At 42.4% G+C, this 144,179-nt stretch overlaps 1 protein-coding gene across 9 annotated transcripts; it reads right to left on the minus strand.

Moving 5' to 3' along the window:
• Positions 1-874: 874 nt before the first annotated feature.
• Positions 875-80,541, minus strand: TMEM106C (transmembrane protein 106C). 9 transcript variants are annotated; one of them, XM_089691372.1, is made up of 10 exons: positions 38,539-38,666; positions 27,409-27,511; positions 25,470-25,559; positions 22,378-22,589; positions 19,894-19,957; positions 16,323-16,482; positions 14,759-14,899; positions 13,696-13,745; positions 7,472-7,525; positions 875-3,332 (listed from the first exon to the last, which is right to left on the minus strand). In XM_089691372.1, the coding sequence occupies exons 4-10, from the start codon at positions 22,571-22,573 to the stop codon at positions 3,218-3,220; spliced, it is 780 nt and encodes a 259-aa protein (XP_089547498.1). In that variant the 5' UTR covers positions 22,574-22,589; positions 25,470-25,559; positions 27,409-27,511; positions 38,539-38,666; the 3' UTR covers positions 875-3,217. The 9 variants fall into 9 exon arrangements, with proteins under 9 accessions (XP_089547498.1, XP_089547500.1, XP_089547497.1 ...); XM_089691374.1 differs by having other exon boundaries at positions 25,470-25,582; XM_089691371.1 differs by having other exon boundaries at positions 38,535-38,666.
• Positions 80,542-144,179: the final 63,638 nt, after the last annotated feature.

Consider the following 144,179-nt stretch of genomic DNA (forward strand, 5'->3'; position numbering starts at 1 on the left):
GTTTATTTAAATTGTGTTGCACTACAGAATATATTTTGTTTTTTATGCATGTTTTGGAGCCATGACTGAGTGAAGACATATTTGGAGGGAACAAACACGGATTTAATGCAACATGAAGGATTTATTCCAACAAAATGCATTTGACCTATTATAATATGTAGGTCGAACCTTAAGGTGAGCAGGGAGTGTGTCTTTAGACAAGCACATTTTTGGAAAGTGATCGACAGTACATCCATTAGGACATTTTTTTAACTCAGGATTTGGACTATTTTTTCACAGTTGATTTATTGTGCTTTGATGTTTATTGTATATATGAGCTTTATTTATGTATTTTGATGAGGAGTTAGCGCACTACATTTAATTTTTGTAAAACAGTGTACAGGGCATTGTGGTGCCCAGTGCATTAGTGTACTGGGGTGTCCAGTGTGTTACATTGTACAGTGCACATGTCCCATAGGAAACCATGTTAAATGGACTGTACTGCTAACTGCAAAATGCAGCAGAAAACATGGAGATGTGAACATGTCCCATAGCAAATCATGTTAAATGGACTGTATTGCGCTTCTGCAAAATGCGGCAGAAAACGCTTACGTGTGAACTTGGGGTAAATGGAACGCACTTCACCCAAACATACACTTAAAGGGGAAGATTTACTAAAATGGGTGCACTCAGAATCTGGTGCATCTGGTACATGGTAGTCAATCTGTTTCTAATTTCAGCTTGTTCATTTAAGCTTTGGCAATGCAATCTGGAAGCTGATTGGTTTCTATGCAGAGCTGCATAACCCCAAAGCTCTTGGGAATTGTGTTTAAAATTTGGTCCCAAATACTTTCAAACTCAGCGGAACCAAACATTCCAGAAAAGACACAACCACTGAACATAAAAGCCTTTATTTTGTAAGAGAAAAAACAATGTAAAAAGGGAATACAATCAGAAAACATCTTTTCACTGTTCTGTCTATGTTGAAAGATTTAGTGGAACTATGGATCACCACACTTCACTCATTTATTAAAAGGAAACCTGTCATAAGAAAAACAAATAAATAAAATGTAACTGCAAATCTCTTTGGAGAATGGTAGGTGGCCTGGCTGTATGCTTATCCAATGACTTACAATATATATTTTTTTTGACCCAGAACTATACAAATCAAGAGTTCTGACTTCAAAAATCCCCACAGTGTGAAAGTAGCCTTAAAGTTAGAAGCGTTTTTTCATTAAAAAAAGCACCTGAAAAGCTAAAGGAAAATGCTTCCTTATGTATGTGAATGTATATCTATGTATGTTTTCACACTCAGGTGTTGCGCTTGCGGTGTGGCGTAAAAAACTCCTGCTTGCAGCATCTTTGAGGCATGTTTGGGGAGTTTAAAAAACGCCCCAGAAACACCTCTTCCCATTGAAATCAATGGAAAACGCCTCTAGGAAGCATTTTTGGAGATGTTTCTAAGTCACGTCCTTTAAAAACGCTCAGAAAGCGCAGTAAAAAAGCCTGTGCATTTTTGCTGTTTTTGCAGCAGATCAGTGTGAAAGTAGCCTTAGACTTCACACAATATGATTGCTCCTGGTTGGTGGCTCACATAATACTATAACCAGAGGATAAGTATGGCAACCAACTAGTATTTCAGTAAGGGATCAACAATGACAGCCTATATATTTCATGAGAAGTTTCTTTGAAGTCACATCTCAGACAGAAATACCAACCACGCATTAAAAGGCATACAAGGTGCCAAGGCAACCTGCACAGCCCTTTTATTTACATATAACTGCAGTGCAGCCAGCAACGTCACTGCTCATAATCACTGTGTGTTTTTGGCAGTTGGGCAGTCTTAGAACACTAATTGCAGAGTCATGTGAATGTGCAGGCTAGGTATTCTCTGTGGGCTCCTTTCTATCTTTCAGACAGAGAGGGCACGGGTAAAGGTCAGAATCAAATAAATAAGTGTGGGTAACCTTCACTACAAATGAATGTGAGCAGCTTGCAGTTTCAGGTTGCACTGGATTTTGTAAAATGCAGATTAGGTCACAAAAGGAATATATGGTTTGCTATAGCTTACCCCTTCTGAAAAAGCTAGTTGCCTGGCTGTCTCTGGCTTTAAACACTGAATTGGTGACCCAAAACAAGCAAACAGCTGGTGAAGTAAGAACTCTGTATTTGCGTGAAAGCATTTACAAAAGGAGTGAGGACAGCAATGGTTCTCATGACAGGTTTAAGCCTGCAATATTACTCCCTGCACAGCATTACCAGTTCACATTTCTACTGGTTGCTGAAAACCAAAAGCGTGTTTATAAGTTTATTGCAATATTTGAGTTTGGACACACATAAACCTTCATTGACATAATAGTATTTGCAATTAAGCACAGAAAGTACTCAGGGATTTTTATGTAAACTAGAGATGTATGTCAGGCTATAGATGAAATTTTCTCTAAAGCTTTTTAAGTGAACTTAGACATCTAACTGTGATTAGCAACAACCTGTTTTTTGTATTTGCTCCAGTTTTTATAAATAGGTCTTGCATGTTCTGTACTTGCAAAATGTTTCTGGATGTAATAAACTGCAAACCCCACTATTCTTTTTGCAGAAAAAAAAACACCATGTGAATTAAGCCTCGGAAAACCCAAGGCAGTCTCAAATAACCATGAACTGTGATAGATTAGGGCAGAAGAAATTCCGTGAAAAGTCTTGGAATATCAGTGAGCCCAAAAGTAGATTTTTAATGCACATATCCATAATAAATAGAGCAGCTAGTTGGAGAATCTTACACTATTCCTTCAATTCCTGGTACAAATCTACAATAGAAGTTAAAAATCTCTTTAACTATAAGTTAGTTATGTACACAAGTAATCCCCCTGTTAACAGGGAGGGTGAGCTGAGTTTTAAACTAGTGTTTATATTTTGATTTAACTTACAATTCAAAAGAAATTAAAAAAAAAAAAGGATGCACACCTAAAAAAAAAAAAATGCTTCAACTAAACATAAATGCCATTTTGTGCTTTCCTGCATAAAAGTATTACCAACATTCTTCTATAACTAATTACCAAGTTACTGAGTGGTTAAGCACAAGCTGTACAATTAGAAGAAACCGTCCGTGCACACTACAGTACTTTTTATGTAAACATGCACTCCGGGCCTCCACAGTGGTAGAAGGTTAATGCAGTCTGCAGGGAAATTACAATGCCAGGCAAGGGATGTGGATGATGTCAACACATTTTCTCATTAAAGTTTATAATGCATGGTGGTCAACTAATAAAGTTGAGTTTGCTCCACAGTCAATATACTGGTATGTCTCCAAAGAACTCTGAGAAGTGTGTCCAACGTAGGAAAATTTCACCGATGTTCTAGAAGAGAAAATGGAATGCGTTATTTTCCAAGTCACAAACCTTAAAATAAAGCATGCATGCAAGATTACCCAGTCTTATTAGCACCACAATAATATCCAGATTTTTAAATTGCTTTACCACTGCTGGGAATATCTGAGATTTTTAGTGAGATTTTCTTGCATTTTTCTTAATCTGAACTCTTGACTTGTGGGGAAAACAGTGTCCTGCTTTTTATAGGCAGTACATTTAGATAAAGCCAGTATTTACCTATCCCCAGTTGTAAATAACCATCTGATAATACGGATATATGGGGCACTGATAGCAAATGCAACATATTAATGTAATAGTTTCTAAGAGGAAAGTGATCAAAAAGGTTACAACTGCTCGTGGTGGCACTAAACTCAAAATGTGAAGTTTTTTTTTTTTTAATAGGGAAATCTAAAATGTTAAATTGTACCAAATTAGCACCCTGAAAAATCCAACTTTTGTCTTGTATTTCTCCTGAAAAAGAGCACAACACATCCTGGTATGTGAGTGCGCATAACCACTCATGTGCCTACAGCTCCATAGCTATATATCTGCAGTGAGATCATCTAAGGCACTATTGCCTCTGAATGCTAATCTCAGGAGATTTGTAGTGAGATTTAGTGATGTCACTACTGTGCTGATCACTATTCTGCCTTATGGAGGCTCTGACTTTAGGATGCAAAGTCTTGCCTCTACCAAGATGGCCCCTTCAATTAACCACTTGCCAACCGCGCAATAGCCGAATGACAGTTCTTGGAGAGCGCCATATGACGTCCTCCCAGAATGCGGCCTCCTGCTCGCCCCCGGCGATCTTCTGCAGACACAGCTGATCATGTGATATGGTAAAAGGCCAATCACAGCGGCCTTTTACCACGTGATCGATCAGCTGTTACCAATGACACAGCAGATCACCGGTATATGTGGTTGCCTGTTATCGGCTGCACTTTCCTCAGGCAGTGACAGTGTGAGGAAAGTACTGCTGATAACCGGCAATGTCAGAGGGCGGATCAGCACTGATGATCGGTGTCCTGATAATCAGTGCCCAGCAGTGCCACCCACCAGTGCCGCTTACAAGTGCACATCAGTGCCACCCACCAGTGCTGCCCAGCAGTGCCACCCATCAGCGCCAACTATACATGTTGCCTTATCAGTGCAGCCTGTCAATGATGCCTATCAGTGCTGCCTCATCAACGCACATCAATGGAGAAAAATGACCTGTTTGCAAAATGTTGCAAAAACAGAGACAAAAGAAAAACTTTTTTTATTTCAAATTTTTTGGTTTTTTTTTTGTTTATAACACAAAAAATAAAAACACCCAGTGGCGATTAAATACCACCAAAAGAAAGCTCTATATGCGTAAAAAAAAAAAAAAAAAGAATTTCATATGGGTACAATGTTGCATGACCGCTCAATTGTCATTCAATGTGTAACAGCGCTGAAAGCTGAACATTGGCCTTGGCACAAAAGGAGGTATAAGTGCCCAGTAGGCAAATGGTTAAAAGGAGAAGTTTACCTTTTGTAACTTGTTACACGCATATTCAGGGTGTAACATGCAACAATTGCACCGGCCCCCACACAATCCCCCAGCAGGTGAAATTCTTTACAGGCTACAAAAAAATTAAATGCACATTTTTTTTTACCTGCAAAAAGATGTGAATTGTTTTTTTAAGTGAACTTATTCTTTAAAGTAAAACTATAGGCAAAACGTTTTTCTTTTGATAGAGTAAGGGAGAGTTATGACCTTTGCAAGGTTTATTTTTACCATCTTTGTCTCAGTGGTTCATTTCCCTTTTACTGCCTGTCCCATAGCCACATGAGGAAGTGAGAGGAAAACCCTGCAAAATTAAGGGAATCTCTTGGGGACTCCCACGTCACCAGAACTAGTATCCCCATTAGAAGATTTCCCCTTTATTACTTTTCCACGGACAACATAAAATTTTAGATTTTCTTTAACTTTCAATGATAATGGTAAAGACAAAGAGAGGGTGAATCTCTCTAACGGGGACACAGACAGCAATAAAAGCTGACGTGTTCTAATCCCTCTCCACTCTGTCCAAAACTAAACAAAAAAAAAAAAAAATTAGCATTTAGTGATACTTTAACCACTTCAAATTGACACTTTTCCCCCTTCCTGCCCAGGCCAATTTTCAGCGCTATCACACTTTGAATGACAATTGCACAGTCATGCAACACTGTACCCATATGAATGTTTTAGCATTTTTTTGAGACAGATAAAACTTTATTTTGGTGGTATTGATTCACCACTGGGATTTTTTTTTTTGCTATATAAATGAAAAACTCCAAACATTTTGAAAAAAAAAAAAAAAAAAAAAAAAAAAAAAAGTGTTTTTCTCATAAAGCTATGCAAATAAATAAATAATCTTTCTTCCTAAATCTTGGCCAAAATGTATTCATCTTTTTAGTAATGAAAAAAAAAATAACCCAAATTAGTTTATAACCAAAAATTATAATTTTTCAAAAATTTGACAATTTTTTGATATCTTTTTTTTTTTTTACATACTGTCACCCTAGCAGTACAGTGTCACCATAGTGACACGGTACTACTTGTGGGGGGTAATTAAGATTTTTCTTTTTACATGGATTGCTTTTACACCCATAAAGGCTGTAAAAGCAATAATTTCTCCTTCTCTCCGACTGCATTCTTGCAGCCATTGAGAAATACTGTGTGAGCTGTGATTGGTCACAGCTTGTCACATGGTACAAGACTGTTGTAAATAGCCTTGTACCATGTGACCTCTGATCATTTACAAGTAGTAAACAGAGGATGTCAGGAAGTGACATCTTGCTTACTACTATTCATGTGATCACTGATTGGCCAATCACACAGAGGTCCCATACAGCGATCGGTGTTCCGTTTTGTCCGTAGGACACAGTGGGCACCGGATCGCTGTGCCGCGCGCTCCCCGGGAGTGCGCACAGGCAGGGAGGACATTTCTAAACAGCCACCCGACCCTGCAATGCTCCCGTCTGGCCGTTTATATACATGGGCTGGACGGGAAGTGGTTAAGAGGCAGAGAAGAATAAGGCACAGAAAGTCAGTAAAGGGGCAAAATCAGCTGCAGGGGAGCACAGGCAAAACTGGTAACTAGTACTGCCTTATCTTTTCAGCTTGCGATTCCTCTTTAAACACACACCTTGAAATGTGGCTAGTTTATGGTGTTCATAACCAATGCTATTACCTGTATAGCTATGTGGATCAAGTTCAACACTTTCACTATTTAACTGTACAGTAAAAGCACAAACTTCATTATAAGCTATGGAAATAATTGTCCATCATCAGTTGGCACCTCTGAAAACATGGACATACAAGGAGTATTATCAGTGGAGATACAGTTCTCCTCATTTCTGTAGGTCAACAGGAGTTATGTGCAAAAATAGAAGACTGTGAGAAGAAAACAGGAAGCTGCTGCAGGAAGTAGGAAAAAGACGGAAGTTGAAAATAGCGACTGTTCTCTTTCATGTATGTACTAATTGTCAGCTGCCAAGCTACAAACATCTTCAGATATAAACAGGCGTCTCTGTACAAGCATCTGTAGCAAGTATGAATAAAAGTCATCACAGGCCCAAGATCATTGTGCTTGAGAGTTTTTAAAGGCTTATGGTTACACTGCACGATCTTGAACAAATGTTCCCTACACAACAAAAACATATTTTAATGCACCTGCGTTCTCAGGAATTTAAAAGAAAAACACTTGCTTCTTAAAATATTCCCCATGTGCACTTCTAATCCTGGAACTGGATACAATGCTCAAATAATGCAGCATACAATGCATTCACTTTGTTGCAAATTGGGCATTTTTGTTTCTCATGTATTCTAAGCTTGAATCACACACGGGAAATCTCATTGGTGTAAATAGACCTGTATATTTCATTTCACTAATGTCCAAATAAACAATTTCCTAGCGTGTGTGTGGTAGATAACAAGAGACGGTTCCCAAACTAATGTATTTTTAATCTAGTTTTGCATTTTTAACAGAATATTTTGACTGCATAAGTGAAACATTTCTAGAATCTTCAATTTCATAAATCTGCTTTATTTCACAGAAATTTTAATGTGTCTTGTTAATTATCCTTGATTTATAAAAAAAATAGATAAAAGCAGTACATACCGCACAAAAACAACAATGTTGTGCACTTTCACTGTAGATAATGTGCAGAAGTTGCTGGTGGGAAAAAGAAAAAAATAATTTATAAAAAAAACAAAACAAAACAAAAAAAAAAAACAGTCACAGATTGTTTTTGCTCAAATTTTAGACTTTGTTGCACAGGAAAAAAAAAAGTTTAAAATGTGTTAATATGCAGGAAATTATGGAACTAGCAAAAGTCAATGGCTGAATTTAGTATAATTCATTAAAGATACTTTTCTGTATACTGCAATTCTATAATAATTTATAATATATGATGATAATTTATATAGCACAAATTCTGCATGTTGTTTACAGAACACAAAGACACGACCCTAACTTCCAGTCCTAGAGGAGCTTAAAGGATAAGTTCACCTTTTGGACAAAAATAATAAATGCACATTTTTTGCAGGTAAAAAAAAAAAAAAAAATGTGCATTATTATTCTTGTCCAAAATGAGCCTGTAAAGTATTGCACTAGTGATCAGTAGATCGTTGATGCCATGCAGGTCTCCTGCAGACCTGTTAGAATATCTACAAGCCGTACGGGATGTATGATCAAGCAGATATTGACAGGAAGCTTGAATGAATTTGTGTGGGCGGGCACTGCTGTGGCTATGGGAACATGTTACATACAAACGGGTGGAACATGTAACATGTTCCAAAAGTGAACTTATCGTTTAAAATCTAATGTTCCTATCACAGTCATACAGCAAAAACATATTTAGGGAGATTTTGCTGATACCCTGTTTTTGCAAGAGGAAGCCCAGGCAAACAAAGGGACAATGCACAAACTCCATGCAGGTAGTATAACAGTCAGGCATCAAAACCCAAGATTTTTATGGTAGGTGTGTTAACTGTTAAAGCAAAATTAAAGTCAACAAAGTAAAAACTGCAAGCTGGCAGGGTCTTTATTGCAGAAGACATGTAAGAAGATATGTCTCTCTTGCAGGAAAACAAACTTACCTGCCTGTTCGCAATCTTCTTTAGATTATACACGGAGCTGTACATGCGCAGCTCAGAATATAGTCTCAGGACACTTCATCATCAGAATAAATTAACTCCCATGTGCATGCAGGTGTTACGTCTTTCTCCTCCTAGCCAATCAAGACAGCAAAGTGACCCGACACCCTGAAGAAGCAGGAAGATGTGGGCACTGGCTAGGGACTTTGCAGACATCACATTGCTAAAGCAGAGATACGTATTTGTAGAGTTTAGTTCTGATTTAAAGTGGACTGGAGCTCAAAAAGTGAGTATTTACTATGATGTTAAAGGTAACATTTAGAAATGTTAGGTTTTGTGAACAGAGTGTCCACCAAAAGCGGTTACATCAAGGACCAATGTAGTAGACCATGCATGAATATTTTGCAAATCTGTATTTATTAATTACCCTTTTTAGGGGGACAGACAACGTTGTCTGGGGTGAGGTGATGGATATTGGTGGTTAATTGTTTCTTGATTGGAATTTTTATGAACATATATTCAATACAGCAATTAATAAATACAGCTTTGCAAAATATTCATGCATGGTCTACCACATTGGTCCTTGATGTAACCGCTTTTTGGTGGACACCCTGTTCATGAAACCTTTCTTTTTTGATAGTTGTGTTTGGTTACTGGACCACACATATATATAGTGAGCGAATACCTAGAATACCTATAGCCTCATTTTTTATTAATCCTAACCCTGAAAAATCTACCTTTGTTTGAATTCTTCCTGAAAAACAGCAGTGTACTATATTGTTCGTTTGTGACTACAGTTTCATAGCTATCAATTTGCAGTGTGAATGGAAGATACTGTTACCTCTGACTGCTAGTCTAGAGATCGGGAACTGAGATTTGGTGATTTGACTATTGTGCTGCTCACCGTTCTCCTTGCTGGAGGTGAGTTCATGAAAGAGCAAATCCCTGTCTCTCCCAAGATTGTAGCCTTCACACAGAGACAGTGCAGACCAAGGTACAGCTATTCAGTAATGGGGAAAAAGATGTGCTGCAGGAGACTACAGGCACTACTGGTGACTAGTCCTTCTCCCTCTGCCTGACTTTTTTTGGGCACAGCTTCTAAAGTTCAGAAATAGTTTACTTAGCGTTCTGCTAGCCAGCTTTTTGTACAGTACAGAAGTTATCAGGATTCATAAATGTTCCCCACAGCATTTATCATAATATTTCTTGCTGCACACAATTAACAAATAAGAACATGGATATCAAACTCATGCTGATTATCGACGGAAAATAAACAATAGGAGACAGTTTTAAATAACGTCATATCTAATGCATTAAAGGAGCAAAAATACATAAAAACTGCCACAGACGTCACCAAGAGATTGACCAAGTGCCCCTATCTGAGACAGGAGATTTAAAATGAAGACATACCGTATATACTCGAGTATAAGCCGACCCGAATATAAGCCGAGGTACCTAATTTTACCACAAAAAACTGGGAAAAACTATTGACTCGAGTATAAGCCGAGGGTGAGAACACCAGTGGGAAGAATCGCGCCTCATCATTGGTGTCAGTGGGAGGAATAGTGCCCAATCATTGGTGTCAGTGGGAGGAATAGTGCCCCATCATTGGTGTCAGTGGGAGGAATAGTGCCCCATCATTGGTGTCAGTGGGAGGAATAGTGCCCCATCATTGGTATCAGTGGGAGGAATAGTGCCCCATCATTGGTATCAGTGGGAGGAATAGTGCCCCATCATTGGTATCAGTGGGAGGAATAGTGCCCCATCATTGGTGTCAGTGGGAGGAATAGTGCCCCATCATTGGTGTCAGTGGGAGGAATAGCGCCCCATCATTGGTATCAGTGGCAGGAATAGTGCCCCATCATTAGTATCAGTGGCAGGAATAGTGCCCCATCATTAGTATCAGTGGGGGGAATAGCACCCCATTATTGGTGTCAGTGGAATAGTGCCCCATCTTTGGTGTCAGTGGGAGGAATAGTGTCCCATCATTGGTGTCAGTGGGAGGAATAGTGTCCCAACATTGGTGTCAGTGGGAGGAATAGTATCCCATCATTGGTGTCAGTGGGGGGGGGGGGTGGAGGAATAGTGCCCCATCGTTGGTGTCAGTGGGGGGGAGGAAAAGTGCCCCATCGTAGGTGTCAGTGGGGGGGAGGAATAGTATCCCATGATTGGTGTCAGTGGGGGGTGGAATAGTGCTCCATGATTGGTGTCAGTGGGGGGTGGAATAGTGCCCCATCATTGGTGTCAGTGGGGGGGGGGGGGGGGGAATAGTGCCCAATCGTTGGTGTCAGTGGGGGGGGAGGAAAAGTGCCTCATCGTTGGTGTCAGTGGGAGGAATAATGCCCCATCATTGGTATCAGTGGGAGGAATAGCGCCCCATCATTGGTATCAGTGGGAGGAATAGTGCCCCATCATTGGTGTCAGTGGGAGGAATAGCGCCCCATCATTGGTATCAGTGGGAGGAATAGTGCCCCATCATTGGTGTCAGTGGGAGGAATAGCGCCCCATCATTGGTATCAGTGGCAGGAATAGTGCCCCATCATTAGTATCAGTGGCAGGAATAGTGCCCCATCATTAGTATCAGTGGGGGGAATAGCACCCCATTATTGGTGTCAGTGGAATAGTGCCCCATCTTTGGTGTCAGTGGGAGGAATAGTGTCCCATCATTGGTGTCAGTGGGAGGAATAGTGTCTCAACATTGGTGTCAGTGGGAGGAATAGTATCCCATCATTGGTGTCAGTGGGGGGGTGGAGGAATAGTGCCCCATCGTTGATGTCAGTGGGGGGGGAGGAAAAGTGCCCCATCGTTGGTGTCAGTGGGGGGGAGGAATAGTATCCCATCGTTGGTGTCAGTGGGGGGGAGGAATAGTATCCCATGATTGGTGTCAGTGGGGGGTGGAATAGTGCTCCATGATTGGTGTCAGTGGGGGGTGGAATAGTGCCCCATCATTGGTGTCAGTGGGGGGGGAGGAAAAGTGCCCCATCGTTGGTGTCAGTGGGAAAAATAATGCCCCATCATTGGTATCAGTGACACCAATGATGGGGCACTATTCCTCCCACTGACACTTGCTGACCCCTGTTCCAGTATGGTGCTGCTGCAGCCAGCATATGTGGTTGCAGCAGCACCTAAGCACGGCACACTTACCTGCATCTCCTTCACTCGACTTTCGCGGGGCTGCTCAGCTCCGCCTCCTCGCCGGTGATTGGCCGCCTGTGTGCCTTTCCTGAGCTACAGTTCTGGCGGCCAATCACCGGTGAGAAGGCGGAGCCGAGCAGCCGCGCGAACATCCAGTGGACGAACCGAATGAAGGAGCAGCCGCGCTTCCTGGACCGGATTGTCGTGGGACCGGAGCCAGGTAAGAGACAGCAGCCCCCTGCCCACCCCTGTACTTAGTGTCCCTTCTGTTGGAAGGGGGGGGGGGGGGAGCCATCTGCAGACGTTGACTCGAGTATAAACCAAGGGGGCCGTTTTTCAGCACAAAAAATGTGCTGAAAAACTCGGCTTATACTCGAGTATATACGGTAATTATCCAGCAATTCCTCTAAACTTCAACCTAGAACAGACAGAACAAGAACATCAAAAGCTCCTAATCTGCATTTTTGATGTATGTCAGGGCTAACAGTTAAACTTGTAGTAAAGTCACTTTTTTCACTTGTATCTATAGGTAAGCCTATAATAAGGCTTACCTGTAGGTACTGTAAATATCTCCTTTTTGGAGATATTTATTTGTAAAGGCGCACAGGCGCATGCACTTTGAAGGTACGGCATACCTGTGCAGTTCCTTCAAAGACTGTGTGTCATAAAAATTGACTCGCAGGAGTGATGTCATCGTGGCTTGGCCATTCAAGCCACTGGAGCCCACGACCTGGAAGGAGGACAGGGTGAAGATGGAAGCCCTGTCAGCGGTGAAAGCTCGCTGCTGGAGGGTTTCGTTTTAAGGCAAGTTCCACATTGTGTGCTAGTAAGTGATGTATACTAGCAGACTACGCCATTGTCTTGCAGAGTTTTTTTCTTTTTAAAAGGTCATGGTTTACTACTGCTTTAAAGTCAGAGAATCAGCATGACAGCTAGGGAAGTAGTACTTTAAAAAGAGAAGGCAACATCACTACATGTTTGGCAGGTGATTTTGGGAAAATACTTCTAGGTAACTAGACAACTTCCAACAGGAATTTATTTCCAAATATGTATCTGCTTTGGGATCCACAAAGGGAGAGAGAGACGACATTTTACCTTATCTGGAATATGACATTCAGTTTTGGGCTTCAGTTCACAGAAAAGTATATTGGGAAACTGGAGAAAGTACAGAGAAAGGCAACCAAACTGAGGCATGGAGGAGCTCAGCTATGAGGAAATATTAGAGGAACTGAATTTATTCTCTCTGCAGAAGAGGAGATTAAGGGGGGATATGATCAACACTTATAAATACATCAGTGGTTCATATAGTGAACTTGGTGTAGAGTTATTCATCCTGAGGTCATCACAGAGGACAAGGGGGCACTCTTTACGTCTGGAGGAAAAGAGATTTAATCTCCAAACAAGGAAAGGCTTCTTCACAGTAAGAGCTGTGAAAATGTGGAATAGACTCCCTCAAGGGCTGGTTCTGCCCAGCTCAGTAGATTATTTTAACAGCGGTCTGGATTCCTCTAGATACACACAATATAACTGGATACTGATAATTAAAAGGTAAAGTTGATCCAGGGAATATCTGATTGCTTCTTGGGGAATCAAGAAGGGATTTTATCCTCCGCTTGAGCAAACTGGATATCTTTTCTTTCCTCTGGATCAGCTGTGGGTATAGGACAGTGTATCTGGAAGGTAGGTGTGTGTAGGGGGGGGTGTATGTGTGTGTGTAGGGGGGGGGGGTGTATGTGTGTGTGTTTTCTTGGTGGAGCTGGATGGACTTTTTTTCAATCAGATTATCTATGTAATATTAACTATGTAACTATTTATGCTCATCTTCATTTCTCATTGAGAACAAGCTGGATCAAGCAGATGAAGATAACTGCACAGTTTTGGCATAGCAGATAACAGAGTGTGCTGTATATATAAAAATAAAGCAAATCTTTTAGTACATGAACACAATCTATTTGTCTTCATCTGCTGCTAATTTTGATGTACAAAGAACACTGTGTTTTTCATTCAGACAAATAAGAGTGAGCCATCAACCCTATCTACAACAGTTCTCTCTTAGCAAAGGGGGTGGATAATATAAAAATTTGGTATGAAGTCTAATATATATATACTTACTATAAATATGAAAGGATTCCACCCAACTCAAGTTTCACTGTGAAATTTACCTGAGGGATACAAAATATCATTCATTTAATTGCTTCTAAATACTGCATTTTCTTTGCATAATTACTTGCAATCCAGAATTAAATAGATCAGAGAAGTCACTGGAGGAAAGAAATATTGCACTCTTTTCGCAGTGACTTGGAAATAGTGGATAGTATTTGTAAAACCAAAACATGCCACTACAACGTAGCACTATGTCAAACAGAAATAATTCTCAGTATAGAATGTGTGATCTGCAAGTATTCACCAAAGAATGGTCAGATGCACAAATCACTTTTGTCTTTTGGACCAATCCTTTAATTAGGAGTGTTCTGCTGCATGACCATTCATGTTTTGAAATTAAAGAAATGAGGACGCTGAAGATAGTTCCTGAAACTGATAAACTTAGGGCATACAATAGCAGTTTGACAAGGGTTCCTAAAAAAGCCAATTTCTTTATAATTTTTTACAATTGTAATTTGTGACTATGTGGAGATGCCACATAACAATATCCAATTTGTCCACCTTAGGATGCTGTCATCTAATTTTTATAGATCCTTTTACAATGATCCATTCTTTTAGGGCACACTCACATGAGTGATTAGCACAAACTGCAAATTCTGGTGGCAAGAATCTGCCAATTCTTGCAACTGGAACAAGTGAATGCAAAGAGCTGCAGCTGCTCAGCCCATACAAAGCAACGACAGGCTGACAGTGGCTGCAACTATCCATAACTGTGCCTGGCTTTTCGTAAAGCCAGCAATTACCTGCGGTTAGGGACGCATGATCACGACAGGACAGACTCTGTCCTAACTGCAGGTGACTGCATGCCATGTCAACAGCTTTTTGCTTTGTATGAGCGGAGAAGCCACAGCCCTTTGCACGCACCTGTCAGTCCAGTTGCAGGAGTATGAAGATTCTAGTCACTGGAATTCAGCGAGTGCTTATTGCCCATGTGCAAGCACACAAACTATACACAGAGATAGAACTGCAAGGCAAATGTAATAAAACTAATCAAATACAATCAGGTAATTACCAATTTCTCGCTGAGTGGCTGAATGACAGACACATTGGTCTGCTGTTGAGTTCCAATGACTGTGTTCATATACTGTACTTGGCTAATCAAGCTATCCACAGAGACTGCATAAAAGTTGGAATTGGTGAATCTTAATGTGCTCTGTAATACATAAAACTATCTATTAATAAAAGAAAACCACTGCAGAGTTGTTCACATAAAAAGCTTATTATAAGATCGACATTTAATATTAGCACTGTATATTTATTTTATTTATTACAGGTACTTATATAGCGCTGTCAATTTACGCAGCGCTTTACATATTTATTGTACATTCACATCAGTTCCTAACCCTCAAGGGGTGTACAATCTAAGGTCCCTAACTCACATTCATACACATACTAAGGCCAATTTAGATAGGAGCCAACTCACCTACCAGCATGTCTTTGGAGTGTGGGAGGAAACCGGATTACCCGGAGGAAACCCACGCAGACACAGGAAGAACATGCAAACTCCAGGCAGGTGGTGCCGTGGTTGGGATTCGAACCAACGACCCTAGTACTGCGAGGCAGAAGTGCTAACCATTTAGCCACTGTGCTGCCCTGTATTAAGGCCTCTTGCAAACTGCAGCTTGAAAAAGTTCAGTACTGCATTTCTTTTTTACTGCTTTAAAATGCAGCCCATTGTTTAAAAAGTACCTGTACAAACAGGCACATAAACAAGCGCTGTGTATGAAGTAAAAAAAAAAGAAAAATATGCGTACCAGTAATTCGTGTCAATACGCGCATATGATCATAAATATTAATGAAGTTTGCATAGGAATGTATTGTTTGTGTGAATATGCACAAATACGCGCAAAACAAATGTCTGATATTACATCAACAAATACTGATGCTCAAACATCAGTACCGTGTGAAAGAGGCATAACAGTATGTTTATGTGAAGTATGCAAAAACAAAAACAACCACACAAAAAACAAATATGCTAGTGTCTTTTAGACATCTGCCCATTTTCTAACAGTGTGGTAAGTCCCACTATATTAGATTTGACCCAAAAGACAAGACAATATAGTGCATGTGCTGCCTACCAGTTCCTTCCTTCCATCTGCCTCGCTGTGAGAGGTTTTCCAACATCCTAGAATTCTGTTGGAAGCCCTAAATGCTCCCAATAGGTGCTTATTCGGAAGGTCAAACAAAAGGTTTCTACCCACCTTTATAATAAAATGTGTATCTGCTGTAAAGCTGAAACTTTTTTTGGACTGGATAGAGTGCGGAATTGTTAAAACCACTGACTTTTTTTTGTTTGTGTCTATAGGGTAGAATTCATTTCCCAGAAGTGAGAAGAGATCGCTCCAAAGTGAGGGAAAACTTCCTCTTAGACAGTTGTCACCAGTAACAGTGCCCTTGGTCATAGATTTGCTCCGGTGGATTCCCCATCGTGTTCTGTCCACTAGGACAAATAGAACAGAAAGTCTTCCTAGGAAGAACACTAGAGGACCCTTTCACATTCATTGCAAATAAAAGTAATTAGGCAGCATGCAGGGAAAAGGCTATTAGGATTAAATAAAAAAAAAAAGGGTAATTACCGTCATAGCAAGGTTGACAATGGCATTTTCCTTATCGAACCACACTCGTACCATTCGAATGCCGCCATCCTCCGCCACCAAAGTACGCGGAAAAAGAAAGAACATCACCAGACCACATATGAAGAGGCACATTAGTACCGACAGCACAACATACAGTTTTCTGTGGAGAAAGCATATATAAAAACACACATTAAGCTGTTGATGCACGATTTTACATATTATAATTGCATCCAAGCTGCACTGCGCTGCATTACTTTAACTGACAATTGCACGGTCATGCAACTCTGCACGCAAATAAAAGTCATGTCCTTTTTTTCCCCCTACAAATAGAGCTTTCTTTTGGTAGTATTTGATCACCTCGCCTCTGCGTTTATTTTTTGCGCTATTAAAAAAAAAAAACTGACAATTTTGAGATATAAACACTATTTTTAACTTTTTATTTTCCAATAGTTTTTATTTAGATTTTTCAAGTTGTAAACAGTGCAAAAGACAAATGTTATCACATTGGTTGAATAGCACAGAAGATCACCTGGGTTAACAAACTGCAAACAAACCTTAGAAAACTAAAGAATCTGTGCAAAAACAACTGGGTAATTCAAACAGAAAATTCCCAGTCCACTAGGTATAGGAGAGTCAGTGGTTGTAGCCTCAAGAATCACACAGAACGAGTATCGTGTATCAAGAAAAACATTACAGATGTTGTAGAGTGAGTAAAGAGCAGGTTCAACTGGCCCCAAAAAACGGGGAAATAAAAAAGGGGACAGTAAAAAGTAAGAAAAGGAAGTAAATAGGAATGAGGAAAGGAGATGGTCAAGTCGGGAAAAATCAAGGCACGGAAACGTATTGAATCTGTGGGTCCCATGTCCTATCAAATTTATCAGTATTGTTGTGTAGAACACAGGTGATATTTTTGACTTTTTGCTATTAAACATATCCAGTAAAAAAAATGTAAAAAACAAAGGCCAAAATGTATTCTGCTACATGTCTTTGCTAAAAAAAAAAAAAAAAAAAAAATCCCAATACATGTAAATTAATTAGTTTACGTGAAAGTTATAGTGTCTACAAATGGCGGTATATATACTGGAATTTTTATTTTTTTAATACTAGTAATGGCGGCGATCAGCGACTTATAGTGGGACAGCAGCAGGCACTCTGGGGGGAACTGTCACTTGCATCTCCAGTAACACCAATACAGTGATCAGTGCTAATAAAAAGCACTGACACTGTACTAATGACACTGGGCAGGAAGGGGATAACATCTGGCGCGATCAATGGGTTAACTCTGTGCTGTGTGTGTGCACTTTACACTGCAAGCACACTGCTTTGCATGGCTCTGCTATGCAGTGTGCAGGAGCTGACAGGGGAGGGATCTGTATTGTTTACATACAGGTCTCTCCCCCAATCGTGATACACGGTGATCGCCCTGTGCCAGCGGGGAATCACCAGCTGGGACCCGGTGATTGACAGCCAAGGCCGTCAATGGTGGCGCAGGTAGGGCGCGCGCCCCCTACCCGGAAATGCAAAATTGCATATATACACATGTGATTTTGCACACCCCTGCCGCCCTGTAGCAGTATTTCTGCTATAGAGCGGTGGGAAAATGGTTAAACAAAAATAAAATCCCCCGCAAAATATACTGCAAATGGTATATATATCTATTTATGCTTGTGAACAATCAACATAGTCTGATTTCTGTTTACCTCTTGACTGTTACTAAAAGATAGAGATAATCACATGACCTATGACAGCTAGCCTGCTATCAAGCATAGGATTGTTTTTAAGGCATAGAGCAAATTACTGTATGTAACCTTTGGCAGCCAGTATTCATGTTTCACTGACCTGAACACAGTAAAATTCAAACCACTGTTACTTTGAACAGCAATTTTTAAATGATAGTTAATGCCTGCCATACTGTATAGGCAGATTGCAGGTAGTCATTACATGCCATAAAGTCATAAATACCAGCACACAAAATAAGGTTAAGCAATAAAAATCTAGCCCTAAACATATCTGGCATAGAACGGATATTAGTTCCATGTCAGTGTGTAATGGTTAGGATTGGGGGGGGGAATCTCATTGGTGACATGGATACTGCGCAGAAGGCAGTGTGTAATGCAGTGAAAACCCGGCTTGTAACATGGATGCTGGGCAGTAGAGAAGTGAATGGAGCCCCTTGTTATATCAGCAGGATCTCTGTCATAGCTTCTACAATACAAGTGAGTGTAGTAGATGTTGTACCTGATCCCAGAAGTGCTGCGGAAGAGTGACAGTCAGGTTTGGCAGAAGATTCTATACCTTACAGCTTTGGAAATAATGTCCAAGGTCTCTGCTTTGACTAACCAGTCTGACTATTTCGTCTACACTGTGGAACCAAGTATAGATTACCAGGGTTCCTTAACCACTTCCTTAACGCACTATAGCTGAATGATGGCTACAGCGCGATCATCTAGTTCTGGGAGGGCATCATATGACGTCCTCCCAGAATGTGCCCCCTGTGTGCCCCCAATGGCACGCACCCAGTGCGGTCTATGATCGCTGTTTCCTTTGGACACAGCTAATCACATGACATGGTAAAAGGCCAATCGTAGCGTCTTTTGCCACGTGATCAGCTGTGTCCAATCACAGCTGACCACCATGTAAATACACTTCCCAGTTATCGGCAGTACTTTCCTCATGCTGTCACAGTGTGAGGAAAGTATTGCCGATAACCGACAACTATCAAAGGAGACATCTGCACTGATTATCAGTGCAGTCCCAAAAGCGCCAACCAGTGCTGCCAATCTGTGCCCTTCAGTGCCCATGAGTGCCACCTATCAGCGCATCATCAGTTCCTCCTCATCAATACCCACCAGTGCAGCCTCATCAACGCAGTGAAGGAAAAAACATTACCTGTTTGCAAAATTTTTATTTTTTTAATTTTTCGTTCATTTTTTCCTTTATAGTGCAAAAAATAAAAACTAATGGTGATTAAATACCACCAAAAGAAAGCTCTATTTGTGTGAAAAAAAAATGATAAAAAGTTCATATGGGTACAATGATGCATGACTGCGTAATTGTCAACGTGTGACAGTGCTGAAAGCTGAAGATTGGCCTGGGCAGGAAGGGGGTAAAAGTGCCCGGTAGACAAGTGGTTAATATGGAAACAACATTGTCTGCCAGTAAAATACATTTTAAGGATAATTACACCAATGGCCTCAGCAGATTCTATCAGATATCTACTGTGAACCTCTGTTGATATAAACTATGGTATGGGGCAAGTTCAGTGTCTGCTAGACAGGGCAATTTAGTACTGCTACCACCCCATGGTTAGAGGAACAATGAAGATATTTTCCAAAGTGGCCAATGATTTTATTTGGAAAACTAGAACTGGATTAAAATATAAGTCTCCTGTAATACTGCCATGAATGTACAGAAGTAGAAAGAGAATAGCAGGAATCTAATAAGCTATCACATTTAGGTATGACATTGTAAGATTTGATTAGGCTTTTCTAAGTAATTTCAGTGATTTTTTTTTCTATTTAGGACATTCTTCAATTCTGTTTTAAACTTTCCATAGCAAGAGCACACTTACGTTCTTTGGGGCTGCAGTCTCTGGTCACTGTATGGTATTAATGCAACCAACTCGTTTACTTGCTCTGTAGCAAAGCAAATACACACAATACATTTTATACATTATCATTATACAGGATTTTTATAGTACTGTCATTTGTGCAGTGCTTTACAAAATGAAGGCAGAAAGTACAGTTACAATACAATTCAATACAACAGAAATTAGACGGCCTTGCTCATGGCAACAAATAATGCATTTTCATTGAGGCTCCTTGTAACTAGGTGTTCTTGATCTCCTGCTACAGTAATCACTGACTTAGTAAGTAGGGGTTGCTAGAAATAATATTTAATTCATTTCAGCCAAAAAGAAAGTGCTTGATAACTTTCGCTTAGCAAATCTTAGCATTATAAAAGGCTTACATTTTAAAACAGAATAACAGTTTAACGTGGAACTTAACTACGTCTGAGCACCACAAACCAAAAACACTAATTCATTTTTAATCCTGAAGGAATAAATCATCCATTCAGGTCTTCCATGTTTAACTTTCTTGGGAAATCATTTTGCAGAACACTCCCCTAGCTTTTCTAGCCACAGCCATCTTGGGTAAGGGGAGATTATTCATGTAGCATTTGCTTCCTGGAATCCATCTGTCCTTAGCTCAGACATGTCAGCAGGGAAGTGTGCTTAGGTGAGAAAGCCCCTTCTGACGAAAGAAATGCTTATGATGACTCCTTATGACATCATTTTGGCCAAGGCATGAAACCAGGAAGCAACTGAAGTAAACAAGTAAATATAATATACCTTCCTATCTATTTATAATGCTAAAAAATAGTTAATGTTGATTGAGAGTGTTTAATTCTGCTTTAAGTACACTCAAACCCATTACTAAAAATCTCATACGTTTTAACATGTCTTTGTAATTTTAAGGCTGCATTCACACTTGTACGACTCCACACCCAACTCCACACCCAAACGACTTTGGAGTGCAACTTTGCATGGGTGCAACTTGGATACAACTTTGGCTTTTATTAATGATAATAAACAACTGTTGCATGTATAAAATTCAGGTGCAACTGTCATACGACTTTTGAGGGTTTACACTGCAGTCTATGGCACTCAAGTTGCATGAATGTCGTACCAAAGTAGTGTGTGCACTACTTGGAAATCACTGCAGTGAAGTGAAGCTCTGAAGTCATACATATTTGAACGGTTGTCATTGAAAAACATGGGGTACGATTTATCATGCAACTTTAGTGTCCAAAGTCGCATGACAAGTTGCACAAGTGTGAATGGAGCCTTAAGGTTGTTGCAATTTTTCAACTTTATTTTAAGAATCCTTTTGTGATCCTTCCAAGAAGGTTCTTATTCAGCTATTTCTTGTTATGAGGTGACAACTGTGTAGTCCTGCATTGTTCCTCAACACCCATCACCCCTGTAAGAGTGCAACTGTGCCAACATACATTGCACTGCCATTGTTTATGTTGCAACTAGTAGGAAGCCAGTCCAAAGCAATGATGTGCAGCCGACTCTGGGGTTTCTGCCTGTATACGGGAAATGGCTAAAATGGTGGATGTAAACCAGCAGCACTGAGATACAAACAAAAGTGAAAACAGCCTTTTAGCCCTGGTTGACCAGTGCGGCTTTGAAGTTGCGCTACTTCAAAGACAACTATTCAGTGCGATTTCATTGCAACTTGCTGACACTGTGTAAATTCATTTAACAGATGTCAATGCAAGTCACAACAATGTCACACAGAAATAGTCTGAGTCGCACAGATTTTAATGGTTCCATTGCGGCAAAAGGGGCATGACTTGTCATGCGACTTTGAACTGTCAAGCTGCATGACAAGTCACACTGGTGCGAACCAGAGCTTATGGAGAAAAACACAGCAAATGTTTAGAAGTATGATGATTAAAGAGTTCCAGAATGGCATACTTGTTTACTTTACACTAAAGAGACATTGTCACCTTGCCTATTCAGGATAAAGCTGCCCGATACTCACTTGTGCACCAAACCCCTGCCACTGATTCCTCTGTAGCAAATGGCACAAAATACCCTACATGTCTTGTTGTAGGTAAGCATGGCACCTCCTCTCATGAAGCAGTGCTTAAGCTGTGAGCGTGTTTAAACCTTTTGATTGCCATGACATGTAGAATAACTCCTCAAGAGTTAAATTTTCATACATTTTAGAGCAAAAATCCTGCTTAAGAGAAATTACCGAAAGATGCCTACTATTACTGTTGTTCGCCAGAAAATGCCCTTCTTGTTGTCTGTTTGAAACTAGTCTGAATTTGTTATTAAGGGCCTGATTTCCTTGACTTCAGGCTAAGCCAACTAGTAATTCCCAGTCCAGTTAAAGTATCCTTACTGGACACTGGAGAGGGAACAGGTAATTGGAGGAGCCTATTCCTTACGAAAGTACATGGTTCATTTATCCATGTTTTCCTATTACAGGACCCTTGAAGGTAAACCTAGGCTGAAAGCAGGAAATGCAAACAGCTTCACCTGTTGGAATGCATCCAGTTCCCTGGCAGGAAGGGCAGGTAATGCTGTCCCGACCAGTAAATTCTACATAAGGAAATTGTGCAATATCTTCCTCTCGGTCTCTTTCATCCAACAAATCATCCTCTTCCACATTTGTGTTGCTAGCCTGCTTCGAGGTTGTCACACGACTGGTATAGGCAGATACTATGGACCCCATTGTCTTTGTTCAGCATCTGTTTTGAAAAGAAATATACATGGAATTAAAATTTTAAGGATTGGCATAGGTGGCTCAAAAATGTAAACACTGTTTCGAAACCTACTAAATGGCATTATAGTGTTCTAGGAAAATAGGATTTTATTACTCACTATGAAATCCTTTTCTGTCCATTAAGAGATATAGGAATTTCTGACCCTTCAGGTTATTCTGTCACCAATAGGAGGACTGAACATTGGCAAACAAAAAAAACTGTAGGCCAGGCCAGGATAACTCCTACTAGCAGAATGCCTCAGTTTTGTAGCAGAGCAGTATCAAGAGCATGGCTATAAACACTGAGTACCACCCTTCATTGGACTCTAAAATTAATTTACAGTGAGCTTAAAATTCCTGCGTATTTTCTTTTTGTCCATTAAAAAAGGGACACAGGAAATCTTTCAAATTTAGAATGTCCAAAAGAAGTCAAACTGAGGGGTGGGCAACACAGCAAACAAATGCTAGCAGGTACAGGAAAACAACAGAGAATTGGGGACTGCCTACAGCTCAACAAGCCACCGGAGGGACCTTACATTTGAAGCTGTGACCAAAGACCATATGGCAGCCTTGCAAATCTGAGAAACAGTAGCCTGATGCTGTATAGTCCAAATAGCACTCATAAGCTTGGAAGATGATCCATTTGTGCCACTAGGAAATGGTGGAATGAGAAACCGGTTACAGGGTCTGTCTGGAATTACAAAAAGATCAGTCTTCCTGAAAGAAGTAGTGGCTGAGAGATAAGATTCACAGCCAAAATCACAACCAGATAATGCAGTGAAATTTCCTTTCTAGATCTAGACAAAAGGGATGGATAGACAATGTCTTGGTTGATGTGAAACTAATTTAAATAAGAAGTATGGGCTTATGAAAAAAAATAAACCTACATACTCACCTCCATAATGCAGCATCGCCTAGCAGCATGTCTGGCATCTGCTTCCGTTAGAGGATCCCCATTCCTAACAAACCTGTCCAGTTTGTTGTTGAACCATAAAGTCAGGAGGTAAACATCCAATGTCCCCTACATGTGGCAGAGGTCTTGGAGCACTGCAATCAACCAAACAGCAGCCCCTTAAAGCTCCTGCACTGGCTCCAACATGCTTCTCATGTTCCTATTCTTATTTTCCATGACTGTAATAAACAAGACAGACAAGGTTGAAACATGAAGTTATAGCGAAACTTCTGATTCCTTCCTGATGATCAATGTATGCCATGTCACTGTGCAACTGAATCTGGATCATATGAATAACCAACAGGATGGTCCAGCACTGCAGACACAGCCAAACTGCTCAAAGCTTCAGCTTGTTGATCAAGAAATAAGACTCCTCTGACAACCAAGTCTCCTGTACCGACACAGTGCCCAGGGCTCTACTCCAGCCCAATAGGCTGGCATCCTTCATGAGTCACCAAAACAGGGGACACTCTAGTCTTTGGTGCCAAACTACTCAGTCTGTCCGAGGAATGGACTGAATCTTCCCACAAAGGCAAAATATTATGTTGCAAGGGTTTGAAGAGCTTTGGGCTATATAGTCTTACATGACTGTTAAAAAAAAAAAAGAAAACTCAACTGAAAGAATAAAAGAACTGACCATAACTGCCTATGCTAGGATGACACTGATGACTAAACTGACTCTAGAAGCAAAGGGCTGCAGACACTGGCTAAATCAATGGGCACACTGTAATCAACAATGGAGCTACGACTAGTATAGTGTAAGCTAGGAGTACTGGCTACAGTGGGGCTGTTCCTTGCCAGGACTCCCACTCCCTCATCTAGAATCAGACATTTGCCAAAGGCTCAGGGTATACAGGCAAAAGCACTCAAGAAAACCAAACAGCTTGTAGCAGATAAGAATCAGGTCGTCAGTGGGGACCAACATGGACAGACCTAATATTGGCGTGCACATGACTCTTTGCAAACAAGAGTAGCAGCAGGGAAATGCATTCTTGATGCTATAGGATGGAAACGAGAGCACAGAGATTGTGTGCTCAACACTACACTCAGTTGATGTCAGTAACCTGTCCCACAATGGTGGAAACATTGAATTTTACACCAATGCAAATGACTTGTCTTCCAGATGTCTGCTTGCCTGGCCTACATACAGAGCAAGTCTTCAGAAACAGAAAAGGTGCTGAGGCAAAGCCAATGGCTTCAGAGCTGGAAAGTGCTCTATGGTTATCTTTTTACAGATCAGAATCTGGCAAAGGCCTTAAGCGAAACCCAGAGTCCAAAGGTCAATTTATGGCTATACCTGCAACCTCCAGGCCAGCAGGGTGCAGACGCAATATCCCAGACTGAGGACAGCCCTGCTGGATAGCTGCAATCAAAAAAGACCAGCTCCAGCTGTGATGTAGGGAGGAGTGTTAATTGAGGAAAAAAAATTCCAAAGAATAAATGGTGTTAGAAAAATAGGTTTGAATGAAAAATTATCCTTGGCTGGCCTAGTTTTTTTTTTGTTTTTCTGTGTCCAATACTCCTTATGTGGCAGTATAAACCCCCCCCCCCAAAAAAAAATATATATATATTTTCTGTGTCCCTAAATGGAGAAAAAAAAATACACAATATAAATGGCAATCTATAGTTCTGCTGCACTGCAAAAGGTAGTTTGCTCTTCTCATTAATGAACCTGGAAAGGCAAAAACTATTTTGACAGGTGTTATATACTATAATTTAAAAGTACATGCCCCAAAAAGATACACATGCAGTGAATGTATGGTGAATGCCACTCCCTTGCTTTATAAATATACACAATATACTAATACTGCAGTTGAGTGGGAACCTGACAATACTGGTATCAGACTAATACAACACTTATGGGCATGCCTGTTTGGTGTATAGAGGTTTAATAAGATGTACAGTATGTTTTACCTGTGATACTACATCAGAACAAAGGAACTGCAGTTTTCATGTCGGAATGAGTTGGTCCATAAGGAAGCATTTCGTGAGCTTCACTGCATACTTGCACAGTAGACATAAATGAGCTGATTTAATAAATAAGTTGAAAGTCTTCACACAAAAAAATTGTACAGATATTCAATGCAATCATCCAGTCACATGAAAAGCATGTATACATAGTTGGGTATTCAAATAGAACAGGAATTTACATTCACATAATCGGATAACTGAAGTGAATATTTACACAATCTGGGGGATTCAAAGCCCTAGAGACAATTTTCTGGTGGTATGGCCTTTAAAAATGGCCTATGCCAGATTCAAAAATCCCTGCTGCCTGTTTCAGTAGCTTTTCCAGCACGTGCCACAGATTCAGGTAGTTCTTAGTGCTGCAGCAAATTCAAAAAGAATTACCTCTACTTAGATTAGGAAACTGTATGTGATTAAGATCATCTCTAACTTAGCATATAGAGAGAGTTGTGTGCCTGTCTCTGTACACTGTTGTGCTGCCGAACACTGCTTTACCTACTACCCTCTCCTAGCAACCAGTGAATTGGACAGTGGGAGAAGCTTGATGGGGAAACTGAGACATTAGTTACCTATTAGATCTCTTTCTATAGCCAATAGCAGACTGTTTATTATTATTATACAGAGTTTATATAGCGCCAACAGTTTGCTCAGCGCTTTACAAAATGAAGGTAGACATTACAGTTACAATACAATTTGGTACAAGAGGAAACAGAGGGCCATGCTTGTTAAGAGATTATTGGCTGCGGATCTGCCACTGCCAAATGTCAATCACAAGTGGAGTGAGCCTGAGGAACTAGTGCCTGTGAATCCCCAACAGGCTCTACACCCCCAGCTTTAAAACTCCCCTGTTGCTGCACTGTTTGTGTGACAGCTGCAGCAGGGGAGAGCTCAGCTGCACTGAGAAAAAGAGTGTATGAATTTGTCACCCACACTGACATTTGCCACGCGGAAGCACTTCAGAATGAGTGTTCTTCCTTTAATGGAACGATTCTCAACCAATTTAGTAAACCAGCCTCATAGTATCTGTAGTATATAAAGGAAATTGTTGCATATAAGGGACCGAAGTACATAAACTCAACAAACTGGTTATCTATATTTAGTTATCTTTAGATTGCAGCACTCCTCCCTCTTAGTCTTTGCAGTTTCAGAGAACTACCTACATAAGTAAATGGTAACATATTTACCAACCACCTACACTACATCACTGCTTTATTTACACTGGATATCACTACAACATCTGTACAAGGAACATGAACATAAACGTATGCTCCTTCTACCACCTCCATCATTAGAATTGACGCATCATTACTTTTCCCTCTGAGACAGTCTGCATTCAATAAATGTTGTGCCTTCTTAAAAGCCATCAAAGCCAGTATTACTAGATAGACTGTTCTGCTGGTTAAATACCCATGCACCCTATAATCCTAACCATAGGTATCTAATAGCAGACACAGCAAAGTCTACCACAAGGGCAAAATAATATTCCCCAAGCTTAAGTTCACAGTAGTGCTGTTACACAATCACGCATCCTGCAGTGAGTTTTGGCATGTTTTTCACGTGTCCTCATGCTTCAGGTGTTTTTAATTTGGTCAATGACTAGAAATATCTGATGTGACATTATGGTTTCTAGGAGGAAAATACTACAAATAAAAACAAATGTACTGTATGAGTATTTTTCATTTGCTTCCATTGAAGTCTATGGGACTCAAAATGCTCTGAGTAGCATCAAAAGAAGCACATGCACCTTTTCAAACATCTCACTGCACCAAGTTGCACTGATGTGAATAGGAACCATAGAGAATAATTGGATTTCCATTGTTATGCATTGCAGCACAATGACAGACACGTGACAAATCACAATAGTGTGAATGGGGCTAAAGAATACCTGTACTCAATATGAAGGAGGCACTGATGATCTCTTATTGAAAATGCTAGTTTCTGGCCGTCACGATGATCCAAAAGCTTCATTACCTTCTAAGTCCAATAACCTGGAAGTATGCAGATCAAAAGAGTTCTGACTTTACTAAATGCATGCATGTTTAAGGTCAAAGACCCAGAAAGCACTGACGTTAGAAATGGTAGCTTCCATATTTCTCTCAGTAAATGTTTCCCACCACCTGCCTAAAGTTTGAGAAACTCTGCTTCGCTGGATATTATCATTTTGTTGCATTACCTACTGTGCTCAAAATACTGTCTTATTTTACAACTGAATTCAGAATGTCAGCCAGAAATAAGATAAAAATGAACACATTGTAAGAAAAACAAAAAAAAACAAACCTGCACTACTTTTATTCTGCCACTAGTTGTCCTTAGTCTCATGGCCAACATCATTCAACACCCTTTCTCCAAGTCCAGGCCTCCCTAGCGGCCACTTCAGACTGCTCAAATTGTATGAGGAATGAGCGCAGTTTGAACAGCCTGGAGTGGCTGCTAAGCGGTAATGTCTGACCTGTCCTGCAAATGGCAGGATAGAGGGAGATCACAGAGTCAGCGTTTTTGTGGAGGGACGCTCACCAGCTCCACATGCAATAGGCAGATGTGCACCATTTAAAGAGGAGGCAAGCTGGTATGTACTATTCAGACCATATGGAATATACATAGGAGATTTTGGGAAAATCTTGCTGAAGGTGAACATACACTTAAAGTGGAAGCCCAGGCTCTAATGGCTGTGCGCATTAGGCACATGAAAGCTGTAGGCGACATCCATCTTGTTCAGGTCTCAGCCATTTTTGTAATGAGAACAGGCATAGCCAGTGATCTCTCCACAACCTTTCCTCCTGAAATTCATAGCCTTAACTTTTAACACACTTCAAAACAGCCTGTTATCTCAACGTAGGGACAGCAGACACCAGCACACAGGCCTTGGTCAGAGCAAACAGCTAATTGAGTTCTGGCAGGATGTCTGTTAGTTTCTACTGACCATAGAAAAACTCTACAGATTAACACTGCCCTCTGACCAATCGTAAAACTATGACAAAACCCTTCAGTTCTGCCACACGTGGTTTGTACCCAGAAAGCAGTCAGGCGTGGTGCAATCTCTCTGAGGCTTCTGCCCAATTCACAACCTAACAAAATCCACACACAATTCATAAAATTCAACAGGACCAAGGCACATTAATATTAAGCATATATTTGAATGAGGAATATCATACCGAACAAATCAAGGTCATACATGAGTTAGCACATACAAAAGGAGAGATAGCAATCTCCTACTTCCAGGGTGACAGGCCCATCCAAAATACTCTGCGTTTGATATCCCTGGACATGAAATATAATGCTGAACAATAATCTACCAGTTTCCAGAATGCAAACTGTACATCGTGGAAGATAATATTATTATACAGGATTTATATAGCGCCAACAGTTTGCTCAGCGCTTTCCAATATAGCGGGAGACAATACAGCAACAATACAAAAGGGATAGGACCTCACGCACCCTATAATCCTAACCATAGGCAGCTAATATCAAAAGGTCCTGACATTCCCTTTTTCTGTGGTGTCAAAGGGGTGTTGACAGAGACCATATGACCATATACAAATGTGGTCAAACATGGTGACCTCCCAGCCACCACCCCTTAAAACCAGATGATTGGTCATATGGTCTCTGTCAACACCCTTTGATACCACAGAAAAAGGGAATGTCAGGACCTTTTGATAACTCTCATTTTAACATCAACCAAGGAACACCTAACCAAACTTGAAAGAGCCACTGTACTGCTTGTGCTTGATCAATTGGACTCTTGCAAAACCAAGGGATTTGCAAGTATTCTTAATTTTCAACTACTTTTTATTTCTCTGTTACTGTATTGTCTCTTCGTTCCCTTGTAACACCCTTGTTTATGAAAATATTCTATATGCACCATTTTTGACCTTTTTCATATAAAACCATATTTGGAAAATTGTTGAAATAGTCTCTAAAGCTTTTAATGCAAACTACAGAATGCCTGTCTCTTGAAGAGTGCTACTGTATATGATAAATCTCCGAACATACCTATCTGCGGTGACAGTGCGTGTTGCAGACCTTTATTTTAAACTCATAGTTGTTACTGCCAAGATTGTGCGTTTCCGCCTTCTCTGTAAAAGGCGGTGGTGGCATTTAAAGTGTTACTAAACCCACAACAGTAAAATCAGTCTGTATATGCAGTAAAGCATGCTTGTTATACTCCCTATGGAACCTAAGGGGTAAATACTCTGCATTGCGTAAAAAGGCTTTTTGATCCTTTCTTCTCTGCCCCTCCTCTTGTTCAAATGTCCACTTCTTATCTCCTGTCAGACTGAACCCGTAGCCACATGCTCAGTTTAGTGTGTATTGCTAGAGAGGTTTTTTTTTTCTTGGGAAAGTGCGTGTGATCAGCACAGTCCAAACAGAGGTCAGGGGTTTTGCAACCTCCTAGAGGAGAAAGAAAACTCCTCCTACAAGCTTAATCCAGTCCTGAATACAAATGCATGCCACACTTTTCAGATATTTGTAAAACATTTTGAAAACCATTTATCACTTTCCTTCTACTTCACAATTTTGTACCACTTTGTGTTGGTCTATCACCTAAAATCCCAATAAAATAAATTTACGTTTTTGGTTGTAACATGACAAAATGTGGAAAATGTCAAGGGGTATGAATACTTTTTAAGGCACTGTATTTAGTGCTGTCAATTTATGCAGCGCTTTACACATATATATTGTACATTGACACCAGTCCCTTCCCTCAAGGAGCTTACAATCTAAGGTCCCTAATTCACATTTATATATGCTAGGGCCAACTCAGACAGGAACCAATTAACCTACCAACGTGTCTTTGGAGTGTTGGAGTAAACCGGAGTACCTGGAGAAAACCCACGCAGGCAAACAGAGAACATGCAAACTCCAGACAGGTAGTGCTGTGGCTGGGATTCAAACCGGCGACTCTAGTACTGCCAAGCAGAAGCACTAACTACTTAGCCACTGTGCTGCTAATGTATTGAAAAACAGGCACAAGCTTACTGGGATTAATGTGACTTATTGCCTTTGTGTTTTAATGCTTCACATTCTTTAGAGGGGTCTTTGTAAATATAATGCAGGTTAGTAAAAGACAAAAAAAACCCTTAAAGTGCATCTATGGTCAAATGTAAAATCATATATTCATTTGAATTGCAATTATTTCTAGCCTAACTCCTATTAACCGTTACCGGGGGCTGTGGAAGCAATCGGCCGGCAGCGCAGCTATCCAATTGCTTTCACCAGACAGGCAGGAGTCTGCCTGCCAGTTTTAGATACAATCTCGGTGGCTGCAGCCACTGGATTGTGTGTAAAACGCCCCGCTATCAGGTCCGTACAACGTACAGACCTGGCAGCGAAAGGGTTAATCTGAACATCATTGTGAAGATCCCAACACATTTATTTCAGTAAATTCTGTGATGTGTTCACTATGTCCTGTGAGTAGGCACTGCTGTGTCACACATTTCACAGAGCCTGTCTTCTGAACTACAAAGGTGCTAAGAGGAGGAGTTTCAGGAGGGGAGTCAGTACAGGAATCACTACTTGCAGGCAAGGTATCATGGGATATGTAGTCCTTAGAAATAGAAAGAAAACAGCAGAAGAGAAGCTGCAAATCATGCAGGGAAGCCTGGAAGTTGTGGAAAGAGATGACTAGCAGACAGGCAGCACTCACAACATGAAAGGAGATTTCTCAAGTAAGCTTCCATTGGATTGTCAAAAATAACTATTGTTTGTATCAGTATTACAATCCTGCTGTAATAAAATGCATTCTGTGACCATTATTTTCTCTTGTTAATCCAGGAATAACACATATCTTGTCCCTGGGTGGTTATGTCACTCCTCCACTGTTTCTATGGGGGGGAGCCATGGTTGTCACCCTAGACTGCGCACCTGATATAGACTGCAAATATGTCTATCTCTTAATCTCCATTACATGGGGGGCAGTGAGATTGGTAGTTTACAGAAGATAGCTATAAGGGAAGATATTCCTTGGTGCAGCTCACAGGAAGCGACAAGGACACTGCATTTGTGGCAAGATCAATTGGTATTTTCTGTATTTCCTGAAAATGTTCTTAGCGTTAAAACAAAAGAACACTAATGTAGCCCCCACATATAAGGACTGAAAGCTGCAATATATTGTTTAGTGATCCTTTAAAGTAGAATTCCAGGCAAATCCTAACTAGTCCTAACAATGCTCCTTCCCCTCTCCTAACACCTATACTAACCTGTGTAAGATAAAGCTTTATATTTCCCTATTTTCAGGTCGCTCCAGTTACATGATCCGGCTCCTGTGTCAGCCAACGGCAGAGGATAGGAGGGAGCACTGACAATGGATGGGTCTTGGAAACCGAGGGGTGGCATCAATGCTCCCAGGCATTACCAACTATTGCTGGTGCTCTCTCCTCTCCAGTATACACATCATTCTTATACAGCAGTGGACTCCAAATTACGGCCCTGGGGCAGGATGCAGCCCTTTGCTTGGCTTTATCTGGCCTTTGAAGCACTACTCCTGCCACTGACACCAACAGTGGGGCACTATTCCTGCCACTGACACCAACGGTGGGGCACTTTTCCTGCCACTGACACCAACGGTGGGGCACTATTCCTGCCACTGACACCATTATTTCTCCCCCCTGATACCAAAGATCGGGCATTGCTTACTCCCCCCCCCCCCCCCGCAGTCCAAAGAACACTAAACTAGCCCTTTCTTTAGAAAGATTGGAGACCCCTGTTATACAGGTTAGAAAGCATAGGTATTAGGAGGGGAAGGCAACATTTTTTTAGCTTATAGTTAAATTTTGCTGGATTTCTCCTTTAAGATTCAAAAATGAAACAAGCTGATTGGTTGCCATGCAAAGATGCTCCAGTTTTAGTAAATTCTGCCCACTGCAGTTTTATTTCAACCAGCAAAACATTTTCATTCTTAACCCCTTGGCGCCAGCGGCTCCCGGCCCTTTAAGGGTTTCAGAAGCCGGGAGGCGGGGCAAGGGTTTAGGGTCATGTGACCGCCATGACACGCCGGTCACACGATCGGGAAAGGTCCCGATCGCAAGAGGAGATTGGGATCTTCCTGTGAGTACCAGACATGTGTGCTGGGAGCGCGCACTCTCAGCACATATATTTTTTTTAATAGAACACAAATGTGTGGCCGCTCAGCGTCTAGGCCTAGACGCCGGGAGGCTGCAAATTTGCGTTCGGCCGGCGCCAAGAAGTTAAAGCTGAACTCCAACCCTCAGTCTTGTGCAGCTATGCAAGGCTCAAACTGCTTACTCTGGTTTCACTGCACACTGTGAGTGCATTATAAGCTGCAGCAAGACCTGCCTTATTTCCTGCCGGAGGATGTCCAGCATCATTTAGCTCTTTCCATTGCAGCCTTACTATCCCTGGCTCACCTCTTTCATTTTTTGGATTACATTTCTTTCAGTGATGGGGACTCATGATCACATATGGGCATGCATATATTTGCATATAATTACAGTTTGTCTCGAAATTCCAACTCCTCCAGAGTAACATTCACCCATCAAGGCATTTTCAAATTTGCACAACTCCTCCCAAGAGGGCTCTTGAGAGAAGTACTGAGGCAGAGTACTGTGGTGTTTACAAGAACTTAAAGCTGGCCATAGAGGAGTCAAAAATTAATGAAAATTCTTGTTGGTTGCCAAATCGTTCATTTTCCCCAATATTAGTGTGCTAGCTGTGCCGTGCGATCTTCGTGCTGCAATCGAAATTGCCTAATCCAACATGCTGGATTTCTTTTAGAAGATAAAAACAAATGACACAACTGTATAAGCTATTTTTATTTTTCAGTCAACAGGTTCAGTTTTGATCTCATCTATGGCCGACTTAAGTACAGTAAGTAACCCTGCTGGCCCCTCTCTCATGAGAGATCTGCCTGAGTTGTATAAGGATGCACAGAAACCCAGAGATGTTATCAAGTATGTAAAGAAAATGTCAAGTTTAATTCATAAATATAATTAACTTGTTAATGAGAGGGTGAGGCAGGAGCCATGGAAGGCAAAATATGCTGAAAAAACTTCAGCGGTAACTGAAATGCGATAAGAAAAAGCCTGGCTAATCCACATGCAGTCAACAAATGAGACACACAATGTTACACAACGAAACCATTAATCCTTTGTCAGCAAATGAGAAGCAAAAAGAATTTGCACCGCAGCTGATTTTAGCTACTGTACTTCTCAAACACAACAAATGTGTATGTAACAAGGAGAAATCTGCCAACAAGGAATGCAATTTAAATAGTTTCTTAAAGTGAACCTTTAATCAGAGAATTAAGTCCTGCTAGATCTCTTCAGGATGGCCGCTATTGCAGGTATGGCTATGTAAAACATTCAAAATAAGCACCCATAACAGACTGTTTCATCCTGCTCTGCACATGCTCAGTTGCTATTTTTTGCACTGTGCCAAAATCAGAGCTGCCAGAGGCAGCTCTGCTATCAACCTAAAGATTTACTACTGCTATGTTATGGATAACATTTTGCTTTAACAGTTTTTTCTAATATTTAAAATAAAGTATTGCTGAGGACAGAGAAGTATGTGTTTGGTTTTATAATGTTAAGTACATGTAATGTATAATGTTTATTTAGTAAGTATTTTAATTTTGTTTATTATCCCGAGTACAAAAAAAAAAAGAAGTGTCATTTCATCTAGGCAAATTTAAAATAGTGCATATTAACAGGTTAGGTTTACCATTTCTAGCAAGTGGATGGCAGTCTAGGAAATTCCCCATGCTTTATTATTGTTCAGCAATCAGATTCTATTATTTAACCGCTAGCTTACAGGGCACTTATACCCCCTTCCTGTGCAGGCCAATTTCCAGCTTTCAGCGCTGTCGCACTTTGAATGAAAATTGCACAGTCATGGAACACTGTACCCATATGAAATTTTTATCATTTTTTTGTGACAGATAGAGCTTTATTTTGGTGGTATTTATTCACCTCTGGGTTTTTTTTTTTTAAACAAACCAAAAAACACAGAAAATTTTGAAAAAAAAACAAAACTTTTTTTTCTTAGTTTTTGTTATAAAATTGTGTAAATAAGTGATTTTTCTCCTTCACTGATATGCGCTAATGAGGCTGCAGTGATGGGCACTGATAGCTGGCACTGAGGAGGAGGCACTGGTAGATGGCACTGATGGGCATTGACAGGCATCACTGATGGGCACTGAAAGGTAGCACTGATACATGGCACTGACAGGCGGCACTGATAGGTGCCACTGAAAGGCAGCTCAGATGGGCACTGATATGTGGCATTGATATGAGGCACTGATGAGCACTGACAGGTGGCACTGCTGGGGCTACACTGATCATCAGGGCGGAAAGCAGATTACCAGCTCTCCTCTCGAGCTGTCAGCGTGACAACTCGAGAGGAGAGAAATGCCGATAACCAGCATTTCCCTGTTTACATGTAATCAGCTGTGAATGGACACAGCTGATCAAATGACTGAGCCGACATCTTCGGCTCTTTCCGTGATCCGCTGTGTCCGAGGGACACAACACACCAGCTATCGCCGCGCTGTGCGCTCCCTCAGCCGTGCATGCACGGTGAGAATGGGAGGACGTCATATGATGTCCTCGCAGAACGAGAGAACCACCTTGCGTCCGTCATATTACTAAAGGCAGACGGGAGGTGGTTAAAGAAGGAAGGGCTAAACAAAAAACCTACTATAACCACTTGACCCCCTTCCCAGGGCATTTTTTGCTATTAAGCACTGTGCTACTTTAACTGGTAATTCATTGATCATGCAACATTGTACCCAAATTATTTTTTTCAGAATAGAGCTTTCTTTTGGTAGTATTTAATCACCACTGGGTTTTTTAACATATAAACGATAAAATACTGGAAATTATAAAACACAAAAAAACTATATTTTCTACTTTTTTAACTTTCTGTTATAAAACATATCCAATAAAATAACATTTCTTCATAAATTTAGGCCAAAATGTATTCTGCTACATGTCGTAGGTAAAAAAAAAAAAAAAAAAATCCCAATAGGTGTATATTAATACTATACTGGTGATCAGCAATTTATAGTGGAACTGTGATAGCGTGGCAAGTTAGCTGGGAGGTACACTGACAATAGTGACACTAATAGAGTGATCAGATATAATACTGTACTAACACTGGCTAGGAATGGTTTAAAGTGTTACTAAACCCAGGACTCTGGATTCACTATATCACGTCTCCCTCAGTACACAGAACATAGAAGTGCAATTATTTTAGTAAATATAAACTGCTAAACACATTTTCTCTTCAGCATTTTGAGCAGTCTTGTGACTTCAGCAGAGCACTGGTTAAAGCTTGAAGGAGGAGTTTTTCTTTCTGCTCTAGGAGGATGCAAAACCCCTGACCCTCTGTCTGGACAGTGTTGATCACATGCACTCTCCCAAAGAAAAGAAAAAAAACATCTCTAGCAATACATACTAAACTGAGCATGAGCACGTGGCCATGGGCTCACTCTGTCTTATCAGGCGAACATTTGAACAAGAGGAGGGGCAGAGAACACAGGATTTTCTTTTTCCTGCTTTGCAGAGCCCTGTGTTGTTATATATATATATATATATATATATATATACATATACATACACACACACACACACACATAGGACTCTGCTGTGATTGGAAACAGCTGATCAGCAGGTCTCAGCCATAAATCACTGGCTGGGACCTGCTGACAAAATCCCGCTGTATCTAACCACAGCGCAGGTCAGCAGCGGGTGCACTCCCAGACCCGGAGGCTGCCTTGCATTTATTTACGTTGCTGAGCCTGCAGCTGCTGCCATGTGACAGTAAATCTACTGGGACAGGGCGACAAGCGGTTAAAATACCACCTCTCCCTCACCCAAATTACATTTTAGCATAAATAACAAGGTAAATACCTTTTTTAAAATGTTTCTATGTGGTCATGGAACCACAAAGCTCTGACCCCTTAGTGTGAAAGGGTGGATGCAGCTGCTAGAATGGAACGCTCCACAGAAAGTTGATAAGTAAAGTTGATTTTAATGTGTATGATGACCAAAAGGCTGATAACACGAGTGATTCTGCTGCTACAGACACATCGCCAACAGCAGGATCGCTAAAAAGGCAGCCTGTGTGTCCCTATGGAAATGCTCCCTCTGTAGCCACACACAAGATGGCGCTGGTCCGCTACCGAATCTTGAACGCCATCGATAGGGGCATCTTCTTGCTGTGTGTGGCTACAGACGGAGCAAATTTATAGGGACAAACAGGCAGCCTCTTAGGCTAGGTTCACACATCTGATTCCTGCATGTAGGCAGCCTATTTATTTCAATGGGGTGCCTTACATGCAAAACCGCAAGGTCCCTGACCCTTTTTTCAAATCATGCCTCATGCGTGAGTGAATGCGCTATTTTGAAAACGCACTGCAACCAGATGGCATGGTACTTCTGTGCCATGTGATTCAATGCCGGCAAACGTACTGCGTTTGCAAACTGCGTTTGGGGTGTTGCTAGCATTGCACTGACACCTACTACAGGGCAAAAGTGGAGTCTGTTTTGAACGCGGTGCAGGAAACACAGAGTGTACATTTTCCACACTGCGTTCTGGTGTAAACTGGCCCTTAGGCCCAATTCAGTTATCTCATTGTGGGAATGAGCGTTTCCGCTTGTGGTTTTAAAAGCACAATTTACACACGTTTCCACGTCTCATGCATTGGACAACTCATTCATTTCAATGGGCTGCCCTATGTGAATTTGTTGCACAAAAGAAGCTCCTGCTCCTTTTTGAACAAGCTTAGTGTGATTGAAAATTTACAACCCCCAAATATTATATATATAGTTATTAGCAGAGGCCCTAGAGAATAAAATGGTTTATGTCACACGGTATTTGCGCAGTGGTTTTCATGAATTTTATTGCACATAAACACTATATAATACCTAATTTTTGTTAGAATATAAAAGATGGTGTTACACCGAGTAAATAGATACCCAACATGCCACACTTTAAAATTGTGTATGCCTGTGGAGCAGTGCCAAACTACAGTACCTAAAAATCTCCATAGAGGAAGCTTTAAAAGCCTTTACAGGTCACCAATTCAGAGTTACACAAGGAGGTCTGGAGCTAAATGTATTCTTCTCACTCTGACGTTTTCGAGGATACCTCACAAGTGTGGTGCGATCACCCTTTACATATGCATGCAGGACTTACATTTACGCATGGGGGAAGGAGGCACTTTAAAAAAAAAAAAAATTTTCACAGAATTTATTTGAAACTTTTATTTTTACACTATTACTTTATTTTTTGGGGGGCAATGACAGGTCCTCTTTATGAACCACAAATCTCTCCTTTGGCCTCCAATGAAGATTAGACACAGATCGGTCTGACCTGCTGCTTTCCTGGCCACTAATGGCCATGTAAACAAAGAGTTGAAAGTGGAAGAAACAAAAATGCTTCTGGGGCAGGAAGGAACCACTTCAATTGTGGGGGGAGGGGGGCGCGTTCTCTGCAGAAGTGATCGAGTGGCTATTTAGCCACTCCAATCACTTCTGCTGAAAAGGGAATCACCGGCTGCAAACTTTGATACTGAATGATGCATGTGCAGGCATCATCCCAGTATGATCACTTGAACCCGAGCACGTCATGATGTCCTACGGGTGGGAAGAGGCTAAACATGCGTTTTGCACCGCGTTTTGTGGGGCCAATAACAATGGCACCTGAACGCACGATTCTGAACCGACTAAAATGCCTTGTCGGCGTGTCCACTAAATAGTGCGTTTTGCCTGCAGGTGGAGGAACACGTGCACTTCTGACCCACTCAAATGTTAAACCAGGCTTAGCCATCCTGACGCTGGCGACTTTATTGACTTGTCTGTGATTGGATCATTAGTAGCAGTCACCCGTCCAATCTCAGCCTAAGCAGGAACGTTCTCCAAAAAAGGCCTGTCCCTTCCAGTCAGAAGAGTTGTAGAGATGGCTGGGCATGGTGTGTGGTCAGTATGACTCCCAGAGGACACAACGATCGTAAACCGTGATGAGGCAGGCAGCCCTCACGGTGACATCACTCACCTACCGGTCAGGGTTGGCGGGGCCGGGTCTCCCGCTCACTGTTGATATCGAAGACGGAAGACGCGTAAACTGACAATAGAAAACACAAACACACAACCAGCCAGACTCCACCCCCCGGCTCTCTGCGTACCTCGTGAGCGGAAGCGGAAGCGCCGTGTTTGTTTACTTACGTGTGATTGGTGTATGGTGCCTGGTGGAAAGAGAAGAGCCTTCGCCATGGAGTTCCTGTGTTATCAATTGTTCGCACATCCCCTAGCATGGCTCTTGGACTTTTGTTTACAGCGGAGACGGATCCTTGTGTTATGTATATGACGTCCCTTCCCGGGGAGCCTGAGCTAGTGCTGTGTTAGTTAATCTACGAATGTCATGGGATGGGGCTGGCAGTTTAATTAACCACTTGCCTTCCGGAGGCTTTACCCCCCCCCCCCTTCTGACCAGACCATTTAATATATATAATTGACAATTGTGCTGTCATGCACACTGTACATAAATTAAATTTATGTCCTCCCCCCATAAACAGAGCTTTCTTTCGGTGGTATTTGATCTGTGCAGTTTTAATTTATTGCGCTACAAACAAAAAAATGACCGACAAGTTTGAAAAAAAAAATATTTTTGACTTTACTAGAAAACATGTCAAGTAATAAAAATGTAAAAAATCAAATTACTTCATAAATTTAGGCCAAAATGTATTCTGGTATGTTTTTGATAAAAAAAAAAAAAAATCCCAATACATGTAATTTAATTGGTTTATGTGAAAGTTATAGCATCTACAAATGGCGGTATGCATACTGGAATTTTTTTTTTTTTACTAGTATATTAGTAGTGGCGGGACTTATAGCGGGACTGCGGTGGGCATTCTGACACTGGGTGGGAACTAACTGCCACTGACATCCCCAGTGACACTAATACAGTGATTAGTGCTATAAAAAGCACAGACACTGTACTAATGACACTGGGCAGGAAGGGGTTAACATCTGAGGCGATCAAGGGGTTAACAGTGTGCTGTGTTTTACTAGGGAGGCATGCTCTGCAGAGAGATACAAAACAGCATGTCCATGCTGGCAGGAGAGACCTGTGTTGTTTACACACAGGTCTCTCCCATCAGCTTTACTGACAATCGCTGTGTGCCAACTAGGAATCATCAGCCGGGACCCCATGATTGACATCCCTAGCTGCCAATAGCGGTGTGGGTAGGGCAGCACGGTCGCCCCCTACCTGGAGATGCAAATCACGTATATATACACGTGATTTTGCACAGCCCTGCCACCCTGTAGCAGTACTTCTAATTTTTGTGTTCTGTGAGTTCAGTAATTTTTTTGTTCTGTGAGTTTTAGATGAACTCTTTACATTCTGCTACAGCTGTACATTCTCCTAGCAAACCTCTGCATAAAAACAGGGATTTTTGGTTCATATGTATTGCAAGGTTCATACTGCCTAGCTGTGCCAAAGTGATCCGTCTCTAGTAGGGGTGAGCTGAGGCATGTCCAGACTTGAGTCCAAACTCTCCTGAGCTATCCAACTGGGAAGCTGTGACAGCTGACAGCCAATCATAGGTGGAGGAGGCATTCTCTGCTCTGCCGCTGCACATATGCAAGGGGCGGGGAAAGCATCTGCCGTCAATGATTGGCTGTCAGCTTCCCAGTTGGATAGCTCAGGTGGGCCTGGACTCGTGACCAAAAGCGTCTGAGCTTGTCACTGCTCTTTAGTCATACTCCATTGTATTCTGTGCAATAAGCACACTTTAGTGGACATGTAGTGCCAGTATGGGGCAGATAAACAGCTGGAGGAAAGCTACAGACTCAGGTTTGATCACCTACCTACTGTACAACATGCAATATAAATTGAAAAGACAATATATCTGTACACCCCCCCCAAATTATGGAAACACCAGGTAAAAGAACACAATTGTTACCTGTAGTGCCTATGAAATGTGTTGGCCTTGGACCCTTTGTTTCTTGGGTAATTTTTACAATAAAGCATTGTCGTCCAAATGCCAGGGGCATGAGAAGTGATGATGTCATTTCTTTAGCCAAAGGAACAGAGTCACAAGCTATTCTGCTGAGAGCATGATAAAAACTTGTTTATGGAATGAACCGTGTTTATAATGTAGTAATCTCACATTAGGAGATAAAAACCTGTTTAAGGACATCTAAGTTAGAAATCCTTAAGTCTGGGGGAGATGAAAAGAGGTTTTGGGGTAGATAAGAAGTAAACGTGTGACTTTTCAGTTAACAAATATGGTGGTTGAACATGACTGTTATCCTCACGGAACCCTTCTGCTAGCTCCTCCTGTGGTGGGTGTGGCACCGCCCACTATTGGACCGCTTCCAGAAAAAGGGTTTATAAGGCGGAGGTCCAGGCGAGACCAGTAGAAGCTCCCTTAGTGGCCAGAGGACGCTCTGACGCTAGGATTTTTACCAAAGCTATATGGGCTTATCGACTGGTCACGCCTATGGCTTCTCCGTGACCCCCTGGGCAGTTTGGTTCAAATGGTATTTGTTCCTGCCAGCTTCCACATAGTTTCGGTAATGTATTCTATGCTGTAAAGCAGTCAAATGATGTGTCTATTTCATGCTGTAATGCTCACATTATTATTTGTGTGTGTTATGCAGATTGTAATGACTAAAAGATATATCCTCCTGTGTGTCGTGTGATAATAAAAGTGGAGGTTCCAACAGTGCATGATTATTGCAGTTGGATACTGTTATTTCTTGGAGTGCCAGGTGAATGCTATGATGTGCCAGGGCAGGTATTCATTTGGTAGATTGTCTTTCACAATACATAGAACATGTAATGGTTTAAATGCTGACTAAAAGTACCTGCACGACTGCATGTTGATTGTGTGCGTGTATATGACTTATTTTTAGTAATTGCACCCATCACTATTACATTACCTAATATGGTGTTGGACTGCCAGTGGCATCCAAGACAGCCTGAATTCTCCTTGCAATTGACAAATCAAAGTCTTGGATGATGGATAATGGAATCTGATATGACTCTTCATGCTAAAATCGTTCCAGTGGTCATAGGGATGCCAGAGGCAGAAAACAAGCCCAAACCTTGTTCTCCAAAATTGACCATAGTGGCACTATGATATTGAGGTCCAACGACTACGGCACCCAAGGAAGGTGCAAGGCTTCGTCTGCATGCTTGTCAGACCACAATTTGACAACACAAGCTGTGGAAATCAGAGCATTATCATCTTGGTAAATGGCGCCGTCTTCGGGAAACAGTGTCTGCACCATGAGGTGCACATGGTTGGCCAATATTTGTACATAGTCGCTGGCAGAGACTCTACCTTTCAAGGTGGTGATGGGGTCTGCAGAATACCAAGATACGGCTGCCCAAATTATTGTGCTGCCACCACATTTTAAGGTTTGCACAAGACAGTCCTGGTTGTAAGTTTGGGATGGTGTTTGCCACACATAAACACGTCTGGTGGTTGGCAATAGGGTGAAGCTCGATTTATTGGACCATATTTCAGTCTTCCATTGTTTGAAAGTCCACGATTATTGGGAGTTACATCCCTCTCTCCTCTTCTGAGCATTAATATCAGTTACTAGTGGTTTGGCATTTGCAGCTTGCCTGTGAAAGTTTTGCAGTTACCTCTGTACAGTTTTTGTGGACACGGGCTTTGGAAGACTAAGATTGGGCTCTGCAGTCACGTTTGCAGTAGTTGTTTTCTTATTTTGGGTCACAATCCTGTGCAATGTCCTTTGTCTCTTTTGGTCAGGTGACCATGTCAACCACGCTTTTGCTTATCAGGCGACGGTTTCCCGGAAACTGTATATGCCGTCATAACCTTCGATACTGTACCTTGCGACACTACAAATAAATTGACAACTTCAGTCACAGAGGCACCAGCTAAGCGGGCACCAACAATTTGCCCTCTTTGAAGCTCAGTAAGATCTGACATTATTTATTTAATACAGGTACTTGTATAACGCCATCAATTTACACAGTGCCTTACATATACATCTATATATATTTTGTACATTCACATCAGTCCCTAACCCTCAAGGGGTGTACAATCTAAGGTACCTAACTCACATTCATACATACACATACTAGAGCCAATTTAGACAGGAACCAATTAACCTACCAGTATGTCTTTGGAATGTGGGAGGAAACTGGAGTACCCAGAAGAAACCCGCACAGGGAGAACATGCAACTCCAGGCAGGTGGCGCTGTGGTTGGGATTAAAACCAACGACCCTAGTACTGCATACTGTGTAAATTTGCTGTCCCCTCAAAATAACTCACCACACAGCCATTAATGTCTAAACCGCTGGCAACAAAAGTGAGTACACCCCTAAGTGAAAATGTCCAAATTGGGATTAAAGTGTCAATATTTTGTGTGGCCACCATTATTTTCCAGCAGTTCCTTAACCCTCTTGGGCATGGAGTTCACCAGAGCTTCACAGGTTGCTACTGGAGTCCTCTTCCACTCCTCCATGATGACATCATGGAGCTGGTGGATGTTAGAGACCTTGCGCTCCTCTACCTTCCGTTTGAGGATGCCCCACAGATGCTCAATAGGGTTTAGGTCTGGAGACATGCTTGGCCAGTCCATCACCTTTACCCTCAGCTTCTTTAGCAAGGCAGTGGTCATCTTGAAGGTTTGTTTGGGGTCGTAATCATGTTGGAATACTGTCCTGCAGCCCAGTCTACGAAGGGAGGGGATCATGCTCTGCTTCAGTATGTCACAATACATGTTAGCATTCATGGTTCTCTCAATGAACTGTAGCTCCCCGGGGCCGGCAGCACTCATGCAGCCCCAGACCATGACACTTCCACCACCATGCTTGACTGTAGGCAAGACACATTTGTCTTTGTACTCACCTGGTTTCCGCCACACACACTTGACACCATTTTAACCAAATATGTTTTTTTATCTTGGTCTCATCAGACCACAGGACATGGTTCCAGCAATCTATGTCCTTAGTGTGCTTGTCTACAGCAAACTGCAGGCTTTTTTGTGCATCCTCTTTAGAAGATGCTTCCTTCTGGGACGACAGCCATGCAGACCAATTTGATGCAGTGTGTGGCTTATGGTCTGAGCACTGACACGTTGACCCCCACCTCTTCAACCTCTGCAGCAATGCTTGCAGCACTCATATGTCTATTTCCCAAAGACAATCTGGATATGACGCTGAGCACGTGCACTCAACTTCTTTGGTCGACCATGGCGAGGCCTGTTCTGAGTGGAACCTGCCCTGTTAAACCGCTGTATGGTCTTGGCCACCGTGCTGCAGCTCAGTTTCAGGGTCTTGGCAATCTTCTTAGAGCCTAGGCCATCTTTATGTCGAGCAACAATTCTTTTTTTTAGATCCTCAGAGTTCTTTGCCATGAGGTGCCATGTTGAACTTCCAGTGACCAGTATGAGAGTGTGAGAGCGATAACAGCAAATTTAACACACTTGCTCCCCATTCACACCTGAGACCTTGTAACACTAATGAGTCACATGACACCAGGGAGGGAAAATGGCTAACTGGGCCCAATTTGGACATTTTCACTTAGTGTTGTACTCACTTTTGTTGCCAGCCGTTTAGACATTAATGACTGTGTGTTGAGTTATTTTGAGGGGACAGCAAATGTACACAGTTATACAAGCTGTACACTCACTAATTTACATTGTAGCAAAGTGTCATTTCTTTAGTGTTGTCACATGAAAAGATATAAAATATTTACAAAAATGTGAGGGGTGTACTCACTTCTGTGAGATACTGTATATATATTGTGACAGTATGAACGGCAAAGTGATGGATGGAGGATATGTGTCACCTCGCATGAGGTCATACGGTGAGGGGTAAGGTGGAGTCCACTCCGGGTTTTCGGGGCCACAATGGCAGAGGTGGTTCCGGACCAGAGTTTGGGCTCCACTGATGACCACCAACAGGTGGTATAAATAAGACAGGGCTGGAGCAAGGAGTCGCTCGTGGCCTGGGACTCAGCTATTCTGAGAGAGCTGTGTGTACTATACCTACAAGGAAAGGTTTGCTTTTGTTTTGGTGACAGGGAGAAGCCCTTCACCTCTGAGAGAGGAAACGTCTTCTGTTTAGTTAGTGGCTGGATGGCAAGGGTTTATTTTGATGTTTTGTTTATTTTTGATATTTTTTGCAAACCTTTTAAATAAAACTGACAACCAGTCAGATTTTGACGAAAAAAAATTCAAAAATAAACAAAACATCAAAATAAACCCTTGCCATCCAGGCACTAACTAAACAGAAGACATTTCCTCTCTCAGAGGTGAAGGGCTTCTCCCTGTCACCAAAACAAAACAAAAGCAAACCTTTCCTTGTAGGGATAGTACACACAGCTCTCTCAGAATAGCTCTCTGAGTCCCAGGCCACGAGCGACTCCTTGCTCCAGCCCTGTCTTATTTATACCACCTGTTGGTGGTCATCAGTGGAGCCCAAACTCTGGTCCGGAACCACCTCTGCCATTGTGGCCCCGAAAACCCGGAGTGGACTCCACCTTACACCTCACCGTATAACTTCATGCGAGGTGACACATATCGTCCATCCATCACTTTGCCGTTCATACTGTCACAATATATACACACACACGGCATGTCTCGCGTTGAAAATGGAAGTGATGTAACATTCTCTTGCTTCCGCTGTGTGATGAAACACCTAGCTAACAGGTGGGAAGCCTCACTTTAGTCATTCACCGCATGCTCTGCTGCTAATATGGAGTCATGTGGGCAGCACAGTGGCTAAATGGTTAGCACGTCCTCCTGGCAGTACTAGGGTCGTTGGTTTTAATCCCAACCACGGTAATGCCCATGGGTTCCAGACTTCAGGCAGTCATTGCCAGTAAAGGATTAAAAATGAATATTTTATTTATGATTATATTCAATTTCTCAATTACTCTTGGTCCTTTGAAAAAGGGGGTTGGCTACTCTTAAGAGCTGTAATTCCTAAACCCTTCCTCCAACCCTCAAATTAAACCTGAGAGTGTGCACTTTCAGCCCATATCCATTATATAACTATAGCTTGAATATGTCTTGGTAAATACGTGTATAAAACTAAAATTGTGCCTGTGTCCAAATATATATGGACCTAACAGTATATATATATATATATATATATATATATATATGAACTGGGAATAGGTAGCAGGGGTACAAAAGCTCCCAAGGGTGAGTCCACTTTTAGGTACAGGAACTAGTCTGTTGAGGTAGTGACAATAAGTGCAGTGTTTATTGGTGCTATTTACAGGTGCTGTACAGTGTTTCATGAAATAAACAAGGCAAAAACAACAAAACAAAATCCTAGCCGTGTTCTGGCACTCACTACGGAAACACAAATTCTGACTAACAGGCTAAAGTGTGGTCCTAACTCTTATATTTGAGAGATTATTGGGACAGCACAGTGAATAAGGGGTTAGCACTTCTGCCTGGCAGCACTGGGGTTGCCGCTTTGAATCCCAAGCCCTGAACTGCCAACCCAGAGTTTGCATGTTCTCCCTGTGCCTGTGTGGATTTCCTCCAGGTTCTCCGGTTTCCTCCCAAGCTCCAAAGACATGCTGGTGGGTTAATTGGCTCCTTTCTAAGTTGGCACTAGTAAGTGTATGTATGAATGTCATCTTAGAATGTAAGTTTAGTAACCTTAGACTGTAAGCTCCAAGAGGGTTAGGGAATGATGTGAATGTACAATATATATGTAAAAGCTGCGTAAATTGTCGGCGCTATATAAGTACCTGTAATAAATAAATAATGTTAGATATGTCACCTGGCTGTACCAGCCAGGAAATGGTGTATCTGAAACCAGAAGTGACAAAAGTATCATCTCTTTCAGCCTCTTTGTTTACAGGTGAGATTGATGCATTTATATGCCTTGGTCTCTCACCACTCTCCATCCTGAAGCCAGTGGTTATGGTCCTGGTAAGAGCTGGGAACCTGCCAGCAAAATCTGGCTGAGCAGGGAGCAGGAGCTAGGCGGAGGCTGTTTAGCAGTTGTTAGTAACTTGGCAGAGGCCAGCTGAGTTGTGGACCAGATCTTTGTAGATACTGTTGTGCAGCAGGCAAGATTTTGGCAAGCTGAGCAGTGAACAGTCTCTCGGTTAGGGGTTGGTTGAAAAATGGACAGCATGTTGGCAGGCACCAGGTGGGCAGTAGACAAGGGCAGAGGATCTCAGTAGAGGCTGGTTGATTAAAGGGAAATTCCAGGTATGACTAGAATTACATAGTATAAATACATATTTACATTGGTCTGCCTTTGTTATTTTTGATAAGCCAATTCTGTGAGTCTGATTTAACTGAATTACTAAGGCCTTCAGGGACAAGCAGCATTAACCTGCCATTTTCAATGCTAGGAGAGCTAAGCGCCTAGTATGGGTAATCAAGACAATAAAATGGTGTATGGACAAGGCACATTTCTAAATTCAGGGATGTCAAGTAACAAAATGAAACTAGGATCAAAGAAATATTAGGATGTTATACACAGCATTTAGCTTGGTTTGTAATAGTTTTGGTAGGTGAATTAGACACAAGGGCAATTGAAGCTAAATAACAAACAATGCAAAAGGAACTGAACGTTAGGTCACTGCTAATATGCTACTGCCCTGATGCCCAGCACCCAGCCTGGCAGTGCTCTGCACGTGGGCCATTGTGCTCCAGATCTCTATAGAGGTTTGGGACACAGTGGACTGCCCACTGAGTGACCGCAGCTCTGGCTTGCTTGACCACTTGCAAATCTAGCTGTCCATGACAGCCAAATTCCAGCACTTAGCCCAGGAGCTTAAGTGATTGGCTCCTGGTCTTCTGTTCCTCCTACCCTCAGCAGCAGAGCCCTGCAAACACAATGCAGAGCAATGCTTCTGCATTGTGTTTACATAGTAAATGGTGTCACATGAGAGGTCACAGCCTTTCCTCTTTGTTGGAAGGCCAGGTCAGAGTTGATGCAACTCTGTCCTGTCCCCCCATCTGCAGCAAAAGATCACTGATATAAGGATCTATTGCTGGCTAATTGCACCCAAGAATTGAACACTTTTTTTAACCTTTTTCCACCTGGCCAATGTACTTAAACAGCCAGGCAGATGCTCTCTAGTTCTGGGTGGACGTACCTGTACACCCTTCCAGAAACGTGCCTCATGTGTGCCCCCTAGGGCACGCAGTGGTGAAAACTGTGACCTTTGTTTTCAGCACATACAATGGATCGCCGAACACAGTACCAGGCTGCTGTGAGTGGCTCTGGTACCATGTGATTGCTATGACCAATTACGGCGATCACAGTTACAGTAGTAAACAAGGCTGTCATTCAAGATGCCTTACTGCTGTGGGAGCTCTATGATTGGTAACAGCAATCACATGGTAAGAGGGACAATTACAGTGGCCCTGTACCATGTGATAGCTGTGACCAATCTCAGCAGTAGACAAAGGTTTCATGAATGAAACCCTTGAACAGTGTTACTGATTGGTTATTCCAGTGATGATCACTGTATAAGCAATCAGAGTGTAAAAAAAAAAATCTCTCATTTTCCCCCCAGAGTAATGCAGTGTCTCTATGGTGACACTGCACTGCTTTGGTGGCAATATGTTAAAAAAAAAGTTATAATTATTGTTGTACATACTGTCACCAGAGCAATTGCAGTGTCAATATGGTGACATTGTACTGCTGTGGCAGTGATCATGTACAATGGTTGGCTGCTCTGATATCATTGTATGTCAGTGTTGCCAACCATTATCTTTAATCACTGCCACAGCAGTACAATGTCACCACACCAGTACTGCCAGTCAGTATCCCTAATAACTACCATCCACTTACTGTGTCCCTAAGCACCGCAGTCCACTGACCACTGACAGGGTCTATAATCACCGCCACATAATCACTGTCACCCACTCACAGTATCCCCAATCACCATCACAGGCTCACTGTTGGTAATCACCATTGCACCAGTCATATTGTTACTAATAACTGCCACACTGGTCATAGTGTCTCTGATCACCACCACACTGGCCATATTGTCCCCAATCACTTCCACGCCAGTTACAATGTTCCTGATCACCACCACACCAGTTACAGTGGTCATGATCATTGCTGGTCTGGGCTTCTGTTCCTGCTACCCTCAGTAGCAGAGCATTGAAACACAATGCAGAGCAACGCTTTTGTATTGTGTTTACATACTAAGTGATGTCACAAGAGATGTCATAGCTCTTTCTTGTTGTCTGAATGCCAGGACGGAGTTGATGCAATCCTGTCTTATCTCCCGCCTGCAGCAAAATATCACCAGTATACTGATCTGTTGCTAGCAGATTGCATCAAACAATAAATCACCTTCTTTAACCAGTTCCTGCCTGGCAAATATACATAAACAGCCAAGCAGATGCTCTCTTGTTCCGGGAGGGCGTACCTATATATCCACCCAGAAGCATCCCTCATGAGTGCCCACTGGGGTGCGCAGTGGCGTGAACTGTGTTGTGTCCAGTAGATCATTGAATACAGTACCAGGCTGCTGTGAGTGGCCCTGGTACAGTGTGATCGCTATGACCAATTACAGCAATCGCAGTTACAGTAGAAAACAAGGCTGTCCTTCCTGATGCCTTACTGCTGTGTGATCTCTGTTATAAGTCACAGCAATCACATGGTACCAGGTTATATTGTCCCTGATCACCGCCACACCATTGCAGTGTTGCCTCTGCCTGCTACCTGTACTAACCCTGGTCTGTTTTTTTTTTCCACATTTCTGCCTGCTGCCTGGACCGATCCTTTGCCTGTTTGTTGACCTTGTCTTTGCCTGTGGCCTGCACTGACCATTCTGCACTTCCCACTGACTATGTTACTGCGAGACACCAGGCCAGTAAACATGACATTCCTGGGGGCAGTCATGTACCAGTAGGCTAGGCTTGCTTGGCTTATAGGAACTGGGACTGCTATAGGAGACGTTACATTACACTATATTCCCTGACCACTCGTATAGAGGTGATGATTACAATACATTGATTTTCCACAATTGGTTGATCTGTGTGATACACAAGATACAATGTCTGGAACATTAAAATGGAAAAAACAGCAGTGAGCGCTAATCCTGAAAGCGGCTAAGCACTCTAAGCAACCAATAAACTTAAAAGCAATAACATAAAAATAGTGCAGCGCTAAAGTAGTGACAATAAGACAGAAAAAAGTCCACTAAAAGTCTTGGTCATATGAACGTATCCAGTGACAGATGTGGATTCCGAATTGGTGATCCGTGTGGAAATGGCTGGAAAACGCACTCACCAGAAGTAAGACACATAAACGCAGTGTGCATTTGAAGCTCATGGATCTTCAATCCAGAGGGAAGTAAAGCTGGTCTGGTTACAGGAATGGTGGATCCCTCCTCCGTGAATGCAGCAACAGATCTTCCTTCTCACGATTAGATGTAGAATTCCAGGGACCAGGTTCTGCAAGCAAAAGCTCCTCAAGGGAGTTTTAGGGAAGGACACCCATAGTGAAGTAGGTAATAAAAGGCAGCTTTATTCAAAATAATGATATCCAATTCAAAGCAGGCAGGTATCATAAAGATGTGTCGGCAAGACAACCACATCTGTCACTGGATACGTTCATATGACCAAGACTTTTAGTGGACTTTTTTCTGTCTTATTGTCACTACTTTAGCGCTGCACTATTTTTATGTTAATGTCTGGAACATAATTAACCCAGACAGTGAAAAAACTCACATGTGGTATTGCCATACTCGGGAGGAGTAGCAGAATGTGTTTTGGGGTGTAATTCTAAGCATGCCCAAGCTGCGTGTGAGAAATAGCTTAGTATATTGCCAACTTTGTGTAAAAAATGACATTTTCTTTTCTTTTTTCACATTTTCCCAAAACTTGTGGAAATAAAAAGGAAGTATTCAAAACCCAACACGTCTCGTAAAAAAATACCTTGGGGTTTTTACTTTCAAAAATGTTGTCCTTTTTTTGGTGTTTCTGCTGTCCTGGTGCTCCAGGGCCTGCAAAAATGTGATAGGTAGTCGGGAAATTAGATGCGTAACTTATGCCCCTAGAACGCTTGAAGGTGCTCCTTGAATTTTGGGCCCCTCTATATGACTAGGCTGTGAATAAGTACTTGGGAGGAGTAGCAAAATGTGTGTTGGGGTATGCCTGTGCTGTGTTTGAGAAATATCTTATTAATTGACAACTTTGTGTAGAAAAGTTTCCAGTGTTTCCACTGTCCTGTGGCTCAAGGCCCTTTAAAAATGTGATAGGTATTCAGGAAATTAGATGCATGTTATGCTACTTGAAAGTCCAAAGGTGCTTTCAAGCCTGTGAAAAAAAGTTTCACGCATGTTGTATCCCCATATTTAGCAGGCATAGCATAATGTGTTTTGGGGTGTAATTCTAAATATGCCTATGCTGTGTATGAGAAATACAGGTGTTAGACAAAAAAAAGGAAACATTACATGATATGCAGGTGTGAAAGTGACAACATGATTCACGCTGAAAGCAGAAATGATGTAACATTCTTTTGCTTCCGTTGTGTGATAAGACACCTAGATAACAGCTGGGAAGCATCACTTTCATCATTTACTGTGTGCTCTGCTCGTGATACAGTCATGTCAGAGTGTACTGAGCCTCAAAGAAAGTAAATAGTTGGTGTCCAGTTAGCTGGTGCCTCTTTGACTGAGTTTGCCATTTTATTTGCCGTGTCGCGAGGTAGAATATCAAAGGTTATGACGGCATATACAGTTTATGAGAAAACATCGTCTGATAAGTATAAGCACGATCGACATGGTCAACTGAATGAGAAAAAAGGACATTGTGCAGGATTGTGACCCGAAATAAGAAAACAACTGCTGCAAAAGTGACTGCAGAGCTCAATATCAGTCCTGTGAAGCAGCAGTAGTTTTCTTATCCTGGGTCACAATCCTGTGCAATGTCCTTTTGTTTCTTTCGGTCAGTTGACCATGTTGACAGCGCTTATCAGACGATGTTTCCCTGGAAACTGTATAAGCTTTTATAACCTTTGATACTGTATCTCGCGACACGACAAACAAATTGGAAACTTCAGTTACAGAGTCACCAGCTAAGCGGGCACCAAAAATTTGCCTTCTTTGAAGCTAAGTAAGCTCTGACATGACTCCGTATTACAGGTGAAACTCAAAAAACTTAGAATATCGTGCAAAAGTTCATTTATTTCAGTAATGCAACTTAAAAGGTGAAACGTATATATGAGATAGACTCATTACATGCAAAGCAAGATAGTTCAAGCCGTGATTTGTCATAATTGTGATGATTATGGCTTACAGCTCATGAAAACCCCAAATCCACAATCTCAGAACATGAGAATATTGTGAAAAGGTGCAATATTCTAGGCTCAAAGTGTCCCACTCTAATCAGCTAATTAATCTATAACACCTGCAAAGGGTTCCTGAGCCTTTAAATGGTCTCTCAGCCTGGTTCAGTAGGAATCACAATCATGGGAAAGACTGCTGACCTGACAGTTGTGCAGAAAACCATCATTGACACCCTCCATAAGGAGGTAAAGCCTCAACATGTAATTGCAAAAGAAGTTGGATGTTCCCAAAGTGCTGTATCAAAACACATTAATAGAAAGTTATGTGGAAGGGAAAAGTGTGGAAGAAAAAGGTGCACAAGCAGCAGGGATGACTGCAGCCTGGAGAGGATTGTCAGGAAAAGGCCATTCAAAAATTTTGGGGACTTTCACAAGGAGTGGACTGAGGCTGGAGTCAGTGCATCAAGAGCCACCACAAACAGACGGATCCTGGACATGGGCTTCAAATGTAGTATTCCTCTTGTCAAGCCGCTCCTGAACAACAAACGTCAGAAGCGTCTTACCTGGGCTAAAGAAAAACAGACCTGGTCTGTTGCTCAGTGGTCCAAAGTCCTCTTTTCTGTTGAGAGAAACTTTTGCATCTCATTTGGAAACCAAGGACCCAGAGTATGGAGGAAGAATGGAGAGGCACACACTGCAAGATGCTTGAAGTCCAGTGTGAAATTTCCACAGTCTGTGTTGATTTGGGAGCCATGTCATCTGCTGGTGTTGGTCCACTGTGCTTCATTAAGTCCAGGGTCAACGCAGCCATCTACCAGGAGATTTTGGAGCACTTCATGCTTCCTTCTGCAGACGAGCTTTATGGGGATGCTAACTTCATTTTCCAGCAGGACTTGGCACCTGCCCACACTGCCAAAAGCACCAAAACCTGGTTCAGTGACCGTGGGATTACTGTGCTTGATTGGCCAGCAAACTCGCCTGACCTGAACCCTATAGAGAATCTATGGGGCATTGCCAAGAGAAAGATGAGAGACATGAGACCGAACAATGCAGAAGAGCTGAAGGCCGCTATTGAAGCATCCTGGTCTTCCATAACACCTCAGCAGTACCACAGGCTGATATCTTCCATGCCACGCTGCATTGAGGCAGTAATTGCTGCAAAAGGGGCCAAAACCAAGTACTGAGTACATATGCATGCTTATACTTTTCAGAGGTCCGATATTGTTCTATGTACAATCCTTGTTTTATTGATTGCATGTAATATTCTAATTTTCTGAGATTGTGGATTTGGGGTTTTCATGAGCTGTAAGCCATAATCATCACAATTATGACACATCACGGCTTGAACTATCTTGCTTTGCATGTAATGAATCTATCATATTAGTTTCTCCTTTTAAGCTGCATTACTGAAATAAATGAACTTTTGAACGATATTCTAATTTTTCGAGCTTCACCTGTACTAGCAGCGCAAGCTCTGAATGACGAAAAGAGGCTTCCCACTTGTTAGCATGGTGTCTCATCAAACATCAGAAGCAAAAGAATGTTACATCACTTCCGCAAAACACTTATTTTGCCTCCTACTAAATTGCTTGGACTGTCTACTTAAACAATTGTGTCATTTGGGGGGTATTTGTACTGTCCTGACATTTTAGGGCCTCAATAAAAGAGATAGGCAGTCAGTACATCAGGAATGATACATTTCCAAATATACAGTATATATCAGTTTATAGACTAACTTTCACACAGACTAAATAATATACATTGATTTGGGTTATTTTAACCATTTCAATACCGTGCAATTTTACACCTTCCTGCCCAGGCCATTTTTCAGGTTTCAGCGCTCTCACACTTTGAATGACAATTGCGCGGTCATACAACACTGTACCCAAACTAAAATTTTATCATTTTCTTCACACAACTAGAGCTTTCTTTTGGTGGTATTTAATCACCGCTGGGGTTTTTATTTTTTGCTAAATTAACTAAAAAAGACCAAAAATTTTGAAAAAAAACCACATTTTTCTTTGTTTCTGTTATAAAAGTTTACAAATAAATAATTGTTCTTCATAAATTTAGGCCGAGATGTATTCTGCTACATGTCTTTGGTGAAAATAACCCAAATTAGGATGTATTTTTTAGTTTGTAGGAAAGTTATAGAGTTCACAAACTATGGTATAGATCTGAATATTGATCAATCCTGAAGTACTGACGGCCAATCTAATTTCTTGAGGTCCAAGAATGTCAGAACAGTACAGATATCCCCAAATGACCCCTTTTTGCAGAGTAGACAGTCCGACGTACTTCATAAGAGGCATGGCGAGTTTTTTGAAGTTGTATTTTTATGTCATAATTTTTCGGAAAATGAAAAAATTAAAAAAATTATTTTCACTATTTTTTTTTTTACATACTGTCACCAGTGCAGTACAGCGTCATCATATAACTGGCATGGCGGTTAACAGGGACACTGACTGGTGACAGTATGAAAAAAAAAAAATATATATATTTTTTTAATTTTTTAAATTTTTTTATTATATTTAATTTTTTATTACATTTTTTTTTATTTTTTTAAGATTTTTTTTCATATTTTACTATGACCAAAGTAGTACAATGTTACCATAGTAACACTGTACTACTTTGGGGAAGTGATCAGTATTTTTTTTTTTTACAATTTGTTTATAGCAAAGAATTACTTAGCTATGAGCAAGCATTTACCTGAATGAAATCGATTCATTCAGCTTTTTTGCTTTTTTTTTTTTTTTTTTGCTTAGCTGTGATTTGGTCACAGCTAATCACATGTGCATGTGATTAGCTATGACCATTCACAGCTAGGCACTAGTATACAATGGATGGCATCATGAATGAAGCCATCCATTGTATACAACTGTCATGTGACCTGCTGTGATTGGTCACAGCAGGTCACATGGTACCAGCAACGGGAGCCGGTACTCGGATCTGTCATCGGCCGTGTCCAAGGTGCACGGCCCGTGACAGATCCCGCTGCTGCGCCCCTCTGCATGACCGCAAACGGCGCATGTGCGGGAGCACGCCAAATGGCGTGCACCCGGAATGAAGAGGCACATCTGAAGCCGCCAAACGGCCATTGGCCGGGCGGCTAATGGTTAATTAAAGAAATGTAGCAGTATAAATTTTGGTCAACATTTTTGAAGTAAAGTTACTTATTTACAAAGCTTTATAACAGAAACTAAGAAAAACATGTTTTTTTCCCAAAATTTTCAGTCTTTTTTTTTAGTTTATTTAGCAAAAAAATAAAAAAAAACTCTGGTGATTAAACACCATAAAAAAAAGCTCTATCTGCCCCAAAAAATTATACAAATTTCAGTTGGGTACAGAGTTGCATGACTGAGTAATTGTCATGCGTAAATTGAGGTCGCTATATAAATAAATAAATTCAAAGTGTGATATTTGGAAATTTGCCCGGGGTAGGAGGGGGGTGAAAGTGTCCAGTATTGAGGTGGTTAAAGGCTAAGTTCACTTTTTTTTTCTCTAAAATACAACTCCTCTATGTACCAATATACCATTAACCACTTGCCCACCAGAGGATTTACAACCCTTCCTGACCAGACCACTTTTTGCATTACTGCGCTGCGTTATTTTAACTGACAATTGCATGGTCATGCAACACTGCACCCAAATGAAATTTACGTCCTTTTTTCTCCACAAATAGAGCTTTCTTTCGGTGGTCTTTTTTTTATAGGGCAAAAAATAAAAAACACATAGCTGATCAAATACCGACAATTTTGAGAAAAAAACATTATGTTTGACTTTTTTCTATTAAGCGCTTCCTGTCCACCCTATAGCAGAAGTACTGCTACAGGGCGGCACGGGTGCACAAAACCACGTATGTATATATATATGTGATTTTGCATTTCCAGGTAGGGGGCGCGTGCCCTACCCATGCCACCTTTCGTGGCCTCGCCAGTCAATTACCGGGTCTCCGGCACCCATGATTGCCGAGGATCTCCAACGGGGAGGAGAACTGTTTGTATACAAAACAGTTCTCCTCCGTCAGCTCGTGCTCATTTTTTTTTTTTTTAGCATTGATCACTGTACTGGTGTTACTGGGGATGTCAATGACACTAAATCAGTTAGCCCAATATCAGAATGCCCACTGCAGTACCGCAATAAGTCGCTGATTACCGCCATTACTAGTAAAAAATAAAAAAAAAATTCCAGTATATATACCGCCATTTTGTAAATGCTATAACTTTCATGTAAACCAATTAATTTACACATATTGGGATTTTTTTTTTTTTAGCAAAGACATGTAGCAGAATACATTTTGGCCTAAATTTATGATGAAATTAGATTTTTGAATTTTTTTTACTGGACATGTTTAATAGCAAAAAGTCAAATTTTTTTTTTCTGAAAATTGTCAGTCTTTTTTTGTTTATAGCGCAAAAAATAAAAAATGCACAGGCAATCAAATACCACAGAAAGAAATCTCAATTCATGGGAAAAAAAAAGGACATAAATTTAATTTGGGTGCAGCATTGCATGACCACGCAATTGTCAGTTAAATTAACATGCCATAATGCAAAAAATGGCCTGGTCAGGAAGGGGGGTAAATCCTCAGGAGATCAAGTGGTTAATCAGCCACAGAAACTGTGTAACTAATAAGTGACCGGTTTTAAAGGGATGAGGTGGCAACCCTACTCCATTCACATCTGTGCATTTCCAAACAAATAGCAAACTGCACAGAAAACACTCACTTTGCCGTGCGTTTTGGAAATGCTCATAGCACTTGCAGCGCAATTAACCTCTTGCCAACCGCTCTATAGCTGAATGACGGCTATAACGTGGTTGTCCAGTTCTGGGAGGGTGACATATAACGTCCTCCCCGAACGTGCCTTCCCGTGCCCTATGGATACAGCTGATCATGTGATGAGGTAAAGGACCAATCACAGCGACCTTTTTCCATGTGATCAGCTGTGTCCAATGACACAGCAGATCACCAAGTAAATACAGTTGCCGGTTATCAGCAGCACTTTCTTCACGCTGTCACAACAGGAGGAAAGTACTGCCGATAACCGGCAATTGTCAGAGAACAGATTGGCACTGATGATCAGTGCCCAGCAGTGCCATCCACCAGTGCCCAGCAGTGACACCACTAGTGCACAGCAGTGCCCCCATCAGTGCTGCACAGCAGTGCCTCCCAGCAGTTGTGCCTATCAGTGCCCAGCATTGCTGCCCGTCAGTGCCCATCATTGCTGCATATCAATGCCGCCTATCAGTGCAGCCACATCAGTGCATATCAGTGGAGAAAAATGACCTGTTTGCAAAATTTTATAATAGAAACAAAGACATTTTTTTTTTCAAAATTTTTTTGCTCTTTTTTTTGTTTATAGCGCAAAAATAAAACACCCAGAGGTGATTAAATACCACCAAAAGAAAGCTCTATTTCTGTGAAAAAAATTATAAATATTTCATAAGGGTACAAAGTTGCATGACTGTGCAATTGTCATTCAAAATGTGACAGCGCTATAAGCTAAAAATTGGCTTGGGCACAAAGGGGGTAAAAGTGCCCGGTAGGCAAGTAGTTAAATGCCATGCAACAAACATGCTGCAAGTGCACCAAAAAGAGCTGTAAAAAACGCACCATCCTCCACTCTAAAAAGAAAAAAAAAAAAGTTCTGGAGTTCCCGCTATGTTGAGGTGTGAATGGGGCCTGACAGTTGAGTGTCACAATCCACTCCATCCTCCTATGTACTTGTATAAGGATGGCCACCAAAACTAAGAAATAGGCGGACACACCTGAACAATCTGTTCAGTTAGTTTCAAATCAGGCAGGCCCTTGCACTACATAACTGGTAGATCTAAAGGAGATTATACAATCAGATTGTACAGAAAGTGGGTGAAAATAAAACAAGAGGTGGTATAGTAATGAGGGAGGTGTGGTCCAAACAGTTAAGCACACCCTATTCTATGATGCACTAAGGCAGTGCATGATTGGAGATCATTTATAGGAAGTCATGGAAGCAGAAAGCATTTTTTTTTAATTCAAACATAAACATGGAAAAATCAAACTTTCCGTGGATGGCAAGTGAGAGATAAGAATACTGGGATGGCTACAGCAGAAAAGACATTAAAAAAGCTTCTATTTTTTGTGAAAATTTAAATTCTGCCCGAAAATGTGAACTTTAAAGCAGACTGCTCATTTCTATGAGTTGGCAACACATCTTAAAGTTGTATTAAACCCACAGCATTTTTTAGTATAACACATTGAGCACAATAAAATCAAGCGGCGTGTTGTTGGTGCTGTGATTCGGCACAGCACCGCTCACTCATCAGGTCCAGGCCAATGATTTTTCACCTGGACCTGCTGATCGGTTCTGTTTTCAAAACACAGAAAATTATTAAATCTTCTCTTCTGGAGCCCTTTTCGGTTCCAGAGAGAGAAGAGAACAGATCAATGGTGTCCATTTATCATGCAGCAGTAAATGACCACTGGTCAGTTTTCTGGCATTGTCAGAGGAGACAGTTCTCCTCTGAATGCCTGCTCATGAAGCGGTGTGGATCACTTCTCCTAATGAGGAGAGAAGTGATCTACAAACGCTTTGAACTCTAGAACATGTTCTCTACTGATAATCTCTGTTTCCTAAACCATTAATGATCTAAGGTCAGCAACGATCCTCAGGATCGCCGCTGATCTCAGTTTCATAAAAGGACAGCTATGTGAGTAGAAACGGCACACTGACACTAAAACACAGTTAGGCACATTTTAACCCCCTGAACACCCTCCAGTTAACCCTTTCATTGCCCTGTCACCAGTGTCATTAGTACACTGTACAGATTGTTTTACTAATCACTGTATTAGTGTCACGGGCAACTTTAGATAGCATTAGCGTCCCTCCCAGATGAAGTCAGATTGCCCGCCACATATTCACCATCACATTTAACACTTTGCTTGCCAGGAACACTCTCACAGATGCACTATAAACCTTTATTACTAGCATAGTGTCTGAACGGATCAGTATCTTTAATTAGATCAGAACTATACTAGCGTCCCCAATAGTACAGTGTCATAAAAAATAAAGAGCAGGATCAGCCCTGACACCTGCCAGCACCTGCATCTAGCCCCCCCCCCCCCCAGCAAATGCAGTGTCAGTAGATCACTGCCACTTGACACATTGCACATAAAACTGCAGCATTAGCAAGATCAGGCCTGATCTCTGCTAGCACTAGCAGTTAAATTTTATTTATAGCAGTTCAAGCAGTCCCTGAAAGCCAGGTGCTGTTTTTCCCATGGGTAGCACTAGGTAAATGTAAATTTAGTGGCCACATGTTCAAAGAAAGGTACACTAGTGAAGAGGCCTACATGATTCTGAGTATGTCAGATGAGAGCAAAGAAGATTCCTCACTGACAGCATCAGGCTCAGAATACAACCTGTAGAGAGCAGCAGCACCCGACCAGGTAATTCAGACGATCGAGAAGAGGTCCCTGCTAAGGCCAGGCATACCAGATCCTGTGCCTAGTTTGCTGAGGTGCACCCATGCCGCCCTTTAGTAGTATATCTGCTATAGAGTGGTCAGGAAGCAGTTAATATGCATTTCCTACATGTTGGCAGTACAACCGTTCTTACCCTGATTCCTGATCCAAAAGACTTTGCTACACTAATAACACATAACAAGCTGATAAAACACAAGCATTAAATCACTGAAAATTAGCCATTCAGGAGGGAAGGAATGACATTGCTCAGGAAGCATCTGAATCGGTTGCAGAAGTCTAGGCAAAAGGACAGAAGGAAAACGGGATCCAGGTACCTGGCCAGATTTGGAGCTACCAAGACCTGAGTAATCCATTTGCTCAGACACTAAACAGAATTTGTATTTCTACCGGGGTGATGTCATGTGATGTTTACACTGGAAGATGACTTCTCTAACCCAAAGGAAAAGATTGAGGCCTGAGATTCAGAGGTGAGGGCAGTGGCTGGTTTGTTACAGCCAATAAAGATCTCCGAAAATCAATGGCACATCTATCCATTTGCTAAAATTTTGTGGTTTAAATATGGAAACAGTAAAAACACATATCAAAGACTGAAAACAGCCTTATATATTTACAGAATGTAGAACCAGATGCATCAAGAATACCATACAAAAACGTATGACGAAAATGAGGTGACTGAACAGAAATCCATTTGTTTCCAAGACAACCCCGAGATGTCCTTTTCCTGCCCTCTTTTGCTGTAAACAAGTAGAATGGGAAAAATAAGAGAGAGGGAGAGATGGGGGGATGAGAGGTGGGGGGGGGGGTGAGACGGAGAGAGGGGGGTGAAAGAATGGGGGTGAGATAGGGGGTAAGAAAGTGAAAGGGGATGAGAGAGATGGGGGTGAGATGGAGAAGGGGGGTGAGATGGAGAAGGGGGATGAGAGAGATGGGGTTGAGACGGAGAAGAGGATGAGAGAGATGGGGTTGAGACGGAGAAGGGGGATGAGAGATGGGGGTGAGACGGAGAAGGGGGATGAGAGAGATGGGGGTGAGACGGAGAAGGGGGATGAGAGAGATGGGGGTGAGACGGAGAAGGGGGATGAGAGATGGGAGTGAGACGTAGAAGGGGGATGAGAGATGGGGTTTGAGACGGAGAAGGGGGATGAGAGATGGGGGTGAGACGGAGAAGGGGGATGAGAGAGATGGGGGTGAGACGGAGAAGGGGGATGAGAGAGATGGGGGTGAGACGGAGAAGGGGGATGAGAGAGATGGGGGTGAGACGGAGAAGGGGGATGAGAGATGGGAGTGAGACGTAGAAGGGGGATGAGAGAGATGGGGTTGAGACGGAGAAGGGGGATGAGAGAGATGGGGTTGAGACGGAGAAGGGGGATGAGAGAGATGGGGTTGAGACGGAGAAGGGGGATGAGAGAGATGGGGTGAGACGAAGAAGGGGGATGAGAGAGATGGGGGTGAGACGGAGAAGGGGGATGAGAGAGATGGGGGTGAGACGGAGAAGGGGGGTGAAAGAGTGGGGGTGGAGATAGGGGGTAAGAAAGTGAAAGGGGATGAGAGAGATGGGGGTGAGATGGAGAAGGGGGGTGAGATGGAGAAGGGGGATGAGAGAGATGGGGGTGAGACGGAGAAGAGGATGAGAGAGATGGGGGTGAGATGGAGAAGGGGATGAGAGAGATGGGGTTGAGACGGAGAAGGGGGATGAGAGATGGGGGTGAGACGGAGAAGGGGGATGAGAGAGATGGGGGTGAGACGGAGAAGTGGGATGAGAGATGGGGTTGAGACGGAGAAGGGGGATGAGAGAGATGGGGTGAGACGAAGAAGGGGGATGAGAGAGATGGGGGTGAGACGGAGAAGGGGGATGAGAGAGAAGGGGGATGAGAGAGGATGGGGGTGAGACGGAGAAGGGGGGTGAGAGAGATGGGGGTGAGACGGAGAAGGGGGGTGAGAGAGATGAGGTGAGACAAAGAAGGGGATGAGAGAGATGGGGGTGAGACGGAGAAGGGGGGTGAGAGAGATGTAGGTGAGACAAAGAAGGGGATGAGAGAGATGGGGGTGAGAGAAAGCGAGATGTGAGAGAGAGACAAAGGGGGGGCGGGGTTGAGAGAGAGGGGTTAAAGGGGGGTGAGAGAGAGGGGTGAAAAGGAGAAGGGGGATGAGAGAGATGGGGGTGAGACGGAGAAGGGGGATGAGAGAGATGGGGGTGAGACGGAGAAGGGGGATGAGAGAGATAGGGGTGAGAGAAAGCGGGAGAGAGAGAGATGTGAGAGAGAGACAAAGGGGGGGTCTTTGAGAGAGAGGGGTGAAAGAGGGGGAGGATGAGACAGATAGAAGGAGGGATCAGTATGTCTCTATTGTGAGCTTCTGCTGCCACCCTGCAGCAGCTTCAGCCATCACCTCAATATTCAGCACAACTAGTGGTATAGAGGGTGTAGCCCGACACTCCAGGTTCTTCAACCTAGTTTGCCAGAGATAGCCTATCAGAAGGCTGCAAAGCAGAATCCCCGCTAATATTCTCTCCCAGGAACAGTGCTCGGCTTCTAAGGGCGGTGGGCGGGGTTTGCCAGCTCTATCGAAATTGGGAAGGCAGAGCGGAAAGTTGGGGGACAAGCATGGCCTGACTGGGCAAACTGAACACGTCTCGCACCTCATTTGCGCCTATTTCTCCTACAGCGCCCTGTCCTGCTTCTTTCACTGTAGCTGACAAAGCCCTCCCACCACTTCTAGAACTAAAGCACCGCCCCAAAGAACTGTTATTGAATCAAGAAGCCGCAAGGAATCCCTGCCCACATTTCAATTCCAGAGTGTCACGTAACTATTAAAACGCTTCTGCGCGTGGGTTGCTAAGGACACTGTGTCCCTAGCAACCAATGAGAGCCTTTCGGAGCCCCTCAACGCTACTAATTAGATGGGTTCCAGCACTGCAGAAGTCAACACTTATCCAACGTTTTGGAGTGTCAGGCCGACGGACCAATGGACGATGAAGTCTGCACGGGTAGGCGGAGCCAGGGACATGTGAGCGGTGTTAATCTAGTCTCTGGGTGTATGAAGGAGGAGATTGCAGAGCATAGATGGGGAAAGAAAATGACTGGGACCGATTCACCTGACGGTTCAGACTACTAGGCTATCAGTAGGCTCGGATCCAGTCCACCATTCAGTGAAGGCGGTTCTAGTGGGAGGAACCAATGGGCCAGGATAGATGTTCCCAGGGAGGCAGTTGGGGGGGGGTAACGGCATTTCATTTATGGCCAGCACAGGCGTCTTGTGTAAACAGAGCAGACTGATGCCTGCATCCCCCTCCACTGGCACTTGGGGGGGGAGGGGGGGGGTGGCAGTGGAAGCCACGGGTGAAATACACACTGATCTGACATCCCTAAAAAGTAGATCATCCCCTCTGGGTACAATAGTGATTATGGGGATGGTTCTCTCTACATCACTCATCAACCACACAAATAGGGGACAGGGGCTCTTTAAGAAGCACTTCGGTCATTGTGGGGTCTTCTACACTGAAATAACAGATGTCTGATCATTTAACCCTTTTGCTGCCAGAGCAGATTTAGCATTTTTTTAATTTTTTTTTTGCACACATTTAAAATATAATTTCAGGCCTGAAGATTAAATAAAACCCCTAAACATTGTTCTGAACGCACACACCCTACAGAATAAAATGGCAGTAGTTCCAATTTTTTTTATAGGTCTTGCAATATTACTGCAAAGGTCTAGTAAATGCAAAATTTCAGTAAAAAAACACTTGAGTAAATTTTAGGGCAAACAAACACAATAAATGACCCAGATTTTGATATAATATAAAACAAGAGGTTATACAGAGTAATTAGATAGTCAATGTTCTGTCCTCCTTATGTGTGAAGGTACATAGCTTGACAGACAGCTAAACCTTTCTCGGCAATGAGTTGACAAAGAAGCAACGTCCAACTTTGTCTTTATTGCAAAGATATAAGAGGTGAAACTGAGGAACAGAAAATAAGGCGCTTAGTAACACTGTCTGCCATGTGACAAAGCATATTATACATTACAGTAAGGCAATGCACATATAAACACATGTAAGACATGTAGGTTACATAAAACACAGATGCATAAGATATAGACATGTGTGTAGACGTACCGACGATGCTATTGTGAACCTGAATGTGAGGGCTGGATCCTACCAGCATACCACAGGAATGGAGTCTGTGATGAGGAAATGGCTGCTATGAGCATGGCTGATGATGTAATCAGAGTTCATAGGCTACAAGCTATGGAAGCTGAAATGGGTCAAACTTCTACTGTGAAAAGATGCAGTGTATACAAACAGCCACTAGATGGAGCAGTTACACAATGAACAGAGAATTACAAACTGATAAGGCATACTAATAATGCCTAATTAACAAAGAACAAATTGCTGAAGGCATGACACTCCCCGTCTGGTATCTAAAGGATACCACATTAAATCACCCCTGGAGAGAGCAACAAAACCAGTTCAGTAACGGGTCTGAGGAAGAGTTTGGGCTCCTGTTGTCTGCAGACCTTGACCTCCACTTTTCTGACTTTCCCATCTTCACTTGGGAACACCTTGGTTATCAGTCCCAAAGGCCAGTCATTTCTTCTTGACTGAGAGTCTTTGACAAGAACAACATTACCAACCTCCATATTGGGTTTGCTGGTTTGCCATTTATTCCGGACTTGTAGAGTAGAGATGTATTGTTTTCTCCATTTATCCCAGAAGGTATCTGCTAGAGTCTGCACTCGTCTCCACTGACACTTGTACAAGTCTTTAGCACTAAATTCACCAGGAGGAGCCGATGCTGTACCGACTTTTTGGGTGAGAAGAGTGGAAGGGGTGAGCAAGAAGGGATCTTCTGGATCACTGGATATTGAAGTCAAAGGTCTGGCGTTCATGATCGCCACTACTTCGGCCATGAAGGTTGAGAGGGTTTCATGGGTGAGCCTCGAAGTTCCCAGCTGTAGAAAGACAGAATCAAGGATCCGGCGAGCTATGCCAATCATACGCTCCCAAGAGCCTCCCATGTGAGACGCATGTGGGGGGTTGAATGTCCATTTACAGTCTTGGGCGGCAAGATATCTCTCTACATGGTCACTGTCAATGTTTGAGGGGATATGCAGTTCTTTGCAGGCCCCAACGAAGTTGGTACCTCTATCAGAGCGGATTAGTTTAACTGGGCCTCTGATGGAGATGAAACGTCTGAGAGCATTTATAAAGCTGGATGTGTCTAAAGACTCGATAACTTCTATATGCACAGCCCTGATACTCATGCATGTAAATATAACTGCCCAGCGTTTGCTGTTTGCCTGGCCTCCTCTAGTGTGCCGTGTGGTGACAGACCAGGGACCAAACACGTCAAGACCAACATTAGTAAAGGGAGGTTCTATACTGAGTCGGTCCGCAGGGAGGTTAGCCATCTTCTGTGACTGAAACATACCACGTAGTTTTTTGCAAGTGACACATTTGAAAATAAGACAACTCACAAGTCTTTTCGCTCCCACTACCCAAAATCCAGCTGTACGTAAAGCTCCTTCAGTGAACAAACGTCCCTGATGTTTAGTCTTCTCATGGTAGTGTTGCACAAGTAAAGATGCAATGTGATTGCTTGGAATTATTATGGGACTACATTCTTTACTCTCGAACTTTGCATTTGAAATACGTCCCCCAACTCTCAACAGTCCATTAGCATCTATGAAGGGGTCAAGCCTCTTGAGGGAACTGTCTTTAGGAACACTCTTTTGATTTTGGATGAGTTCAAATTCTTGAGTATAAACCTCTTGTTGGATACAACGGATGACAACGTCTCTGGCCTGTGTGAGCTCATCCACTGTATGGGCCTTGTGACAGTAATGCCAACCTTTGCAGTGATCTGATCCTGTAGGTGTGGCTCTAAAGGATCTGGCTATGTGGATCAAGCCGGCTATAGCTCTGTTCAGTGATTTCCACGTAGAAAACTTGTTGAATCGTTTGGATCCAAGCTCTTTGTGAGAAACTCTTGTGGTGAGTACAGAAATATGAGGACGAATCTCTGCATCAGCATTTGGTTCTAATAGCTGAAATGAGTATTTCTCCAGGGTGTCAAGTACAGGTTTGTAGAGGAATGGTGGCCCTGTGAACCACGTAGTATCTTTAAGGTGAGCTGCTGGAACAGCTCTTGTAGCATGGTCTGCTGGGTTGAGGTCAGTTGGTACATAGCACCACTGGGTAGGCTGTGTTGACCTCCTAATTCTTTGAACTCTGTTATGAACATAGACATAGAATCTCCTAGTCTCATTGTAAATGTAGCCCAATACTACTTTGCTGTCTGTATGAAACATTGTACTGACAAGTTTTATATCTATTTCTGACACAATGAGATCTGCCAGCTCTACTGCCAGAACAGCGGCACAAAGTTCCAGTCTTGGTATGGTAATCTCAGGGCTTGGTGCCAATTTTGCCTTGCCCATTACAAAGCCAATTTGGACTTGACCTTTAATGTTTATAGTTTTAAGGTAAGCGACTGCAGCGATTGCTTTTACCGAAGCATCACAAAATATGCACAGCTGCCTAGACTGAACTTCTGCAGGGGAGAAGTGGGCATATGGCCTATAGATATGTAAGTTAGATAATGCCTGTAGAGAGTTTCTCCATGCTATCCATAGTGCTTCTTTCTCTGAGGGAAGTGGCGAATCCCAATCACACGTATCTGTGGTTAACTCTCTGAGCAGAGTCTTACCTTGGATGATCACAGGAGCTGCAAATCCAAGTGGATCATATAGACTGTTAATGGTAGATAACACTCCATGTCGTTTGAAAGGCTTTTGCTCTTGGTCGACCTGAAAGGTAAAGGTGTCAGATTTGAGGTCCCAGCTGAGCCCTAGGCTGCGCTGCAGGGCTATCGGGTCTGTCGCTAAGTCTAGATCTTTCAAATCACTGGCATGATCTTGAGTAGAGAAGGCTTCCATAACAACTTTGCTGTTTGAAGCTATCTTATGAAGTCTGAGGTTTGAACAGGAAAGCATACTCTGGGTCCTTTTGAGTAGACTGATTGCAGCCTCTGGTGAGGGAAGCGACTTTAAGCCATCATCTACATAGAAGTCTCTTTCAACAAACTTCTTAACGTCTTTCCCATAGTCTTTTTCACCTTCTTGAGCAGAGAGTCTGAGTCCATAAATAGCGACAGCTGGAGATGGGCTGTTGCCAAAAACATGGACCTTCATGCGATATTCTATGATGTCTTGAGTAGGGTCATTGTCCTTGAACCAAAGAAATCTCAAGAAGTTCCTGTGCTCTTCTTTTACTAGGAAACAATAGAACATTTGTTGTATGTCGGCAACTATAGCGATGGGTTCTTTACGGAATCTGATGAGGACACCGAGAAGTGTGTTATTGAGGTCTGGTCCTGTCAAAAGGACATCATTGAGAGAGACTCCCTCATACTGTGAACTGGAGTCAAATACCACTCGGATTCGTCCTGGCTTCTTAGGGTGGTAAACGCCGAAGATTGGTAGATACCAGCATTCTTCTTTTTCTTTTAGGGGTGGAGCTACTTCTGCATGATTGTTCTCAAACATCTTTTTCATGAATAAGAAGAAATGTTCCATCATCTCTGGTCTTTTCTGAAAGTTGCGTCTAAGTGAACAGAAGCGTTTTAAGGCCTGATACCTGTTGTTGGGAAGATGACGTCTCTGTGTTTTGAAAGGTAGTGGTGCAACCCAGGTGTTTGTTTTATCCGTGAAGAATCCTTGTTCCATTATACCCAAGAAGGCCTCATCTTCAATAGAGGGAGCTATCTTGTGGTCTTCCTTTGTCCTCTGGAACACCGTGCACCCCAAGTGATCTTGGTCTTCACTGCAAGAGTGGTTCTCGGTTTCTGTAAAGTCAGGATATAGCACACTTGCCGGCTTCTCTCTTAGAAGGAATCTGTTAGGACAAGGCTGAAAGAGGGATGGACGTCCATTCTCCAAGGTATTTGTGTAAAGAGAATTCACTGTGGTTGGCTTGTGAACATTTCCTAGGCAAACATCACCTATGATGACCCACCCCAGGTCAAGCTTCTGAGCATATGGAGAACTATGAGGACCATTTATTTGTTTTCTTACCTTGTGGACTCTTATGATATCTCTCCCAAGGAGAAGTACTATTTGGGCCTTTGGGTCGAGTGCAGGTATGAGATGCGCTATGGTCTTTAAATGTTCATGATGTAATGCTGCCTCAGGTGTAGGAATCTCTTCTCTATTGTTTGGGATCTGATTGCATTCAATCAAGGTAGGTAGTTGCAGGGATGCTTCACTATTTATGGATTCGACTTGGAAACCAGTAGCTCTTCTGCCTTTTTCTTCACTCACACCAGCGCAAGTTTTAAGTGAATATGAAGAGCAGTGTCCTTTAATACTGAAGATATCAAAGAAGGCTGAGTTTGCAAGAGATCTATTGCTTTGGTCATCAAGGATGGCATACAACCTTACCGCTTTCTCTTTATGACCGATGGGGTAAACTGTAACAAGACAAATCTTGGAGCAAGATTTGTTACTAAGACCTTCTCCACAGACTTGGGTGCACTGGGGTGTCACTTCAGGAGGTACTGTGTCTCCCTCCTCCCCGCCGTGCTCTACAGCCTGGTCTGGGGGTGTGAGAGTCCATGGGGCTGGCCCAGGGTGTAAAGCTGTATTGTGCGCTTCACTGTTGCATTCCGAGCATTTGATGTTCGCTGTGCAGTCCTTTGCTGATGAGAGATTGAGGCACAACACCTGTAGCAAATGTGGTTTTCCTTGAGGAAAGTTCTGCGATCCCTGAGAAGTTTTCCTCTAAATCCTCTGCATTTCAACAATGAGTGTGGTTTCTTATGTAGAGGACATTCTCTGCATGGGTCCTTTGTGGAGATCGTCTCAGACTCTGTAGTACTGTAGGTTTTGTTTGAGGAGTCTTTAAGAGACACACTGGTTTTGTGTACTGCAACCGGTGTACCTTTCATGTTACGAAGTGAGATAGGTTTACCTGATTTGGGGTAAGCGGTGTCAAACATCGAGAAGTTAAACCTGGGATCATTCCTAGTTTTTGCTTGTTGGTGCACGAAGTCCATAAAGAAAGAGAATGGAGGGAACGAGACATCGTACTGTTGCTTGTACCTGGAGCCTTGAGCAATCCACTTCTCTTGCAGGTTGTACGGTAATTTTTGTACTATGGGGTTTACACCACGTGCAGTATCTAAGAATGCCAGACCTTGTAAGTCTCCTTCAGTTTTGGCAACTTGTAGCTCTGTTAACAGATCACTCAGTTCTCTTAGCTTCTGGGAATCTTTGTTTTGGATCTTAGGGAAATCCTCAATTCTTTTGAAAAGTGCGTTCTCTATCACTTCTGGTGAGCCGTAACACTCCTCAAGTCTCTCCCATATCATGTTTAACCCTCTGATTGGGTAGTTAATATTAATGTCTCTACTCCGCCTTGCATGCTCTGTCGACTCATTTCCTAGCCACTTGACAAGAAGATCTACTTCTTCACATGCAGACAGATCCAGATCTCTAATATTATTCCTGAATGATGATCGCCATGACCTATAGCTTTCAGGTCTGTCATTAAACTTGGAGAGTCCCTTGGTTATTAACTCACGTCGGGCAAAGAATTTTAGAAAATCTGACATACCTGTATCTCTGTTTGACAGATTGTTGCTGTAATAGGCACCATCTACTTGTTCTTCCTTAAAGGGTTTGACCATACTGCGATCATTTGTGGGTTTGAATGCAGGTTGCATTGAGGGTTGATGTTCTATGGAACCGTCGACTTGTTCCATGCAGGGTCTTTGGTTAACTGAGGTCGCTTGTTGTATGACTGGAGTCTGTTGGAGCTCCTTAGCAGGGGTTGATGTCGCTCTTGGACCTGGATTTAGGCCGTCTTCTGACTTAGCATGTTGCAGTACGTAATCTGAAGTGCGTTGCAAGTTATTGTGAAGACTGGGTTCGGGCCTACTTATGTAGCTGAGTCTATCGCTTGTGAAGTTTGCTGCTTCCTCTAAAGCCTCTGCTTCTGCTACAGCAGCTGCAGCTTCTTTTTCCACAGTTAGCTTTTCTAGAGCTGCTTCCGTGCATGCTTTCTCTATTTGTAATTGTCTTTCTTGTTCGGCAAATGTCGCGCGGGTTTTGGCGGCTTCGGCCTTCGCGCGGGCAATGGCGACGGTGGAGCTGCTCAAAGATCTCCCTGAGCTTCTGGAGTTAACTGAGATGCGAGACCTTGTCTCGAACTGTCCGGATTCCCTTGCTGACATGATGATGCTGTGAACGGGTTAGCACACTTGCAACCGCTGCGGGTGGCGATGCTGCGTAGTTCCTCTTATCCAGCTTGTGAGAAGCCACCGTTTCGCTGCAGTCAGGACTTCAGGAGTCGCAGTCCTCGTATCCAGCTTGTAAGAAGCCGTCGTTTCACTGCAGTCAGGACTTCAGGAGTCGCAGCCCTCGTATCCAGCTTGTAAGAAGCCGTCGTTTCACTGTTCTGTCCTCCTTATGTGTGAAGGTACATAGCTTGACAGACAGCTAAACCTTTCTCGGCAATGAGTTGACAAAGAAGCAACGTCCAACTTTGTCTTTATTGCAAAGATATAAGAGGTGAAACTGAGGAACAGAAAATAAGGCGCTTAGTAACACTGTCTGCCATGTGACAAAGCATATTATACATTACAGTAAGGCAATGCACATATAAACACATGTAAGACATGTAGGTTACATAAAACACAGATGCATAAGATATAGACATGTGTGTAGACGTACCGACGATGCTATTGTGAACCTGAATGTGAGGGCTGGATCCTACCAGCATACCACAGGAATGGAGTCTGTGATGAGGAAATGGCTGCTATGAGCATGGCTGATGATGTAATCAGAGTTCATAGGCTACAAGCTATGGAAGCTGAAATGGGTCAAACTTCTACTGTGAAAAGATGCAGTGTATACAAACAGCCACTAGATGGAGCAGTTACACAATGAACAGAGAATTACAAACTGATAAGGCATACTAATAATGCCTAATTAACAAAGAACAAATTGCTGAAGGCATGACAGTCAACATGTCAAACCTTAAATTTGTGTGCGCCCCTGAAATGGCAACAAACTTCAGTACTCTGTGTTTTCTATAGGCAACACTTCAAAAGTGTTGAACGTGTATCGCAAACATCATTTTCATCTGTAGGTGCTCCCCGGCACGTGCATTTACCTTTGTACATGTGGGTATATGTGGGGATCGGGGGGCCTCAACATTTTTATTGGGGGGAGGGGGCTGATTTTGTATGCTTGGGTGTAATTTTAGTATTAATTTTTGCATTTAGAAAAACATTTTTTTTTTTTTTGCTTTTTTTTTTTTTTTTAATCACATAGCGGCCAAAAGACTCCTATGTGATGATATTTTGGTGACAGGTTCTGTTTAATGAGACATGCAGGGTTCAAACGATTTACACACAATCCCAGTGGCATCAGGACCCACCTGGGATCTGAGGGTGCTTTCATCGGGACCTCCCTGGGGTCTTAGAGTGCTGGCATCGGGACCCACCTGGAGTCTGAGGGTGCTTGCATTGGGACCCACCTGGCGTCTGAAGGTGCTTGCATCGGGGCCCACCTTGGGTCCGAGGGTGTTTGCATGGGGACCCACCTGGGGTCTGAGGGTGCCTGCATGGGGACCCACCTGGGGTCTGAGGGTGCTGGTATTGGGCCCTTCCTTGGGTCTGAGGGTGCTGGCATCGGGGATCTCCTGGGGTCTAAGGGTGCTGTCGTTGGGGCCTTCATGGGGTCTTAGGGTGCTGGGATCAGGACCCACCTGGAGTCTAAGGGTGTGAGCATCGGGACCCACCTTGGGTCTGAGGGTGCTGACATCGGGGCTCGTCTGAGGGTGCTGGCAATGGGGACCTCCTGGGGTCTGAGGGTGCTGGCATCGGGATCCACCTGGGGTTTGAGGGTGCTGACATTGGGGTCCACCAGGGGTCTGAGGTTGATCGATTCGAAGCCCACCTGCGGTTTGAGGGAGCTGGCATCGGGACCCACCTGGGGTCTGAGGGTGCTAAAATCGGATCCCACCTGGGTCCTGAGAATGCTTACATTGGGGCCCACCTAGGATCTGAGGGTGCTGTAACGAGGACCCACAATAAGTTTAAGGGTGCTTACATCGGGGCTCTCCTGAGGTCTTAGGGTGCTGGCATCGGGGCCCACCTTGCAATCCCGGTGGCTGCAGGCACTGAATTGTGTATAAGCCCCCCCCCCTCCCGTCAGATCTGTATGATGTGCGGACCTGGCAGTGAAAGGATTAAAAAGAAGACCACATCCAGGTCTAGTGTTCTCTATAAGAATTCTTCAAGTCTGTACATTGTGTCCCTTCTTGCATAAGTCCTCTCTGCTGCAAAAGTGCCTCCAGTACTTACCCCATACCCTTCCCGAAATCAGAGATGTCAGAGAGGGGACATTCGTGACAGCTAGGACCCTGGGTACCCAGTAAGAGATTAACCATTTCATTGCTAGCAGATCCCTGGTGGAAATATGCATTTCCACTAGTGATTTGCTAGCAATTAAATGGTTAATCATAGACCTCCAACACAGATCTGAAATGGTTATTCATGCATTTCAACTGGGATGTCATCTGCCAGCAATGAAAGGGTTAATCCTGGCCAGTCACAGGGGATCTTCTAGAAATGAAAGTTTCATTGCTAGAAGTTCCCTGGTGGCTGGACAGGATTAACCCTTTCATTGCTGGCAGATGCTTTTTTGAAGGGGGAGTAAGGGAGGCCATTCATGTTTACTTGCATCAAGGCCCTGAAGGTTCTAGCTACGCCTCTGCAAGGCTAGGTTCACACCTATGCAGGTTGCGTTTGAGCCGTTTCTGCATTGCGTTGTGTTTTTTGTTTTTGCACCTGCTTTCTTGACGCGTTTTTGATGTGTTTTGCGTTTTATTTTTTGTATTTTTCTTGTTGCTAGGCAGATTTAAAAGCAAAATGCAGCAAAAAATGTAGCAAAAAAACGCACTACATGCTTTTCTGCAGCATTTCCATTGAAGTTCATAGAACTAAAATTGCAACTTTTTGCATTAAAAAAAAAGTCCCTGACCCTTTCCAAAGAACATACTGGGTGAAAACGCACAGATATGAACATGTCCCATAGGAGATCATGTTAAATGGACTGTACTGCGTTTCTGCAAAATGCTGCAGAAAATGCTTAGGTGTGAACCTAGGGTAAAGGACTGACCATGTCTATGTGGACTGATCATTCCTATCCGAGAAATCTAAAACACAGAGTTCTGAAGATGGAAAGACCAGCAATTTCACCAAACGTGATGAGAATCCCACCTCTATGTAATTTGCAGGTTTTTTTCATGATTGTGGTAAATATTCTTCCAGGTTGTGGTGTTGTATCCATAGTTCTAGAAAATCTGTAGTTATAATCACTTATTTCATTTTTCTTAATGTTAAGGGTCCGTTCACACTAGAATGCGGTACAGGATACCCACGTTCCTGTGCCAGTTTCCCACACCCCATTCCAATCTCACTGCCCTTGCAATCTGCAGCAGGTGTCAATGCAAAATTAACACATCAAATGCAGGTCGCAAACGCAGTGTGTTTACCTGCATGGTGCAAAACTACCATGTAATCCAGTTGCATTGCAATTCAAAAAGTAGTGGATGCACTATTTATGGTGCAGTGTGGTGTGACTTCAGCCCATTTAAATGAATTAATTAAAAATGCACTGCATAGAAGTACTGTTATTGTGCCATTCACAAGCACAGTGTTCCTGTGCAATTTTCTTGCGGTTCCTAGTGTGAATGGGTCCTAAAGGAAAGGTATGGGAATAAAAAAAAAAGCGTACGTACCCATTTTTATGCTACAACCTTGGTGTAAAGCTGCAGCTGTCCCATCTATACTAACTAACCTGTGACAGAAAGTTGCATATAATTGCCTATTTTCAGGCTGCTGTAGTCCGGACAAAACCTCATCTTCCTTATATCAACCAGTGGTGGGCTGCAGGGAGAGGAGGAAGCGCAGACAATGGATAACACCCCGGTCACATCAAGCCCAACTTTGAAATCGTGCGACTTACAGTAAAATCACACGATTTCAAAGTCAGGGGACATGCCGATTTCAGGTGCGATTTGCAAGACATCTGACACAGATGTCTATGCAAATTGCATGAAAAGTAGTGCGTGTACTACTTTAGAAATCGGTGCAGTTCCGGCCAAGTCGGAACCGCACCGATTTGACCACTGTAATTGTGGACAATAGGGTGCGACTTGGCATACTATTTTCAAGTCGCCTGGCATGCAAACCGTATGCCAAATTACAGCCGATGTGACCGGGGGCTATGTCGTAGAAGCCTATGGGTTTCGTCACCACACAGGCTTGAACGATAGCTTTTTAAAAATAAATGCACATTTTCTTGCAGGTAAACAAATGTGCATTTATTTATTTTTCTTAGAAGCCTGTGAAGCATTACACCTGCAATCAGCAAATAGTGTGTGCAATGTCAAGCTACTGCAGACAGAAAGTACAGCTCTTTGTCTGTACCTTACAAGCTGGGGCCTTTAGTGTCGCCCAAACCTGTTAATACCAGCCCATACCGTTAAGCCACAACCATTTGTGATGGCTCAGGCAGTCAGTGACAGCCCAGGCCATTAGACCGACCCCTTAGGCTTGGACCAGACAGCTAGGGTTGGATGAAGTTGTTTAGCTTTGACCCAGGCTGCTTTAGTGCCAGCCCAGACTGCGAGGCCGAGTCCATTTTAGTGTTGTAGGTACAAGACCATGAGGTTGAGCTGGCTGGCACTGGGACCCACCTGGGGTCTTGAGGGTGCAGGTTTTGGGGCTCTCTTGGGGTCTAAGGGTGCTGGCATTGGAACCCACCAGGGGTCTGAGGGTGCTGGCATTGGAACCCGCCAGGAGTATGAGGGTGCTGGCATCGGAACCCGCCAGGGGTCTGAGGGTGCTGGCATCGGAACCCGCCAGGGGTCTGAGGGTGCTGGCATCAGGGCCCACCTGGGATCTGAAGGTTCTTGCATCAGGGACCCACCTGGGGTCTGAAGGTGCTGGCTTCGAGGCCCACCTCGGGTCTGAGTGTGCTTACATCAGGACCCAGCTGGAGTCTGAGTGTGCTGGCATCGGGGCCCACCTGGGGTCTGAGGGTGCTGGCATTGGGGCCCACCTGGGGTCTGAGGGTGCTGGCATTGGGGCCCACCTGGGGTCTGAGGGTGCTGGCATTGGGGCCCACCTGGGGTCTGAGGGTGCTGGCATTGGGGCCCACCTGGGGTCTGAGGGTGCTGGCATTGGGGCCCACCTGGGGTCTGAGGGTGCTGGCATTGGGGCCCACCTGGGGTCTGAGGGTGCTGGCATTGGGGCCCACCTGGGGTCTGAGGGTGCTGGCATTGGGGCCCACCTGGGGTCTGAGGGTGCTGGCATTGGGGCCCACCTGGGGTCTGAGGGTGCTGGCATTGGGGCCCACCTGGGGTCTGAGGGTGCTGGCATTGGGGCCCACCTGGGGTCTGAGGGTGCTGGCATTGGGGCCCACCTGGGGTCTGAGGGTGCTGGCATTGGGGCCCACCTGGGGTCTGAGGGTGCTGGCAATGGGGCCCACCTGGGGTCTGAGGGTGCTGGCAATGGGGCCCACCTGGGGTCTGAGGGTGCTGGCAATGGGGCCCACCTGGGGTCTGAGGGTGCTGGCATCGGGGCCCACCTGGAATCTGAAGGTTCTTGCATCAGGGACCCACCTGGGGTCTATAGGTGCTGGCTTCGAGGCCCACCTCGGGTCTGAGTGTGCTTACATCAGGACCCAGCTGGAGTCTGAGGGTGCTGGTATCGGGACTCATCTCGGATATGAGGGTGTTAGCATCGGAACCCACCTGGGGTCTGAGGGTGCTGGCATCAGGACCCACCTGGGGTCTGAGGGTGCTGGCATTGGGATCCACCTGGGATCTGAAGGTTCTTTACCGGGACCCACCTGGGGTCTGAAGGTGCTGACTTCGAGGCCCACCTTGGGTCTGAGTGTGCTTGCATTGGGACCCAGCTGGAGTCTGAGGATCCTGCAGTAAGGACCCACCTGGGGTCTGAGGTTCCTAGTATTGGGACTCACCTTGAGTTTGAGGGTGCTGATATCGGGACTCATCTCGGATATGAGGGTGTTAGCATCAGAACCCACCTGGAGTCTGAGGCTGCTGGCATCAGGACCCACCTGGGATCTGAGGGTGCTAGCACCGGGACCCACCTGGGGTTTGAGGGTGCTTGCGTCGGGACTGTTGTGGGCCTTTTGAAATTATGTCTCAAAAACATGATTTTATCAAGACGTAACCCTATATGACAGCAACTCAGCATTGCCGGATGTAAGGGGTTAACTTGTCTTGGTTGAAAAGTCGAAGGACCATCCAGCTAAAGAAATGAAGTGAGTTATTTTACAAGACAAAAGACTGTTTGGACTGTCACAAATACTATTTGTATATTGGGGTCAATGATGAGACGGGAAAATTCACTGGTCAAAAGTTTACTCAAAATCCTGTGGAGTGTAATGAACTAACAGACCTCTCAAACTATCACAATATGCTATTGTCCACCAAGGTTGAAAGTATTAATGGTTGTTTACTATGACTCCAATACAAGAGCCAGGCAAACAGAGAGTTTTTCCCTACCCATAGAAAATGTTGGTTCTAAAACAAAAAGGTTAAATTCAGGACATAAGGCTAAGAATTGAATATATCCATCCACAGAGGTATACCAAAAACATATTATAAATGAGATGTTATAAAGAATAGGTTTCACACACCACCAAATATTCAGCAATGGGAATTATATATCACTAACTTGAGTATTGAGATGATGAAAAGTAAGATATATTGTAAGTTAGCCTCAGTTGTATGTCTTATCAGGAAACAGAGAAGATGGTATTTCAGGAAGGAATAACTGAATATACACATATATTCCATGGTCCCTATTTAGAATATTATAGGTATGATCACTTATATATCTGGAAAAAGACGTATATTTAATCCCTGAAATTACCTTAAATTCCACCCGAGGTATGAGTCATCACAAATACTCAAATTGTTCTATGATACATGACTGCCATCTGGCGGGCAGGTGAGAAATAGCTTATGTACATACATTTCTCAACTAGCCAATCGAGAAGCCTGGTGGGAGGGTATCTTAGAACAATGGATTAGTTGGTATAAAAGCCCATGCAACTTTAGAAAGAAAAAAAAAAGACATCCAAAAAAAAAAAACTGATCAAAAGAAAAACCTGACTGAAGAAAGACCTCATTAGAAGAATCTGAAGACATCTGAAGAGACCTCTCTATAACCCCTCTTCCATCCTTTCAAACTTCCAAACTTTACTAAATTGCTAAACCTCTGTACTCCTAACTTCCTACATTCTCCCATATTAAATATCTATCACTTGCCCTGTGATATCATTCTAAAGGCGTTCCATTGCCAGCTGATCCACGGGAGAGTTTCATAGTCTGAATTCCGGGTGTGGTGAGATTGTTAATTTAATTTTGCATTGCCTATTTTCTCTGTTGTGTAGAGTCATAGAATTACCTTAGTGTATCACAACTATATTGGGTAGTTATATATATGTAGAGAGATCCTGTTTTACTGTTAAAATTGTTTGGTGTCATATTATAATTTTTTCATATTTCATAATTTATTAAATATTAATAATCAGAGTATAATTTATCAGAGAATATATTCTTCCATTGCTATGGCCACGTAATGAGAGAAAATAACCTTTGAGATACTCGAAATTATTAGTTATTAATAAATTTAATTTTAATCAGTATCATTTAGAAATTGTTATATTGATTTAATTATTTAGAAACATTATTATTGTGTATTACATTGGTAGGGTATATCTTTGATTGTGTGTATCAATATTCATTTATCACCAGTCTTTTGCGTTTTGTGTTAATATATATATAATTTTTGTACATAAATAAATTTTTATATTTATCTATTATAAGGCAAATTTTGTGTGTATGGTACGAAATCATACTGGATAAAAGAATTCAATGTATAATAATAAGTGGTGATCAAATTATCAAGGTGTCCAAATGATTGGTTTACTAAATATTTGCCGTATTTTAACGGCTGGAGGCACTGTAATATTTCATCTAAGGGAAAGGGACACGCCCTTTATAAGTACAATAAATCCTTACATAAACCACCACAGGACCCACCTGGGGTTTGAGGGTGCTTGCGTCGGGACCCACCTGGGCTCTGAGGGTGCTGGCGTCGGGACCCACCTGGGCTCTGAGGGTGCTGGCGTCGGGACCCACCTGGGCTCTGAGGGTGCTGGCGTCGGGACCCACCTGGGCTCTGAGGGTGCTGGCGTCGGGACCCACCTGGGCTCTGAGGGTGCTGGCGTCGGGACCCACCTGGGCTCTGAGGGTGCTGGCGTCGGGACCCACCTGGGCTCTGAGGGTGCTGGCGTCGGGACCCACCTGGGCTCTGAGGGTGCTGGCGTCGGGACCCACCTGGGCTCTGAGGGTGCTGGCGTCGGGACCCACCTGGGCTCTGAGGGTGCTGGCGTCGGGACCCACCTGGGCTCTGAGGGTGCTGGCGTCGGGACCCACCTGGGCTCTGAGGGTGCTGGCGTCGGGACCCACCTGGGCTCTGAGGGTGCTGGCGTCGGGACCCACCTGGGCTCTGAGGGTGCTGGCGTCGGGACCCACCTGGGCTCTGAGGGTGCTTGCATGGGGACCCACCTGGGCTCTGAGGGTTCTTGCATGGGGACCCACCTGGGGTCTGAGGATGCTTGCATGGGGACCCACCTTGAGTCTGAGGATGCTGGCAGCGGAACTCACCTGAGCTCTGATGGTGCTTGCATTGGGACCTGTCTTCTGGATGAAGTACTGACAGAGTCTGCTGCTCACTGCACCCACCATCTGATACTTCATGTCCGTCCCCTCATGTGCTAACATTGTTCCAACACCTTTACACATTTGGCGTCCATGTTGACGGCTCTTCCAGTATTAGGCTGACGGTACTTCACGTCCAATTAGACTCCTAGTATGGGGGAGGGGCTCTGTAAAACATAAACAGTGAGTTGTATGATGATCTGCCATCGTTAGCTCCTACCCAAGCAATCATATGACCATAATGGTGTGGGTCAAAAGTCAAATGTGATTGAACAGCGATCTCCACCAATCTGATCTGACAATGTGTGCTGTGCTCATACAATCCTCCACAATTTGTTCTATTACATCCTGGACCACCTAGTAATGGCAGCAGTATTGTAGACGGGTTCCCTTAATGCAGTGTTTCTCAACTCCAGTCCTCATGGACCCCCAACAGGTCATGTTTTCAGGATTTCCCTCAGATGAAACAGCTGTGGTAATTACTAAGGCAGTGAAACTGATCAAATCACCTGTGCAAAATAATGGAAATCCTGAAAACATGACCTGTTGGGGGTCCATGAGGACTGGAGTTGAGAAACACTGCCTTAATGGGACCTGGGGGGTCAGAGGTCACTGGCAATCTGCACAGGCCGGCTCCCTGCTTTGGATCTGCAGCATAGAGGTGACCCCTCTGATAAAGAGCACAGACTGCCTGGACCCTTAGCCACTTGTTATCTGATTGACCGACATGAAGCTGCCTCTACCTCAGCCAATCACACTCCACTCAGCACCCTGCAGGCTGCTGCTCCAAGCACTGCACCAGTCTCCTACCAACCGATGTAAGCACTACAGAGCAACTCACACGCATTCCTCCTGCGCGCTCCTCAGCTCCGCATCCTGGCTGCTCACAATAGCTCTGCCCCTTTCTAACTGCCTCATCAGAGGGAGGAGTCTAGACTGAGGCGGGGCTCTATTCAAATAATCGAGATTGGTTGCAGAAAGGAGCTCCAATTTTAAACAGCAATCACATGACATCCACTCCCCCTTTTTTTTCAAATGTAACAAACAATCAGAGGCTATATAGTGGAGCTCTACTTGACAGGTAGCATGTGACCTCCAAAATGGATCTCCATTCTGCAGCTAGCCTCCTCTGTTTCTGTAAAAATATACACAGGAAATAAGTGACAGGAAAAACGTCACATCCACATCGTTTAGCTGTGTCTATTGGTTGTTAAATTAAAGTTCATTAAATTAAAAAAAAAAGTGGAGTGTACCTTAACTAAAGTTAGAGTGGAGGCCACATATTTCCTGCCTAGTGTGCATCTCCATTCTGCAGCCAGCCCCCTCCACTCCACTCAGCAGCGTGCAGGCAGCTTCTTCAAGAACAGTGTCCATCTCTTAGCAACCAATGGAATCTCTAGGTTCCTACCTGGGTGCTCTTCAGCCCCGCCCTTTTGACGTCATCGGCTCCTCAGCCACGCCCCTTTGACGTCATCTTCAAGCACAGTGTCCATCTCAGCAACCAAGAGAATCTCTAGGTTCCTACCTAGGCGCTTCTCAGCCCGCCCCTTTGACGTCATTTGTGGGAGGAATCTAGACAGAGCTAGGGCTCTGCTCAGAAGGCAGCGACACTTCAGAGAGGACGGACGTGCAGTAGCTATGCGGAGTGACAGAGCGCCATCTATCATCTGGAAGGGGAACAATCGGCAGCCAATGTAGGGGAAATGATTGTATGATATGAAGTGTGCTGGGTGCGGGGGAGGGGCGGACTACAATCCATTTCTACTGTGATACTGCAGTACAGCCGTTCCAGATCAATGCGAGCCAGTCTGGGGGGAGGGGCAAGTGAAATAAAGGGGCACTCCGATGAGGACAGTCCGTGTAAGGGGGCACTCCGATGGGAACAGGCCATGTAAGTGGGCACTCCGATGGGAACAGGCCGTGTAAAGGGGCACTCCGATAGGAACAGGCCGTGTAAGGGGGCACTCTGATGGGAACAGTGCCGTGCAGGCAGCTTCTCCAAGCACAGCGCCAGTCTCCTAGCAGATGATGTAAACTCTACAAAGCAGCTCACTCGCACTCCTCCTGCATGCTCCTCAGCTCCGCATGCTGTCTGCTCACAGTTGCTCCACCCCTTTCTTATTCCCTCATCGGAGGGAGGAGTCTAGACTGAGGCGGGGCTCTATTCAGACAATCGAGATTGGTTGCAGAATGGAGCTCCAATATTGACAGCAATCACATGACATCCAAACAATCAGAGGCCATATAGTGGAGCTCCACTGGACAGGTAACATGTGACCTGCAAAATGGAGCTCCATTCTGCAGCCAGCCCCCTCCATTCCACTCAGCACCGTGCATGCAGCTTCTTCAAGAAGAGTGCCCGTCTCTTAGCAACCAAGGGACTCTCTAGGTTCCTACCTGGGCGCTCCTCAGCCCCACCCCTTTGACGTCATCTTCAAGAACAGTGTCCGTCTCTTAGCAACCAAGGGAATCTCTAGGTTCCTACCTGGGCGCTTCTCAGCCCCGCCCCTTTGACGTCATCGGTGGGGGGAAGTTAGACAGAGCTAGGGCTCTGCTCAGAAGGCAGCGACACTTCGGAGAGGACGGACGTGCAGTAGCTATGTGGAGTGACAGAGCGCCATCTATCATCTGGAAGGGGAACAATCGGCAGCAAATGTAGAGGAAATGATTGTATGATATGAAGTGTGCTGAGTGCGGGGGAGGGGCGGACTATAATCACTCCCTATCTGTGATACTGCAGTACAGCCGTTCCAGATCAATGCGAGCCAGTCTGGGGGGGAGGGGGGCAAGTGAAATAAAGGGGCACTCCGATGGGAGCAGTCCATGTAAAGGGGGCACTCCGATGGGAACAGGCCATGTAAAGGGGCACTCCGATGGGAACAGTCCATGTAAAGGGCACTCCGATGGGAACCGTTCATGTAAGGGGGCACTCCGATGGGAACAGTCCATGTAAAGGGGCACTCCAATGGGAACAGTCCATGTAAAGGGTCACTCCGATGGGAACCGTTCATGTAAGGGTCACTCCGATGGGAACAGACTATGTAAAGGGTCACTCCGATGGGAACAGTCCATGTAAAGGAGCACTCCGATGGGAACAGTCCATGTAAAGGGTCACTCCGATGGGAACCGTTCATGTAAGGGTCACTCCGATGGGAACAGACTATGTAAATGGTCACTCCGATGGGAACAGTCCATGTAAAGGAGCACTCCGATGGGAACGGTCCATGTAAAGGGGCTCTCCGATGGGAACAGGCTATGTAAAGGGGCACTCTGATGGGAACAGTCCTTGTAAAGGGGCACTCTGATGGGAACAGTCCGTGTAAAGGGGCATTCCGATGGGAACAGGCCATGTAAGGGGGCTCTCTGATGGGAACAGGCTATGTAAAGGGGGCACTCTGATGGGAACAGTCTGTGTAAAGGGGCACTCCGATGGGAATAGTCCATGTAAGGGGGCACTCTAATAAAATCAGTCCATGAAAGGGGGCACGATAATGGAAACAGTCCATGTAAGTGGGCACTCCGATAAAGACACTCCATTTAAGGGGGCACTCCAATGGGAAAACTGCAGGATTAGGGGGCACTCTGATGGGAACACTGCTTGTCAGGGGATACTATGATGGGAACTGTCCATGTAAGGGGTCACTCCGATAAAGACTCTTCATTTAAGGGGACACTCAAATGGGAAAACTGCAGGTAAGGGGGCACTGCGATGGGAACTGTTCATGTAAGGGAGCTCTCGGATGGGAACAGACTTTATAAGGGGGCATTCCGATGGGAACAAACTTTATAAGGGGGCACTCCGATGGGAACAGTCCATGTAAGACAGGAAATTTGTCGGGACATTACAGATGACCACTGCATCACGCGCCATAAGATAACTGCAACGACCATTTCAAATCTCTTGTCCATTTTGTGTAAGAAAAGGGTTGCTCTTCTGTAGATCTTGGTACAGAAGTCTGGAGAGGAAGAAGGCAGGTTATAGGATAGGGTCTATTACACACAGGTATCCAACACTAAAGAAAGCATGACTAGCATGGAGAAGGTTAGCGTAGTGTAGTTTAGTGTAGATCCTGCCCTAAAAGAGTCTACCTTGTCGTGGTGGGCAGGCTTGCAATCTTTTGGCTAAAAATGTCAAAACTGAAGAAAGAATAATTTCTCTCTAGACAGTTTCACTTTTGGCCCTTTGATAAAACTAAAAGACTCTAAAATTTTACAGGGACCACAAATATGTATATTTATGTATATAGATATAGATAAAAGGGGTTCTATGTATATTTTAAAGCTAGCTTGCATGTTTTTAGCATTTTTAGCTTTATACCTTTCGTGTTGGGAAGATTTCTTTGCATGTTGTTAGTATTTTGAACTTTATATCCTTGGTGTTGAGAAGATTTCTCTAATCTACAGGAGAGCTTGCCTGAGTATAGATCTTGGTGAGTGAGGAAAGGAACATTGCCTTTCACTACGTAGCCTACTAAGAACCAATGTGTGTGCATCCATCTGCACTGGAGGTTCAGTTAATTGTATTGAGGGATTTTGAATTGTATTGTAAATGTGCTGTCTCCTTTTAAAGTGCTTCACAAACTGTTGTTGCTTTACAAATCCATAATATTATTAATAATACTGTCAAGCTAGGTAAAACAATCTGGAAGAGAAGAAGGGTGACTGATGAAAAGGGTTATGTTGGAATGATGTTATCCGGTGTGTGAAGGGGGCAACTTGATTGGCCAGGCCACGAGTCTGGAGATTTCTCTGTTGACCCACGGTATTGATGAGGTCTCCAGGTAGGGTACTTACCTTCATCTTTTGGGTCCTCAGGCTGTTCCGGCTGGAGGGGGGTTGGGGATGAGCTTCCCGCTACTTGCAGGAGGGACCTTCAGGAGGAATGCGAGCTTAACCCGCTCAAATCTCAGTATCAGGATAGTGAAAGAAACCTGGAGTTTGCAGCTGGATGTTGGTTAGCACCTGGAACCCGCCCGGAGCTGGACGCAACCAGCTGGGCCAGAATGAGAAGCGCTGAATTCATCTTCTCTCATATTTAGTTAGAGTGTGAATGTTTGTAAAGCTGGATGATTGTTGTATAGGCTTTGTCCTGTTCCTATCAATTCCTGGTTAGGGACCTGTCTCCGATCTCTACCTAAACTTATCTCTCTATAGGTTTGGGATTAAGATTTTACGCTCCTTGAGGGTTAGGGACTGATGTGAATGTACAATTTATATATGTGTGTGTGTGTGTGTGTGTGTGTGTTTGTGTGTAAAGCACTGCCTAAATTGATGGAGCTTTATAAGTACCTGTAATAACAAACAAAAATAAGACTGGAAAGGGCAGTGTCTTTTAGTAGGTAGGGTAGTAAGAGAAAAATTGTAGGTGCATCCATTTACATTAGAGGATCAGTAGGTAAATATATGTGTGTCAGATCGTTGGCAATACCCCTAGTGTCTCTTTAAATCTAATCAGGTAATAGACACATCTTGGGGGCTCTCCCATCTTGTACACTTCACCTGCGTTATTCCAGGCTAATGTGGATGGATTTATATAGAAAGGTGCTCAACAGTGATCAAAGAAGGGGGAAATGTGTAGGGAAATGACAGATGATCATTGCTGAACACCCAACATATTGTAACAGTATCAGCCATTTATAATCTCTTCTCCATTTTGTGTAAGAAAAGGGTTGCTCTTCTGTAGATCTTGGTACAGAAGTCTGGAGAGGAAGAAGGCAGGTTATAGGATAGGGTCTATTACACACAGGTATCCAACACTAAAGAAAGCATGACTAGCATGGAGAAGGTTAGCGTAGTGTAGTTTAGTGTAGATCCTGCCCTAAAAGAGTCTACCTTGTCGTGGTGGGCAGGCTTGCAATCTTTTGGCTAAAAATGTCAAAACTGAAGAAAGAATAATTTCTCTCTAGACAGTTTCATTTTTGGCACTTTGATAAAACTAAAGGACTCTAAAATTTTACAGGGACCACAAATATGTATATTTATGTATATAGATATAGATAAAAGGGGTTCTATGTATATTTTAAAGCTAGCTTGCATGTTTTTAGCATTTTTAGCTTTATACCTTTCGTGTTGGGAAGATTTCTTTGCATGTTGTTAGTATTTTGAACTTTATATCCTTGGTGTTGAGAACATTTCTCTAATCTACAGGAGAGCTTGCCTGAGTATAGATCTTGGTGAGTGAAGAAAGGAATATTGCCTTTTACTACGTAGCCTACTAAGAACCAATGTGTGTGCATCCATCTGCACTGGAGGTTCAGTTAATTGTATTGAGGGATTTTGAATTGTATTGTAAATGTGCTGTCTCCTTTTAAAGTGCTTCACAAACTGTTGTTGCTTTACAAATCCATGATATTATTAATAATACTGTCAAGCTAGGTAAAACAATCTGGAAGAGAAGAAGGGTGACTGATGAAAAGGGTTATGTTGGAATGATGTTATCCGGTGTGTGAAGGGGGCAACTTGATTGGCCAGGCCACGAGTCTGGAGATTTCTCTGTTGACCCACGGTATTGATGAGGTCTCCAGGTAGGGTACTTACCTTCATCTTTTGGGTCCTCAGGCTGTTCCGGCTGGAGGGGGGTTGGGGATGAGCTTCCCGCTACTTGCAGGAGGGACCTTCAGGAGGAATGCGAGCTTAACCCGCTCAAATCTCAGTATCAGGATAGTGAAAGAAACCTGGAGTTTGCGGCTGGATGTTGGTTAGCACCTGGAACCCGCCCGGAGCTGGACGCAACCAGCTGGGCCAGAATGAGAAGCGCTGAATTCATCTTCTCTCATATTTAGTTAAAGTGTGAATGTTTGTAAAGCTGGATGATTGTTGTATAGGCTTTGTCCTGTTCCTTTCAATTCCTGGTTAGGGACCTGTCTCCGATCTCTACCTAAACTTATCTCTCTATAGGTTTGGGATTAAGATTTTACGCTCCTTGAGGGTTAGGGACTGATGTGAATGTACAATTTATATATGTGTGTGTGTGTGTGTTTGTGTGTAAAGCACTGCCTAAATTGATGGAGCTTTATAAGTACCTGTAATAACAAACAAAAATAAGACTGGAAAGGGCAGTGTCATTTAGTAGGTAGGCTAGTAAGAGAAAAATTGTAGGTGCATCCATTTACATTAGAGGATCAGTAGGTAAAAATATGTGTGGAAGATGGTTGGCAATACCCCTAGTGTCTCTTTAAATCTAATCAGGTAATAGACACATCTTGGGGGCTCTCCCATCTTGTACACTTTACCTGCGTTATTCCAGGCTAATGTGGATGGATTTATATAGAAAGGTGCTCAACAATGATCAAAGAAGGGGGAAATGTGTAGGGAAATGACAGATGATCATTGCTGAACACCCAACATATTGTAACAGTATCAGCCATTTATAATCTCTTCTCCATTTTGTGTAAGAAAAGGGTTGCTCTTCTGTAGATCTTGGTACAGAAGTCTGGAGAGGAAGAAGGCAGGTTATAGGATAGGGTCTATTACACACAGGTATCCAACACTAAAGAAAGCATGACTAGCATGGAGAAGGTTAGCGTAGTGTAGTTTAGTGTAGATCCTGCCCTAAAAGAGTCTACCTTGTCGTGGTGGGCAGGCTTGCAATCTTTTGGCTAAAATTGTCAAAACTGAAGAAAGAATAATTTCTCTCTAGACAGTTTCATTTTTGGCCCTTTGATAAAACTAAAAGACTCTAAAATTTTACAGGGACCACAAATATGTATATTTATGTATATAGATATAGATAAAAGGGGTTCTATGTATATTTTAAAGCTATCTTGCATGTTTTTAGCATTTTTAGCTTTATACCTTTCGTGTTGGGAAGATTTCTTTGCATGTTGTTAGTATTTTGAACTTTATATCCTTGGTGTTGAGAAGATTTCTCTAATCTACAGGAGAGCTTGCCTGAGTATAGATCTTGGTGAGTGAAGAAAGGAACATTGCCTTTTACTACGTAGCCTACTAAGAACCAATGTGTGTGCACCCATCTGCACTGGAGGTTCAGTTAATTGTATTGAGGGATTTTGAATTGTATTGTAAATGTGCTGTCTCCTTTTAAAGTGCTTCACAAACTGTTGTTGCTTTACAAATCCATAATATTATTAATAATACTGTCAAGCTAGGTAAAACAATCTGGAAGAGAAGAAGGGTGACTGATGAAAAGGGTTATGTTGGAATGATGTTATCCGGTGTGTGAAGGGGGCAACTTGATTGGCCAGGCCACGAGTCTGGAGATTTCTCTGTTGACCCACGGTATTGATGAGGTCTCCAGGTAGGGTACTTACCTTCATCTTTTGGGTCCTCAGGCTGTTCCGGCTGGAGGGGGGTTGGGGATGAGCTTCCCGCTACTTGCAGGAGGGACCTTCAGGAGGAATGCGAGCTTAACCCGCTCAAATCTCAGTATCAGGATAGTGAAAGAAACCTGGAGTTTGCGGCTGGATGTTGGTTAGCACCTGGAACCCGCCCGGAGCTGGACGCAACCAGCTGGGCCAGAATGAGAAGCGCTGAATTCATCTTCTCTCATATTTAGTTAGAGTGTGAATGTTTGTAAAGCTGGATGATTGTTGTATAGGCTTTGTCCTGTTCCTTTCAATTCCTGGTTAGGGACCTGTCTCCGATCTCTACCTAAACTTATCTCTCTATAGGTTTGGGATTAAGATTTTACGCTCCTTGAGGGTTAGGGACTGATGTGAATGTACAATTTATATATGTGTGTGTGTGTGTGTGTTTGTGTGTAAAGCACTGCCTAAATTGATGGAGCTTTATAAGTACCTGTAATAACAAACAAAAATAAGACTGGAAAGGGCAGTGTCTTTTAGTAGGTAGGGTAGTAAGAGAAAAATTGTATGTGCATCCATTTACATTAGAGGATCAGTAGGTAAAAATATGTGTGGAAGATGGTTTGCAATACCCCTAGTGTCTCTTTAAATCTAATCAGGTAATAGACACATCTTGGGGGCTCTCCCATCTTGTACACTTCACCTGCGTTATTCCAGGCTAATGTGGATGGATTTATATAGAAAGGTGCTCAACAGTGATCAAAGAAGGGGGAAATGTGTAGGGAAATTACAGATGATCATTACTGAACACCCAACATATTGTAACAGTATCAGCCATTTATAATCTCTTCTCCATTTTGTGTAAGAAAAGGGTTGCTCTTCTGTAGATCTTGGTACAGAAGTCTGGAGAGGAAGAAGGCAGGTTATAGGATAGGGTCTATTACACACAGGTATCCAACACTAAAGAAAGCATGACTAGCATGGAGAAGGTTAGCGTAGTGTAGTTTAGTGTAGATCCTGCCCTAAAAGAGTCTACCTTGTCGTGGTGGGCAGGCTTGCAATCTTTTGGCTAAAAATGTCAAAACTGAAGAAAGAATAATTTCTCTCTAGACAGTTTCATTTTTGGCCCTTTGATAAAACTAAAAGACTCTAAAATTTTACAAGGACCACAAATATGTATATTTATGTATATAGATATAGATAAAAGGGGTTCTATGTATATTTTAAAGCTATCTTGCATGTTTTTAGCATTTTTAGCTTTATACCTTTCGTGTTGGGAAGATTTCTTTGCATGTTGTTAGTATTTTGAACTTTATATCCTTGGTGTTGAGAAGATTTCTCTCATCTACAGGAGAGCTTGCCTAAGTAAAGATCTTGGTGAGTGAAGAAAGGAACATTGCCTTTTACTACGTAGCCTACTAAGAACCAATGTGTGTGCATCCATCTGCACTGGAGGTTCAGTTAATTGTATTGAGGGATTTTGAATTGTATTGTAAATGTGCTGTCTCCTTTTAAAGTGCTTCACAATCTGTTGTTGCTTTACAAATCCATAATATTATTAATAATACTGTCAAGCTAGGTAAAACAATCTGGAAGAGAAGAAGGGTGACTGATGAAAAGGGTTATGTTGGAATGATGTTATCCGGTGTGTGAAGGGGGCAACTTGATTGGCCAGGCCACGAGTCTGGAGATTTCTCTGTTGACCCACGGTATTGATGAGGTCTCCAGGTAGGGTACTTACCTTCATCTTTTGGGTCCTCAGGCTGTTCCGGCTGGAGGGGGGTTGGGGATGAGCTTCCCGCTACTTGCAGGAGGGACCTTCAGGAGGAATGCGAGCTTAACCCGCTCAAATCTCAGTATCAGGATAGTGAAAGAAACCTGGAGTTTGCGGCTGGATGTTGGTTAGCACCTGGAACCCGCCCGGAGCTGGACGCAACCAGCTGGGCCAGAATGAGAAGCGCTGAATTCATCTTCTCTCATATTTAGTTAGAGTTTGAATGTTTGTAAAGCTGGATGATTGTTGTATAGGCTTTGTCCTGTTCCTTTCAATTCCTGGTTAGGGACCTGTCTCCGATCTCTACCTAAACTTATCTCTCTATAGGTTTGGGATTAAGATTTTACGCTCCTTGAGGGTTAGGGACTGATGTGAATGTACAATTTATATATGTGTGTGTGTGTGTGTGTGTGTGTTTGTGTGTAAAGCACTGCCTAAATTGATGGAGCTTTATAAGTACCTGTAATAACAAACAAAAATAAGACTGGAAAGGGCAGTGTCTTTTAGTAGGTAGGCTAGTAAGAGAAAAATTGTATGTGCATCCATTTACATTAGAGGATCAGTAGGTAAAAATATGTGTGGAAGATGGTTTGCAATACCCCTAGTGTCTCTTTAAATCTAATCAGGTAATAGACACATCTTGGGGGTTCTTCCATCTTGTACACTTCACCTGCGTTATTCCAGGCTAATGTGGATGGATTTATATAGACAGGTGCTCAACAGTGATCAAAGAAGGGGGAAATGTGTAGGGAAATTACAGATGATCATTATTGAACACCCAACATATTGTAACAGTATCAGCCATTTATAATCTCTTCTCCATTTTGTGTAAGAAAAGGGTTGCTCTTCTGTAGATCTTGGTACAGAAGTCTGGAGAGGAAGAAGGCAGGTTATAGGATAGGGTCTATTACACACAGGTATCCAACACTAAAGAAAGCATGACTAGCATGGAGAAGGTTAGCGTAGTGTAGTTTAGTGTAGATCCTGCCCTAAAAGAGTCTACCTTGTTGTGGTGGGCAGGCTTGCAATCTTTTGGCTAAAAATGTCAAAACTGAAGAAAGAATAATTTCTCTCTAGACAGTTTCACTTTTGGCCCTTTGATAAAACTAAAAGACTCTAAAATTTTACAAGGACCACAAATATGTATATTTATGTATATAGATATAGATAAAAGGGGTTCTATGTATATTTTAAAGCTAGCTTGCATGTTTTTAGCATTTTTAGCTTTATACCTTTCGTGTTGGGAAGATTTCTTTGCATGTTGTTAGTATTTTGAACTTTATATCCTTGGTGTTGAGAACATTTCTCTAATCTACAGGAGAGCTTGCCTGAGTATAGATCTTGGTGAGTGAAGAAAGGAACATTGCCTTTTACTACGTAGCCTACTAAGAACCAATGTGTGTGCATCCATCTGCACTGGAGGTTCAGTTAATTGTATTGAGGGATTTTGAACTGTATTGTAAATGTGCTGTCTCCTTTTAAAGTGCTTCACAAACTGTTGTTGCTTTACAAATCCATGATATTATTAATAATACTGTCAAGCTAGGTAAAACAATCTGGAAGAGAAGAAGGGTGACTGATGAAAAGGGTTATGTTGGAATGATGTTATCCGGTGTGTGAAGGGGGCAACTTGATTGGCCAGGCCACGAGTCTGGAGATTTCTCTGTTGACCCACGGTATTGATGAGGTCTCCAGGTAGGGTACTTACCTTCATCTTTTGGGTCCTCAGGCTGTTCCGGCTGGAGGGGGTTGGGGATGAGCTTCCCGCTACTTGCAGGAGGGACCTTCAGGAGGAATGCGAGCTTAACCCGCTCAAATCTCAGTATCAGGATAGTGAAAGAAACCTGGAGTTTGCGGCTGGATGTTGGTTAGCACCTGGAACCCGCCCGGAGATGGACGCAACCAGCTGGGCCAGAATGAGAAGCGCTGAATTCATCTTCTCTCATATTTAGTTAAAGTGTGAATGTTTGTAAAGCTGGATGATTGTTGTATAGGCTTTGTCCTGTTCCTTTCAATTCCTGGTTAGGGACCTGTCTCCGATCTCTACCTAAACTTATCTCTCTATAGGTTTGGGATTAAGATTTTACGCTCCTTGAGGGTTAGGGACTGATGTGAATGTACAATTTATATATATGTGTGTGTGTGTGTTTGTGTGTAAAGCACTGCCTAAATTGATGGAGCTTTATAAGTACCTGTAATAACAAACAAAAATAAGACTGGAAAGGGCAGTGTCTTTTAGTAGGTAGGCTAGTAAAAGAAAAATTGTAGGTGCATCCATTTACATTAGAGGATCAGTAGGTAAAAATATGTGTGTCAGATCGTTGGCAATACCCCTAGTGTCTCTTTAAATCTAATCAGGTAATAGACACATCTTGGGGGTTCTTCCATCTTGTACACTTCACCTGCGTTATTCCAGGCTAATGTGGATGGATTTATATAGAAAGGTGCTCAACAATGATCAAAGAAGGGGGAAATGTGTAGGGAAATTACAGATGATCATTGCTGAACACCCAACATATTGTAACAGTATCAGCCATTTATAATCTCTTCTCCATTTTGTGTAAGAAAAGGGTTGCTCTTCTGTAGATCTTGGTACAGAAGTCTGGAGAGGAAGAAGGCAGGTTATAGGATAGGGTCTATTACACACAGGTATCCAACACTAAAGAAAGCATGACTAGCATGGAGAAGGTTAGCGTAGTGTAGTTTAGTGTAGATCCTGCCCTAAAAGAGTCTACCTTGTCGTGGTGGGCAGGCTTGCAATCTTTTGGCTAAAATTGTCAAAACTGAAGAAAGAATAATTTCTCTCTAGACAGTTTCACTTTTGGCCCTTTGATAAAACTAAAAGACTCTAAAATTTTACAGGGACCACAAATATGTATATTTATGTATATAGATATAGATAAAAAGGGTTCTATGTATATTTTAAAGCTAGCTTGCATGTTTTTAGCATTTTTAGCTTTATACCTTTCGTGTTGGGAAGATTTCTTTGCATGTTGTTAGTATTTTGAACTTTATATCCTTGGTGTTGAGAAGATTTCTCTAATCTACAGGAGAGCTTGCCTGAGTATAGATCTTGGTGAGTGAGGAAAGGAACATTGCCTTTCACTACGTAGCCTACTAAGAACCAATGTGTGTGCATCCATCTGCACTGGAGGTTCAGTTAATTGTATTGAGGGATTTTGAATTGTATTGTAAATGTGCTGTCTCCTTTTAAAGTGCTTCACAAACTGTTGTTGCTTTACAAATCCATAATATTATTAATAATACTGTCAAGCTAGGTAAAACAATCTGGAAGAGAAGAAGGGTGACTGATGAAAAGGGTTTTGTTGGAATGATGTTATCCGGTGTGTGAAGGGGGCAACTTGATTGGCCAGGCCACGAGTCTGGAGATTTCTCTGTTGACCCATGGTATTGATGAGGTCTCCAGGTAGGGTACTTACCTTCATCTTTTGGGTCCTCAGGCTGTTCCGGCTGGAGGGGGGTTGGGGATGAGCTTCCCGCTACTTGCAGGAGGGACCTTCAGGAGGAATGCGAGCTTAACCCGCTCAAATCTCAGTATCAGGATAGTGAAAGAAACCTGGAGTTTGCAGCTGGATGTTGGTTAGCACCTGGAACCCGCCCGGAGCAGGACGCAACCAGCTGGGCCAGAATGAGAAGCGCTGAATTCATCTTCTCTCATATTTAGTTAGAGTGTGAATGTTTGTAAAGCTGGATGATTGTTGTATAGGCTTTGTCCTGTTCCTTTCAATTCCTGGTTAGGGACCTGTCTCCGATCTCTACCTAAACCTATCTCTCTATAGGTTTGGGATTAAGATTTTACGCTCCTTGAGGGTTAGGGACTGATGTGAATGTACAATTTATATATATGTGTGTGTGTGTGTGTGTTTGTGTGTAAAGCACTGCCTAAATTGATGGAGCTTTATAAGTACCTGTAATAACAAACAAAAATAAGACTGGAAAGGGCAGTGTCTTTTAGTAGGTAGGGTAGTAAGAGAAAAATTGTATGTGCATCCATTTACATTAGAGGATCAGTAGGTAAAAATATGTGTGGAAGATGGTTTGCAATACCCCTAGTGTCTCTTTAAATCTAATCAGGTAATAGACACATCTTGGGGGCTCTCCCATCTTGTACACTTCACCTGCGTTATTCCAGGCTAATGTGGATGGATTTATATAGAAAGGTGCTCAACAGTGATCAAAGAAGGGGGAAATGTGTAGGGAAATTACAGATGATCATTACTGAACACCCAACATATTGTAACAGTATCAGCCATTTATAATCTCTTCTCCATTTTGTGTAAGAAAAGGGTTGCTCTTCTGTAGATCTTGGTACAGAAGTCTGGAGAGGAAGAAGGCAGGTTATAGGATAGGGTCTATTACACACAGGTATCCAACACTAAAGAAAGCATGACTAGCATGGAGAAGGTTAGCGTAGTGTAGTTTAGTGTAGATCCTGCCCTAAAAGAGTCTACCTTGTCGTGGTGGGCAGGCTTGCAATCTTTTGGCTAAAAATGTCAAAACTGAAGAAAGAATAATTTCTCTCTAGACAGTTTCATTTTTGGCCCTTTGATAAAACTAAAAGACTCTAAAATTTTACAAGGACCACAAATATGTATATTTATGTATATAGATATAGATAAAAGGGGTTCTATGTATATTTTAAAGCTATCTTGCATGTTTTTAGCATTTTTAGCTTTATACCTTTCGTGTTGGGAAGATTTCTTTGCATGTTGTTAGTATTTTGAACTTTATATCCTTGGTGTTGAGAAGATTTCTCTCATCTACAGGAGAGCTTGCCTAAGTAAAGATCTTGGTGAGTGAAGAAAGGAACATTGCCTTTTACTACGTAGCCTACTAAGAACCAATGTGTGTGCATCCATCTGCACTGGAGGTTCAGTTAATTGTATTGAGGGATTTTGAATTGTATTGTAAATGTGCTGTCTCCTTTTAAAGTGCTTCACAATCTGTTGTTGCTTTACAAATCCATAATATTATTAATAATACTGTCAAGCTAGGTAAAACAATCTGGAAGAGAAGAAGGGTGACTGATGAAAAGGGTTATGTTGGAATGATGTTATCCGGTGTGTGAAGGGGGCAACTTGATTGGCCAGGCCACGAGTCTGGAGATTTCTCTGTTGACCCACGGTATTGATGAGGTCTCCAGGTAGGGTACTTACCTTCATCTTTTGGGTCCTCAGGCTGTTCCGGCTGGAGGGGGTTGGGGATGAGCTTCCCGCTACTTGCAGGAGGGACCTTCAGGAGGAATGCGAGCTTAACCCGCTCAAATCTCAGTATCAGGATAGTGAAAGAAACCTGGAGTTTGCGGCTGGATGTTGGTTAGCACCTGGAACCCGCCCGGAGCTGGACGCAACCAGCTGGGCCAGAATGAGAAGCGCTGAATTCATCTTCTCTCATATTTAGTTAAAGTGTGAATGTTTGTAAAGCTGGATGATTGTTGTATAGGCTTTGTCCTGTTCCTTTCAATTCCTGGTTAGGGACCTGTCTCCGATCTCTACCTAAACTTATCTCTCTATAGGTTTGGGATTAAGATTTTACGCTCTTTGAGGGTTAGGGACTGATGTGAATGTACAATTTATATATATATGTGTGTGTGTGTGTTTGTGTGTAAAGCACTGCCTAAATTGATGGAGCTTTATAAGTACCTGTAATAACAAACAAAAATAAGACTGGAAAGGGCAGTGTCTTTTAGTAGGTAGGCTAGTAAAAGAAAAATTGTAGGTGCATCCATTTACATTAGAGGATCAGTAGGTAAAAATATGTGTGTCAGATCGTTGGCAATACCCCTAGTGTCTCTTTAAATCTAATCAGGTAATAGACACATCTTGGGGGTTCTTCCATCTTGTACACTTCACCTGCGTTATTCCAGGCTAATGTGGATGGATTTATATAGAAAGGTGCTCAACAATGATCAAAGAAGGGGGAAATGTGTAGGGAAATTACAGATGATCATTGCTGAACACCCAACATATTGTAACAGTATCAGCCATTTATAATCTCTTCTCCATTTTGTGTAAGAAAAGGGTTGCTCTTCTGTAGATCTTGGTACAGAAGTCTGGAGAGGAAGAAGGCAGGTTATAGGATAGGGTCTATTACACACAGGTATCCAACACTAAAGAAAGCATGACTAGCATGGAGAAGGTTAGCGTAGTGTAGTTTAGTGTAGATCCTGCCCTAAAAGAGTCTACCTTGTCGTGGTGGGCAGGCTTGCAATCTTTTGGCTAAAATTGTCAAAACTGAAGAAAGAATAATTTCTCTCTAGACAGTTTCACTTTTGGCCCTTTGATAAAACTAAAAGACTCTAAAATTTTACAGGGACCACAAATATGTATATTTATGTATATAGATATAGATAAAAAGGGTTCTATGTATATTTTAAAGCTAGCTTGCATGTTTTTAGCATTTTTAGCTTTATACCTTTCGTGTTGGGAAGATTTCTTTGCATGTTGTTAGTATTTTGAACTTTATATCCTTGGTGTTGAGAAGATTTCTCTAATCTACAGGAGAGCTTGCCTGAGTATAGATCTTGGTGAGTGAGGAAAGGAACATTGCCTTTCACTACGTAGCCTACTAAGAACCAATGTGTGTGCATCCATCTGCACTGGAGGTTCAGTTAATTGTATTGAGGGATTTTGAATTGTATTGTAAATGTGCTGTCTCCTTTTAAAGTGCTTCACAAACTGTTGTTGCTTTACAAATCCATAATATTATTAATAATACTGTCAAGCTAGGTAAAACAATCTGGAAGAGAAGAAGGGTGACTGATGAAAAGGGTTTTGTTGGAATGATGTTATCCGGTGTGTGAAGGGGGCAACTTGATTGGCCAGGCCACGAGTCTGGAGATTTCTCTGTTGACCCACGGTATTGATGAGGTCTCCAGGTAGGGTACTTACCTTCATCTTTTGGGTCCTCAGGCTGTTCCGGCTGGAGGGGGGTTGGGGATGAGCTTCCCGCTACTTGCAGGAGGGACCTTCAGGAGGAATGCGAGCTTAACCCGCTCAAATCTCAGTATCAGGATAGTGAAAGAAACCTGGAGTTTGCAGCTGGATGTTGGTTAGCACCTGGAACCCGCCCGGAGCAGGACGCAACCAGCTGGGCCAGAATGAGAAGCGCTGAATTCATCTTCTCTCATATTTAGTTAGAGTGTGAATGTTTGTAAAGCTGGATGATTGTTGTATAGGCTTTGTCCTGTTCCTTTCAATTCCTGGTTAGGGACCTGTCTCCGATCTCTACCTAAACCTATCTCTCTATAGGTTTGGGATTAAGATTTTACGCTCCTTGAGGGTTAGGGACTGATGTGAATGTACAATTTATATATATGTGTGTGTGTGTGTGTGTGTGTTTGTGTGTAAAGCACTGCCTAAATTGATGGAGCTTTATAAGTACCTGTAATAACAAACAAAAATAAGACTGGAAAGGGCAGTGTCATTTAGTAGGTAGGCTAGTAAGAGAAAAATTGTAGGTGCATCCATTTACATTAGAGGATCAGTAGGTAAAAATATGTGTGGAAGATGGTTGGCAATACCCCTAGTGTCTCTTTAAATCTAATCAGGTAATAGACACATCTTGGGGGCTCTCCCATCTTGTACACTTTACCTGCGTTATTCCAGGCTAATGTGGATGGATTTATATAGAAAGGTGCTCAACAATGATCAAAGAAGGGGGAAATGTGTAGGGAAATTACAGATGATCATTGCTGAACACCCAACATATTGTAACAGTATCAGCCATTTATAATCTCTTCTCCATTTTGTGTAAGAAAAGGGTTGCTCTTCTGTAGATCTTGGTACAGAAGTCTGGAGAGGAAGAAGGCAGGTTATAGGATAGGGTCTATTACACACAGGTATCCAACACTAAAGAAAGCATGACTAGCATGGAGAAGGTTAGCGTAGTGTAGTTTAGTGTAGATCCTGCCCTAAAAGAGTCTACCTTGTCGTGGTGGGCAGGCTTGCAATCTTTTGGCTAAAATTGTCAAAACTGAAGAAAGAATAATTTCTCTCTAGACAGTTTCATTTTTGGCCCTTTGATAAAACTAAAAGACTCTAAAATTTTACAGGGACCACAAATATGTATATTTATGTATATAGATATAGATAAAAGGGGTTCTATGTATATTTTAAAGCTATCTTGCATGTTTTTAGCATTTTTAGCTTTATACCTTTCGTGTTGGGAAGATTTCTTTGCATGTTGTTAGTATTTTGAACTTTATATCCTTGGTGTTGAGAACATTTCTCTAATCTACAGGAGAGCTTGCCTGAGTATAGATCTTGGTGAGTGAAGAAAGGAACATTGCCTTTTACTACGTAGCCTACTAAGAACCAATGTGTGTGCACCCATCTGCACTGGAGGTTCAGTTAATTGTATTGAGGGATTTTGAATTGTATTGTAAATGTGCTGTCTCCTTTTAAAGTGCTTCACAAACTGTTGTTGCTTTACAAATCCATAATATTATTAATAATACTGTCAAGCTAGGTAAAACAATCTGGAAGAGAAGAAGGGTGACTGATGAAAAGGGTTATGTTGGAATGATGTTATCCGGTGTGTGAAGGGGGCAACTTGATTGGCCAGGCCACGAGTCTGGAGATTTCTCTGTTGACCCACGGTATTGATGAGGTCTCCAGGTAGGGTACTTACCTTCATCTTTTGGGTCCTCAGGCTGTTCCGGCTGGAGGGGGGTTGGGGATGAGCTTCCCGCTACTTGCAGGAGGGACCTTCAGGAGGAATGCGAGCTTAACCCGCTCAAATCTCAGTATCAGGATAGTGAAAGAAACCTGGAGTTTGCGGCTGGATGTTGGTTAGCACCTGGAACCCGCCCGGAGCTGGACGCAACCAGCTGGGCCAGAATGAGAAGCGCTGAATTCATCTTCTCTCATATTTAGTTAGAGTGTGAATGTTTGTAAAGCTGGATGATTGTTGTATAGGCTTTGTCCTGTTCCTTTCAATTCCTGGTTAGGGACCTGTCTCCGATCTCTACCTAAACTTATCTCTCTATAGGTTTGGGATTAAGATTTTACGCTCCTTGAGGGTTAGGGACTGATGTGAATGTACAATTTATATATGTGTGTGTGTGTGTGTGTTTGTGTGTAAAGCACTGCCTAAATTGATGGAGCTTTATAAGTACCTGTAATAACAAACAAAAATAAGACTGGAAAGGGCAGTGTCTTTTAGTAGGTAGGGTAGTAAGAGAAAAATTGTAGGTGCATCCATTTACATTAGAGGATCAGTAGGTAAATATATGTGTGTCAGATCGTTGGCAATACCCCTAGTGTCTCTTTAAATCTAATCAGGTAATAGACACATCTTGGGGGCTCTCCCATCTTGTACACTTCACCTGCGTTATTCCAGGCTAATGTGGATGGATTTATATAGAAAGGTGCTCAACAATGATCAAAGAAGGGGGAAATGTGTAGGGAAATTACAGATGATCATTGCTGAACACCCAACATATTGTAACAGTATCAGCCATTTATAATCTCTTCTCCATTTTGTGTAAGAAAAGGGTTGCTCTTCTGTAGATCTTGGTACAGAAGTCTGGAGAGGAAGAAGGCAGGTTATAGGATAGGGTCTATTACACACAGGTATCCAACACTAAAGAAAGCATGACTAGCATGGAGAAGGTTAGCGTAGTGTAGTTTAGTGTAGATCCTGCCCTAAAAGAGTCTACCTTGTCGTGGTGGGCAGGCTTGCAATCTTTTGGCTAAAATTGTCAAAACTGAAGAAAGAATAATTTCTCTCTAGACAGTTTCACTTTTGGCCCTTTGATAAAACTAAAAGACTCTAAAATTTTACAGGGACCACAAATATGTATATTTATGTATATAGATATAGATAAAAAGGGTTCTATGTATATTTTAAAGCTAGCTTGCATGTTTTTAGCATTTTTAGCTTTATACCTTTCGTGTTGGGAAGATTTCTTTGCATGTTGTTAGTATTTTGAACTTTATATCCTTGGTGTTGAGAAGATTTCTCTAATCTACAGGAGAGCTTGCCTGAGTATAGATCTTGGTGAGTGAGGAAAGGAACATTGCCTTTCACTACGTAGCCTACTAAGAACCAATGTGTGTGCATCCATCTGCACTGGAGGTTCAGTTAATTGTATTGAGGGATTTTGAATTGTATTGTAAATGTGCTGTCTCCTTTTAAAGTGCTTCACAAACTGTTGTTGCTTTACAAATCCATAATATTATTAATAATACTGTCAAGCTAGGTAAAACAATCTGGAAGAGAAGAAGGGTGACTGATGAAAAGGGTTATGTTGGAATGATGTTATCCGGTGTGTGAAGGGGGCAACTTGATTGGCCAGGCCACGAGTCTGGAGATTTCTCTGTTGACCCACGGTATTGATGAGGTCTCCAGGTAGGGTACTTACCTTCATCTTTTGGGTCCTCAGGCTGTTCCGGCTGGAGGGGGGTTGGGGATGAGCTTCCCGCTACTTGCAGGAGGGACCTTCAGGAGGAATGCGAGCTTAACCCGCTCAAATCTCAGTATCAGGATAGTGAAAGAAACCTGTAGTTTGCGGCTGGATGTTGGTTAGCACCTGGAACCCGCCCGGAGCTGGACGCAACCAGCTGGGCCAGAATGAGAAGCGCTGAATTCATCTTCTCTCATATTTAGTTAGAGTTTGAATGTTTGTAAAGCTGGATGATTGTTGTATAGGCTTTGTCCTGTTCCTTTCAATTCCTGGTTAGGGACCTGTCTCCGATCTCTACCTAAACTTATCTCTCTATAGGTTTGGGATTAAGATTTTACGCTCCTTGAGGGTTAGGGACTGATGTGAATGTACAATTTATATATGTGTGTGTGTGTGTGTGTGTGTGTTTGTGTGTAAAGCACTGCCTAAATTGATGGAGCTTTATAAGTACCTGTAATAACAAACAAAAATAAGACTGGAAAGGGCAGTGTCTTTTAGTAGGTAGGCTAGTAAGAGAAAAATTGTATGTGCATCCATTTACATTAGAGGATCAGTAGGTAAAAATATGTGTGGAAGATGGTTTGCAATACCCCTAGTGTCTCTTTAAATCTAATCAGGTAATAGACACATCTTGGGGGTTCTTCCATCTTGTACACTTCACCTGCGTTATTCCAGGCTAATGTGGATGGATTTATATAGACAGGTGCTCAACAGTGATCAAAGAAGGGGGAAATGTGTAGGGAAATTACAGATGATCATTATTGAACACCCAACATATTGTAACAGTATCAGCCATTTATAATCTCTTCTCCATTTTGTGTAAGAAAAGGGTTGCTCTTCTGTAGATCTTGGTACAGAAGTCTGGAGAGGAAGAAGGCAGGTTATAGGATAGGGTCTATTACACACAGGTATCCAACACTAAAGAAAGCATGACTAGCATGGAGAAGGTTAGCGTAGTGTAGTTTAGTGTAGATCCTGCCCTAAAAGAGTCTACCTTGTTGTGGTGGGCAGGCTTGCAATCTTTTGGCTAAAAATGTCAAAACTGAAGAAAGAATAATTTCTCTCTAGACAGTTTCACTTTTGGCCCTTTGATAAAACTAAAAGACTCTAAAATTTTACAAGGACCACAAATATGTATATTTATGTATATAGATATAGATAAAAGGGGTTCTATGTATATTTTAAAGCTAGCTTGCATGTTTTTAGCATTTTTAGCTTTATACCTTTCGTGTTGGGAAGATTTCTTTGCATGTTGTTAGTATTTTGAACTTTATATCCTTGGTGTTGAGAACATTTCTCTAATCTACAGGAGAGCTTGCCTGAGTATAGATCTTGGTGAGTGAAGAAAGGAACATTGCCTTTTACTACGTAGCCTACTAAGAACCAATGTGTGTGCACCCATCTGCACTGGAGGTTCAGTTAATTGTATTGAGGGATTTTGAATTGTATTGTAAATGTGCTGTCTCCTTTTAAAGTGCTTCACAAACTGTTGTTGCTTTACAAATCCATAATATTATTAATAATACTGTCAAGCTAGGTAAAACAATCTGGAAGAGAAGAAGGGTGACTGATGAAAAGGGTTATGTTGGAATGATGTTATCCGGTGTGTGAAGGGGGCAACTTGATTGGCCAGGCCACGAGTCTGGAGATTTCTCTGTTGACCCACGGTATTGATGAGGTCTCCAGGTAGGGTACTTACCTTCATCTTTTGGGTCCTCAGGCTGTTCCGGCTGGAGGGGGGTTGGGGATGAGCTTCCCGCTACTTGCAGGAGGGACCTTCAGGAGGAATGCGAGCTTAACCCGCTCAAATCTCAGTATCAGGATAGTGAAAGAAACCTGGAGTTTGCGGCTGGATGTTGGTTAGCACCTGGAACCCGCCCGGAGCTGGACGCAACCAGCTGGGCCAGAATGAGAAGCGCTGAATTCATCTTCTCTCATATTTAGTTAGAGTGTGAATGTTTGTAAAGCTGGATGATTGTTGTATAGGCTTTGTCCTGTTCCTTTCAATTCCTGGTTAGGGACCTGTCTCCGATCTCTACCTAAACTTATCTCTCTATAGGTTTGGGATTAAGATTTTACGCTCCTTGAGGGTTAGGGACTGATGTGAATGTACAATTTATATATGTGTGTGTGTGTGTGTGTTTGTGTGTAAAGCACTGCCTAAATTGATGGAGCTTTATAAGTACCTGTAATAACAAACAAAAATAAGACTGGAAAGGGCAGTGTCTTTTAGTAGGTAGGGTAGTAAGAGAAAAATTGTAGGTGCATCCATTTACATTAGAGGATCAGTAGGTAAATATATGTGTGTCAGATCGTTGGCAATACCCCTAGTGTCTCTTTAAATCTAATCAGGTAATAGACACATCTTGGGGGCTCTCCCATCTTGTACACTTCACCTGCGTTATTCCAGGCTAATGTGGATGGATTTATATAGAAAGGTGCTCAACAATGATCAAAGAAGGGGGAAATGTGTAGGGAAATTACAGATGATCATTGCTGAACACCCAACATATTGTAACAGTATCAGCCATTTATAATCTCTTCTCCATTTTGTGTAAGAAAAGGGTTGCTCTTCTGTAGATCTTGGTACAGAAGTCTGGAGAGGAAGAAGGCAGGTTATAGGATAGGGTCTATTACACACAGGTATCCAACACTAAAGAAAGCATGACTAGCATGGAGAAGGTTAGCGTAGTGTAGTTTAGTGTAGATCCTGCCCTAAAAGAGTCTACCTTGTCGTGGTGGGCAGGCTTGCAGTCTTTTGGCTAAAATTGTCAAAACTGAAGAAAGAATAATTTCTCTCTAGACAGTTTCACTTTTGGCCCTTTGATAAAACTAAAAGACTCTAAAATTTTACAGGGACCACAAATATGTATATTTATGTATATAGATATAGATAAAAAGGGTTCTATGTATATTTTAAAGCTAGCTTGCATGTTTTTAGCATTTTTAGCTTTATACCTTTCGTGTTGGGAAGATTTCTTTGCATGTTGTTAGTATTTTGAACTTTATATCCTTGGTGTTGAGAAGATTTCTCTAATCTACAGGAGAGCTTGCCTGAGTATAGATCTTGGTGAGTGAGGAAAGGAACATTGCCTTTCACTACGTAGCCTACTAAGAACCAATGTGTGTGCATCCATCTGCACTGGAGGTTCAGTTAATTGTATTGAGGGATTTTGAATTGTATTGTAAATGTGCTGTCTCCTTTTAAAGTGCTTCACAAACTGTTGTTGCTTTACAAATCCATAATATTATTAATAATACTGTCAAGCTAGGTAAAACAATCTGGAAGAGAAGAAGGGTGACTGATGAAAAGGGTTATGTTGGAATGATGTTATCCGGTGTGTGAAGGGGGCAACTTGATTGGCCAGGCCACGAGTCTGGAGATTTCTCTGTTGACCCACGGTATTGATGAGGTCTCCAGGTAGGGTACTTACCTTCATCTTTTGGGTCCTCAGGCTGTTCCGGCTGGAGGGGGGTTGGGGATGAGCTTCCCGCTACTTGCAGGAGGGACCTTCAGGAGGAATGCGAGCTTAACCCGCTCAAATCTCAGTATCAGGATAGTGAAAGAAACCTGGAGTTTGCGGCTGGATGTTGGTTAGCACCTGGAACCCGCCCGGAGCTGGACGCAACCAGCTGGGCCAGAATGAGAAGCGCTGAATTCATCTTCTCTCATATTTAGTTAGAGTTTGAATGTTTGTAAAGCTGGATGATTGTTGTATAGGCTTTGTCCTGTTCCTTTCAATTCCTGGTTAGGGACCTGTCTCCGATCTCTACCTAAACTTATCTCTCTATAGGTTTGGGATTAAGATTTTACGCTCCTTGAGGGTTAGGGACTGATGTGAATGTACAATTTATATATGTGTGTGTGTGTGTGTGTGTGTGTTTGTGTGTAAAGCACTGCCTAAATTGATGGAGCTTTATAAGTACCTGTAATAACAAACAAAAATAAGACTGGAAAGGGCAGTGTCTTTTAGTAGGTAGGCTAGTAAGAGAAAAATTGTATGTGCATCCATTTACATTAGAGGATCAGTAGGTAAAAATATGTGTGGAAGATGGTTTGCAATACCCCTAGTGTCTCTTTAAATCTAATCAGGTAATAGACACATCTTGGGGGTTCTTCCATCTTGTACACTTCACCTGCGTTATTCCAGGCTAATGTGGATGGATTTATATAGACAGGTGCTCAACAGTGATCAAAGAAGGGGGAAATGTGTAGGGAAATTACAGATGATCATTATTGAACACCCAACATATTGTAACAGTATCAGCCATTTATAATCTCTTCTCCATTTTGTGTAAGAAAAGGGTTGCTCTTCTGTAGATCTTGGTACAGAAGTCTGGAGAGGAAGAAGGCAGGTTATAGGATAGGGTCTATTACACACAGGTATCCAACACTAAAGAAAGCATGACTAGCATGGAGAAGGTTAGCGTAGTGTAGTTTAGTGTAGATCCTGCCCTAAAAGAGTCTACCTTGTTGTGGTGGGCAGGCTTGCAATCTTTTGGCTAAAAATGTCAAAACTGAAGAAAGAATAATTTCTCTCTAGACAGTTTCACTTTTGGCCCTTTGATAAAACTAAAAGACTCTAAAATTTTACAAGGACCACAAATATGTATATTTATGTATATAGATATAGATAAAAGGGGTTCTATGTATATTTTAAAGCTAGCTTGCATGTTTTTAGCATTTTTAGCTTTATACCTTTCGTGTTGGGAAGATTTCTTTGCATGTTGTTAGTATTTTGAACTTTATATCCTTGGTGTTGAGAACATTTCTCTAATCTACAGGAGAGCTTGCCTGAGTATAGATCTTGGTGAGTGAAGAAAGGAACATTGCCTTTTACTACGTAGCCTACTAAGAACCAATGTGTGTGCATCCATCTGCACTGGAGGTTCAGTTAATTGTATTGAGGGATTTTGAACTGTATTGTAAATGTGCTGTCTCCTTTTAAAGTGCTTCACAAACTGTTGTTGCTTTACAAATCCATGATATTATTAATAATACTGTCAAGCTAGGTAAAACAATCTGGAAGAGAAGAAGGGTGACTGATGAAAAGGGTTATGTTGGAATGATGTTATCCGGTGTGTGAAGGGGGCAACTTGATTGGCCAGGCCACGAGTCTGGAGATTTCTCTGTTGACCCACGGTATTGATGAGGTCTCCAGGTAGGGTACTTACCTTCATCTTTTGGGTCCTCAGGCTGTTCCGGCTGGAGGGGGTTGGGGATGAGCTTCCCGCTACTTGCAGGAGGGACCTTCAGGAGGAATGCGAGCTTAACCCGCTCAAATCTCAGTATCAGGATAGTGAAAGAAACCTGGAGTTTGCGGCTGGATGTTGGTTAGCACCTGGAACCCGCCCGGAGCTGGACGCAACCAGCTGGGCCAGAATGAGAAGCGCTGAATTCATCTTCTCTCATATTTAGTTAAAGTGTGAATGTTTGTAAAGCTGGATGATTGTTGTATAGGCTTTGTCCTGTTCCTTTCAATTCCTGGTTAGGGACCTGTCTCCGATCTCTACCTAAACTTATCTCTCTATAGGTTTGGGATTAAGATTTTACGCTCTTTGAGGGTTAGGGACTGATGTGAATGTACAATTTATATATATATGTGTGTGTGTGTGTTTGTGTGTAAAGCACTGCCTAAATTGATGGAGCTTTATAAGTACCTGTAATAACAAACAAAAATAAGACTGGAAAGGGCAGTGTCTTTTAGTAGGTAGGCTAGTAAAAGAAAAATTGTAGGTGCATCCATTTACATTAGAGGATCAGTAGGTAAAAATATGTGTGTCAGATCGTTGGCAATACCCCTAGTGTCTCTTTAAATCTAATCAGGTAATAGACACATCTTGGGGGTTCTTCCATCTTGTACACTTCACCTGCGTTATTCCAGGCTAATGTGGATGGATTTATATAGAAAGGTGCTCAACAATGATCAAAGAAGGGGGAAATGTGTAGGGAAATTACAGATGATCATTGCTGAACACCCAACATATTGTAACAGTATCAGCCATTTATAATCTCTTCTCCATTTTGTGTAAGAAAAGGGTTGCTCTTCTGTAGATCTTGGTACAGAAGTCTGGAGAGGAAGAAGGCAGGTTATAGGATAGGGTCTATTACACACAGGTATCCAACACTAAAGAAAGCATGACTAGCATGGAGAAGGTTAGCGTAGTGTAGTTTAGTGTAGATCCTGCCCTAAAAGAGTCTACCTTGTCGTGGTGGGCAGGCTTGCAATCTTTTGGCTAAAATTGTCAAAACTGAAGAAAGAATAATTTCTCTCTAGACAGTTTCACTTTTGGCCCTTTGATAAAACTAAAAGACTCTAAAATTTTACAGGGACCACAAATATGTATATTTATGTATATAGATATAGATAAAAAGGGTTCTATGTATATTTTAAAGCTAGCTTGCATGTTTTTAGCATTTTTAGCTTTATACCTTTCGTGTTGGGAAGATTTCTTTGCATGTTGTTAGTATTTTGAACTTTATATCCTTGGTGTTGAGAAGATTTCTCTAATCTACAGGAGAGCTTGCCTGAGTATAGATCTTGGTGAGTGAGGAAAGGAACATTGCCTTTCACTACGTAGCCTACTAAGAACCAGTGTGTGTGCATCCATCTGCACTGGAGGTTCAGTTAATTGTATTGAGGGATTTTGAATTGTATTGTAAATGTGCTGTCTCCTTTTAAAGTGCTTCACAAACTGTTGTTGCTTTACAAATCCATAATATTATTAATAATACTGTCAAGCTAGGTAAAACAATCTGGAAGAGAAGAAGGGTGACTGATGAAAAGGGTTTTGTTGGAATGATGTTATCCGGTGTGTGAAGGGGGCAACTTGATTGGCCAGGCCACGAGTCTGGAGATTTCTCTGTTGACCCACGGTATTGATGAGGTCTCCAGGTAGGGTACTTACCTTCATCTTTTGGGTCCTCAGGCTGTTCCGGCTGGAGGGGGGTTGGGGATGAGCTTCCCGCTACTTGCAGGAGGGACCTTCAGGAGGAATGCGAGCTTAACCCGCTCAAATCTCAGTATCAGGATAGTGAAAGAAACCTGGAGTTTGCAGCTGGATGTTGGTTAGCACCTGGAACCCGCCCGGAGCAGGACGCAACCAGCTGGGCCAGAATGAGAAGCGCTGAATTCATCTTCTCTCATATTTAGTTAGAGTGTGAATGTTTGTAAAGCTGGATGATTGTTGTATAGGCTTTGTCCTGTTCCTTTCAATTCCTGGTTAGGGACCTGTCTCCGATCTCTACCTAAACCTATCTCTCTATAGGTTTGGGATTAAGATTTTACGCTCCTTGAGGGTTAGGGACTGATGTGAATGTACAATTTATATATATGTGTGTGTGTGTGTGTGTGTGTGTGTTTGTGTGTAAAGCACTGCCTAAATTGATGGAGCTTTATAAGTACCTGTAATAACAAACAAAAATAAGACTGGAAAGGGCAGTGTCTTTTAGTAGGTAGGGTAGTAAGAGAAAAATTGTATGTGCATCCATTTACATTAGAGGATCAGTAGGTAAAAATATGTGTGGAAGATGGTTTGCAATACCCCTAGTGTCTCTTTAAATCTAATCAGGTAATAGACACATCTTGGGGGCTCTCCCATCTTGTACACTTCACCTGCGTTATTCCAGGCTAATGTGGATGGATTTATATAGAAAGGTGCTCAACAGTGATCAAAGAAGGGGGAAATGTGTAGGGAAATTACAGATGATCATTACTGAACACCCAACATATTGTAACAGTATCAGCCATTTATAATCTCTTCTCCATTTTGTGTAAGAAAAGGGTTGCTCTTCTGTAGATCTTGGTACAGAAGTCTGGAGAGGAAAAAGGCAGGTTATAGGATAGGGTCTATTACACACAGGTATCCAACACTAAAGAAAGCATGACTAGCATGGAGAAGGTTAGCGTAGTGTAGTTTAGTGTAGATCCTGCCCTAAAAGAGTCTACCTTGTCGTGGTGGGCAGGCTTGCAATCTTTTGGCTAAAAATGTCAAAACTGAAGAAAGAATAATTTCTCTCTAGACAGTTTCATTTTTGGCACTTTGATAAAACTAAAGGACTCTAAAATTTTACAGGGACCACAAATATGTATATTTATGTATATAGATATAGATAAAAGGGGTTCTATGTATATTTTAAAGCTAGCTTGCATGTTTTTAGCATTTTTAGCTTTATACCTTTCGTGTTGGGAAGATTTCTTTGCATGTTGTTAGTATTTTGAACTTTATATCCTTGGTGTTGAGAAGATTTCTCTAATCTACAGGAGAGCTTGCCTGAGTATAGATCTTGGTGAGTGAAGAAAGGAACATTGCCTTTTACTACGTAGCCTACTAAGAACCAATGTGTGTGCATCCATCTGCACTGGAGGTTCAGTTAATTGTATTGAGGGATTTTGAATTGTATTGTAAATGTGCTGTCTCCTTTTAAAGTGCTTCACAAACTGTTGTTGCTTTACAAATCCATAATATTATTAATACTGTCAAGCTAGGTAAAACAATCTGGAAGAGAAGAAGGGTGACTGATGAAAAGGGTTATGTTGGAATGATGTTATCCGGTTTGTGAAGGGGGCAACTTGATTGGCCAGGCCACGAGTCTGGAGATTTCTCTGTTGACCCACGGTATTGATGAGGTCTCCAGGTAGGGTACTTACCTTCATCTTTTGGGTCCTCAGGCTGTTCCGGCTGGAGGGGGTTGGGGATGAGCTTCCCGCTACTTGCAGGAGGGACCTTCAGGAGGAATGCGAGCTTAACCCGCTCAAATCTCAGTATCAGGATAGTGAAAGAAACCTGGAGTTTGCGGCTGGATGTTGGTTAGCACCTGGAACCCGCCCGGAGCTGGACGCAACCAGCTGGGCCAGAATGAGAAGCGCTGAATTCATCTTCTCTCATATTTAGTTAAAGTGTGAATGTTTGTAAAGCTGGATGATTGTTGTATAGGCTTTGTCCTGTTCCTTTCAATTCCTGGTTAGGGACCTGTCTCCGATCTCTACCTAAACTTATCTCTCTATAGGTTTGGGATTAAGATTTTACGCTCCTTGAGGGTTAGGGACTGATGTGAATGTACAATTTATATATATGTGTGTTTGTGTGTAAAGCACTGCCTAAATTGATGGAGCTTTATAAGTACCTGTAATAACAAACAAAAATAAGACTGGAAAGGGCAGTGTCATTTAGTAGGTAGGCTAGTAAGAGAAAAATTGTAGGTGCATCCATTTACATTAGAGGATCAGTAGGTAAAAATATGTGTGGAAGATGGTTGGCAATACCCCTAGTGTCTCTTTAAATCTAATCAGGTAATAGACACATCTTGGGGGCTCTCCCATCTTGTACACTTTACCTGCGTTATTCCAGGCTAATGTGGATGGATTTATATAGAAAGGTGCTCAACAATGATCAAAGAAGGGGGAAATGTGTAGGGAAATTACAGATGATCATTGCTGAACACCCAACATATTGTAACAGTATCAGCCATTTATAATCTCTTCTCCATTTTGTGTAAGAAAAGGGTTGCTCTTCTGTAGATCTTGGTACAGAAGTCTGGAGAGGAAGAAGGCAGGTTATAGGATAGGGTCTATTACACACAGGTATCCAACACTAAAGAAAGCATGACTAGCATGGAGAAGGTTAGCGTAGTGTAGTTTAGTGTAGATCCTGCCCTAAAAGAGTCTACCTTGTCGTGGTGGGCAGGCTTGCAATCTTTTGGCTAAAATTGTCAAAACTGAAGAAAGAATAATTTCTCTCTAGACAGTTTCATTTTTGGCACTTTGATAAAACTAAAAGACTCTAAAATTTTACAGGGACCACAAATATGTATATTTATGTATATAGATATAGATAAAAGGGGTTCTATGTATATTTTAAAGCTAGCTTGCATGTTTTTAGCATTTTTAGCTTTATACCTTTCGTGTTGGGAAGATTTCTTTGCATGTTGTTAGTATTTTGAACTTTATATCCTTGGTGTTGAGAAGATTTCTCTAATCTACAGGAGAGCTTGCCTGAGTATAGATCTTGGTGAGTGAAGAAAGGAACATTGCCTTTTACTACGTAGCCTACTAAGAACCAATGTGTGTGCATCCATCTGCACTGGAGGTTCAGTTAATTGTATTGAGGGATTTTGAATTGTATTGTAAATGTGCTGTCTCCTTTTAAAGTGCTTCACAAACTGTTGTTGCTTTACAAATCCATAATATTATTAATACTGTCAAGCTAGGTAAAACAATCTGGAAGAGAAGAAGGGTGACTGATGAAAAGGGTTATGTTGGAATGATGTTATCCGGTGTGTGAAGGGGGCAACTTGATTGGCCAGGCCACGAGTCTGGAGATTTCTCTGTTGATCCACGGTATTGATGAGGTCTCCAGGTAGGGTACTTACCTTCATCTTTTGGGTCCTCAGGCTGTTCCGGCTGGAGGGGGTTGGGGATGAGCTTCCCGCTACTTGCAGGAGGGACCTTCAGGAGGAATGCGAGCTTAACCCGCTCAAATCTCAGTATCAGGATAGTGAAAGAAACCTGGAGTTTGCGGCTGGATGTTGGTTAGCACCTGGAACCCGCCCGGAGCTGGACGCAACCAGCTGGGCCAGAATGAGAAGCGCTGAATTCATCTTCTCTCATATTTAGTTAAAGTGTGAATGTTTGTAAAGCTGGATGATTGTTGTATAGGCTTTGTCCTGTTCCTTTCAATTCCTGGTTAGGGACCTGTCTCCGATCTCTACCTAAACTTATCTCTCTATAGGTTTGGGATTAAGATTTTACGCTCCTTGAGGGTTAGGGACTGATGTGAATGTACAATTTATATATATGTGTGTGTGTGTGTTTGTGTGTAAAGCACTGCCTAAATTGATGGAGCTTTATAAGTACCTGTAATAACAAACAAAAATAAGACTGGAAAGGGCAGTGTCTTTTAGTAGGTAGGCTAGTAAGAGAAAAATTGTATGTGCATCCATTTACATTAGAGGATCAGTAGGTAAAAATATGTGTGGAAGATGGTTTGCAATACCCCTAGTGTCTCTTTAAATCTAATCAGGTAATAGACACATCTTGGGGGTTCTTCCATCTTGTACACTTCACCTGCGTTATTCCAGGCTAATGTGGATGGATTTATATAGACAGGTGCTCAACAGTGATCAAAGAAGGGGGAAATGTGTAGGGAAATTACAGATGATCATTATTGAACACCCAACATATTGTAACAGTATCAGCCATTTATAATCTCTTCTCCATTTTGTGTAAGAAAAGGGTTGCTCTTCTGTAGATCTTGGTACAGAAGTCTGGAGAGGAAGAAGGCAGGTTATAGGATAGGGTCTATTACACACAGGTATCCAACACTAAAGAAAGCATGACTAGCATGGAGAAGGTTAGCGTAGTGTAGTTTAGTGTAGATCCTGCCCTAAAAGAGTCTACCTTGTTGTGGTGGGCAGGCTTGCAATCTTTTGGCTAAAAATGTCAAAACTGAAGAAAGAATAATTTCTCTCTAGACAGTTTCACTTTTGGCCCTTTGATAAAACTAAAAGACTCTAAAATTTTACAAGGACCACAAATATGTATATTTATGTATATAGATATAGATAAAAGGGGTTCTATGTATATTTTAAAGCTAGCTTGCATGTTTTTAGCATTTTTAGCTTTATACCTTTCGTGTTGGGAAGATTTCTTTGCATGTTGTTAGTATTTTGAACTTTATATCCTTGGTGTTGAGAAGATTTCTCTAATCTACAGGAGAGCTTGCCTAAGTAAAGATCTTGGTGAGTGAAGAAAGGAACATTGCCTTTTACTACGTAGCCTTCTAAGAACCAATGTGTGTGCATCCATCTGCACTGGAGGTTCAGTTAATTGTATTGAGGGATTTTGAATTGTATTGTAAATGTGCTGTCTCCTTTTAAAGTGCTTCACAAACTGTTGTTGCTTTACAAATCCATAATATTATTAATAATACTGTCAAGCTAGGTAAAACAATCTGGAAGAGAAGAAGGGTGACTGATGAAAAGGGTTATGTTGGAATGATGTTATCCGGTGTGTGACGGGGGCAACTTGATTGGCCAGGCCACGAGTCTGGAGATTTCTCTGTTGACCCACGGTATTGATGAGGTCTCCAGGTAGGGTACTTACCTTCATCTTTTGGGTCCTCAGGCTGTTCCGGCTGGAGGGGGGTTGGGGATGAGCTTCCCGCTACTTGCAGGAGGGACCTTCAGGAGGAATGCGAGCTTAACCCGCTCAAATCTCAGTATCAGGATAGTGAAAGAAACCTGGAGTTTGCGGCTGGATGTTGGTTAGCACCTGGAACCCGCCCGGAGCTGGACGCAACCAGCTGGGCCAGAATGAGAAGCGCTGAATTCATCTTCTCTCATATTTAGTTAGAGTGTGAATGTTTGTAAAGCTGGATGATTGTTGTATAGGCTTTGTCCTGTTCCTTTCAATTCCTGGTTAGGGACCTGTCTCCGATCTCTACCTAAACTTATCTCTTTATAGGTTTGGGATTAAGATTTTACGCCCCTTGAGGGTTAGGGACTGATGTGAATGTACAATTTATATATATGTGTGTGTGTGTGTGTTTGTGTGTAAAGCACTGCCTAAATTGATGGAGCTTTATAAGTACCTGTAATAACAAACAAAAATAAGACTGGAAAGGGCAGTGTCTTTTAGTAGGTAGGCTAGTAAGAGAAAAATTGTATGTGCATCCATTTACATTAGAGGATCAGTAGGTAAAAATACGTGTGGAAGATGGTTTGCAATACCCCTAGTGTCTCTTTAAATCTAATCAGGTAATAGACACATCTTGGGGGTTCTTCCATCTTGTACACTTCACCTGCGTTATTCCAGGCTAATGTGGATGGATTTATATAGACAGGTGCTCAACAGTGATCAAAGAAGGGGGAAATGTGTAGGGAAATTACAGATGATCATTATTGAACACCCAACATATTGTAACAGTATCAGCCATTTATAATCTCTTCTCCATTTTGTGTAAGAAAAGGGTTGCTCTTCTGTAGATCTTGGTACAGAAGTCTGGAGAGGAAGAAGGCAGGTTATAGGATAGGGTCTATTACACACAGGTATCCAACACTAAAGAAAGCATGACTAGCATGGAGAAGGTTAGCGTAGTGTAGTTTAGTGTAGATCCTGCCCTAAAAGAGTCTACCTTGTCGTGGTGGGCAGGCTTGCAATCTTTTGGCTAAAAATGTCAAAACTGAAGAAAGAGTAATTTCTCTCTAGACAGTTTCACTTTTGGCCCTTTGATAAAACTAAAAGACTCTAAAATTTTACAGGGACCACAAATATGTATATTTATGTATATAGATATAGATAAAAGGGGTTCTATGTATATTTTAAAGCTATCTTGCATGTTTTTAGCATTTTTAGCTTTATACCTTTCGTGTTGGGAAGATTTCTTTGCATGTTGTTAGTATTTTGAACTTTATATCCTTGGTGTTGAGAAGATTTCTCTAATCTACAGGAGAGCTTGCCTGAGTATAGATCTTGGTGAGTGAAGAAAGGAACATTGCCTTTTACTACGTAGCCTACTAAGAACCAATGTGTGTGCATCCATCTGCACTGGAGGTTCAGTTAATTGTATTGAGGGATTTTGAACTGTATTGTAAATGTGCTGTCTCCTTTTAAAGTGCTTCACAAACTGTTGTTGCTTTACAAATCCATGATATTATTAATAATACTGTCAAGCTAGGTAAAACAATCTGGAAGAGAAGAAGGGTGACTGATGAAAAGGGTTATGTTGGAATGATGTTATCCGGTGTGTGAAGGGGGCAACTTGATTGGCCAGGCCACGAGTCTGGAGATTTCTCTGTTGACCCACGGTATTGATGAGGTCTCCAGGTAGGGTACTTACCTTCATCTTTTGGGTCCTCAGGCTGTTCCGGCTGGAGGGGGGTTGGGGATGAGCTTCCCGCTACTTGCAGGAGGGACCTTCAGGAGGAATGCGAGCTTAACCCGCTCAAATCTCAGTATCAGGATAGTGAAAGAAACCTGGAGTTTGCGGCTGGATGTTGGTTAGCACCTGGAACCCGCCCGGAGCTGGACGCAACCAGCTGGGCCAGAATGAGAAGCGCTGAATTCATCTTCTCTCATATTTAGTTAGAGTGTGAATGTTTGTAAAGCTGGATGATTGTTGTATAGGCTTTGTCCTGTTCCTTTCAATTCCTGGTTAGGGACCTGTCTCCGATCTCTACCTAAACTTATCTCTCTATAGGTTTGGGATTAAGATTTTACGCCCCTTGAGGGTTAGGGACTGATGTGAATGTACAATTTATATATATGTGTGTGTGTGTGTTTGTGTGTAAAGCACTGCCTAAATTGATGGAGCTTTATAAGTACCTGTAATAACAAACAAAAATAAGACTGGAAAGGGCAGTGTCTTTTAGTAGGTAGGCTAGTAAGAGAAAAATTGTAGGTGCATCCATTTACATTAGAGGATCAGTAGGTAAAAATATGTGTGGAAGATGGTTTGCAATACCCCTAGTGTCTCTTTAAATCTAATCAGGTAATAGACACATCTTGGGGGCTCTCCCATCTTGTACACTTCACCTGCGTTATTCCAGGCTAATGTGGATGGATTTATATAGAAAGGTGCTCAACAATGATCAAAGAAGGGGGAAATGTGTAGGGAAATTACAGATGATCATTGCTGAACACCCAACATATTGTAACAGTATCAGCCATTTATAATCTCTTCTCCATTTTGTGTAAGAAAAGGGTTGCTCTTCTGTAGATCTTGGTACAGAAGTCTGGAGAGGAAGAAGGCAGGTTATAGGATAGGGTCTATTACACACAGGTATCCAACACTAAAGAAAGCATGACTAGCATGGAGAAGGTTAGCGTAGTGTAGTTTAGTGTAGATCCTGCCCTAAAAGAGTCTACCTTGTCGTGGTGGGCAGGCTTGCAATCTTTTGGCTAAAATTGTCAAAACTGAAGAAAGAATAATTTCTCTCTAGACAGTTTCACTTTTGGCCCTTTGATAAAACTAAAAGACTCTAAAATTTTACAGGGACCACAAATATGTATATTTATGTATATAGATATAGATAAAAAGGGTTCTATGTATATTTTAAAGCTAGCTTGCATGTTTTTAGCATTTTTAGCTTTATACCTTTCGTGTTGGGAAGATTTCTTTGCATGTTGTTAGTATTTTGAACTTTATATCCTTGGTGTTGAGAAGATTTCTCTAATCTACAGGAGAGCTTGCCTGAGTATAGATCTTGGTGAGTGAGGAAAGGAACATTGCCTTTCACTACGTAGCCTACTAAGAACCAATGTGTGTGCATCCATCTGCACTGGAGGTTCAGTTAATTGTATTGAGGGATTTTGAATTGTATTGTAAATGTGCTGTCTCCTTTTAAAGTGCTTCACAAACTGTTGTTGCTTTACAAATCCATAATATTATTAATAATACTGTCAAGCTAGGTAAAACAATCTGGAAGAGAAGAAGGGTGACTGATGAAAAGGGTTTTGTTGGAATGATGTTATCCGGTGTGTGAAGGGGGCAACTTGATTGGCCAGGCCACGAGTCTGGAGATTTCTCTGTTGACCCACGGTATTGATGAGGTCTCCAGGTAGGGTACTTACCTTCATCTTTTGGGTCCTCAGGCTGTTCCGGCTGGAGGGGGGTTGGGGATGAGCTTCCCGCTACTTGCAGGAGGGACCTTCAGGAGGAATGCAAGCTTAACCCGCTCAAATCTCAGTATCAGGATAGTGAAAGAAACCTGGAGTTTGCAGCTGGATGTTGGTTAGCACCTGGAACCCTCCCGGAGCTGGACGCAACCAACTGGGCCAGAATGAGAAGCGCTGAATTCATCTTCTCTCATATTTAGAGTGTGAATGTTTGTAAAGCTGGATGATTGTTGTATAGGCTTTGTCCTGTTCCTTTCAATTCCTGGTTAGGGACCTGTCTCCGATCTCTACCTAAACCTATCTCTCTATAGGTTTGGGATTAAGATTTTACGCTCCTTGAGGGTTAGGGACTGATGTGAATGTACAATTTATATATATGTGTGTGTGTGTGTGTGTGTGTGTGTGTTTGTGTGTAAAGCACTGCCTAAATTGATGGAGCTTTATAAGTACCTGTAATAACAAACAAAAATAGGACTGGAAAGGGCAGTGTCTTTTAGTAGGTAGGCTAGTAAGAGAAAAATTGTAGGTGCATCCATTTACATTAGAGGATCAGTAGGTAAAAATATGTGTGTCAGATCGTTGGCAATACCCCTAGTGTCTCTTTAAATCTTATCAGGTAATAGACACATCTTGGGGGTTCTTCCATCTTGTACACTTCACCTGCGTTATTCCAGGCTAATGTGGATGGATTTATATAGAAAGGTGCTCAACAATGATCAAAGAAGGGGGAAATGTGTAGGGAAATTACAGATGATCATTGCTGAACACCCAACATATTGTAACAGTATCAGCCATTTATAATCTCTTCTCCATTTTGTGTAAGAAAAGGGTTGCTCTTCTGTAGATCTTGGTACAGAAGTCTGGAGAGGAAGAAGGCAGGTTATAGGATAGGGTCTATTACACACAGGTATCCAACACTAAAGAAAGCATGACTAGCATGGAGAAGGTTAGCGTAGTGTAGTTTAGTGTAGATCCTGCCCTAAAAGAGTCTACCTTGTCGTGGTGGGCAGGCTTGCAATCTTTTGGCTAAAAATGTCAAAACTGAAGAAAGAATAATTTCTCTCTAGACAGTTTCACTTTTGGCCCTTTGATAAAACTAAAAGACTCTAAAATTTTACAGGGACCACAAATATGTATATTTATGTATATAGATATAGATAAAAGGGGTTATATGTATATTTTAAAGCTAGCTTGCATGTTTTTAGCATTTTTAGCTTTATACCTTTCGTGTTGGGAAGATTTCTTTGCATGTTGTTAGTATTTTGAACTTTATATCCTTGGTGTTGAGAAGATTTCTCTAATCTACAGGAGAGCTTGCCCGAGTATAGATCTTGGTGAGTGAAGAAAGGAACATTGCCTTTTACTACGTAGCCTACTAAGAACCAATGTGTGTGCATCCATCTGCACTGGAGGTTCAGTTAATTGTATTGAGGGATTTTGAATTGTATTGTAAATGTGCTGTCTCCTTTTAAAGTGCTTCACAAACTGTTGTTGCTTTACAAATCCATAATATTATTAATAATACTGTCAAGCTAGGTAAAACAATCTGGAAGAGAAGAAGGGTGACTGATGAAAAGGGTTATGTTGGAATGATGTTATCCGTGTGTGAAGGGGGCAACTTGATTGGCCAGGCCACGAGTCTGGAGATTTCTCTGTTGACCCACGGTATTGATGAGGTCTCCAGGTAGGGTACTTACCTTCATCTTTTGGGTCCTCAGGCTGTTCCGGCTGGAGGGGGGTTGGGGATGAGCTTCCCGCTACTTGCAGGAGGGATTTTCAGGAGGAATGCGAGCTTAACCCGCTCAAATCTCAGTATCAGGATAGTGAAAGAAACCTGGAGTTTGCGGCTGGATGTTGGTTAGCACCTGGAACCCGCCCGGAGCTGGACGCAACCAGCTGGGCCAGAATGAGAAGCGCTGAATTCATCTTCTCTCATATTTAGTTAGAGTGTGAATGTTTGTAAAGCTGGATGATTGTTGTATAGGCTTTGTCCTGTTCCTTTCAATTCCTGGTTAGGGACCTGTCTCCGATCTCTACCTAAACTTATCTCCCTATAGGTTTGGGATTTAGATGTTACGCCCCTTGAGGGTTAGGGACTGATGTGAATGTACAATTTATATATATGTGTGTGTGTGTGTGTGTGTTTGTGTGTAAAGCACTGCCTAAATTGATGGAGCTTTATAAGTACCTGTAATAACAAACAAAAATAAGACTGGAAAGGGCAGTGTCTTTTAGTAGGGAGGCTAGTAAGAGAAAAATTGTATGTGCATCCATTTACATTAGAGGATCAGTAGGTAAAGATATGTGTGGAAGATCGTTGTCAATACCCCTAGTGTCTCTTTAAATCTAATCAGGTAATAGACACATCTTGGGGGCTCTCCCATCTTGTACACTTCACCTGCGTTATTCCAGGCTAATGTGCATGGATTTATATAGAAAGTTGCTCAACAATGATCAAAGAAAGGGGAAATGTGTAGGGAAATTACAGATGATCATTGCTGAACACCCAACATATTGTAACAGTATCAGCCATTTATAATCTCTTCTCCATTTTGTGTAAGAAAAGGGTTGCTCTTCTGTAGATCTTGGTACAGAAGTCTGGAGAGGAAGAAGGCAGGTTATAGGATAGGGTCTATTACACACGGGTATCCAACACTAAAGAAAGCATGACTAGCATGGAGAAGGTTAGCGTAGTGTAGTTTAGTGTAGATCCTGCCCTAAAAGAGTCTACCTTGTCGTGGTGGGCAGGCTTGCAATCTTTTGGCTAAAAATGTCAAAACTGAAGAAAGAATAATTTCTCTCTAGACAGTTTCACTTTTGGCCCTTTGATAAAACTAAAAAACTCTAAAATTTTACAGGGACCACAAATATGTATATTTATGTATATAGATATAGATAAAAGGGGTTCTATGTATATTTTAAAGCTATCTTGCATGTTTTTAGCATTTTTAGCTTTATACCTTTCGTGTTGGGAAGATTTCTTTGCATGTTGTTAGTATTTTGAACTTTATATCCTTGGTGTTGAGAAGATTTCTCTAATCTACAGGAGAGCTTGCCTGAGTATAGATCTTGGTGAGTGAAGAAAGGAACATTGCCTTTTACTACGTAGCCTACTAAGAACCAATGTGTGTGCATCCATCTGCACTGGAGGTTCAGTTAATTGTATTGAGGGATTTTGAATTGTATTGTAAATGTGCTGTCTCCTTTTAAAATGCTTCACAAACTGTTGTTGCTTTACAAATCCATAATATTATTAATAATACTGTCAAGCTAAGTAAAACAATCTGGAAGAGAAGAAGGGTGACTGACGAAAAGGGTTATGTTGGAATGATGTTATCCGGTGTGTGAAGGGGGCAACTTGATTGGCCAGGCCACGAGTCTGGAGATTTCTCTGTTGACCCACGGTATTGATGAGGTCTCCAGGTAGGGTACTTATCTTCATCTTTTGGGTCCTCAGGCTGTTCCGGCTGGAGGGGGGTTGGGGATGAGCTTCCCGCTACTTGCAGGAGGGACCTTCAGGAGGAATGCGAGCTTAACCCGCTGAAATCTCAGTATCAGGATAGTGAAAGAAACCTGGAGTTTGCGGCTGGATGTTGGTTAGCACCTGGAACCCGCCCGGAGCTGGACACAACCAGCTGGGCCAGAATAAGAAGCGCTGAATTCATCTTCTCTCATATTTAGTTAGAGTGTGAATGTTTGTAAAGCTGGATGATTGTTGTATAGGCTTTGTCCTGTTCCTTTCAATTCCTGGTTAGGGACCTGTCTCCGATCTCTACCTAAATTTATCTCTCTATAGGTTTGGAATTAAGATTTTACGCTCCTTGAGGGTTAGGGAGTGGTGTGACTGTACAATTTATATATGTGTGTGTGTTTGTGTGTAAAGCACTGCCTAAATTGATGGAGCTTTATAAGTACCTGTAATAACAAACAAAAATAAGACTGGAAAGGGCAGTGCCTTTTATTACTTCGGCTAGAATCTATTGTCTCAGGCCAGTTTCATTTTTGACCATGGGATTCAACTAAAAGACTCATAGATTTCATATAGGCAGACCAGAAAAAAATACTTATATTTCTATATTTATAGAAAAAAGATAGACAGTAATTTGTACAAAACATTTTAAAGTGGCTTAGTATATAGTCATCATTTTTAATGTTACATGTTTATTCCTTTTATTTCATGTCGGCAACATTTCTCTTTTGTAATGTTTAACCACTTGACCTCCAGATGATATACCCCCCTTAATGACCAGGTCTCTTTTTGCTACTCGGCACTGCACTAATTCAGCTAATAATTGCGCGGTCATGCAATGTTGCACCCAAACGAAATTTACGTCCTTTTTTTCACACCAATAGAGCTTTCTTTCGGTGGTATTTGATCACCTGTGCGCTTTTTATTTTTCACGCTATAAACAAAAAAAGCCAAAAATTTGAGAAAAATTATATTTTTTACTTTCAGCTATAAAAAATATATAGTAAACTCAAAGTTAATTATAAATTTAGGCCAAAATGTAGTCTGTTACTTGTTTTTGGTAAATAAAAATCCCAATAAGTGTATATTGATTGCTTTGTGTGAAAGTTATAGCATCTACAAACTATGGTATAGATACTGCAATTTACGCCATTTTTTTGCTATACAGCGCTGCGTTTGTTTAATGGACAATTGCACGGTCATGCAAAACGGTACATAAATGAAATTTACATCCTTTTTTTCCCCACAAATTGAGCTTTCTTTCAGTGGTATTTGATTGCCTGTGCGGTTTTTATTTTTTGCGCTATAAATAAAAAAGGCTGACAATTTTGAGGAAAAAAAACAATATTTTGGACTTTTTGCTATAAAACATGTCCAGTAAAAAAAATTTAAAAATCAAATTTAGTCATAAATTTTTGCCAAAATGCATTCTGCGACATGTCTTTGCTAAAAAAAAAAACCCAATACGTGTAAATTAATTGGTTTACGTGAAAGTTATAGCGTTTACAAATGGCTTTTTATTTTAGTTTTTTTAAATACTAATAATGGCTGCGATCAGCGACTTATGGCGGTGATCAGTGACTTATGGAGGGACTGCGGCGGACATTCTGACGTTGGGAGTACTGACTTGGGGTCAGTGACACCAATAAAGTGAACAGTGCAAAAAAAAAAACACTGACACTGTACTAATGGCACTGGGAAGGAAGGGGTTAAGTTTATTATTCAGGGAAAGGGTTAACTGTTTGAGATGAGTGTTTTACTAGGGGGCGGAGGTGTGTACTGCAGGGAACACCGCTGATCGTGACAGAAGAGTTTATCTCTCCCAATCAGCGTGTCCTGGAGCTGTCAGGGAACTGACTGAAAGCACAGCTACTGCAGCTGTGCTCTGTCAGCGATTGCCGCCGATCGCCGGGACATAGCCGGTAACGACCGGCTGTGACCTGGCGACTGACATTCGTGGCTGTGATCTGCGGGACAGGTAGGGCGGCAGCGGCGCGCCTGTTGTGCGCCCCCTACTTGTTTTAAAAACACACTTTTTAAAACATGGTTTTGCCCAGCTGGGCTGCCCTGCCGCCGTATTTCTGCAGTGGCTGGGCGGCATTTGGTTAAAGGAGGAAACATGCTGACCACGACACGACTCTGGAGATTTCTCTGCTTACCCACAGCTATTGATCAGCTCTCCAGGTAGGGTCGCGCCTTTTTCTTTGTGTCCTCATGCTGTTAGGTCTGCTGTCATAGGACTGCCTTGGTCATTCTTCTCTTCTGGTCAGTCTTAAGTGTTACCAACATAGAAATAATGCTCGTATTAGAGTTTTAGCACTGTTTTTTTTAGGCGGAGAGTAGACACTCTGCGCCTGAAGGAATGGAGTTAGGCTACTTCTTTGGAGAGCTCTGAAACTGTGGCAGGACAGGAATGTTGGTGGTGCATAGCTCTCAGGAAACCTCGGCCATCCTGAAAGGTTCCTGAAGTTCAGGATTGATTGCACCTCCTCCCAGTTGGGTACGGTCTGGTGGGGTAACGGGGGTGTTGTGCATGGCCTGATAGGTGGAATGTGGGTGGGGTGTCCTTCAGGGGGTGACCACAGTACCCTGAGGGTTGTCATTCCCCCTGTTGCTGCCATGGGCTCCATTCAGATGTTTTGGAAATTTTAATTCTTAAAAAAAAGCCCTTTTTTTAATTTAACATAGAATTGTTTATTGTAACACACTATTGTGAGCATTTTTCTTTGTCAGTAAAACTGAGGACTGGTAGGATGAGGAGGGCAAAAAAGGCCATATCTGTGAACAAACCTCACTACAATTAAAATGCTTTAGACCTTTCAGACTGAAGGCATCTATGTGGAAGAGCTTTGCATTGATTAAAGAAGGCGAAATGTTTCGAGACATTACAGATGATCATTGCTGACCACTGCATCACCCGCCGTAAGATAACAGCAACAACCATTTCAAATCTCTTCTCTGTTTTGTGAATGAAAAGGGTTGTTCTTATGTAGATCTTAGTAAACAAGTCTGGAAAGGAAGAAGGCAGGTTCTAGGATGAGGCTTATTACAAACAGTCTAACAGTAAAAATATGATGACTAGCATCCAGTAGGTTAGATTAGTGTAGTTTAGTGTAGTGTAGTTCCTGCCCTAAAAGAGTTTACCTTGTCGCGGTGGGCAGGCTTGTCATCTTTTGGTTAAAAATGTCAAAACTGGAGAAAGAATCTATTTTCTCTGGGCAGTTTCATTTATGGCCATGGGATTCAACTAAAAGACTCCTAGATTTCATATAGGGAGACCGGAAAAAAATAGTTATATGTCTATATTTATAGAAAAAAGATACAGACAGTAATCTGTGCAAAACATTTTAAAGTGGCCTTGTATGTTGTCAGCATTTTTTTTTTTTAGATTAACAATTTTTATTGGTTTTCACATATACATATATACAAATCGTGAATATAAAGAGGAACACAGGAGAAAGAGGGAGCACATTGATGGTGAAATCTGCATGGTTACAAACATAATAATGTCACATAGCAACAGTGGGGAGGCCATCAGAAACGTACATTTGGAGAAAGGGGGGAGGAGATTAAATTATCCCATGGGTGCCACACTGTCTCAAACACAGCAATCGAACAAGCGTGTAGAGCAGTCAGGTATTCCATCTATCTCACATCAGTAATAATTTTAAACAAAGTTGGCATCGAAGGAGTCAGAATATGTGTGATGAGTTTCCTGGCTATTTTGGAAGACCTGGGAATGGCAGGCTCAATAAAAAGTATAGAGGCTCAAATGGGAGAGAGGTATGCAGTAGCAATTGTAAAAAGGACAAAACCTCTTCTCAGAAAGGAACAATAGATCCACAAGTCCAAAAAATGTGGAAGAGGGAGCCAAAGCCTTTTCCGCAACGCCAGCAAGCGGAAGAAGCATTGTACCACAGCATCATAATTTTGTATGTATTTTCCTTATAAACCACACAGACAGAAGATTTAGATGTATTTTCCCAAATTTTCTTTCACGGCGTCAGATCAATGTTACATTGCAAAAACTGGGACCACTTGCGCATGTAATGATGAGTGTCATTAGAGAGGGGGGAAGCATCCATAAGAAGTTTGTATGTATTAGAAATTTTGCCCTTTTGAAGTGGACCTTGTATGCACAGACGCTCAAAGGGAGTGGGTTTCCCAAGAGTCAATGTGGGGGACATGGTAGAGAAAAAGTGGCGTATCTGGAGATAGATATATAAATGTTGGGAAGGTAGATCTTTTTTTCTGGATGTATGAGAATGGTTGCAGCTTCCGAGTCACAGGATGTACTAGGTGGCGTAGTTGGAAGAGATTGGCTGTGACCCAAGGGAGCACCCTGGGCATGGCCAAACTATCTGGAAGGTTGGGGTTAAAGAGGATATTAGTCAGTGGGGAGCAGTCTGAGGTCAATGCAAACCTAGTCCTACATTTCTGCCAAATACTCATGGAGAATTGCATGGGGCCAAGGAAGAAACAACAGATAGGGGTAAGGTCCACTGCCGAGGTCGACCAGAGGAGAGAACAAGGATGAGTCGGAGTCAGTTGTAAGGACTCAATCTCAGTCCACAGGTTGGGAGGGAATTGGGTGGACCATGACGTAAGGAAGCGCAGGTGGGTAGCATAGTAATAGGTCACAATATCCGGTGCCCCTAGGCCTCCCCTAGAACGCAGAGAAAGTAGTACACTACGTGCGATTCTATGCTGCTTATTATGCCAAATGAAGTGTAGAAGGGATTTCTGGAGAGAGTGTAGTTTGGACATAGGAACAGGAACGGGGAGAGTCGCAAAAAATACAGGAGTTTGGGTAGTATAACGTTGATGCGTCCCAGGAATGATATGGGTAGGGTGTCCCAAATTTTCAAGGAGCAGGAGATAGCTATAAATGGGGGGGGGGGGGGAATTGGCATCATATGTAGAACTGTAGGAGGAAGTGAGGCTAGTACCCAAGTATTTTAGAGAATGGGTGCACCATCGTTAAGGGAAGGATTCTTGGAGGGACAAGAGCACAGCTGGTGGGATGTGAAGTGGGAGTGCTTCAGTTTTGGAGGTATTAACCTTGTAACCTGAGAGGGTCCCGAACTGACGTAAAATTTTATGCAATACTGGGAGAGAGATTTGGGGATTCGAGAGTGTAAGAAGGATATCATCCGCAAATAGGTTTGTACTCACGGCCATGAGATATTATCCCTTGTATGTCGGGGTGGAACCAGATTGCAATAGCCAATGGTTCCAAACAGAGGATAAACAGTAGAGGGGAGAGTGGGCATCTTTGTCGCGTACCAGTCGACATCTGGAAAGGGGGTGAGAGAAAAGATACCAGTCTGACCTGTGAGGAAGGATAAGAGTAGAGAGCTTTTAAAGCTGCCACGGAAGCCAAACTCTCCAAGATCATAAACATATAAGGCCAGCTGAGCTGGTCAAAAGCTTTTTGGGCATCTAAGCTCAATAAAATGGTGGGGGTGGAAGACAGGTTAACCAAGTCAACCAGATCAATGGATCTCCAGGTATTATCTGCTGCATGACTGGCAGGAACAAAGCCTACTTGGTCTTTGTGTATGAGCTTGGAGAGGAGCCTGGACAGCCGATTGGCTAGGATCTTAGTAAATATCTTGTAATTAGAGTTTAGTAGAGCAATAGGACGGTAATTATTTAAGATAGAATGATCCTTGTCAGGTTTGGGAATTACAGAGATATATACATGGGAGAAGTCAGCTTGGGGAGTAATAGCCCTGAAAAAGTCTTGATAAGGAGAGATAAGATGGGGAGCCAGGATACCAATGAAGGTCTTGTAATAAGAGCAGGGAAGTCCATCTGGTCCCGGGGTTTTGCGTGAGGGGAGATGTTTGACTGTATCAAATAGTTCTTCAGATGAAATGTTAGCGTTAAGGGCCGAGATGTCAGAAGGCAATAGCTTTGGTAATAGTACAGGATTAAAAAACTATCAAAAGAAGTGTCTGTGAGGGGAGGATGGAGATCTGGGGTCAAACAGTTGTAAAGGGACTCATATGAGCCAAAAAGGGAGACCATTACATGGGGGTCATAAGTAGGGTCCCCATTCGGCAGGGTAAGATGGTCTGGCATTGTAGAGGGAGATTGTGCTTTGAGTCTATTGACGAGCATACAGTGAAATTTGTTAGAGAATTCATAGAATTTCTGTTTGACCCAGAAAAGAGACTTTGTGGACTTACAGGCATCAAGGGCCTTGATTTGGTCATGAAGAGAGGTCACTTTATGCAGCCCAGAAATAGACAGCTTTGCGAGAAGTCTACTTTCAGCCAGGGTTAACTGGCGGACTAGGGTAATCCTGGCACTCTGAGGATTTCTTCAAGCAACCCATGGAGATACAAAGACCTCGAAATACAGCCTTGTGGGCTTCCCATATGGTTGAGGTAGATGGTACAAAGCCTACATTGTGGTGGAAGTACATGTATAGTCCCTGTGAGAGCTCAGCACGGAGATCTTCCATGGTTAAAAAGGTCTCATTGAGGTGCCAATGGCCTGTCTTTGGCATAACATTAGGGAATAACAGGTTTAAGGAGGCATGATCAGACCATGTGATATGGTTGATGTAAGAGGAAACCAGGAGAGGGAGCAGTGGAGCTGAAATAAAAAAGTGATCTAGGCGTGAGTAACTATGATGAGGGGTGGAATAGAAGGTGAATTGTTTATAGAGAGGGTGCCGAATCCACCAGGCATCAAAGAGACGATGTTCCCTGATCAATTTATGAAAGGATTTCGAGGAGGAGAATTGCCACTTCGAAGGAGTGGACTCGAAAAGAACCTTCCTATCTTTGTGTGGTGAAAGGATTAAGTTAAAGTCACTACCTATAATCATGTGTAAAGTAGAGAAGGAACCTAATTTGGCAAGTGTTTGTGTAAGAAACTGTAACTGACCTGAGTTCGGGGCATATAGATTCGTCAAGCATACAGTCTAAGATATTGAAGCGACCGTGGTAATCGACCCTGGAGGAAACGACCCAAAGGGAGCAATGTGTCAGAATCAGAATTGCCACTCCAGCCTTCCCAGATGGGTCAAAGGCCAAAAAGGATTGGGAAAAAACCTTAAGGCAAAAGGAAAGGAGCCTGTTTTAAAATGGGTCTCCTGGACAAAAATAATGTCTGCTCCTGAGAATCGGAATTCCTTCAAAGCCATCCACCGTTTCTGAACGGAGTTAAGACCTTTAACATTATATGATAGACGTCGAAGCCATCACAAAATGACAATGAATATACAGAAACATTACAGTAGAGAACATAGATATCTGTAGGGATATGCACTTGGGAAAAACATCTATACCCAAGTCGTCCAGGCCAGTGGCTGGATGGGATCGGGGGCAACACGACAACCGAAACATAACAGTCGTCAAACCCAGCCAGAAAAACAGGACAAATGAAAGCACCTAGCACAGAAAAAAAAAAAAAAGGGAGGGAGAAAGGAAGGGGGGAGATGGGAGGGAAGCGAAAAGGGGGGGAGGGGGAAGGGTACAACCCCGAAGTATCCACAAGAGAACACCCTAGAAATCCATCAGGTAGGCTCATCGCCAGAATGAGGACGAGGACATTGTGGAGTACATGAAAGATACTTCTAGCCCCCATGAACTGGTGTCCAAATTCTCCATCTGGGGGTTAGGAGAGCTTGGGGATGTTGGTTGCACAGTGTGGGATGTGGCTGCAGTACCTCCGGCCGCCGCTGGGGGTCCGGAGCTCTTCCTCGGGGACCCGAGTGTAATTGAGGCCGGGGATTGTGGCCTAATGAGGAACCGCTGCATCGGGGAGGGCCGCGGGTCATGTGGCGGCAGGGAAGGGGGCTTCCAGCGCCCGATCTTCCTCATTACCTCTCCCCTTATTGTGCTGGGCTGGGTGCAGGGCTGGTGTGACTCACCCAGGGATGCCTGGAGGCTAGTGTTGCGCCGTGGGTGAGTCGCTAATGCCGGGGATAAACAAAGTCTCTGGAAGATGCGGCCATCATCATCCCTGGTCGCGCATGCACCCCAACATTTTTAGCGTTACACGTTTATTCTTTCTATTTCATGCCGGCAACATTTCGCTGATCTAATGTTTAAAGGAGGAAACTTGCTGGCCAGGACACAACTCTGGAGATTTCTCTGCTGACCCACAGCTGTTGATCAGCTCTCCAGGTAGGGTGGCGCTTTTTTCTTTGGGTCCTCATGCTGTCATAGGACTGCCTTGGTCATTCTTCTCTTCTGGTCAGTCCTCAGTGTTACCAACCTAGAAATAATGCTCATAATAGTGTATTTACATAGGTTTTTTTAGGCGGCGAGTAGACACTCTGCGCCTGGAGAAATGGAGTGAGGCTACTCCTCGAGGGAGCTCTGAAACTGTGGCAGGACAGGAATGTTGGTGGCGCATAGCTCTCAGGAAGCCTCGGCCTTCCTGAAGGGTTCACGAAGTTCAGGATTGATTGCACCTAATCCCAGTTGGGTGCTGTCTGGTGGGATAACTGGGGTGTTGTGCATGGCCTGATAGGTGGAATGTGGGTGGGGTGCCCTCCTTCAGGGGGCGATCACAGTAACCTTAACCGCCTCCCGCCCACCATATACTCCAATGACGGGTGCAAGGTGGTTCTCTCGTTCTGGGAGGACGTCATATGATGTCCTCCCATTCTCACCACACATGCGCGGCTCCGGGAGCACACAGCGCGGCGATCGGCGGTGCGCTGTGTCCCTCGGACACAGCAGATCACCGATCCACGGAAAGAGCTGAAGATGTCAGCTCGGTCGTTTGATCAGCTGTGTCCAATCACAGCTGATCGCATGTAAACAGGGAAATGCCGGTTATCGGCATTTCTCTTCTCACGAGCTGTCACGATGAGAGGAGAGGAGAGACGGTAATTGGCATTCCTCGAAGGGGACATGTACACAGATCATCAGAGCACTGATGATCAGTGTGCCCTGATGATCTGTGTAGCCCGAACAGTGCCACCTGTCAGGGTCCATTAGTGCCAGCTCTCAGTGCCACATATCAGTGCCACATCAATGCCACATATCAGTGCCACATATCAGTGCCCATCAGTGCCTCATCAATGCCACATATCAGTGCCCATCAGTGCCACATCAATGCCACATATCAGTGCCTACCACTGCACATCAGTGCCACATATCAGTGCCTACCACTGCACATCAGTGCCACATATCAGTGCCTACCACTGCAGATCAGTGCCACATATCAGTGCCTACCACTGCACATCAGTGCCACATATCATTGCCTACCACTGCACATCAGTGCCACATATCAGTGCCTACCACTGCACATCAGTGCTGCCTTTCAGTGCCGCCTTTCAGTGCCCATTAGTGATGTCAATGCCCATCAGTGCAACCTATCAGTGTCCATCAGTGCAGCCTATCAGTGCCCATCAGTGCCGCCTCTTTAGCGCACATCAGTGAAGGAGAAAAATCACTTATTTACAAAATGTTATAACAAAAACTAAGAAAAAAAGTTTTTTTTTTTAATTTTCTGTGGTTTTTGGTTTGTTTAAGAAAAAATAAAAAATCCAGAGGTGACTAAATACCACCAAAATAAAGCTCTGCCACAAAAAAATTGTAAAAATTTCATATGGGTAGTGTTGCATGACCGCACAATTGTCGTTCAAAGTGTGACAGCACTGAAAGCTGGAAATTGGCCTGGGCAGGAAGGGGGTATAAGTGCCATGTAGGCTAGTGGTTAAAGTTGTAATTTCCCCTGTTGCTGCCATGGGCTCCATTCAGGTGTTTTGGGATTTTAATTCTAAAAAAAAAACCCTATTTTTTTATCTAACATACAACTATTTTTTGTAACACACTATTGTGAGCATTTTTCTATGTCAGTAAAACTGACTAGTAGGATGAGGAGGGCGACAAAGGCAGTTCTCTGTGAACAAACTTCACTACAGTTAAAATGTTTTAGACCTTTCAGACTGAAGGCATTTATGTGGAAGAGAGCTCTGCATTGATTAAAGGAGAGGAAATGTGTCGGGACATTACAGGTGATTAGAGATGAGCGAATTATTCAAAAATTCGATTCGGCTGATTCGCCGAATTTGAGGAAGAAATTTGATTCGATGCGAATTTATTCGCTACGAATTCAACTTATAAAAAGGGTTTCTAGGCTTCAGAGAGCCTTTATATTAGTGCAGAACACTGTACCTTTAATTTAAATGCCCTTGGAGATGAGGAAGGAGAAGGAGAAGGATGCGAAGAAGGAGAAGGATGCGAAGAAGGAGAAGGAGAAGGATGAGAAGAAGGAGAAGGAAGAGAAGAAGGAGTAGGATGAGAAGAAGGAGAAGGATGAGAAGAAGGAGAAGGATGAGAAGAAGGAGAAGGAGAAGGAGAAGGATGAGAAGAAGGAGAAGGATGAGAAGAAGGAGAAGGATGAGAAGAAGGAGAAGGAGAAGGATGAGAAGAAGGAGAAGGATGAGAAGAAGGAGAAGGATGAGAAGAAGGAGAAGGAGAAGGATGAGAAGAAGGAGAAGGATGAGAAGAAGGATGAGAAGAAGGAGAAGGATGAGAAGAAGGAGAAGGATGAGAAGAAGAAGGATGAGAAGAAGAAGAAGGATGAGAAGAAGAAGAAGGATGAGAAGAAGAAGAAGGAGAAGGAGAAGGATGAGAAGAAGGAGAAGGATGAGAAGAAGGAGAAGGAGAAGGATGAGAAGAAGGAGAAGGAGAAGGATGAGAAGAAGGAGAAGGATGAGAAGAAGGAGAAGGATGAGAAGAAGAAGGATGAGAAGAAGAAGGATGAGAAGAAGGATGAGAAGAAGAAGAAGGAGAAGGAGAAGGATGAGAAGAAGGAGAAGGAGAAGGATGAGAAGAAGGAGAAGGATGAGAAGAAGGAGAAGGATGAGAAGAAGGAGAAGGAGAAGGATGAGAAGAAGGAGAAGGATGAGAAGAAGGAGAAGGATGAGAAGAAGGAGAAGGATGAGAAGAAGGAGAAGGATGAGAAGAAGGAGAATGAGAAGGATGAGAAGAATGAGAAGAAGGATGAGAAGAAGGAAAAGGATGAGAAGAAGGAGAAGGATGAGAAGAAGAAGGATGAGAAGAAGGAGAAGGATGAGAAGAAGGAGAAGGAGAAGGATGAGAAGAAGGAGAAGAATGAGAAGAAGGAGAAGAATGAGAAGAAGGAGAAGGATGAGAAGAAGGATGAGAAGAAGGAGAAGGATGAAAAGAAGTAGGATGAAAAGAAGTAGGATGAGAAGAAGAAGAAGGATGAGAATAAGGAGAAGGATGAGAAGAAGAAGAAGGATGAGAAGAAGAAGAAGGATGAGAAGAAGAAGAAGGATGAGAAGAAGAAGAAGGATGAGAAGAAGAAGAAGGATGAGAAGAAGAAGAAGAAGGATGAGAAGAAGAAGAAGGATGAGAAGAAGAAGAAGGATGAGAAGAAGAAGAAGGATGAGAAGAAGAAGGATGAGAAGAAGGAGAAGGATGAGAAGAAGGAGAAGGATGAGAAGAAGGAGAAGGATGAGAAGAAGAAGAAGAAGGATGAGAAGAAGAAGAAGGATGAGAAGAAGAAGAAGGATGAGAAGAAGGAGAATTCCAAGCCGGCAAAAAGTGTATCTGCAGAGCTCCGCTATTTCTTAGCGGAGCTCTGCAGATACACTTAGCGGAGCTCTGCAGATACACTTTTTGCCGGCTTGGAATTCTTCTTATTTTCATCCTACTTCTTCTTCTTCTTCATCCTCATCCTCATCCTCAGAAGAAGAAGAAGAGGATGAGGATGAAGAAGAAGAAGAAGAAGTAGGATGAAAATAAGAAGAATTCCAAGCCGGCAAAAAGTGTATCTGCAGAGCTCCGCTAAGTGTATCTGCAGAGCTCCGCTATTTCTGACAGTTCTCTGACATTCACTCCATACAGCGGTTGAAACATTGTATCTATTTGTTTCCATTTATGGTCAGCAATGATCTACAGGTGATCATTGCTGACCACTGCATCACCCTCCATAAGATAACAGCAACAATCATTTTAAATCTGTTTCCGTTTTGTGAATGAAAAGGGTTGTTCTTATGTAGATCTTAGTAAACAAGTTTGGAAAGGAAGAAGGCAGGTTCTAGGATGAGGCTTATTACAAACAGGCTTCTAACACTAAAAATACGATGACAAGCATGGAGAAGATTAGCATAGTGTAGTTTAGTGTAGGTCCTGCCCTAAAACAGTCTACCTTGTCTGGTGGGCAGGCTTGTCATCTTTTGGTTAAAAATGGCAAAACTGGAGAAAGAATCTATTCTCTCTGGGCAGTTTCATTTTTGATTATTGGATTCAACTAAAAGACTCCTAGATTTCATATAGGCAGACCAGAAAAAATAGTTATATGTCTATATTTATAGAAAAAAAGATACAGAAAGTAAGCTGTACAAAATATTTAAAAAGTGGCTCTGCATGTTGTCAGCATTTTTAATGTTACACGTTTATTTCTTCTATTTCATGCCGGCAACATTTCCCTGGTCAAACTTCACTAAACTTCACTACAGTTAAAATGCTTTAGACCTTTCAGACTGAAGGCATCTATGTGGAAGAGAGCTCTACATTGATTAAAGAAGAGGAAATGTGTCGGGACATTACAGATGATCATTGCTGACCACTGCATCACCCGCCATAAGATAACAGCAACAACCATTTTAAACCTGTTTCTGTTTGGTGACTGAAAAGGATTGTTCTTATGTAGATCTTAGTAAACAAGTTTGGAAACCTTTTTTTTATTTAACATACAAGTATTTATTGTAATACACTATTGTGAGCATTTCTCTATGTCAGTAAAACTGAGAACTGGTGGGATGAGAAGGGCAGCAAAAGGCAGTTCTCTGTGAACAAACTTTACAACAAATAAACGCTTTAGACCTTTCAGACTGAAGGTCAAATATTTTCAATGAGTGTTTTGTACAGACATCAATGCTTGGTCAGAGAGTGAAGTGCGGTTCATTACACAATGGTGTGTACATTACAACGTGGAGGAATAAAATTGAAGTAAAGAGCGGACACTTTGTTTTATTCTATTTCAGTATGCTAGAGATATGAATATGTGTGAGAGATTGGAGACCATACCCCTAGTGTTGTTCCAGGTCTAATCAGGTAATAGACACATCTTGAGAGTCTCCCATCTTGTACACTTCACCTGCCTTATTGCAGGCTAATGTGGATGGATGGATGTGGAAGAGAGCTCAGAATTGATCAAAGAAAGGGAAATGTGTTGACACATTACAGGTGACCATTGCTGACCACTGTATCACCCCCCCCCCCATATAATACCAGCAACAGCCATTTTAAATCTGTTCTCCGTTTTGTGAATGAAAAAGTGTTGTTCTTATGTAGAGCTTAGTAAACAAGCATGGAAAGGAAGAAGGCAAGCTCTAGGTTGAGGCTTATTACAAACAGGCTTCTAACACTAAAAATATGATGACTAGCATGGAGAAAGTTAGTGTAGTTTAGTGTAGATCCTGCCCTAAAAGAGTCTACTTTGTCATGATGGGCAGGCTTGTCATCTTTTGGTAAAAAATGTCAAACTGGAGAAAGAATCTATTGTCTCTGGGCAGTTTCATTTTTGACCGTGGGATTCAACTAAAAGACTCCTAGATTTCATAAAGGCAGACCAGAAAAAAATACTTATATGTCTATATTTATAGAAAAAAAAAGATAGACAGTAAGCTGTACAAAATAATTTAAAGTGGCTTTGTATGTTGTTAGCATTTTTAATGTTCACGTTTATTCCTTCTACTTCATGCAGGCAACATTTCCCTGATCTAATGTGTACAGGGGGAAACTATCTGGCCACAACACGACTCTGGAGATTTCTGTGCTGACCCACAGCTGTTGATCAGGTGTCCAGGTCGCATGGCGGCTTTCTCTTTAGGTCCTCATGCTGTTAGGTCTGCTGTCATAGGACTGCCTTGGTCATTCTTCTCCTCTGATCAGTCCTCAGTGTTGCCAACATAGAAATAATGCTCGTTCAGCAATCTTGGTCAAATGACCGCCCTATTTCTTTGTGAACATGAAAATTTTGACTAAAACTCTGGCCACTAGACTGAATGCGTTAATCCCTATTTTGACCGATACAGATCAAGTATGTTTCGTACCTCGACGCTAGGCGGCTGATAATATCCGGTGCTCTGTTTTAATCAGTCACTTCGCTCGGATGCGATCCTGTGATCTTATGTTTTTGTCCTTGGACATGACTAAAGCCTTTGACACTCTTTCTTGGAACTATTTGCAGAGGGCCTTGCGGGGATGGGGTGTAGCAGTTTATTTACTTCAGTGGATTTATAGACTTTATAGTACTCCATCCACTACGGTCTGCTATCATGGGGTTTAATCCTCTCGGTTTCAAATTAGGGGTGGTACGCATCAGGGTTGTCCCTTGTCTCCTCTTCTTTTTATTATGGCCCTAGAACCCTTAGCTGTTCATATTCGGCTACATCTGGACATTTCGGCCCTGATTTACTATTGTGCCTGGGCGCATTTCCGTGGGCGAATGTCTAATTTTTATGAGCGACCGTCTACTTTTACCCCGCAACGAGATTTACTATTGAGCAGCGTCCATAAGTAGACGCCCAATCCAATTTACTAACAAGACACACGACCGGAATCAGACTCACAAAGCAGACTTGCTAAGAGGCATGTCTAACACCATGAAAAATCACTGCAGAGACATGTTAACTTTGAAATTTGCTTTGCCAAATATCAGGACTTCACTTTAAACAATATCTGCCATTTCAAAAAAAATTAAGAATGTGTTAAATATAGTTTTTTTAAAGCAAATCAACACAGTAAAAAACTAGACACCCGTGCAGTGTCTTTGGCTGATATAAATGTGCATGTGCGAACACATTTTAGACGTCCTCTCTGGGTGCTTGCTTTTTAGCCACTGCTCAATAGTAAATCTCAGTGTGGATTCCTCTGACAGCCGACACTCGGTCGCGTCTACTGTGTTTAACAAACAGCACTAAGCATATCTTCATGTATTCTAATTAGATTTCCTTAGTTCTAGTGATTCTATTTTTGTTTCTTATCCTTTATAATTATTTCTGTAATGATTTTACTTATTTTGAAGGTCTAGATAATATTTATTTTGACAGCTGAATGTAAAAATAAAGGTCTGCAGTAAAAAAAAAATGAAACAGCGTGGGTCCCCCCTCTCATCCATACAAAGCCCTTCAGGTCTGGTATGGATATTAAGGGGGAACTCCACGCCGAAATTAAAAAAAAAAAACAGCGTGGGGACCCCCTCAATATTCATACCAGACCTTTATCTGAGCATGCAGCCCGGCAGGTCAGGAAAGGGGGGGGGATGAGCGAGCGCCCCCCCTCCTGAACCATACCAGGCCACATGCCCTCAGTATGGGGGGGTGCTTTGGGGCAGGGGGGGCTCCCCCCCAAAGCACCTTGTCCCCATGTCGATGGGGACAAGGGCCTCTTCCCCACAACCCTGGCCGGTGGTTGTGGGGGTCTGCGGGCGGGGGGCTTATCAGAATCTGGAAGCCCCCTTTAACAAGGGGGCCCCCAAATCCCGGCCCCCCCCTACGTGAATGAGTCTGCGGTACATGATCCCGCGACTCATTCACAAAAAAACAAATTGTGGTGTAAAAAAAACACAGTACAGGTTCTTTGACAAGTACTTTATTAAAACAATGTCCCCCGAAGTAGATCCAACGTCAATCACGGCGGTGGCGACGACCCGAAAAAAGAAAAAAAAAGTTCCGGTCCCGTCGGAGGCTTCCAGCCGTCTGCAAAAAAGGCTAGCTGACAGTTCTTAAATAGGTTAGGGGCGAGGCCAGCCGGGGACATCATCTGAGTGACCCTGCCCCATGTCACATGCTTGCTGTCCCCGGCTGGCCCCGCCCCTTACCTATATAAGAACTGTCAGACTGTCTCCTGCATTCAGCTAGTTAGCCTCAGTGGAGAGACAGGCTGACAGTTCTTAAATAGGTAAGGGGCGGGGCCAGCCGGGGACATCATCCGAGAAACCCCGACCCATGTGACATCAATGATGTTACATGGGGCGGGGTTTCTTGGATGATGTCCCTGGCTGGCCCCGCCCCTAACCTATTTAAGAACTGTCAGCTAGCCTTTTTTTCCCAGACGGCTAGAAGCCTCCGACAGGACCGGAACTTTTTTTTTTCATTTTTCGGGTCGCCGCCGCCGTGATTGACGTTGGATCTACTTTGGGGGACGTTGTTTTATAAAGGACTTGTCAAAGACCCTGTACTGTGTTTTCTTTACACCACACTTTGTTTTTTGTGAATGAGTCGCGGGACCATGTACCGCAGACTCATTCACGTAGGGGGGGGGGGCTGGGATCTGGGGGCCCCCTTGTTAAAGGGGGCTTCCAGATTCTGATAAGCCCCCCACCCGCAGACCCCACAACCACCGGCCAGGGTTGTGGGGGTGAGGCCCTTGTCCCCATCAACATGGGGACAAGGTGCTTTGGGGGAGGAGCCCCCCTTGCCCCAAAGCACCCCCCCATGTTGAGGGCATGTGGCCTGGTATGGTTCAGGAGGGGGGGCGCTCGCTCGTCCCCCCCCCCTTTCCTGACCTGCCGGGCTGCATGCTCGGATAAGGGTCTGGTATGGATTTTGGGGGGATCCCCAAGCTGTTTTTTATTTCATTTTGGCGTGGAGTTCCCCTTAATATCCATACCAGACCCGAAGGGCTTGGTGTGGATGGGAGGGGGGAACCTATGCCTTTTTTTATGTATTATGGTGCTGGTTTTTAAATGTAATTTTCCCTTTTTTTTTCTTCACTATAGCTCAGAAATTCACCTGTCACTTCCCCCAGCTAAAAGAGAAAGTTTTCTTGGAATTTATATCCCTAAAGGAAACAATGTTTACTGTGAGTTTATTAAAAGATACAAAGTTTTCTGTAATTTTGGGGAAAGTGACTTCTAAGCTTGTGAACTATAGTGAAGAAAAAAAATGGCTGGCATTTGCATTTGAAAATCAGCGCCGACATACACTTTGTATTGCGAAAAAAATGATTAACAATTGTGTAAACTGAGGCATTATTTTCAATGGATTTTCATTCGTAAACCGAAAATTACGTTAACCGAGGCGTTGGTAAACTGAGGTACGCCTGTATTAGTATTGCAATCCTTTGTATTGGGATACATAGAACCAACATACATCTGAACTGGCAACATAGCACAACATTTGTGTCGCATTTGAGATATCTGGCTAGTTACACTGACCTTGCCCAGGGACCTAGGATTGATTCACACCACAGAAATACAGGCAGGATTAGTGTTCAACAGCTCCGTGGATTAGTGGTTAGCACTACTGCCTCACAACGCTAGGGTTGTTGGTTTGAATCCCAACCACAGCAATGAATTTGCATGATCTCCATGTGACTACCCTAACATACATGTGCTGGTGGCAGCATCTTTGCTTTTTGTTTAAATGATCCCTAGAATGTGAAGTAGAATGAGGCCTTGTCTGTTCAAACACCTTTAAAGTAGCACCTTATGTGAATGTCAAAGAATGGGAAGAGATAAGGGCCTGGACTAATGATTGATTGGATAATGCTGGTTTGCACTCCACCTCCTTTTGGGAAAGTTTGTCAAACCATGAGAAGAGTGAGCGAAAGAAATGGATTAAAAAAAAAAATAAAAATAATGGCATGGAGTCCCCCCCCCCCCCCAAATCCATACAGACCTTTATCTGAGCATGCAGATACCGCATGCCTTCAAAGATTTATTTCCTTTGTTGAATTGCCTGCTTGGTTCACACTAGATGTGATTTAAAATTGTTCTTTTTGTTGGCAATTTCACCGTGTTTTCTGTAGATTTACCAATGAGTTATTGCGTTTTCAATTGTGTTTTGCATTGCGATTTCTATTGTAGTCTATATGTGAAATCGCTACAAAATGCTGAAAAAGTTAGACGAGAACTACTTTTGAAATTGTGCTGCAGCAAATCGCTTGCGTTAAGACACTCACATCCACATTCATTAGATCGGATATCAGGTACAATTTCAATTCCCAAATCGCACCTGAATGCGTGCACCCTGGATGCGACTTGCAAATCGTATGCCAAGTCGCACTCTATTGTCTGCTATTAGAGCAGTCACATGGGTGCGTTTCCGACACTGATTTCTAAAATAGTACATGTACTACATTTGTGACGATTTGCATAGATATCTGTGTCAGATGTCTTGCAAATCATAAGGAAATCAGCATCTTTACTTTACGTCGCACAATTTCTAAATCGGCTTTGATGTGACCGCGGTGTAAGGCCTTTTTATGTTTGATTTCCTGAGTGTTTTTCTGATTTATGGGAAATGCCGCATACTAGCAAAAGTGAATTGACATTTTCAGTATTGCATGCGAGATGTGGTCATGTGACTGCCTTAACTCATGCGATAATCTGGAGTGAATTGTGCCCATAGGGCCAAGAAGTATTGCCAATAGGGTTCCCTTTCACATCCCTGTTCAATGTTCTGTTGTATGCTGCACAGGTACACGTCACTGTGGCTTTCTTTCTGACTCTGATTTGTGGGGCCTGTATACCAAGGGTTAACGCAGGTGGGAAGAGGATTCAGGTGCAAACACTTTCTCTGACCAAATGAATGACTGTGGTGGGTGTGGCCTACCTTATATAAAGAGATGCAGTAGCAGCTGATTTTTTGCCTGGTACAGGCACATTATTTCTGCATGTCCTTGTCTGTGGTGGTTTGGGGAGGAAGAGATATTGTGGTGAATTGCCCCCCAGGCCACGCTGTGTTTTGATGTGGGCTGTAAATGTTTTGCATGTTCTTCCTTCTAAGGTGTGTTATTGTACAATGATTGTATTTATTATCTTTGCATTGTAATCCTAACACATGTCCATTGCTCTGCTCTTCCAAATTTGCTTTATTTAGAATGAAATGCAGTTTTCAGACAAACATGGTGAGAAATGTATGTGTGGGGGATTTGGGGAGGTGGGAGGTGTTTTTTAGGTGTTTTTCGATCTGCAGCTTGTTTTGTGAATAAGCCCAAGTGATATTAACCGTTTGTTTCCTGCTGTAACCTGTGAAAGCACAGTTCATTATAAGTATAATCTTTTAGATTGTAAGCTCTTATGAGCAGGACCGTTCTATTTTAGCAACATCAATCCTGTGTTTCTTTTTTTTTTTTCACACCAAGATATTGAATGTAGCTTTTTGTTGCTGTCCAAATAAATGTGGAATGTGTATTTGATCAATAAACATTTGTACTATGTATTTTTTGGGGGGATTATTTCATGTTCTAGTTGAATGTTGCACAGTGGCTAAATGGTTAGCACTTCCACCTGGCAGTACTAGGGTCGTTAGTTTGAATCCCAGCCACGGCACCTCCTGCCTGGAGTTTGCATGTTCTCCATGTGCCTGTTTCCTCCCACACTCTAAAGACATGCTGGTAGGTTAATTGGATCCTGTCAAAACTGGCCCCAGTATATGTATGAATGTAAATTAGGGCTCTTAGTACGCCCCTTGAGGGTTAGGGACTGATATGAATTTACCACATCTATATGTAAAGCGCTGCGTAAATTGACAGCGCTATATAAGTATCTAAAATGTACTAGCACCCTAACACTTATTTTTGCTAGCTATACAGTCAGGTCCATAAATATTGGGACATTGACACAATTCTAACATTTTTGGTTCTATACACCACCGCAATGGATTTGAAATGAAACGAACAAGATGTGCTTTAACTGCAGACTGTCAGCTTTAATTTGAGGGTATTTACATCTAAATAAGGTGAACGGTGTAGGAATTACAACAGTTTGCATATGTGCCTCCCACTTATTAAGGGACCAAAAGTAATGGGACAGAATAATAATCATAAATCAAACTTTCACTTTTTAATACTTGGTTTTAAATCCTTTGCAGTCAATTACAGCCTGAAGTCTGGAACACATAGACATCACCAGACTCTGGGTTTCATCCCTGGTGATGCTCTGCCAGGCCCCTACTGCAACTGTCTTCAGTTCCTGCTTGTTCTTGGGGCATTTTCCCTTCAGTTTTGTCTTCAGCAAGTGAAATGCATGCTCAATCGGATTCAGGTCAGGTGATTGACTTGGCCATTGCAGAACATTCCACTTCTTTCCCTTAAAAAACTCTTTGGTTGCTTTTGCAGTATGCTTTGGGTCATTGTCCATCTGCACTGTGAAGCGGCGTCCAATGAGTTGTGAAGCATTTGGCTGAATATGAGCAGATAATATTCCTGAAACACTTCAGAATTCATCCTGCTGCTTTTGTCAGCAGTCACATCATCAATAAATACAAGAGAAACAGTTCCATTGGCAGCCATACATGCCCACGCCATGACACTACCACCACCATGCTTCACTGATGAGGTGGTATGCTTAGGATCATGAGCAGTTCCTTTCCTTCTCCATACTCTTCTCTTCCCATCACTCTGGTACAAGTTGATCTTGGTCTCATCTGTCCATAGGATGTTGTTACAGATCTGTGAAGGATTTTTTAGATGTCGTTTGGCAAACTCTAATCTGGCCTTCTTGTTTTTGAGGCTCACCAATGGTTTACATCTTGTGGTGAACCCTCTGTATTCACTCTGGTGAAGTCTTCTCTTGATTGGTGACTTTGACACACATACACCTACCTCCTGGAGAGTGTTCTTGATCTGGCCAACTGTTGTGAAGGGTGTTTTCTTCACCAGGGAAAGAATTCTTCGGTCATCCACCACAGTTGTTTTCCGTGTTCTTCCGGGTCTTTTGGTGTTGCTGAGCTCACCGGTGCGTTCCTTCTTTTTAAGAATGTTCCAAACAGTTGTTTTGGCCACGCCTAATGTTTTTTCTATCTCTCTGATGGGTTTGTTTTGTTTTTTCAGCCTAATGATGGCTTGCCTCACTGATAGTGACAGCTCTTTGGATCTCATCTTGAGAGTTTACAGCAACAGATTCCAAATGCAAATAGCACACTTGAAATTAACTCTGGACCTTTTATCTGCTCATTGTAATTGGGATAATGAGGGAACAACACACACCTGACCATGGAACAGCTGAGAAGCCAATTGTCCCATTACGTTTGGTCTCTTAACAAGTGGGAGGCACATATGCAAACTGTTGTAATTCCTACACCGTTCACCTGATTTGGATGTAAATACCCTCAAATTAAAGCTGACAGTCTGCAGTTAAAGCACATCTTGTTCGTTTCATTTCAAATCTATTGTGGTGGTGTATAGAGCCAAAAATGTTAGAATTGTGTCGATGTCCCAATATTTATGGACCTGACTGTATAATATGCCCAAATCTTCCTTGTTAGAGCGCAGATGTGCAAATGTCCAAAATAACAAACCAAAATCCCCCTATTGCACCACAAGACCATGTTCTGTACCAATGAATAGGTCATGTTCAATGTCCAGCTAGCTATTCCTTTTTCTACAATCCTCTTAACAGTAATAAATTGGGCCCCCAATTTATGTTGACTTTGGGCCTTTACTGGCAAATATATATTCGCCAATGTCATATACACAGTATAGCTACAAGCATACATTCACCAATGCTAAATCTACAATAGTACTGCAAACATATATTTGCGACAGCCCCCCACCGCCAGAGAAACTATCCAAATTATATTTATGGTAAAAATACACTAAAAACATTATTAATGGACATAATCCCAACCATATTCCTGTGAAATCTAAATGATAAAACTGTACTGAGTTCATAAATAAAGCTGTGTGTGTAATTGAGGTGTAATTGAGGTTTTTGGGCTCATGGGTGCTGTGGCCTGTAGAGTGGGAATCAGTGGTTTGTTTTTGCGGCTATCGCCATTTGCAGGCAACCTATGTTACACTATGGAATTGCTACAGGGCAGGTCATAATTTGACAAGCATATGAATGCAGGTGTACAGCCCTGAACACAGTGAGCATTCAGGGCCACTTCCCCATGCCTTCACACCTGTCAGATTAAAGCCTGTGTTCATACAGCTGCTGTGTCCCCATAGTGTAACAGGTGGCTTTAGCCACATAAACAACCCACTCATTCATGCTGTACAGGCCAGAGGACCTGTGTGAATGGGGCATTTTTTACTTTTTTTTTTCCTCAGCTCGTTAATTTCAATGGCGTGCCTAATGTGTGGGAACATGCAAAAATACTGCAGGCATATTATTTTAAAAGTGTGTTGCACCTAAACACGCACATCTGCAAAGGGCATTGCATTTCTTTGCTGTGCTGGAAAATGTGTGTTCTTGCATGCGTTTCTGCACCACCAATGGTGTGAACAAGTCCTAAGGGCCAGTTCACACTATAGAAACAGTCTAGATGTGTTCCTGATGCGTTTTTGCATGCCTTTTTGGCATGCATGTTTAGTGTGTTCCAGTACATTTTGGATGCGTTTTGGACACGTTGCATTGCATTTTTGTATCCCTTCCAGTTAGTTTTTTCTACTTTCTTTTTATTCAATTTAATTAGGGACATGTGCGTTTTAGTACATTCAAGGACGTTTCAATGTGTTCCAGTACAGTTCTGTGCAGAAACAATGCAGCGTGGTCAACTTTGTTTACAGCACCTGCAATGCACTGAAAATGCAAGCGCTGATGTGAACTATGACATTGACAACCATATAACTAGAGATGAGCGAATCGAACCAGGCGAAGTGGAATTCGATACGAATTTCAGGAAAAATTCGATTCGCGTCGAATCCGAATATTTGCCTACTTCGGGTGCGCGAATCGGATTTTTCCCGATCAGCCGGCAAAAGTGTCCCTGCAGAGAGCTCTGCTATTTCTGACAGTTCTCTGACAGTTCCTTCACATGTACAGCGGTTGAAACATTGTATCTATTTGTTTCCATTTAGGATACAGATGTTTTTATTCAGAAACAGATGTTTCAACCGCTGTACATGTGAAGGAGCTGTCAGAAATAGAGGAACTCTGCAGATACACTTTTTGCCGGTTTGGAATTATTCTTATTTTCATCCTACTTCTTCTTCTTCTTCCTCTTCATCCTCATCCTCATCCTCTTCTTCTTCTTCTGAGGATGAGGATGAGGAAGAAGAAGAAGAAGAAGAAGTAGGATGAAAATAAGAATAATTCCAAGCCGGCAAAAAGTGTATCTGCAGAGCTCCTCTATTCTGCAGATACACTTAGAGGAGCTCTGCAGATACACTTTTTGCCGGCTTGGAATTAATCTTATTTTCATCCTACTTCTTCTTCTTCTTCTTCTTCTTCATCCTCATCCTCATCCTCAGAAGAAGAAGAGGATGAGGATGAGGATGAAGAAGAAGAAGAAGAAGAAGAAGTAGGATGAAAATAAGAATAATTCCAAGCCGGCAAAAAGTGTATCTGCAGAGCTCCTCTAAGTGTATCTGCAGAATAGAGGAACTCTGCAGATACACTTTTTGCCGGTTTGGAATTCTTCTTATTTTCATCCTACTTCTTCTTCTTCTTCTTCTTCCTCTTCATCCTCATCCTCTTCTTCTTCTTCTTCTGAGGATGAGGATGAAGAAGAAGAAGAAGAAGAAGTAGGATGAAAATAAGAATAATTCCAAGCCGGCAAAAAGTGTATCTGCAGAGCTCCTCTATTCTGCAGATACACTTAGAGGAGCTCTGCAGATACACTTTTTGCCGGCTTGGAATTAATCTTATTTTCATCCTACTTCTTCTTCATCCTCATCCTCAGAAGAAGAAGAGGATGAGGATGAGGATGAAGAAGAAGAAGAAGAAGAAGTAGGATGAAAATAAGAATAATTCCAAGCCGGCAAAAAGTGTATCTGCAGAGCTCCTCTAAGTGTATCTGCAGAATAGAGGAGCTCTGCAGATACACTTTTTGCCGGCTTGGAATTCTTCTTATTTTCATCCTACTTCTTCTTCTTCTTCTTCTTCCTCTTCATCCTCATCCTCATCCTCTTCTTCTTCTTCTGAGGATGAGGATGAAGAAGAAGAAGTAGGATGAAAATAAGAATAATTCCAAGCCGGTAAAAAGTGTATTTGCAGAGCTCCTCTATTCTGCAGATACACTTAGAGGAGCTCTGCAGATACACTTTTTGCCGGCTTGGAATTAATCTTATTTTCATCCTACTTCTTCTTCTTCTTCATCCTCATCCTCATCCTCAGAAGAAGAGGATGAGGATGAGGATGAAGAAGAAGAAGTAGGATGAAAATAAGAATAATTCCAAGCCGGCAAAAAGTGTATCTGCAGAGCTCCTCTAAGTGTATCTGCAGAATAGAGGAGCTCTGCAGATACACTTTTTGCCGGCTTGGAATTCTTCTTATTTTCATCCTACTTCTTCTTCTTCTTCTTCTTCCTCTTCCTCATCCTCAGAAGAAGAAGATGAGGATGAGGATGAAGAAGAAGAAGAAGAAGTAGGATGAAAATAAGAATAATTCCAAGCCGGCAAAAAGTGTATCTGCAGAGCTCCGCTAAGTGTATCTGCAGAGCTCCGCTATTTCTGACAGTTCTGTGACATTCACTCCATACAGCGGTTGAAACATTGTATCTATTTGTTTCCATTTATGGAAACAAATAGATACAATGTTTCAACCGCTGTATGGAGTGAATGTTGTTGAAACCGCTGTATGGAGTGAATGTCACAGAACTGTCAGAAATAGGCTATTTCTGACAGTTCTGTGATATTCACTCCATACAGCGGTTTCAACAACATTCACTCCATACAGCGGTTGAAACATTGTATCTATTTGTTTCCATAAATGGAAACAAATAGATACAATGTTTCAACTGCTGTATGGAGTGAATGTCACAGAACTGTCAGAAATAGCGGAGCTCTGCAGATACACTGTGACATTCCCTCCATACAGTGGTTGAAACCGCTGTATGGAGTGAATGTCACAGAACTGTCAGAAATAGGCTATTTCTGACAGTTCTGTGACATTCACTCCATACAGCAGTTGAAACATTGTATCTATTTGTTTCCATAAATGGAACCATTTATGGAAACAAATAGATACAATGTTTCAACCGCTGTATGGAGGGAATGTCACAGAACTGTCAGAAATAGGCTATTTCTGACAGTTCTGTGACATTCCCTCCATACAGCGGTTGAAACATTGTATCTATTTGTTTCCATAAATGGAACCATTTATGGAAACAAATAGATACAATGTTTTAACCGCTGTATGGAGGGAATGTCACAGAACTGTCAGAAATAGCCTATTTCTGACAGTTTTGTGACATTCACTTTATACAGCGGTTCATCCTTCTCCTTCTTCTCATCCTTCTCCTTCTCCTTCTTCTCATCCTTCTCCTTCTTCTCATCCTTCTCCTTCTCCTTCTTCTCATCCTTCTCCTTCTCCTTCTTCTCATCCTTCTCCTTCTTCTCATCCTTCTCCTTCTTCTCATCCTTCTCCTTCTTCTCATCCTTCTTCTCATCCTTCTCCTTCTTCTCATCCTTCTTCTCATCCTTCTCCTTCTTCTCATCCTTCTTCTCATCCTTCTTCTCATCCTTCTCCTTCTTCTCATCCTTCTTCTCATCCTTCTTCTCATCCTTCTCCTTCTTCTCATCCTTCTCCTTCTCCTTCTTCTCATCCTTCTTCTCCTTCTTCTCATCCTTCTCCTTCTTCTCATCCTTCTCCTTCTCCTTCTTCTCATCCTTCTCCTTCTTCTCATCCTTCTTCTCATCCTTCTCCTTCTTCTCATCCTTCTTCTCATCCTTCTCCTTCTTCTCATCCTTCTCCTTCTTCTCATCCTTCTTCTCATCCTTCTCCTTCTTCTCATCCTTCTTCTCATCCTTCTTCTCATCCTTCTTCTCATCCTTCTTCTCATCCTTCTCCTTCTCCTTCTTCTCATCCTTCTCCTTCTCCTTCTTCTCATCCTTCTCCTTCTCCTTCTTCTCATCCTTCTCCTTCTCCTTCTTCTCATCCTTCTCCTTCCTCATCTCCAAGGGCATTTAAATTAAAGGTACAGTGTTCTGCACTAATTTAAAGGCTCTCTGAAGCCTAGAAACCCTTTTTATAAGTTAACTTCGTAGCGAATTAATTCGCATCGAATCGAATTTCTTCCTGAAATTCGGCGAATCGGCCGAATCGAATTTTTGAATAATTCGCTCATCTCTACATATAACCTTCTTTTTGTGATGCCGAAAAAGCAACTGAAACACTGGTCCTAAAGATTATTAGAGGTAAGGGAACGGGACTGACCAGGGATTGTGAATTCAATCAGACTAGTGGTGATATACAATCAGCAATCGTATAATAATGTGAGATCGGAGCTGTAGCTGATAGAAAATGAGACACATTCACTTGATCAGTAAATAGTTAAAAAGAGTGGGGCGGTGATCCATAGATTTGCATATGGGACAGGTGATGATGGGGTGGGGGAGGGGAGGGGAGGGTGTCAAGTTGTATAAGGAGACAGATTTAAAAGAAGAGAAAAAAGTTACAATGAAATATACACAGCATGAAACTTGCACATTTCCTAATTGGCAGAAGAACAGGACGCAGGTAACATTCATCCACTTTCTAGTCATTAGGCAAAATCATAATTGATTGAACAATATTCCTGGCACTGACACAACCCAGAAAATTGATCTCCATTTTTTTAACGTTCATAAATGTCAAGGAGTTTATAATCTAAGGGCAGAACCCAGCCATGTAACAAGGTCCAATGAACCTAACAGTCTTTTGAGTGTTGGCAGAAACACATCCATACAGGGAAA

The sequence above is a fragment of the Staurois parvus genome, unplaced genomic scaffold, assembly GCF_062004578.1.
Source record: "Staurois parvus isolate SC_StPar_1 unplaced genomic scaffold, SC_StPar_1.0 ptg000562l, whole genome shotgun sequence".
NCBI classification, from domain to species: Eukaryota; Metazoa; Chordata; class Amphibia; order Anura; family Ranidae; genus Staurois; species Staurois parvus.

Bases quoted from the DNA above. Each gene is read 5' to 3' on its own strand.
- TMEM106C (XM_089691375.1), bottom strand. From the start codon at position 22,573: ATGGGGTCCATAGTATCTGCCTATACCAGTCGTGTGACAACCTCGAAG. The intron at 13,746-14,758 runs GTAATTACCTGA...TGTATCCCTCAG, and splicing joins AGCCACTCAGCGAGAAATTG to GTAAATTTCACAGTGAAACT. The intron at 7,526-13,695 runs GTAAGTATATAT...TTTTCCCACCAG, and splicing joins GGAATCCTTTCATATTTATA to CAACTTCTGCACATTATCTA.